Consider the following 142,047-nt stretch of genomic DNA (forward strand, 5'->3'; position numbering starts at 1 on the left):
CGAAGGTGACTGGAAGGACAATCTGTTAACGGGAAAAAGCGACTTGACTTCTTTTTCTTTTTTGGAAGCGAATGTGTTCTGCTTTTAAGAGAAATTAGACGTGGGCCGTTTTTCTGGTAATTAATCGGTGACATCAACGTCACACTTTGCAACACAACTTCCAAGACTGTACAAATACCCTACGCAGTATTTTTATTGTAAAATATTTCAAGAGCAAAGATATTTGACTTCCTCTGTCACAAAAACTTACTTTGCATTTAAGCGAGAGTTATTCAGCAAACAAGTCCATTTAGGCAGAACACACTAAACTCGGTGGACTAAATGTCACACAGCAGCTAATTAAGGTGTAATTTGTTGTTATTTTGTCATTTAATTTCAGGCGGGGAAAAGCTCATGCGAGCGCACACCTACCAGTAATTCACACTCGCCCGGCTGCGTGTTCCACTCTCCAATGTGTTTACCTACACTTCCCATCATCACAACAATAGTGGCTAAATGAGACAAACATGAACCCTGCGAGCACAAACAGACGAACTGTGATCATTACGGTACTTTCACAGGTGCGTGTCCTGCGAGTGTGTGCTTGTGCGACTGTTGCTGCGTGCAGCGTGTGAAAGCAAGAGCTGCACCCATTTATTACCCTGTAAATACAGCCTGAGCCAGAGCCATTATTTAGTTGGGGGATAAAACACAGGGAGCAGCTGGTGAATTTAGGGAATTACTGAACACTAGAGTGAACTGACAGAAACGGAGGGTCCTCTTTCTGACGGAAACAGGCGTGACCGCATCGTGGTGTCACGTTGCATTCTGATCAAAGGGACGAGTAAATGTAAGAACCAGCCAAAAAAACACATCCTCTTCTGCAGAAAACGCCCAGTTAAGCAGCGAAACCCTTAGTGTCGAGCATCCTGGATGCAGCCCGGGTTCTGTCTGGCCTGGAAGAACATGCAGTCCAGTCTCATTACTGAGCGTTTTAGCGTCACCCCATTTGCCTGCGTTTTACCAAAGGCTGTGCCCCTTCGGATTTGCAGCTATTTTCCCAACTGGTTCTAAAACATTAAGCTCCGTCACTTTACAGAGCAGCTGCAGATAATGATTTCTTGGTGTTCTCCAAAGTCTTGATCATGTGGAACATTACAACAGTGCCATAATAGCAGCTTAGAAGATTTCTTAACTCTTTTTAAAACTTTTAAAACTAAGCTTGAACCTGGACTTTACTTTCCAAAGCCTTCATTCATTTTATTGTATTTACAGTTGGCGCTGCCCCTGAACAAGTGATGCGCCTTCGTTATTTAATCTCGCGTCTTTTTTCCTCAAACTGATTTCTGAAAAGCGGCTCACGTCGCTGTTTACGCCCTAATTGGGGAAAAGAAGTCATTTTCAAAACAGTTTGCAATGAGCCAGACTGTCATTGTCTGTTTTGGTTTCTGCGCCTCGCTGTGATGGCCGCCTCCGAGGAGTGTTGAATGAGCCCCTGATTAGATTAATAAAGCCGCAGATTGAATGTGGCGATGTGTTGGGTTTACGGGCCGTCTCCCAGTGGCCTCTCCCTCTGTGGTCGCTGCCCAGGACGGGGCCGGTGGAGCCGCAGATCCCGATCGGTCCCCCGGGAGCCGGTGCGGACAGCTCTGCGCTCCGGCTCATGTTGCAGCGAAGTTTCCCTTTGGTTTCCGTATGCGACGCATCACCTTAGCCTATCTGCACATAAAACCATGTGAGACGACGGTGAATTTACTGCTGACACCGACCAAGAATAGCTTAGTTACTCCGATACGCCAGAGCAAGGATTGAAGTACAGTACAACAACGAACCATGGATTTCTAATATACTGCTGTTGGTGCCGCCTCGCCATTATCAAGGTCCACTGAGGCCGTGCAGGAATAATCCCATAAGATAATAGAATAATTCTCCATGGTAGCCTCCCTTCCTCATTTCCTTTCCTGTATAATCACCGCTGTGACATGATATCATGTGACAAATGAAAAATACCCCGCTTCGAAGCGGGCAACAGCTCGCATTTTTCATCGTTTCAGGGAAAACCCAAAGGGTGAAGCCACAGTGCTTACCTGAGACTGTAGCCTATTGATCTCAGCTGGCAACACTAACTGTGCTCTATTCATCCTGTTCTGGCTGAGGTCTCACACAAACAGAGCCGTCAATCACTGCCTCCGAGTAGCTGTGGCACCACCCTTGACATTAAGCTAACAATATCATTTGTCTCTTAAGTCCCTTTTTTGGCGGCAGAATTATGTGGCCGTTCAGTGGGGAATCCCTTTTTATTTAGCCTCCGAAGACGCGGAATTAAATTTAAAGTTTAATTAAGTTGTAATGGAACTTGAAGTGGAGGCAGTATAACCCTCTTTAAGCTTTTAGTTCTGCTCACAATGGCCTTTTAAAGGATTCAGACCTGCATTATCATATGGAAAACAGACCGGAGCCGCAATAAAAAATAAAAAAAAAGGTGTGATAGAGACATCCTCTGCAGCTACGGACGCACGCTGCTGCCGACGCTGGGTTGAACATTACAATTCAGTGTCGCGTGCAACCGTGACTGCGTGTCAGCGCCCGGGTCAATGGTATCAGTGAATATGTATCGACGCACGCTGGTTTCAATGTCCGGTTCAAGGTCGGAGCAACGGCGTGACTGTATCAGGAATCCTGATCAGCACAAATACTATTGACACATAAGCAACTGACGGATTCTTCGGGAGCTAAAATAAATCCATTTCCAATGATTTCCCCATCAGTAAAAAAACTGAATGTGGGCATTAATAATTCATCCGCATTCAGAAGGAATTGATCCACGGAGGTGGCAGCATCTTGGCAGGTGGGAGGGTCGAAGGGAAAAACATTGGCTCCTTCACGTATATGGCATTGGCATTTGAGCTCAGCATATAAACATGTATACGCGCAAATAAACAATAACAACAGCCCGGATTCCTGGGAACTTTCCCAATAAAACACCGGAGCTCTGAAATATACGGGTGACAAAAAGATACGGGCGTATATCTTCCACGGAGGCTTTGAAGGCTAAACAACCCCACGTTCGTGCCGAGATAAATTGGATCATTAAATAATGATGGTGCTTTGTGCCTCGCACAATTCACCAGCGCTATCCGGTTAGCATCCCCATCCTGAACACATTCGGCGACGGCCCATTTCGGCTTTAGTTAAATGGCGCCTCTCCGTCTTGCTATCCACGAGCTTTCGCTTTGAATTGGGTTTATCCAATTATCTTGCAGGTGTGACATCACTGAAACTGGAGAGGAAGAAAAAAAAAAGGGCCTAGGAGGCAGAGAAAGTGCTGCCGGCGGAATGAAAGATAAGTAAATGAAAAAGATGCAAATGGAGAAAACTTATTTTGATTTTTTTTTTATTTCTAAGCTAATTGGTCGCTAGAGAGAAGGTGCTGACGCGGGGTTTTTCTCCCCCCCTGCAGCCTGCTGCTGAGCCACCCACTCCACGACTCGCACAAAGGCTGCGAGGCGGGCGTGTGCGGCATCCAGTACAGTACACACAAAACACTGTGGCGCATGCACCTGCCACGGCTCCGGTAACAGCGGTGCCGTACGGCGCCCCGGCTGCCTAACGACACTGTTCTGCCCCGAGTCCGCCGCGAGACGCATTAGACGTCATTTTGCCTCTCGTCTTCCGTATCAGTCCTCTTTTTTGTTCGGTATATGTTAAAAGCCGGCGTTGGAACGGCGCGGCGTCCTCTCTTTTTTCTCCCCGGCGCGCATTTCCATCTCTCACCTGCCATTAGCCAACGCGCTCCGTCTGCCTGAGTCACATTTTACACAGACAAGATGTAGGAGCTGTTCTCTCCACACCCCATTAGAGACGGGAAAGAGCCCCAATAAGCCCGGGACACTCTGTGCAGAACTGGAGCTCCCACACACAGGTGCACACGCACGCACACATTAAACACACATATATTACACAGCCGAGTACAAAGCAGACGTGCTGTTCCACCAAAACAGTTGATAAAGATACAATGAAATAAAGCAAAACAAAAAGGTGTGAGTTATAATGAGGTGCAGAGGGATTGGAGGACACCTGTTTGTTTATACAATTGTTCAGAAACACAGTGCGGTTAATCACCTGTGGTGCTGCTGGGGTGATGCTTATCTACATCACAATGGAGGGTCGGCCTGCGTTAAACACAGAGGACAGATGCCCTTCCATTTTGTTTGGCTTTTCGGGTTTTAAAGCCTGTGTTTTCTCTCTCTCTCTCTCTCTCTCTCTCTCTCTCCCTCCCTCCTGCTGAAACAGATGCAGATGTTGTGTATTGTGCTGCACCTGCAGTTCCGGTCCAGCTTTCTGCTTGCCAACCTTCAAAAATACAGCCAGGCAGCATGTACTCACAATATGCCAAGTGGAGGGAAGGAAAAAAAAGAAAACCTCCCCCGTCAAAGACGGAAAAGGAAGACATCAAAAACGATTTCAATCTCGCCTCAATTTTCTCTCAATAGTTGTCTGCAAAGTAGTTCTCCTCCATCAGAAATAAAGAGAATCCTGTTACACATTTCTTCTCTTTACTAGCTCCGACGGCCTTTCACCAGCTGTAGTTACCATTTTATTTGCTGCCCCCATAAAGGTGACTTATAAGCTGTTATCACAAGGCCGGCGAGAAACGTCAATACAAGATTAAAAGATGTGAGCAAAGAGAGGGACGGACTTCATTAAAGCCGATACAGAGCCGCAAACACCTATTGATATGTGAGAGACAACCAGGGTAGTTGAGCGGTTCAGATGAGTTTTGGTGCCTCATTGACACCTATTGACTTCCATTGATTTGCCAGATGTAGCAGGCTCATGGGGGAATTGTACTTAGATCAACACTTATTTTTCAGACAGTAGTCGAATAGGCTGCTAAGAAGGAGGAGTACCTCTGAATGATGATGCATCACGTTATTGCGTCGCAGTAATATTGGAGGAGAAGAAAGTTTCCCGGGAGGTGGAGAAGTTCAATGTCAGTAACCAACTCAGGTAGAATAATAATCCAAATAACTTCTATGCTGCTGAATGACAATAAATCAAGCACTGGTTGCATTTTTGCTCCAAAGTGTTTTTTTTTTTCTTTTATATCCATTGTCCCCAAATTTATGTTTATTCACAGTAAATAATGAACCTTGAGTCAAGAGTCACACACCTGAGGCTCCAACCTGCTTTTCTACTTTATCTGCACTTTTGGTTTAACCATTTGTTTTGAGATGCAAGACATTATCGCTTTCAGTGTGGTTCACCAAAACTAATCTTTAAAGGTAGAAAAACAAAGGAATTTGGCGAATGTTACAGGAAAAACAAACTCCATGATTAAAAACAAACAAGTGTTGACTTTTGGAGGGAGCAGCAGGAAATCGTGCTCACCAGTGGTGAAGTTTCACACTTCTCACGCCCTAAAAGCCACCTCGCCTCATTCTGAAGAGGCTCCTTCTACTTACGAAACAAAACCGTGTTACTTCTTACCTTTTGCTTCTGTGAAAAGACGATTATTATTCTCGAAAAACGCAAGAAGCGTTTTGTCAGAAAAAACAAACAAGGGTCACTTTCAGGCGTTCGAACCAGCAATTGTGTGTGAGGACCAACAGGAAAAAAAGGAAAACACGGCACATCTCAGTTCTGTGGGTCATAACACGCGACTAAAATACATCGCAAAAAACCCACAACGCTGCTTCCTCTGCGGCTGATTACTCGCTTAATGCGGTTTCATGGCTCCGCTCCGGCTCGGCCCTCGGCGCCCGACAAGCGAAGGCTGCAGCAGGTGAGAGAGTTCATTAGAGAAGCAGGCTGGGGGTCCTCAACGAGCCGTCTCTTCACACGGCACCGCCGCGCTTAGCCTCCAGCTGTGACCTCTCCGGTCCGACGTGCAGAGATAATGCGCGGGCTCTAGGTAAACAACGCCGCCGCCGCCGCCGCACACACTCCGGTCGAGACAGGGAGTTTAACGAGCAGCGCCATCGTGCCTCGCAGCGCGCTGGCCCCCAAAACGTACTGCTACCCCGACTCTAACGCTTTGGTTTATTTATGAATATTTACAAAGGTCAAAGCTTCAAAAGTTTGGAAACAGTTGAAAGAAATATGAAGATTTAAGGTCAAGGTTAGAAGTGTAACGAAGGCAGAAAACAAAAATCTTGGCTCAGATATTTTACACATTCTGCATGTTGATGATTTCTGCCCTCCACCCACCCTTCAGCACAAAGCCAACACGGAGCCCTGCAAACCTTCCTATGGGCACGGAGGCAAAGATCTACCTGTGGAAGCGGCGTACAGTAGGAAGCAGGCGTCACTGCAGTCTTTAGTGTGCACAGGCTGACAGACAGACAGAGTCCTGGCTGACACCCGCTCGCCATGAACCGCTCCCCAAGCTAATTTATGCATTTCATGCTATTTTGCGAGCGGAGCGAATTGCATCACGTATAAACATTATTCTTTCTCGTAGGTAAACTGGGCTTTCTCAAACTGGGTTTCAAACTGTGTAATGAGGTTGAGAACAGATTTAATCTTTCACCACCACCAGCTGTTCCATATAGGTTGCATCACACATGCCCAGTGATGTTTTCTTCACATCCATTCATCTAATAATATTTTCATAACGTAAAAAAATAAATAAATAAATTTGAAGCGGGGTGTGAGAAAAAGAAACATTACTGCCAGATTTTTTATATGTTTTGAAATGAAAAAGGTGCGGCAGGTTTCTCGTAGGGCATCATCTCGAAGACGCTCATCAGATTAGTCTGGTGAGGACAGAAACCATAAATTTGATGATGGATGGATTGATGAACAACCCGAAAAACAAATGGTTCTCGTGACTCTAAATGCAGCATAACTAGTCTGAATTACTGAGTCAAGCCTTCCTCCTGTCCTTGTTTTACTCAACTGCCTTCACCAACTGGATAATGGACTTTGAGTGAAATACCCGCCAAGAGAATGGGCCAAAAGGTTCTCCCGCTGTACATCCACCATCTCCACAGAACAGCTGAAAGAGCCCAGTCCATGTATGAGGTGGACTGTTTTCTAACCGGAGTATTTACAAGGTAACCTGAGCTTTATACTGCGTATTATCAAATTCAAAAGTAGAAATCTGTTTATTCCCGCTCAATGCTTCATCACGCATGATTTCAAACAGAACTGTACACTGAAAACTAACGTTTTACCCTGTACAATCCTGCAAAGGAGAAATGACTTTCAATATGTTAATTCTATTTTACACTCTAGTGGAAGACATCTCTACTGTATGTACATCGGCACTGAAAAACATCACGGTGCCAGGATTAAAACCACAGTTTCAGGCAGTGAAGGGGAAACAATTCATGACTGTGTGAGTTAACGTCCAGGACAGGATTAGACACTGTAGACGCGTCTTCCAGGTCCGCTCGCGTGCACCGCAGGACAACAGCTCCCCCGCGTCCTATTCACAGAGCATGTGGGCTTCACAGTGCATGTGATGGAAGGCTCCATCATCCAAATTCCCACCCAGGTTATCATCTCGACACTGACAGGCAGCGCAACACCGCACTTATCCAGACGCCACCCAGAGGAGCCGTATGCCACAACACAAATGTCAGAATCAGATGGAACACGCGTGAAATGGACCCCACCCTGCCAGCTCCCGGGTACAGCCATCCGACTTGTAATGTTCCCATTAGCATGCAATTATATTACAAGTCTGCGTAATGTCCAATTGAGGCCATGTGTGAGCAGAGTAAGTCACGGTCCGGTGGACTCACAGTGAGCAAGTGGGCACGCTGACAAACGTCCTGTCACACAAATGGTGCTTGTTCAATGTGCTGCAATCTAAATACCAAAGCATCCACATACAGTACGCAGAATTTCCAGCAGGTGACAACATATTGCAGTAGCGATACGGGCGATCGTGGTCCCGGCGGATGAACCTCTGCAACCTACTGCACCAGCTTAGTGTAACAGAGCTGCCGTTGCAGCCGAGAGACGCCAGGTTTGACACGGCGTCGCTTTTTGACAAGCTGAAAATGAGTAGAGGTCGGGCTGCTGCACAGCCCACGTGAAAGTTTCCAGACAATGTTGTGGCTGTGGTGCACGTCGTTGAAAAGGAGTTGTCTGCCCTTGATGAGAAGGTGAGTGTTTATAAAGGCGACTGAAAAGCGGCACACAAATAACAGCCATGAGACGAGCTTTACATCTCAGGCCTGAAGCCCTTCGCTCACCTCGCTCTGTGCTCCAGCATTCAATGGATCAGGGTGAAAAAGTGACGTCTCATTTACTTGTTTCCCAGCAAGGACAGAAATGTAAACCTTTTGTCCCTCCGCTCAGCACAAATACATCTGAAATGTGTGGAGGTTTTTTGTACTTTTAGGCGGCTGGCAACAGAAAGAAATGCCAATACGTCTGTAAGTAAAGTAAAGACATCTGCAAGGCTGCTTCAAAATTAAATCTGAGCAATGCAAGATGACTAAAGGATGGAACATTTCAGGAAGCATTTAACGGCTAGAAATGAGCTGCTGTGCACCGGCGTCGAAATTAATCGATCGAGCTTGACGTGGAAGTGCCAAAAACTTTTTACTTTAGCGATTCAGTTACTGGAAGTGTTTATTCAAAAGCTTTTCAGCTGTAGTTGAATTTAGGAACATGTCCACGGTACAGTGGCTGCTCTGTAAGAGACTACTGTACCAATAGGAGTAGACTTTCCTTTTTTTTGCATTTCTGGGCCTGGAATTAATGTTACCGTAACAGAAAATATAATCCAGTGGAATCACAATCTCCAAATATATGTGTTTGTATTGGAGTGTAGTAATATGCAGAGCCTTTAGCTTTATAGCAGCCAACTAGGGCTATATACCAATATCCACTACCAAAACTCAAATAGCAAACCCTACTGTAGCAGGTGAAACGCATTTACATTTATGATCATATGTTTTCTCTAATTATCAGAGGACTGCATTATGCTCTGCCACAGAATGGCAAATGTTGTTGGAGCTTAGACAAAAGAAAACACTCCAACGCTCACAAAGTACACTTATTGCACAAACCAAAAAGCACAATAACTGAAACTCCTCCAAGCATGTGAAACCAAACAAACAGTATTGAGAATCTAATGGAAAAAGGCAAAAAAGGCTCAAAATGGCTCCCAGCCACTGAGGATTCTGGGAATGCCGGAGTGAAAGGACAGATGCAGGTAAAGTGTTTGCAGAGGGTTTGGCTGCCTGGTGCAGGAACAGGAGCAGAATCCTGAGTAGACGATTTAGCCGGGGGTTGTGGCAGGAGGGGAGTAATTATAGTCAGTGAAGGGAGGGCACGGGCGGAAATAATCTGCTCAAACCAAGAAAGAAACAGAAAAAGGGAGTGACCATAGATAATGGGCGTGGCTGAAGTCAGGAAGTGAGAGAGGGCAGACCAGGCATCATGACCGACAATGATGACAGAACTATGGCTAAAATAAACCAGAAATCTAGCACAGGAGTGAATGAATCCCTTAATGAGCATTTCAGTGATCTATTTTATGGGTCCATGAAGTTGCTAAAATAATAAGCTTGTATACATTTGACATTCCTCAGCTGCTAAATATAACACTTAAGCGCACACAGTGCATTCATCGTTGCTGAACCGGAGCCAAGACGTGCCCTTCGGTTATCGCTACCTGCGTCTTGACACTGTGTTCAGACTCCTTGATTGTCATTGAAAGCCGTAAAGGTAGTGGCGTGTTACATTACCAGCGGAGCAGTTGTAGGTCTTGCTCAACAGCCCTTCTCTTCATTAAAAGTTACTTAATTGACGGTGAACTGGCTCTACTTGTGCAGGAGTAATGAGCTGGGAGGGAAGGTCAGGCTCAGTGAATCAGCACTGATCTCGCTTTGCGCTAATTGATATGAGGGCGAAAGCGGAGAATTCCAGGCGATCTGCGTGGAGGAGGGAATAACCTGGGGAACAGTGACGCGGCTCACGCCCAAAGCCGCTCCTCCGGACTGTGTCCTGAGCCGGAAGGCGGCGGGTTGTCTCATTGTGGCCTCTCTCCGTGCGTCGGGCACGTCGCGGCGGGCGCGTTAGCCCGTCTAAGTGAGCGCTTCCTCATCCCCTGGACTTGTCAGCGTCTGCGCCTCCGCTCCCTTCGTTTCTCCACGTCTCCGCTCGGGCCCTTCGCATCTCCTGTTTTCTCCTCTCGGCTCGCTGGCCGGCGTCCACGCCACTGTTCTGCATCTCGCCCGGCGCTTTCTTTATCCCCTCCATCACTCCAGCTGTCCCTGCAGTTCCCATCTCCCGGCCCCACCATCTGGTGATCATGCCCTGATTACTCCGCAGAGCCCGGCTGTGCTTCTCGCACCCCTTATCTATCTGGAAAATCCTCCAGACTCGATCGCGCCATCGCTCCGTCTACTGTACCTCTGCCCCACCTCTCCCCCCTCCGTGCTTCCATCCCCTCAACCGTGCGCCGCTCCTTCCATCCGTTTCTGCCCTGCCACCTCCATCTATTCACAAAGCCATCCATTCATTCATCACCCACCTTTCCACCCATCCATTCAGCCATTCATCCAGCCAACTACTCTTCCTCCGAACCAGTCCACGCCCCACAGCAGCAGGATCAAAATGTAGGGGAGATAGCGCATGAGCCAAGATAAGCTCTCCCCGCAGGTCCCTGTCTATGTACCAGCTGATAGGAATCAATCTGCACCCCGGGACACTGCTCCTTTTGTTGTGTTTCTCCTCTCCGTTACAGCTCCCCTTTTGTTTCATTTTACTTTTACTTTAATCCCAACCACTGTTTTTTTCTGAAGTGCTGTCAAAAATCATTTCAGTGCAATACCTTGATCCTTTCTTCCTCCTCGGTGTCAATACAGCATTTGAATGGTATTTTGTTTTGCCGTTGTTGTTTTTTTATTTAGTTCATACCACTGGGGTGTTCTGTAAAGGTGCTCGCCACATGCTAGACCGGTTTCTCACAAATAGACAAAAAAACGTCTGAAAAGCGGAGCCGAGAGGCTGGCTGCTGTTTTTCTACATCAATACTGGCTTTTATTAAGACTTCCTTTCACCCGATTTCCTGAAAAAGAGAAGTATTTTCCGGTGTTGTATTGTTCATACCTTTGGTTTAGTAGATTGAAGATTGAAACCGAAGGGTCACAGCTCATGGCGCTGTGTTGCAATGGACTAACATGACTTTGTATTAGACGCTGAGGCAACGCTGGACAATGCCAGCAGGGCAGCATGTTACTGTAGGATGAATCATCAGGAGACAATGTCTCATGTCTCATGAGACAGTCAAAATTATTATTCTTATATATTATCATTCCTCAAACAAAAAACGTGAAGCCCAATTTCTCACATGGAGACAAAATGACAGAGTGCACCTACTACTGTGTTGGACGGCGACACACAATTTTCATGTGTCAACTTTTCAGCAGGACCAGACTCAGACCAGTTGGATGGAAGATTCATTTCCAGAACAGAAAAAGTGTAACTGCCAATTTGACTGGTTTAGTTCTCCTGGAACACAGCTACTGTTTGTCCGTCTAGTCCATGTATGTTAATAGATCATATGTCACATCATGTAATGTCCAATCTTGTGCGTTTGGCAAAGATTATTTGCATACTATGGCTCTCTGTAACTCATGGGCGTGTCTAAATGAAACTGACAATTTCTAGCAATAATGCATTAGTTTTTATTAGCTTTTATTCTTTCCTTGTTTTGTTTGATATGTGATGTTTTTAAAGACATCGCCAATCTTGGGCTTGTAAAAAATAGCAATAATTCGACTACATATTAAAGAGTATAGTGTGAAGTTGTGCCGTTTAATACCAATGAAGTGGAGCAGTAGTGTGCTTTTTATGCCGTTGATCAACTGACCGTGAACCTTCTCCAATCAAATGCTATTTGGGACGGGTGAGTGGAGGATGCCTCCGTTGCTGGAAGGTCACGGTAGAGGTGGGTGGGAGTGGACCACACACACCTCCTGCTGCACGGAGATTTATCAGGCCAGCTTTGCTCCCAGAAACACATGGTTAATTTAGCAGCCATTACAGGTGACACCGTGATGAATAGGGAGGGCTGTTCACGCATACATAGGCAATAGGCATAAACACACACAAGCGCACCTAAACACACAGAGAGAGAAACACGCTCATGGAAAAGAATAATGGTCATTTTACTGCAGTCTGCAGGAGGACGGGAGATAAAAGTTAGTGTTGGGAGAATGATGTGTCAGGATGGTTTCATTAGCTCGGAGATAGAAGACTCCTGTCTGTGCCATTGGTGATCACTCTGGGGGAATAAATTATTCCTCGCTGCCGGAGATGGACACGTGCAATAACACAGCAGCAAACTATCAGTTAACTCACTGTTAATCCCAACTACTTATGCACCCAAATACTCTTGGAGCCGTAATTAGGTCTCCTGGTAATCAGGATTTAATGCATTTGAAATGCTGAAAGCCAAATGTGGGACTGCACCTGCGTGTTCATCACAGGAGAAAAGTGATGTGTACATAGTCATGAGACAGCAGGCCATAGCTCATCAATCCCCTCGCCCATTTATCATCATTTCCATCTCTTAACGCTGATATATATTCATTTGTTGGAGGTGCCCTCCACTGCTTTGAGTGGGAGGTTCCACACGCACCGCAAATATTTGATCACTGTCAAACATGTGTCGGCCGGGACTGTGACAAACATACACTAAGCTGCTCTACAAAGGGCTGTCTATTCAAACCGGCAGATGATATAGAGTTGTTCTGCCCACACACACACGCAGGAAGCAGTGTGCCTACGGTTGAACGGCAGCCCAGAACCAGGAGCCGGGGTAGAGAAGAGAATGTCCTTTTTTTTTTTTTTTTTTTTTTTTTCAGGCAGCGACTCTGCTCACGCATCCATCCCTCCCGGCGGCTTGGCAGAGAGCAGAACAGACGTACAGACAGACAATGGAGGAGTCTCTGCGGAGATCAGCCGGTGCGGCTACACGACCACCACTTTCTTTTCCAACGCCGGTGCCTGCGGGGGAAAGCATAACCCTTTAATATACATTTTGAGAACATTGACAAATTCCTTTTGCTGCGCTTTGTTAAATATAAAGGCCCTCTGAAGGACCAGCTTCAGAGGCAAATTACACTGGGTAAACAAAATGGGAGGCCCAAGAGTGTGTAGCATCGTAGCATACCTCCTAATGAAGCAACATCAGAAAGCCCATACTTTGTCTGTCCGTATCATCACAATAACAATCATATCAGATCAAACAATCAGATGCAAACTTCATTTGATTATAGCCTTTCGCCACTATGGGGATTTTTCTTATACAGGCGTCGGGGAGTGGAGCGCTGTCATTACCTTCGGCACTCATCAAGATGCATCCTGAAGGTCAGACCTGATGAATTGGAGAGACAGCTCTGTTATAGAGAGCGGCTATTATCCATAATACTGAAAGAGATTATTCACTCTCCTGAGAGAGCAGAGGAGAGGAGTTGAGAGGAAATAAAGGGGAGAAAGGAAGACAACGATTAAAGGAAGGGAAATAAAAATAGACGAGGGGACGGGGGGGGGGGGGGGGGGGGTGGATGATGATCCGCATGCAGTGGGCTCAGAGAACACCTCAGTGAAGTGTCACTGTGAAATGCTGATAGCTGATCGGTGACAAAACTCCCCTACCCACTTAAAGCTGACACCTCGGTGCAACTGTTTCTCTCCGCAGCAGGCAGTCAGGGATGATATCAATGTACCTGAGAGAAGCTAGAATACTCCCAGCCCAGTTAGAGCTGACACCAGGAAACAGTCTCCCTCCTCCGCTCCCCTCTGTCTCAGCTCAACATTTTTTCCTCAGCGGAGATGTCCTTTGACAGAATTCTGCACTGAAGCCACTCCACAAGCCTGTTAGCTGCAGACAGCCCCTCGGGCTGGAATTTAAGGAGGGAAACGCCTGCTGGTTTGAGTGAATTAAAATGGAGTTGATCCGTAACCTTATCACCAAGCAATTTGCCAATAATCTTGAAACACGGGGACATCCTATCTTACCCCATCATCCCCTAACTTGTGTTGAAGCCGGGATAAGAAGAGCTATGGGATATCCCATGCTAATAGGTATTCTGTTGCACCCTGAGCTGCACCTTACAGTCTCTCTGCAGGCTGTGGAGATGTAGGATATCCCATCCTAACAGGGGTCTTCTTGAACCCTGAGCCCCTCTCGCAGTGTGTGCCTGCGTCTCTCTCTGCAGGCTGCGGCGATGAAGCTATCTGTGCCTGCAGTAGTCCAGCGCTGTGCCGTGCATGATAAAGAGCAAGGGATCGTGGGGGACACCCGGGGAAGGCTGTGCAACGCAGCTGCCGCTACAAAGCTGCGGGCCAGAAGCCGCGGTGGAGGAAGGAGCGATTTGAATGGCAGGGAAAGGCGCATGCAAACGAGTCTGATCCAATGCCTAAACACGCGAGCGCGCGCATGAAATGACACGCGTAAACAAAGTTTGAATGCACGGAGGTACAAAGGTAATGCAAATGCATGCATCGGCAGCCAAATGCCAGTGTGCATATATGCATACAGTCACCTTCACGGGGAAAGCGGTGACAAACAGCACCAGGAGGGTTAAGAAGCGAATGTATCACATAAATATCCAACACGTGGGGTTGAAGAGATAGAGGAGCAGAGCAGAGCAATAAACGGCCTCTTGTATCAAAAAGTCAAAAGTACCATTCATGTATTTGCATCACTGGAGGTTACAGAGAATCCGCCTGAAGCCACAAGCGAAGAACACAATAAAAAGAAGCAGTGTGTGTCTGTGTGTGTGTAATGCATTTACCTCAGTCTCAAAGCTCAGAGGATTAAATTAGAGAAGGAGCGGGTCCTCCGCTGTGAAGGAGGGGACGGAGGACGGGTCACACCCGCAGACTCCATTGGCGCTCGGCTCCTCGCTGAGGAGACGGTCTCCGGGGTGCGGGTGGACAGGATGACCCCCGGTTGGCCTGGGGAGCCCACGCCGCTACAGGCAGACATCACTTTACAGGTCAACCGCTCTCCTCAAGGGTGTAATTAAAAAGTTAGAGGTATGATTTTTGCTGTTGCTGCAAAAATGCAGTACACTTTGGCGCCGGAGGCAAAAGCTATTCAGTGTGTCTCCGTGAACATTTATATTTTGACAAGTGACTGATTTCACTATTAGCAGAAAATTGCTTCATATTACACTGAAATTCCTCCTCCCTTTAATTTTGTATGTAAATAACAAAAATCATCTGACCATCATGGACCTCAGAATTAGGAAAATACAGACTGAGCCAAACAACATTCTGCCTTTGTCGTGTTGCATGGTCCCGAACGCTTTGCTTCACGGTCAACTCGATGCCTGTGAGGCGTTCAGGTGCTGCGGCTGCAAAGCTAGCTTGAACCGTCTCCACTCCACCAGGCTTGACAGAGGGTTTGAGGTGTATTTGCTGAAATGAAAAGCCAAACAACATCACTTTGATCCATCTGTCCACAGGACATCGTTCCAGAAGTCTTGTTGTTTGTTCAGAGGCAGTTTCGTGCACCCCTGTTGTGCTTTCATGTTCTTTTAGAGAGAAGAGTCTTTCTCCTGGCAACCCTTCCCAACGAGTTCTATTTGTTGTCTTTTCTAATTGTGCCGTCATGGGCTTTAACATTTCACACGCTCAGGGAGGCCTGTAGGGTCTGAGACGGAGCTCTTGGGGTTCTGGCATTTGTGTTCAGTATTTGCCAAATGCTGAGACCTGCTTTGATCACCAGACTTTTATTCATTTTAAAGAATAAGAATAATCTGGATATCGATAAGAATAATATGATTCTTTGTTTTGATGAAGAGATTGTGAACTGTGATGTGTGGTTCCATATCAAACAACAACAACACAGCCAACTGTTACAGATGCTGTGGGATTCTGAAGGCATGTTGCATTCTGGGAAAAATCGGATTAGCTGTTACTTTATTGAACAGAGTGTGTACCTGATCTTTCTGCTCACATCTCACAGAAACAGGTTAATATGGTAATTTCCACCCGGACATGTTTGAAACACAGACACTAATTTCATTATTGACAAGTTTTTGCACCTAAGGTTAAAGCTCAGAATGCATGTGTTAGAAATGGAAAGAGCTGCACAACATGGTGCCGAACATTAGATACTGTATTGGGACCAGTATCAGATTAAATATGAGTCATGTGAGAAATTTCAACCTATGTAATTAGCCAATTTCTCAGGCCACAGTTTAGTCAGATAAATATAAAAAAAAATTCACAAAAAGGCAGAACCGACATGTTTCACGTAACAGTTCCTATTTGGTTTGGTTTGGTTTCAGAAAAACGTCTGAATAATGTCTGTACCAGAAACTATACAAAGATGAAACACAGATGTCACTTCTGCCGCCGTGTGATGGGAACATTACACAAGCCAGACAAACATTCTACAAGTTGTTCTGAGAAGCTCATTGATCACACAGAAAAGCTGTATTGACTTTTTTACAGACCTCCGGGTCTCAGGATTACTCTAATGGATGAAGATGTTGATGTCTGAGTGAATTTATGAATGGATATGAATCTTCATTACATTAATATAGTGGCGAGACACTATTTGACATAAGCAAGTAGTAAAGTGGCCGTAAAACGTTTTTACCTCCCTTTTTAAAATGTCAAAGTTTTACTTTGTAATGAACAACAAAAATAATGATATTAATAATTTATATGCTAAAGCTCATATTAAATCCTAGTGTGAGACTTTAACACCAACAGGAACTTTTTTTTCATTTTTTTATGTTTATTAACTCATGGTTATGGCCATGCACCAGTGTTTGGGCATATGTATGCTATAACCACTGAGAACATACTACAGGATATACAGTACTGTTGGAAAAGCTTTTAAGGCGTTCACATATTTCCAGAAACAGAGTGACTGAGAGCAGACACGAACTCATATTGCACTTATTTTGTATAATCGTGTTTATTTAGGCAGATTTAGGGGGAACATCTGCTATAGCTGAGAAAAGCTACGGGCATCTGTTGATGAACGGCAAACTGTCAATCACGTCGCACGCCTCGCCCCTCCCGCCTCCTATCCCAGAGGGACGGAGAGCGGGAGATAGACGGAGTTAATCAAAAGAGTAGTCTTGCAATTAAGTCCCAGTGAAAGTTGCAGGATTGTATCTTAAATCCATTTGGTTTACTTCATGCCTGAGATGAGGCTCCAAATTAAAAGTCTCTACATCGCCTCTTGATGCCCGGGTTCAGCGATTAAGCTGGTCATGGCGTATAAGAGGAAAACAGAGCCGTGTTTTTACACTGCGTCTTGTGTTAATGTGCTTTGTGTGTCCCGAGTAGGAAAATTGTTGTTCTGTGTTGATTTATTCTCCTCCGTCACACGATTGAAAAGCTTTTGCGACATGCAGCTTCCCTCGTTCGCAGGTTCATTCAGGACTGAAGGTTATCTACATGTACCCAGATCACGACCTCAGTGTGTGATTACATGTTTCGTTCCAACGCTGATGTGATCCTCGCAGGGTATTGGCCCGGTAGCCGCCTACCTGTGGATTTACATCATGGGGTTTTATATCTGCACCCAATCTCCCGCTATCGTCCCCCTGCAGCTTTTTCCATCAAACCGCAGCGATTTAGCACACTTCCCCCCGACGCGCCGCTTCTCTATTCTCCAGCTGCATTTGGACAGCTGACCCTCTAGCCAAGGTGCCTCCTCTAAACAGGCCCGCATGTTTTATTCATGGCACCTGTAGAAGAGAGTAAACTGCTGGACCACAACCAAGAAATAACGGCTCAGTCGACTCAGGGGAACCACTTTCCCTGTTGAAATAAGACACCTCCCGTCTCTGTTGCGGCTGCGCTCTGATCCTCATGCCACGCATCAACCGCGCCGCGGCAGCTCCCACGGCAGCAAGTCGGATATTCCCCTGCTTTTTAACCACTTCATTCGATTAAGAAGGCATTCATATTTCTCAGATGTCGTTATGGGCGGATTATTCAGCCATTTGCATCGTCCCAAAAGTGGCTCCATTATTCTGCAGTTAGTTAACAACTCCAGCGGGTTGTGAGGAAACAGGAAATATGTTTATTGTGGAGAATGGGAAAATCAATACTGCAGTTATATATAGCAGCAAACTGGTGGTTTTAAGTTTAACCCAACAACAGATAAATGGCAAATATAAGCTATTGTGTTTGATTTTACAATGCTTTGTTAGAAACAACTAGTGTTTTTATAGAAGCTTGGGAGATGCTGATAAAGAATTTGTTTTTTAAATGGCTGATGAATGTAGTGTTTTTTTGTTCTATCCCATACAGTAAATAAGAGAGGTATTGATCCAGTCGTCTAAGTCTCATTAAGCTAGTGAATAGTGGCATTTTGCAAAATGTTGCACTATTGCTCTAAAAAAACGCAGAACAGCCGACGTCTTTGCAAACAGGAGCGCTTGCTCCCTTCACTTGGCCAACGCTGATCTTCCAAGGCAATCAGTGGATTTGAGCCAGTGGCACTTTTGATCACCAAATGTGCTCTCCCCTCATGCAAAATGCAAAGGTTGGCCCTCATGATCAATAAAAACCTGCACGGCTGGATCCAAGGTGATCAGACAGGAGCGCGTAGCTCAGCCCGCGCGTGACAGGCGCATATTGTCGAAAGATTGAAATTGATACAACACCAATGTTCGCTAATCACAGAGCTGCCTGTCTCTTCTCCTTGATCATTCAGGCTGAATCAGAGCGTGTCTTTGATCAGTCTCTGGCACTGTACCCGGGGACGGACCAAAAGAGACAGGCAGTACAGAGGAGAGGACAGACACTGGCGCGTATTTACCCCTGCATTTCAATTTCACTAATGATTATTCTCGTCCAGTCACTGTACAACAGCTCGGAGGAAAGCGAGGACCGAGCCTGAGCCTTTATTACGGGAGATCTGAGTGAACATTATTGCTTTTGCTGCATGAAACCAACGCTTCAAGCAGTTATAATGATTATCATTATCTGCTGAGAGACATGCTCTACGCAAATTGGCTCTATGTCAGTAATTAAGAGATGCACCCCTTTTTTTGGGTGGGGGAGGGAGGCGAGTGAAGTTTCCACGGCGCTTTTTAAAATAAAAAGCCTTAATAACGCTGTGCTGAATTTTAATATCCAACCTATGGGGATAATTTGTCCCCTTCTCTCAAAAAGGTTCCACATTTGAACGTTATCACCTTTCACAATGCCTAATTACATGTAAGAGAAAGCAAAGTGGAAACTGCGCAGCCTAATTTGAATCTTTACGCTCTTAAAGGCCGAGCAACGCACAAAATGTGCTGCCGGGATGTGTGTAACTCTACTTCGCACAGTATTTTGTTCTAATTTCCTAATTATTCCACTGGAAAGTGGCCAGAGTTGTGTGTGTTAGGGTGTAACGGTCTAATTCCCCCTCCTGTGTCTTCCAGCTACTGTACAGTCCAGGTGTGGGTTTATGTATGCATTAAATTACACATTAATTTTGATTTTTATCACCTTCTACTACTCTCTCCGGGGTGCTGCTGTGACAGAATGAGGTTAGTCGCAGCATGACCACTAGGATGGCTACGGTAAAAAAAAACCAAAAAAAACAGGCGGTGATTGGAAATCCAAACACCAGATGCTGTCATAGCGGAGAATTATTTGTTTACATGTGACATTCTGTCCTCTCAAGCAAAAAACAATTCCCTCCAAACTTTCCCCTCGCTTCACGTGTAATGGAAACTTTGGAGAGGATTGTTTTGCCTGTTTCGGAGTTCCGGCAGCCGAACGTGTTTCATTTGCTGAGCCGGGCAGAATTATTGCAGAGGATGCTATTTTTTTGAGCGCTTCAAACGTTTATGGTTACTTAGAAACAGCAGATCTCTCTGCCAGGGTGTTGTTTTGATTTTTCCTGTGCTTTTAACGCAATCCAACGCGGGATTCTCAACTCCAGCCTCAAAGACGAGCGCTCTCCCTCTCCTGTAATAGAGCAGATTGTTCCCATCGGTCAGACCAGCGCAGCTAGCTTGTCACATTTGCTCCTCATCGGCCCCTAACGACCTTTGACCCCGGTGAGGATTTAACCTCCAAACACACCGGTCGCCTCTGCGAGTTCACTCCAGCGCCTGGATCCTCTCTATTCATTGCAATTTACTGCCACTCAGTCTTTGAAAACTGGTCATTTTTTTTGTTAAATAAGAGGAAAATTTACATTTATATTGGCAGGTGGTGAAAGTACAAACCGAGTACAAAAACATGTATTGGACACATTGAATTTGATGCTGCTAATTACGCAAATGTCCAGACAGTCTCAACGAGCAGGGAGAATTTACAAGGGCAGAGAAAATGTTTAGTGTGAAACAAAACCGGCGCAAGTGATAAAGCTAAAGAACATCATTATTTATTGCCACGTCAATAAAACCATTGATTTAGTGCCAAGTAGATCCTTAATATTCTTCACTAATTCACCCCAAGTTATAATTTAATTACATTTGTTGTAAGTAAACCCCTTATAGTGAAACATATTAGCATCTGTTTCTTCATCTTGTAAATGAATCATTACATTTTGAATAGGTACATTTTATATTGTTGATCTGTTTACTGTCAAACCTCTTCCCAAAGTGTCAATGTTGTGAATTTAATCTATTAGTCTACTTGTCATTGCAAGTGTACTAATATTATTATTATGTATTGCTGTACAAAATATTACATAGATGCTAAAGACGAGCTATATAATTAAGTGAAGGTATAAAAGCAAATGGCTTAAATGATGCACAATAATGATGGTGAATCAAGCTCTTGTGGTTTTTCAGACTAAGTGCAGGTCATAAGTGGAAGTGGGTGGGAGAGCGATTATGTTAGCCTCCGCCTGCAGGTGAGTATTCTCCATGCATTTAGAGGTTGGATATGCGGTGCTATAGACGATGTGAAAGGCTGCAGAACAGCGACGCAGCAAACATCTCACGGCAGCGAGAGAGAGGGAGAGGGGTGGAGAAGGTTGAGACGAGAAGAGAGGATTTGAAGATTGATGCGAGGCTGCGGCAGTGGGAAGCCAGGAGCAGGGGAGTGGGTGGTTTAGCGGGGCTGTTACGCCGGCGCAGGTGGCTGGGGAGGCAGAGAAAGTGTGAATCCATGGGATATTGGATGTCCTGACCTGGCCAGTGGAGGGCGTGAGGATGGATCGGCCACCACGGACCAGCAGAGGAAGCAGGAACAAGGGGAGAGGGAGAGATGGGGTGATGGAGGTGTGGAGCAAAAGAAGGGAGTAAGGAGAATATCAATGGCCAGACAGAGACACATATGGATTTCTCCTCCGTCTCTTCAGAGCCTAACTTTACAGCGGCGCAGGAGTGGATCGAAAAGGGAGGGAGAGAAAAAGTGCCTGCTGATCCTCCCCAGAGAAATCAACACTTATGCATGAAAAGCTTCTTTGACTGTTAACTTTGTTTTGCGGCTCATTGTTCAATAGGATGCACTTGTTTTGTTTTGTTTGGCTTTTTTTCCCCCCCTGTCCTTCTGTTTACAAGTCAAAACAATAAACGCAACATAAGGTGGTGACAGAAAGTAATGAATACCACATAAATGATAAAACGCAAGTCTATGCCTCAGAGTCAGCGCCTAATAAAAAAATGAAATTTATGAATAAGTGTGGTTATTACAAAGAGCTGCCTTGTGACTATTTGCATAATTCCAATTATTGCCATATGACACGCTTCCTTCCTGATGTGATTTGTGCTGACTGCTAATACCATCAGCATAAACAAAGGAATATCACATTGATTCTAAAGTCGAGTCTGTCTTTGTGCGGATCAGCACTTATATGAATCAAAAACGTGGAGACGCAACCACCGGTCCGGGTTTTCAAAGCTGATCCTGCACAAGACAGGTTTGCTTTTAATATGTCAGGTCACAATTCACTTTGAATTATACAAAAAAGAGCAACAGAATTACAAAATGAAAGTAAAATAGAAAAAAAAGACTAGAATGACAATGAAAATGTATTTTGTAGAACTTTTGGCCCAGTCTGAAAAGTTTATGTGACATAATGGACAGGACTTATTTTGACTGAGCTGGAAGACAACAACAATAACAGCTACTTGAGTAAAAAGTAGGTCTTTCACAGTGAATATGAGCAAATATGAGAATTGAAAACAATAAGAATGTGATCGATGAGGATCTCATAACTGGACAGCACCTTTAGAATAAACATGACCTGGACGGCTGAAGCTCACAGATAAATTAAGAATACTCTTTTTTATTTGTTCAATTGACCCTTTAAGCTGTATCTATTCACCATTGAAGGGAGTAGAAGAGAATAGAGTGGTGGCCTTTGATCCCCTACAGGGGGATCGCCTGGGAAGAAGATAATGAGGAAATCAATAAGCCTGGTTGTAAAACTCAGGCTAAGTCATGCCTGCTCAGCAGGGGGTAAGCTGTGCGCTACGTTCAGCCCTCCAGCACCAGCTGAAACACCACCACAACCCCTCATGTGGCTTCACCGGGAGGGAACGCGGACGGCGCCCAAACCAGAACGCCTGCCGCATCTCAACGTAAACACATGGCTTCCTCTGTGACAGGCGGCCGAGAACAGTGCTGCTCACGGGGAGTGTTCCTCCTGCTGTGGATTATAACTGGGGATACAAGGCTGCTCAGATACACTTGAAACAGAGGGAGGCATCTCTGGGTCTGTCGAGCAGGAGGATAAAGCAAATAAATGGACTCGCTCTCACTCACACCCTCCGCATGATCCTCACAGAGAAAGGATTTACCCTTTTAGGCTTTTAATTGCCAGTAAACAAGAGCGTGGAAAAGATAAGAATCAGTGGGACAAAGATCTGCTTGACAATAACACCAACCCCATGAGCTACAAGAATGACTGCTTGTCCATTTAATATTTTCTGCCGTTTGATCATTTAGTCTGTTTGATATTTCATTCATGTGAAATCTAGTTTGGTGAAATGTTGCTCTGTGGGGGAAAAGATTTTATTAGTATTTCCCCAGTAATATTCCGGTATTGCAGTTCATTTTGGTTTGGATTCAGATTATGGTTTCACAAACGTGGAGTTTGCTCTGTAGCTTTTCATATATTCTGTCAATATATACCCTGACATACAGTACACAGCTTGTCATCTTGCCTATTCATTACCAGAAAATGAGAAATGCATCCCAGACCACAAATTCTAACGTTTGGCCTATTTTACATCAGGCAGGAAGCGTGACTAAACTCCACAAGCTGCATACATGCTATATGGGGATCCTTGTTATCTGCTCACATCAAAGGGGCGTCCAGTAAGAATGCGTTAGCATGGTAATAGCTCACGGTCTCGGCTCTGAGAGGAGAGAGGAGAGGTTTGCAAAGTCACTTTGTTAGACATTAGCACGTTAAAACAGCATATCCAGGGATAAGAAAAACAACCAAGGGTAAAATAAAATAAAATTAATCTAATTCTTTTATCAGACAAGTTTGTCCCTCATCCACAGTAAACACAACGTTCCTTACTGTCCATCTGTCGCTAAAAGCCTCTACGTTATCTATTACCATCGTAAGCATATTTCGCCCTAAGCCTGGTCTTGAGCAGAACCTCCAGAACTGATACTAGCTCCTCACTTTCACTGCTGTACTCTGGTTTTGGTATCGTCTCATCAGGCAAATGGCCAGTTTAACCGCGCCAAACAGAATTCAAACCAGTCTCTTTTCCTTCGCACGATATGTTGGGCTAAAAATGAACAAACCAAACTTAAGGACAAAAAAGTCTAAGGCTCTCAACTTATCCCAATGTCAAACAACACAGAAAGCCTGGGACAAATATGTGTACTGTAAATATATAGAACTTAGGGTGTAGCCATGCTGTGTGTGTGTGTGTGTGTGTGTGTGTGTGTGTGTGTGTGTGTGTGTGTGTGTGTGTGTGTGTGTGTGTGTGTGTGTGTGTGTGTGTGTGTGTGTGTGTGTGTGTGTGTGTGTGTGTGTGTGTGTTTGTAGGTTTGCAACATGTACAACCTTCTTCTGAAGCTCAGCTGGCCTTTGTTAAATCCACAGCTTGTACAGTTCACCTCGACTCCCTTAAAGCTGCCAAAAAGCACAGGTTCAGGACCTTTATGCAGATATGATACACTGACTTTTTCTCCACACTCCATGAGACAGAGCCCAAGCGTCCTATTAGCAACAGAGAGGCTGTTGATTGGTTTAATTACTGTCCTGTAGCTGCTTGTGTTCATCCAGCATCGTGAAAGAGAAAGTAACCAAAGATGAGTTCAGAACCTTAGTAACTACAGCTACTAAAAGAAAAGACTCTTTTAAGGAAGCGAGCAGCTTTATCGGCCTGTCTGGCTCTTGGACGCTACCTTTCAGGGATGGATTCAACCTGTTGCTGGGAGTAAAGCTAAAGCCTTTTGACTCTGCTGTGGTGTTCTAGTGGTGTTGGACGTTACAGTGTTTAAAACCACGTCAAAAAAAAACAACACATGAAGTCGCCAAAAACTCCAAAAATGAAATATTTAAAATAACTAAGCGTTATTTCGTTAGGTTATGTGCACATACAGTAGCATAGATTTGTTTTCAAATGCATTGTGATTTTTTTTTTTAGTTCATATGATAGTTTGGGTGTAAATAAAATAATTTTAGAGCAACACTGGGACATTTCTTCATTTTCCATGTGGCAACACTGCACAGACCTCAGATAAACTCCCAGGACCTGCAGCCCAGCCCCCACCCCACCCCCACTGAAGCCCTCCGGGCAGACTTGGCACTGGCTGACCCCTCCACTGCGCCACCAGTAAGGTCTCTCTTTCTGCCCAGTTAACTCTGACGGATGGAGGACTCTCAGGAGCACAGGGTCTCCTCTACACACTGAATGTCCCTGTGATTACAAACAAAAACGTTCGAATCATCTGCATAAGAGACAAGATGGAGAGTCTTGGCAGAAAAACACCACTGAGGCAACTCCTTAGTCTAAATGGGAGCAACTCAATGGCCAGACTATACAGTACAGTCTTATACCCCTCTGTACAGGGATTGGTCCATCAGTCCTGTCCTCACTGTCCCCCAATATACAACAAAAACAATAAACTCACACCAAAGCTAGAAAAGAACAATGATGAATTCTGGCAAAAACTTTCTTCCTAATAAAAAAGACATTCACATTACCATTCAAAAAAGTACAAGTCAGTCAAATCACGATTCAGAAATGATTGCCCCTCCTCCACTGTGACAGTACCATCCAGTGGGACGAACCAAAACTTCCCAAATGCACATAAAATAACACTACTAGAGAAAAAAGGAGGGAGGAGAGAGGAGGCGAGAGGAGAGGAGACCTTGGCTCGGTTATATATTCAGGACAGAGTCTCCCTCTAATCCACATACACTCTAGCTTCGTCCCCCATGTGTGCCCTGCCCTTAAGAAGACAAACAATGAATATCCTTCACTCTCCTCCAGATCACCTCGTTCAACACATTATCCTTCATCTATCGTCCATCCTCCCTCCCTCGTCTTGATCTTTTCCTTACACACATTTATTGGTCTATATTTTCATGTAAAGCGGACAGAACCGTCAATACGGGGGAGAAGTGCACGTTTTGCAAAAACGCCTGTAAGAAAAAGATTTTATGCAAAAAAAAAGAGAGAGAGAGAAAAGCTCTGGATCATTTTCTGTTTGTGTAAGAGGGATTTTAGTTAAGCCCAATTTAACAGTCAGTGAGTTTAAGCAAAGGTGCTCCACACTTTCTATTCCGCAGCATAAACACTCAATATATGCTAAGCCTCATTCTCCTGGTGTGCATAATGCTGCCCGGATCTCACCGAGCTCCGGTGGACCTGCGCACACGTCCCCGCCCTCCTTACTCCTTCTGCCAATAGCTGCCAAGGATAATCAATATGTCAATACACATCGCAAATGTTGGGTCTTGACTTTGCAAGGTAATGTCTGCTTGTCTCTGCAATTTTGCTTTGTGCGCAAAGGGAAAAAGAAAAACGTACCTCCTCTCTCCCATGGACACCGGCTGATGGAAAGCACAAACATCGCAGGTATCCAGTGTTGATTTCTGGCCTCCAACATATTTCTGTTCTTTTTCTTGTTTTTTTCTAAAGCCGGCCACCAGCAAAGCTTGTGATCGGGAAGAAAGAGAAATAAAGGCAGGCGCAACCCATCTGTGTTTCCTTTAGCAAATATCGCACTGTTTCACTGTTGGAGGGGAAAAAAAGGAGATTTAGGCTGATTTTAAATGGGAGCCACAACCTTCAGACTACAGCACCGTATCCAGGTTTCATCCCAAGGCCCCACAGTGTTTAAGGCTGGCGTTGAGGGGAGTGGGAGGGAAACGCCGAAAGGGGAGAAGCAGGGCTCAGCGCTAAGAACCCACAGACCCCTGTCTCTGTGAGAGATCGGTTCTACTCTGAAAACTCTATCTACATTTAATCCCGTCTCAGAGGGACACACGCCCACATATGCACATACAAATGTAGGATCGCACGCACAAGCGCGTGTTGCACATACAGCCCCGTCCTCCCCATTAGGACTCCAACTACAACTTACAGTGCTAGCACAGTATTTTTACACGTTTTCTTGCCTTCGTGACACGGCCTGCCAAAAGCACGTGTTGAAAGAGTGAACCGACACCTCTCCCGGCGGAGAACAAAGTCTGAGGCGGCTGAGAAAGCGAGGCCGCCCCTTACGGTGCCTTCGCGTGTGAATATTCATGAAGAAATATATTTTTTTTTAATATCAAGCACACGAACGGCACCTCTCAGTTGTCATATGTGCAAGAAAAAGCTCACAAAAACTTCCAAGAGTGGAAGGGTTTTTATGGGTTGAGGTATAATTTTCTATCATCAAGCACATGGATCACTAGGATATTTGATCTATTTTTTTTTTTGAGAAGTCTCATAAATATGGGCACTAGGGAGAAACCAAACAACCCTGTCAGACAGCAGCAGTGTCTGAGACCCATCAAGGTTGCGTACTCTCCAGAGATTGTTAGTCGCTGCCACTCTCACTGTCTGTTCTGTTTTGATCCAGGCTTAGCCCTCAACAGCTTTTTGGATGAAAAAGGTGACTCATGAATAATAATACGTTTTCAAGTAAGGTAAATTAATTCTTTGGCGCCATGTCAATACCTACACTTGGAATAAACACGGCGCTGACAGGCCTCCAATTTTAGGTGAAATTACCAAAAAAGCAAACTGCTATTGCTGTTAAAGATGATGGTTAGCTTCTTCTAAAAGCACCGAAAATGACCCACGACTGAGACAGCGTTCGCACAAAAGAGTCCTTCACCGCCTCAGCCTCTGCATTTCGAGACGTCTGCCCCACTGGGGAGCAAATAAACACTACACGGTGTGACATGGCCACGTCTGTGGCATTTAGCCTCTTTATTATGCTTTCAGATAATGCATTAAACTGTGAAAATCACCAAACGGGCTCTCACGTATGTCAAGTCAAGTCTGTGAAGAGTGAGGTTTGTCAGAGTGCAGTGAACACACCATGGATTATGGATTAATGACAATAAGATACTAGAGGTTAAACTCCATTAAGATAAGGTGTGTCACAGTTGATTCCTTCTTCAGATACATATATTAATTATGAGAACTTTAATTAATTTTCATCTAGTGATTCTAAGAATGGAGAAACTTCCTAATCGCAAATAAAGTTAACACACTGCACATGCAACGGTGGCCTCTGAATGAGCGAACCTCCAGGACGTCGTCACCAGTTGGGTTCCAGCATCATCGTGCTGCACAGTGCGAGCGTTTGTCAGGTGAGCGCGGAACAAACTTTGGAGACCCACTGTATTTTCAGCTGACCGGGGACATTTTGCTGAGTTGCTGCTGCGGCGTAGGACCTCAGTGAAGCATGTGGTGAGTTGTGGATATTGTAAGGTCACCGCTGATAATAACATTACAAAGACACATATTTCCCTCTTGATTTCTCAATGTCAGCTGGTGTGGTCGCAAACGAAATCTTCCCTCGTCCCCACAGGAGAACATGACTTGGACTGAGGTCCTGATGATACATGCCGTGGTCCGGTACAGTAAAGGGATTTGAACTGAATACTTAATATGTTTTCACTTCACTTCATCATATATGGGATTAACATTCATCTTTTTGTATCTCCTTATGTACAATTTTATAAAAAATGCTCTTTTATGTCTTTTTGATCTTGTTTTTTCCTGTGTTTGTTTACCCGGGCTCACCAGCAATCTTCCCTCACAGCGAGTCCACTCTGTTTGATTCGAGTGGTGGACTTCAATTTGGTTTACGCTGCAACACGCGAGTGCACAAAGTTTAGCGGCGGGGCGTCGGAGCGCTTGGTGCCGTCAGCTCCCAACTGGAAGGGCCTGCGTTTGAGTCAGGCCGCGCCTTCCTCCGTCGGCTGCGTGCGTAGTTCAGCCTGGGTTCGGCCGCCGTCCATCAGCAGCGCCACCGCGGAGCGCGACGAGAAGCGCTCGTCCCACTCAGCTTTTATTACGGATCACATATTTCCCCGTCTATGACGTTAACTTGAATGATCGTAGTCTCAAAGTAAGCGGTGAGTTGACAGATTTCTTGTTGTCGTGCGACATAAGGGTTCCTAAAATAACATCTGCACAGATGTTTCAGCGCAGACTGTCTAAATATCTGACAGAACAATTATCAAAATGCATTTTTCTCTCCCTTTTCCTCATTCTCTCCGTGTGTGTGTTGCCTTCATGACATTTCATAACAACTGAAGGTGTGGTTTATGCACAGCAGCAAACTGACTGAGGACTGCATTTCATGAAAACACATTACTGTCATATACTGTACTGCACATATCTTCTTCTTTTTTTCTGCTTCTTCTTCTTCTTCTTCTTCTTCTTCTTCTTCTTCTTCTTCTTCTTCTTCTTCTTCTTCTTCTTCTTCTTCTTCTTCTTCTTCTTCTTCTTCTTCTTCTTCTTCTTTCAGATTTTCTCATCAGGGATCGCCACAACAACTCTTTCTTTTCCATCTCCCTCTATGGGCATCTTCTACACTCATATATTGCAGATATATACAAATATTAATTCATATTTGATGATTGATGGCCAGTGTTTCTCATGATATTATCAATATTATTAATGTAATAAAAAAAATACCAAACAAAACATGACTACAAAAGATTGTGATGGGATTTTTTACCATTTACAGACTAAATAAAAAAAAATATTAACCAATTGGTAAAAATGGTTAATAATAACATAATAAAAATCATTATCACCATTATATTTGAAATGTGAATCAAAATAATATGTTCTGTTAATCAGGTAATCAACTATTTCATTATATGTAATAACTAATTGGATCTACTAATTGTGTGACTAATTACTGAGTCAGTGACACTTCATAGCTTATTATAACGTATGGCTCTCTTGACAATGCAACATACTTGGTTCTATCCAATTAGGATCAGATGATATATTTAAACCCGAGACAGGAAAATGTGGCGACGACTTAAAGGGCTTTAATGTGATCTGTGGTGACTCAGACAAAAATAAGGCACTGATACATGATGCAGGGAACGTAGATGACGAGCGTGTGTGTGTGTCCAATGGAAGGATAAAAGGAACGAGTGAGTACCCTTCATAGCAACAGACAGTTTACAACGGCCCTGGAGGAAATGACACAGCAGGGGAGGGGCGACACAAGTGTTTTGATTAGTAATACTAATTATCCTCAGACCGTTAGCAGAGCAGGGAGAGCATTAAGTTAAATGGCCTGCTCCAAATCCTCTTTGTTTCACCAACATAAATAACCAAATGACAAAGCAGATCTTCATCTCGTTCTTATTCCCCTCGCATCCGGTTTCCCCCTTGTTTATTTATTTTTCTCCTGAGGAGAGCGAAATGTGTCGAGATCTTGTTCATTACAATGAAATCAGACACCAATAAACTGCGCCTCCTATTAAATCTCTGTCAGGTGAGACATCTTCAAGACAAGGCGCAAAATGACAACTGAGTACACACACACACACACACACACACACACACACACACACACACACACACACAGGTCTCAGAAGACCAATGACTGGACTCCAGCTCTCCTGTCACACTTAGATGATAATTATAGTATATATTGTCACAGTGCGTGCAACCTGACAAAACACAAACACGCCATATGCAGATTGGCCGGTTTAATAGGCTGGGGATAAATCAACATTTAGTGTGCACCGACGCTGGGGAAATATTTATCCTGGAGGACAAACGATGTGTGTGACAAAGCAGCCATATTGGGAAAAGTAAATAAGGCAGATTAACCGTTCTGGGGTTCTGGTGGTGTTGTGTTCCCAGACATGTTCTAGTACAACAGATGGAGGCAGTGGGACATGCAACCCTCATTGTTATCATCGCAGACTGGGCAGAGCCGCATTAGAATTAATCAAATGAATACATACTCGGCATGGAGAGCGTTTCATTAGCTGTCGCGCAAGGAGCTAAAATGAGAATTAACAGAGCCACAGCATGAAGCTGGACCGTCTACAGAAGGAGCGCTTTAACTTCAAGCGTTTGAAATCACCAGCAGAAGCAGAAAATGTGTCCGCTGCCCTTTTCCTTCAGTATCATCGCTCGCTCCTATACAGGTGTTCTTAACCCCCTCTGCCCGTGTTGGATGTCACCAAATTATACGTTTCTCTCTATTTTCTGCCAGACATGACAGTCTGATATTGATGCGGATCCATTGGTGAGGTCTAGACACTCGATTGAAAGGTCAAAAAACAGGCTCTGTATTCCCTTTCAGCAGCAAGCAAAGCCACCCACACGCAACGCTCCGCATTATTAGTCCTGATGAAAAGACACGAGGAAATATTTCATCTAACCCTGACAAACATTGCCTCATTGGGACATTGTGCGGTTGATGCCGTTTCAGTTTGCTACCTTCATGAAAATACGAGCCGAGCAAAGCAACGCGTTCTTTAAGGGGCGTCAAAGTGACAGACTGGAAAACAAGCGCGTTTACTTTTCATGGGTTCTGTGTGTGTGTGTGTGTGTGTGTGTGTGTGTGTGTGTGTGTGTGTGTGTGTGTGTGTGTGTGTGTGTGTGTGTGTGTGTGTGTGTGTGTGTGGCTTTGATTGGCCTGAATTGATTAGCATGTTAGACGGTGACAGAGTGTGATGAAAACATTGCTGGTTTTATGTGACTGTCATAAATTTCCCATATGAAATAATGCGCGTGCAATGTTTCAAGCTCTAACAGCGTTTACCTCCTGGCAAAGATCAGACTGAGATACGGAGACACAGATCAGAGGGGGAGTCTCAGGGGAAAACCCCGTCTTCATCTCACTCTCAATAATAATAACATGTGTGTGCTAACATACAGTAGCTGGAGAAGCAGAGATGTGACATGGTCATATTCCTTCCTTCCTTCCTTCCTTCCTTCCTTCCTTCCTTCCTTCCTTCCTTCCTTCCTACTATCTCCATTCCTTCCTTCCTTCCTTCCTTCCTTCCTTCCTTCCTTCCTTCCTTCCTTCCTTCCTACTATCTCCATTCCTTCCTTCCTCCTTCCTTCTCTTCCTTCCTTCCTTCCTTCCTTCCTTCCTTCCTTCCTTCCTTCCTTCCTTCCTTCCTTCCTTCCTTCCTTCCTTCCTTCCTTCCTTCCTTCCTTCCTTCCTTCCTGTCTCCCTCCTTACTTCTCTTCTTCCCTACCTTCCTTCCTCCCTACTATCTCCTTTTCTTCCTTCCTTGCTGCTCTGTCCTGGTAGATATTTCCATGCTTTTTCACACTGCACACGTTGTCACTGTATGTTGCCCTCTTGTGTACTTACACTCAATGTGAAAGGACACTGAAACGTTGCAATCACGTTCATTATTGCCTTAAACACAGTGCCTGTGTATGTTGGCACAACAGAAGGACCTATCTAATTGAATCTATTTCCTTTGCAAGATGATGGATTCACCTTCTGTCATGGCGGCTGTTGTCTGATTTCCATGATGTGGAAATATGCTTTTATTTTCTGGCTTATCTCGGCTGCCTCCACCTCACCTGCTCTTGGTTCCCTCTCTCCCATGGCCTTCCTCTCTCTCTCGCTCTCTCTCTCTCTCTTAGTGTCTCAATAACATTGCCACCACCAGCAGAGAAATGATGGTAATTGGCCATTTTGGGCTTGGACAGCTGCTAACATGAAAGCAGCAGTGGCTTCAGCTTGGAGTGCCGGGCTCTAACCTCTTCAACAGTTTTCCTCTTAATAACCACAATACCTCTTTTCCCTCGCACACTCTGTACTCTCGGGATGCATAAATGAATGAATGCCAGCCCAGGTAAAATGCATAATCACATACTGGCTTCACATTAATACACATAAAAAATGGCAGTTTCACCTCCTCTTGATGTAGTGAAATAGAGCGATGAGACAAACACACAGCCCGCCTCCCTCACACACACTAAAAAGCCTCTCAAAGCCTTTAAGCAAGGACAATGTGCTGCACTGATGTATAAATGAGAAAGTTCCACTTGACTTGTGGGTTTTAATTTGAACACAGTCGTTACCTAACTTTTATCCATTACACGTCCATGAATTCCACCAAGCTGGCCATGAAAAAGGCATGAGATCCTGCTTTTTCTGACTGGCCCTCTTTGCAAATATGTAAAGCAAATGAAATCATCTCTCAGCGCGACGGCGGAAAATCATGGGAATGTGCAGTGGGTTCCTGTTCTGCAGAACATCCCAGAGTTTGGTGCGTCGTAACAGAGATCCAATCGATGTGCGCAGCTTTAATCACATCTAACTTTAATGCTAGCCCAAATCTCCTCGGTCTAATTCTTTACTTTCACACCAAATTACTTTGTAGCCCAGGGCGCATTTCCTCAAAAAATGTATCTGTGGTCACAGCTTCGCCAATATGACCGTGGGCCATTGATTGACACACGGCTCAGGGCGGCATCCCTGCACAGAGACTTCTTAGGAAGCACATATGGCCCAGCTCCTTCGGTGGAATTACTACAGATGTACATAAACATTAATCACAGAGAAAAGAGCCTGCAGCCGAGGGGGAGCTGTCTTCAATACAGGGCCCGCATTCAGCTGCAAACCACAATCACAGCCGTTTATCAGGTCTGAGCTGTTTCTTATTGAGCCCATCTAATAGCAACCAATAATTCAATGAGAGACTGAACCAAACCTCACAACTCTGGTAGTTAATTAAAATCCTCATAGCAAATTTGGACAATTTCACTTCGTCATTTTAGATCAATTCCTCCAGTTTTACTCTATCACTTTGATTCCTCTGAGACCTGGATTTGCCTGTGTGGTATTACCCCTGAAATAGACAATATTCTCAAATGTACGCCATATCTGATTTTTAATAATAAAGGATTGTCTCGTAATCCACTATTCCACCAGCAACACGCGGTGGTGTCGTATGAAAGAGCCAGAGTGCCATCATGTGGCAGAAGCTGGTGACTGCGGGCTTCTGTGTGAAAAGCCTCACGTGGGTTCGATGCATCACAGCACGCATCCACAGGGACGTGTCAGGCATCGTCACACAACGTTGAATTGGGCTCCTGTCCGCACTACAAACATTTTCCCAGTGCACGGCAACTTTGGAGAAACCACGTTATCACGCCGTGTTTGAAAATGACTCAGGGGTGCAGTTTAGCTTGGCTCCTCTAGAGGGCGCTGTTTTTCTCCTTTTGGAGCTTCTCCTAGCGCGACCTCCTCTGCGCGCAGTGACGTCACTCCCACAGGGACGAGCTAGGGGCGTTTGCGTGTGGACGTGGGTGCAGATTTTGGAGGAAGGGTTAACCTTTAGAATATGACTCCCACGCCCCAGTTCCTGCCCTGGTTCCATTGCTTATTCTGGGGTACATGGACGAGCCACGACAATAGTACCACCTGGTGGTTTTATTATTGTGGTGGAGGGGTCAGTGCTTGAAATGCTGCATCTGATTGACATGTGTCTAAACATACTGAGACGCATGCACAGTAGTCTAAATTATAAAAATCTATTAGTGCTTTATTACCATCCCAGATCATGTTGGGCTGTTTTCTTTTGTTAAACAGACAGAGGATGCGCAGGACTCTCCACCTCTAACTGGGACACGGCGGAGGAGGCAGAGGACAGAGGGAGGGATGTGATCCAGTTCTAATTGATAGGCCCGATAACGTGACCGTTACTTCATCTCTATTAAAACGGCTGCTGCTGTTTTCACAGCCTAACCTGCGCAGAGGACACTGACCAGAGATAATAATGCGGTCAGAGGTCAACATCTGTCAAGGAGATAAAACAGACAGCTTTTAAACAACCTTCTTCGGGAGGAATGCCAGTGTACGATCAATCACAACATTAATTGTGCGCTATCTTTCTTACTTATTCTCCGCTCGGCAGCGCTGTCGCATTGTGCGGCGAGAGGCGCAGGATGATCTGCAAAGTACGCATCTGCTCTCGTTCCCCTCGGCTGCGCGTCCCTCCTCCGCTGACCGCGATCCCACCCTCTATCACGCCGTCTCCTGGGTTTTCCCTCTCCCAAGCTCTCGCTCGCTCTCCAAAGGAGCTGGAAGCGCCCAGATGAGCGGAAACGCGGCTTTCGTCTGCCAGGTTTCTCTCTCTGACCCAGAAACAGGGCCAATCTGGGCTCGGGCCGAGGCCCGTGCGGCGAGACGCAGCTCCAGATGCAGCGACGCACACTTGCGAAGCGGGGCTAAACAGCTGCCTGATCGCACTTTGGGCTCTTGACCTTTACAGAAAGAATCCCAACAAATGCTTGGCAAATGAACGTGTCCATTAATATAATGACTCCCGCGAATGCTAATGGTTTCGCCAGGAGCCGGTGGACTTTCCAGAGCGCTGCTTCTGATTTAAATTCCTAAAAGATCTGCTGTTTCCTCCCTCGCTCTAAAACAGGAAGTAGAACTGTGGTCGTCTTCCGCTGCTCTTGTTTATTGGAACCCGCCTTCCTGTTTTCAGATTCATCCCGATAACGGCTGAAAGTCCCCAGAGGCCGGCTGCACTCGCTCGCTCGCTCCGTCCCGGCGTCCTCGTTCTCTCCTCTCCGTGTCGTGTGTGAGCAGAGCACCTGCCCACACGCCATGAGCCGTGTCATTCATTTGTGACACTTACACTTAAAACTGTCGTGGAAGCGGCCGGTGGAGTGAGGCGTGCGTGTGGTATGTGTTTTTATGGATGGCGCCATGTGCAGGCAGGCCGGGGAAGTATGCAGGTCACTGCTGAGGGAATGTCAGGAATGCCAGTGTAATTTAAACTCTCTTCTTCCAGCACCGGAGGCAACTGCTACCTGCGTATATTTTATGCCCAACGTGAGCTCAAGTGTTAATACGAGCGACAACACCTCAGCGTGTCTGAGTGTGTGTGTGTGTGTGTGTGTGTGTGTGTGTGTGTTGGGGGGGGGGGGGGGTAGTGGTGTTTCCGGCCTCTCTGTGGGAGCGTCTCCCTCTGTGGACGCGAGCGTCGCACGGCGATTCGGCGGTGGCGTTTCCCAAACACCTGCGCCGACAACAGCGTCCGACTCAACACCAGCTGCTCTCACACACCTCCCGAATCCAGTTCCCAGGCTCCAGTAAGCCTTTCATTTGATATCACAACATATCTGCCCCCACCCCCCCACCCCCTGTCTGGCCAGCTTTTTCACAGCAGCCTGTTTTCACTCGGCAGCTTTGACAAAGACTGGCGAAATAATTACAGCTGGGCCTTAACTGGGCGAGTGTTTGTCTGCAGTAATCTCAACCCAACCCACCGGTGGGGATCATGTCAGAGGAAGAGGAGGAAGAGGTCGATTGTTCTGAAAACTAGAAGCTAATGACATCATTTCAAAGGGCCCTGTTCAGCGTGTTCCACAATCACTGTGAAAAGGCAACTAAGCAAAGTCTCTGGCGGAAACAAAAACATCTCATTGCAGATACAGGCCCAGCTGCCTGGAAGAGGCTAAATCGCCAATCTGTCTCACTCCATTCATCACACGCACACTTTTTTTCTCATGCATTCCCTCATAATGTTGTTGGGTCGGGTTTGTTTTCCTACTAGTTTTGTGTCCGTGTCTTAGCATGAGACATAAAACGTTGCTTCAGCCAGGATGTCGTCTGTGACGGCAGGAAGACTTGCTCAGGGGTCCGAGGAAGTGGACGAGTAAGGGGAGGGAGAGAAGAAGTGACGGAATGGAAGATGAGGAGAGTATCAGACAACAAGCCCTTCAAAACTATGGAAGAAATGAAAAACAGCTGAGCAGTAATAAAAATACACATACATACGTACCGGTGTGTCTACATATGAAGCCGTGTACAAAAAACACTGCATCAGCAGAGAGGTCATTTGAAAATGAGGTTACCTAAATTCACTGTGACATTTGTGTGAGAGTTATCAGGGCAGCATAGTAAATACTACTACTACTAATACCACTACTACTACGTTCTCAAGTACTCAAACCCACTCCGAGGAAGCGGGTCAGGGGAGAGGAGCGCGGCTCCACAGGCGAGCAAGGGAAGCATGGACACATAGAGATATTTACATACGCTCAGACAGACTTCCTGGCATTGTCAGCCTGAGAGCGTTGATGTCAGATCCACTCCTTCCTGTGCAGAAGGGAGAACGCCATGCGATGACAATGGGCCCAAAACAGGACAAAGAGGAAATGTTTAAATTTAGGCCCCTTCTTCCACCGTCGCCTCTTTCACGGCTGTGGAGCGCTGAAGCTGTTTGGTTTGAAGCGAATTCCACCAGTTTGAACCCCCCGCCGCCGCCTCGCCTCCCCGAGCTCCCCCTCCCCATTGTGTCATTTCAATGGAAGGATTTTCACATTCAACGCAAATCCCAAAGGAGGATCAAGCTAGTGAGACCAGAGTTCAGTCAATCACTTGTTTTTACTGATGCGCCTTTAGAAATTCTAAGTGCTTACTTAAACCTAAATGACACATTGGACTTAAATGGAAATCTACACCGAAGATTAGATAAGGTTAGGATTTAATCAACTCCAGGACAAAACATGGATTAAAATCAGGGGTGAACACCTGTAGATCAGTCAATTGTAAAATATATGATATTGATATTTATTATATGTTATTCTTTATGTATTACAATGGCAACAATGTGAAAAAATCGTTAAGTTAAATTTGTGTGTGTGTGTGTGTGTGTGTGTGTGTGTGTGTGTGTGTGTGTGTGTGTGTGTGTGTGTGTGTGTGTGTGTGTGTGTGTGCGCGCTGCGCTGTCTGCGTGAGAGCTTTATCACAGATCAGAGTGTCGGCGTCTGCAGGAGCTACGGGGCAAGAGTTCACCGGTGTGTAACTAACTCCGACGGTCTCTGAGCGAGTTTAGGGAAACTCACACTCACACTCGCACGCGCGCGCGCGTGGTCCACGGAGGAGTCGCTGTCCGCAACGTTACTCCAGCTTTAACCCATGGACAGGAGTTAAGCCGCGAAGTTCTCTGGGCTCTGGATAAGTTTAGCCGGCGTATTTATTGACTCGGAGAACAGCGACAGCGGCGATGCCCACGTAAACGGGAGCGTTTTAAAGTTTTTCTGTCCGGTAAGTTTACGTTTTTACCGAGGCGAAACAACGTTACTCGCTGCTTTAACTAACGCTAGTCGCGTTTCTGCGTTTAATGGATCTTAAAACTTCGCTTTTTACGTACCGGTGTCTTGTCATCCGGAGGAAGCACAGAATCAAAGGGGGTGTTAAAAAAGCCCACAAGCTTTTTGATTAATATATATATTTAAAAACTTCTATAACTTTTTTCTGACGCCGCATTTTCTTTAAAAAAAGAAACGCCCATCCCGGTTTAAAGTTTTTAATCCGTCGCTGCTAGTTGGCGTTAGCGTTAGGCTGAAATGTCAGTCATTCTGAGTTTAGTGACAAACACACACTGTTTGTGTGCAGCAGTAGTTTGTGTCATTACCTCCACGCAGGATTATCGTTAAAGCAGCACAGTAACTGAGCCAATAGTCAAGTTGTGCTGAAGAGAGGTGACATATTTCATGCTGAACAGAGACAAGCTGATTAATATTGTGATTGGAGACTTCCCCCTTCAGCTAATCAAGCACCGACTGATTGGCTGCGTCTTTTTTTTAATATCATTATTTAATTTCATTCTTTTGCGGCTTATCAGTAAAAAAAAATAAAAAAAAGCTTGTGAATTAAATAGTGACATTTGACGAAAGTGCCATCTTAATTGAAGCACATCTTCGGGGATGATCTGGTCTACCAATAATGCTTTGCTGGAGGCCCCGATTACACAGGATGCTTCTGTAAATTAAAGGCGTCATGAAAGCGGGGTAATTAACATGTAGTAGTGTAGCTCCTCGCTGAGCATCTTCTCCCTCAGAAGGAGCTTAACTGAGGCGTGCTGATGTCACAGCCCGAGCAGGCCTGAAATAACCAGACATCCCTGTAGTGAGTGTTTCCATGACAACACAGCCTCCCGGTTTAAATGGTGGAGGAGGGAGTGTGTCTCCAATAATTACTTTGGATAATCATGGACCAAACATGGAGGGGGTGACGGTGGTGGGTGTTTGTGTCTGTTGACTCATGGTGCGAAAGCCCTTGTCTCAAGATCACAACATCTACAGCTCTCACTGTGTTTTAGTGTTTAACAAGCGCCACGCGCTCCTGCAATTTGCTGGATAAATCCGCAGCCATTGAGAGGCTTCCGATCGAATAAGCACGACGAGGAGTAACGCGGCGGTCGGTTCGCTCAAAGTCAAACTCCTGAATAAAACGTGTGGTTTTGTTCCTCCAGGAAGAGAGCGCGAGGTCTGGGATGATGATGCACATCGGAGCTGATAGCTGACACTGTGGAATGAGAGAGGATGGAACAGACAGACAGCCCTGCCCCCGAGAGCAACAACCCTAATGGGTTTGTCAACCGAGTATTTAATGTTTCTTTGGATGTGGAGAATGAGATCAGCAGTGTTTGTATCCAACAGAGTGGGTCAGGGCCTGCAGAGGAGCAGGGGGAGGCCCAGGCTGCTTCTTCTCAGGTCCCTATCAAGGACAAACAGGAGGTTAACCGGAGGCCACGGGCCACGGGGGGCATCTGGAAGATCTTGAATCGAAAGAGGGCAGTTTCAGAGCTGGAACGCAGGCCTCACTCCATGATCCTACCCGGGGAAGCGTCCATCCCTAAACTCACGTTTGCTGATAAAGTCCGGTCGTTCAAGAAGCTCAAATCGCCCTCTGTGTTCAGAGGGAAGGCAGGGAAATTGTCCACTGTGAAATTCAGCAACTCCTTAGTGGACGAGGACTCTTTCTGCCCTGACATTGGCACTCCTCAGCAGTCCAGCAGGGGGACCCTGAGGCACCGTGGCAAGAGACACTCGTACGCAGGCTATACGGCAGAATTCGACTGCTCGTTTGAAGACATTGACCTGTCGGGTTCTGCAGATTGCCCTCAGCCAGCCGCAACAGGAGAGTCTGTTACTCAGAATGGCTGTAAACCGCCATCGGAGAGAGTTTCCTATACTAAAAGAAACCACAACAATTCGAGCAACTGTAACAAAATAGCTGCAGGCTGTGAAGACGCTAGCCTTAAAGCTAGCCCTAGCACTCACCAGGGCAGAGGAAGGAGGCACAAAGATGTGTGGAGTTACCTAAGGAGGATTTCTCTTTTGGGCAAAGCCAACCCCGTCTACTCGGAGAGGAGCTTTGACTCTGAGCTTCACTCTCTGGACAAAACCATAGACTCGGACTATGGCTCCGTAGACTTTGAGAGTGTCAGGGATTTTCAGCCTCCACCTCCAAAGCACTCTGAGACCAAGGGGCACTTTGGTGGTCTGTTCAAGTTTTTCAACAGCGTGGCAGAGACAGCCAGGAAATGGCGGACAACATCACGTTCCTTCTCTCCTCCGGAGGAGGAGAGAACTCCCAAGAGCTCCCCACTGGCCACGCAGCGCAGAGTGGACAGCATTCATGGTATGTCCCTGACTCTACACAGTGAAGGACCAACCTCTCAGCCTACCCCATCTTCACCACTGGTCGCTAAATCCTCACACACCGGTAGCTTTGACTGCGAGGTTGTAGAACCTGTGATAGTGGGACGATCCCCTAAGGTGGTGCTGAAAGCCTTCAGGACATGCCCGGGAACTACCGCTGCCAATGGCCTTCATACATGTGAGGATACAGACAAACATATAGACAGAGGCACAAATCACACGTCCACAGCCATAGTAGAGAATCGCATCCCAAAGCCAGAGACTGAAGAAGAAGCTGAGGTTAGAGTTGAAACATTAACCTGTCTCTGTCAAGAGGAGAGTCTGGAGGGGCACATGAAAAATGAACAAAATTCCAGGGATGCTCCGCCTGACCACCACCAGATACAGGAAGTGAATGTCCAATCACAACAAGGTGATAAAGAGAGCACGACCAATAGTGTACCCGCATCGAATTCCACAGAGGAGATATTCAAGGTATGTAACCATTTAATTAAAAAGAAGTCATTAAACCATAGTACTGAACTACAACTGTGTTTGTTTTAAGAGGAACTCATTTTCATATAATGTGTCTCTAATTTGTGCCATAACCACATTCCATTGCAGGCTTTTTTCACATCATTAACATTACCAGAGGCATGCATCATATTATTACTGCATAAGTGCTTAAAATATCATTTATGTAACACTTTAACCATGGCCATTCTTTTGCTTTTCAAATGACCAACAGCTAACTAGGATGTAAATGATGCCAGAGCTCTTATTCCTCTCATTATCATGTAAGTCTGATGTGTGGTTCATTAATAATCAGACGGAAAGTTGAAGACAGGAGCCGGGCGCCTGCTTTAGAGCTGTCCTTTTGCCCCATCTGTTGGACAGAAAAGGAAGCAGCCAGTAATTACAGCGGTGGACCGCGTCATAGTACACAGGAGTTTGTCCTCTCCTGCTTAGCCAGCCACGTGTAGCATGCAAGGAAGCGTTGCTTCCCATTAAGCTGGCTGTGTGCGGCGGCAATAGCCTCAGAGCCCGGTGACGTCTGTGCCTCATGACGGCACCCTTCCCCTCTCGTTCCAGTGAAGGCATTAGTCATGTCCCTTCTAGTCACACCAACGAGTCAGGACATGTTAGCCCCGGCTCCCAAAGACAAAATCAGATATGACATCTCAATACTCAGCACACTTTCATTGGGGCTTTAGTATTCAAGGGCTGTGGGAATCTCAGTTTTGGGAGGGGTGTTAATGTGCAGTGCTATTATAGCTCAGGAGTAACGATGGCACCAGGAAAATCCTCCCTCATAATAAGCAAGTGTTTACAAATGAAGGCGCAGTCTTAGCACCTACAGCGAGTGCCAAGACTGCAATTAGAAACAAAATACTCAGATGCTCCGTAGGTTATTTTCAACCTATATATGGAAATGAAGCCAATTCCCAGCACAAGAAATGCATTGTTGCACCTTTATCTGGGCCAAACCGCTAAGTATCTGTGCCAATCCCAGCTGTGCGAGCAGATTGCCAGACAGACAGGCTGCAGTGTAAGACAGCCGGGCCCAGCCGGACCCCACTCTAGCACAGAGAGGGCCTCTGTACCCCACAAGCCCCTGCACACGCGTCCTCGGCCGGCCTCAGCTGTCCTGGAACCGTGGAGGCTCGACCCGGAGCAGAACCCCTACCACCATTACAGCGACGTTGGCTCCCTGTGCCGGCGGAGGCGCAGGCCCGCTCCGGCCGTCCAGCATTCCCCGGGGCGGAGGCGGGTGGCTGCCCGCTCCAGGCCCTGCTCCGTGATAGAGGCCAGCGTTACTAGGGAGACGCAGTCCACGGAGCTGCACCACAGAGTAAGATGCCGAACAAGCAACACGGACGTTCATGAATGATTTCACCTCAAGTAAACATACAGTACAAACATTGACGGATGACAAATAAATACGCCGTGCCGTAAATATCTAAATGCATAATTGGACAAAGTGAATCAATGCATGTGCAGCGGAACTGAAAAAATGAAACTAGGAGGGCAGAGTCTCACTAGTAGTCTCCACCAACTCACTGATAAATATAGCCCCAACCCATAATGAATCCAAGACACACTACAGACTTTGAAGGGCAGCCCAGTACTGACCCAGTCTTTATACACTCTCCACCGTTAGCTGCAACAATGCATGCATGCTCTGCCCCATTTATAAAGGCCTGTATTTCTGGATGCTGCTTTTCCCTGAGCTCACCTCCTCCTCCTCCTCTTTTCTCATTTCTTCCCTCTCACGCGTTCACTCGTTTCTTTGTGGCTTCTCCTCCTCTCTCCCTCACTCTGGGTCTTTCTCTCCGGCCAATTTTCTGCCCCATCGCTCCCATAAGCTCTACCTCTCATTGTCCTAACTCAGAGTCAGTTCTTTTTAACCTGCGAGACCGCCTGGTTCGGCGTGATGTATGGTCTCCCGTGGTTTGCTGCAGGCCATGTACAGCGACCAGTGCACCAGAATAGACTTGATGGATGTGAAATATTTTCATTCACTGCAAAAAGGGGGACAGGACAGTAAGGAAGACTTTTGTTTAATGCTAAGGGCAGGGAAGTGTGTGCATTGAACCTTGTGTGTCTGAAGTAACACTATGTGGAATATATGGACATGCCCTAACTACTCAGTGCCCTCTAGGCCTTGTCTCGTCCCCTCGGCGTGTCGCCACTAGAGCCCCCACTCAGGGCGTCTCTCCAACGCTGCCGCTCCCTGCCGCTGCCCCACAGCACGCTCACTGCCTTGGCGCTGCTCCTGCCTCACTCAGGTACTGTACCATCGCATATTGTTACTTCCTATTGATAGAAGCCACTGTGACTGACATGTGCCTGTTAAGCTAATCACCTGTTTGACCATCAGACATAGGTCAGTCGTCATCGTCCGTGCGTCTGCGGCCCGGGGACTCGGGGAGTTGCAGGAGGAGGCGGCTGCTGAGACCTGGGTCTGAACCACTACAGGTCAACATAGTGAGTCAACACACTCACCCCCATAAACACACATGTGGAGTAGATCCTGTATACAAGTGAACTCAGGTGCTGCATGATGTTATTTGCCCAAATTGCCTACTTAGATGTACATACATCACATCCCACACTGAGATGGACATATGAGCAAATGTGAGATAATAAGATGCTCAATTGAGGATATATAATGTCTGACTCATACTGTAATGTGAGCATTATAAAGCAGCGATCAGTTTCATCAGATAATGAAGGAACTGATCTGTGAAGATGGTGGCCATGCGGATTAATGTCACCCATTTCTCTTTGGCCATTACTCATCCTGAACACTTCGCTTTCTAATCTGATGAGACAACATGCGCAGGCAAGTTGACTGATCGTCAAAGCAGAGTGAGAATCAACAGCTTCTCCACCGGCAGGCTGGACTCTGCGCAAAGTGTAACATGCCTTTGTCACTCGTGTAAAATTAACTTTGGAGTACAATGGAGTAATACTACTCAGGATATGAACTCAGGCATTTCAGAATGGGTGCTTTGATGTGAAAGTGGCCTCGGGGATTCTAGTGGAAGGAGATGCCAAGGTTTTCTGAAATATCCTGACAGGGCGGTGAATCTTTCTGGGGCTCTGTCCAACACCCACACCTATAGAACTTCAGTGCAGACGCCTGAGGAGCATTTACATTGTTATTTGATTAAATTAAATTGAACTGAGTACTGCAAATATGTTTGAATAGTCTGCTTTTTAAATAATATTAATTAAAGGGCATAATTGTGATGTCTCATAGCCTATTTAATTAAAGTGTGACTACATATGCATTATCCTCTAGAATTAAGATGGCATTTTGTATAGAGAGCTCACATTTTAACAAGCTATTGAATGAGTCAGTAGAGATATACCTCAATATTTCAATTAGTTGCCCATCATGATGCGCAGTGCTCTCAGCCAGGGTTTTCCATCCTGGCACGGATTCACACTGGATTCTGTGATTATAACTTTTTCTTACTCGTCTAAACAGTGTTTGTGAGCCGCCGCACGTTGTTGCCATGACACTCGCTGGCTCCTGTTCATCTTCTTGGTTCTATCTTTAGGCCGCCTTTTTAAGTGTGAGCTAAATAGAGAAAGTGTGTGGGTGAGAGAGAGGAAAAGGGGTGGGAGAGAAACAGAGAGTGGAGGAGAGAGATGCTCCCTTTGTATGTGCACTTTGGTGTCACGGCCCTCCCCTGGGGTAGGCAGCGTGGACACATCACACTGGAAATGTGTTGTGTATGAACTTCAATGCTAAGGGAAATTCATTTGTAGCAGGCTCAGGAGCACGGATCTGCATCCGCACCATGAGCGTGGAGCTACGGTATATACATATATACTGACTATACACAGTGTGACATAACATGGTAATGCAGCCGTTGTGGAGTCACATGGACGGATGTTGCTTCATGAAAAGCGTGTGTTGCCATCTTATTTCTGGTAAGTCATGCATTGTTAATTTAGTACGGCTATCATGTCAGGGCTGTGTCTTTTGTTTGTGATACACTGCAGTGTATGTTACAGTCTTGCTGTTAGAATGGCTACTGGAGCCTAGAGGCCGCAGGCAGAGAGAAAGCATTCTCACTGCAGTGGATTAACTGCTAATGCTGACGCCTCTCTTCTCCCTTTCATTTAAATGGATTTCTTCCCCAGTCACTGCCTCCTCTCCTCTCTCCTCTCTCCTCTCCTCTTTCCTCTCCTCTCCCGGTCTCAGTCTAATTCCGCTGCATATGAAAGGACGCCTTCCTGTGTGTTACTAATGCTTCGCCCGAAGCTCTGCCGTCAACCTGTCAAACTGTGAGACCGTCTTATTAAAGGTGTCACACAGATTAAGAGTTTCAACTGAAATTTTGTATGATTAAGTTTGGGCCAACCTACAGTAGGTCTTGTCTGGTCATAATCACATTATGCAATGCTATCTACTTATTATGAACGGATGAGTCAGCAGGCACTGGCTAGTTGAGCAAGTTTTAGCACATTAGTGAATGAGGACAATGTGGTGTTGAGTGACTTTTTCTGTTTGTTCTGTGCAGTGCATGTAGAGAGGCGAAGTTTAAAAGTGCCCAGCAAATATTATGATTTAGGAAACAATACACTGACGAACACATACACACAATTCACGCGGTCTTCTGATGTGTTCACCGTGCATCTGAGTCATAGCATTGACAATTTCGTTTTTTGGTGAGGGCTGAATGGAACTGAATAGTGATATCAAATATTCGCTGGATGTGTAGCATTTGTTTCACTTAGAGCTTGTTTGAGATTCGTTTTGACGTGATATATATGTGCACTCTGCACCCAGGGTTGCATGCAGCCCAGAGTTCTTCAGCGGGGCCAACGCGCGGCCACCAGTTATTACTGGCTCCGGCTCCACAAACAGCAGTGGCGCTAACCGAACGTGAGCGGGTGGTTGTGTCACAGCCTTCCTAAGCTGTTCTTTCCGAAGAATGGTTTCGTGCCTGTCAGGCGCGTTGTTGTTGTAGGCATAGGCGTGCAGCTCCACGCTTACGTGGTGGAGTGTGTTTACTGGGGAGAGACACGGAGAGGCTCAGGGCCTTTTTTTTCTTATATAACCATTGACAAGGTTTTCATCATTTCCTATAAAACCCATTCCCACTTTTATTGCAGACTGCTTGTTCCCAGGAAGAGGAGGAACATTGTTGGGAGGTACTTCTCTGACTTACTGGTGGATCCTGTTTTACAGTATCTTCACATTATTGTAAAGTGTCAGATCATGCATGCTGGTGCATGTACAGGTTTGTTGTTGGGCGCTCAGGGAGCACATGTTAAACCCCATCAGGGTCTTTTATTTGTATTATTTCATTATTGCCCAAGATGCAGGGTAGTGGGTCTGTGTTGGTGGAGGATTTTAGAAATGTCACAACATGCATTGATTTTGGTTTCGAAACTCTGTAGGGCCCATGGCACTTCTGTGCTCATTATCCAGCATCACTTGTATCATTTGTGATAGTTTTCCCAGGCTGCTAAGGTGAATTTACCCACAGTCATCAGCTTCCACCGTTTGTGTAACACAGTGTTTATTTTCATGACGTTTTTGCAGGTTAGGCATAAAGATTTTCTGGTCTGAAGTCAACACAGAAGAATGCTCGCTTGTGGCTAGTAATATGATACGTTACTATCTAACAGCACCATCTTAAAACAGAAGCCCCACAGGCTCAAATGTGCTGCTGTGTTTTAGTGAAATTGTTGTGTTCCATTGTAGTAATATTTTTCACGTCTTTGCCATATTTCCATTTCCACAGATATCCATTTGTATTTATCTACAACATATTACATGAAAGTTAAGTGTATATTACCTTTTATTGGACAAATGTGTAATTTGAGTATAAAACTATCAACTTTGAAGGTTTACTGAGAACACCCTAAGGCTAACAAGGACTGCATATACTGTAGGCCACGTGCCATTAGGTTGAGTGTGTTCATTTAATTTATAGCAACCAGTCAACATACAAACAGCAAAACTAAACCCTACATGCTTTTAAAGAAACTACATGGAAACCACAACTTACACCAGCTGTTCTAAATATTGTCTCATATCTATTCAACAATAATTACTACAAATGTGTTTTCCTTGAGGCCTAAAACCAAAGGAAACAAGGTTGATTAGATGACAGATTAGATGCTGTCAATTCTTAGCTCTGTTAGATTAGCTGAATGTTGGCTCGGCTTGTGTGTTCTGCATTAATAGTTCTCTATGTCTTTGAAAATGAGCCAACTCAGCTAAAGTCAGCTAAAAGTGTGTATATTTAATGATTTTGTTGTCATTCCTTTGTCAGCTAATGTAAGATGTGGCTTCTTCAATGAAGAAGACTCTGTGAACGTCATAGTAAAGTTATTTTAAGACCCACATACAAATATCTTCAAAGTAGTTAAAGTTGTCCTCCTTTTCCTCGATGGACTTTGAGTAAATGGATGCGTAAATTTGAGCACAGTCACATTCAGTCATTCCTGACATTTCTATTATTATTTTTTTACAGAGGCCATCAGTCACATGAATAATAAGTCATCATTTTACCGAGCTTTTTAGTCATGTACCTAAATATACTATATGTAAAGTGGCTCTTTCTCCAGCTCTGGTCACTTTGTCCCTGTCATGAAATAATGAGACAGAAGTTAACTGCCTGTACAGTGTCCTGCTAGTTAGAATGTGTCCTGCAGGCCTCTGTGAAAGATGGGATGGATTTTTCTGGCAGCTGCCACTTCTTGTGTACATTATTTGGCTTAACGTTCTGCCTATGACCTCCATGGCTTCCTGCTACACCACATGCAGTGTCAAAGAAAATCCTCCATCACATACACATACAGTATTATGCAACCCTCTCACTCTTTATACTTCTTCCTGACCCCCCCCCTCTCGGTCCGCCTCACTTTTTTCTGACCTCTGAGCTTGTCGTCCCCTCCCTACATCACTTCCATCCCTGTTTGTTCCTCCTCTTAGATCAGTTTATTCCTCGCTCTCTCACTTTGCCCCTCACCATTTGCTCCATCCCTACATCCGTGTCTCCCTCTAGGCATGTGACAACACCTGCTTCCTGTGGCCTGTTGTCTGCATGAGCGTTCGTGCGTGCTAGGGGTATTCATACCTCTGTGCAGTTATATACTTAAAGCATCAGGCTTGTTAGTGAACGTTTTAAGGACAGCATTATATCCAGTGGGGTCTTTGATGGTAGGAATTAACCTATCAACAGTGTGGTGCACCCAGATATTTTTTCACTGCAAAATGTTGCATTTTATTGCTTTGCTCTGCTTTTGAACTCCCGTAGCCTGGAAGCAGGGAGAATCTTAAATGATTTGAGCGTGTAGGACAGGTGGCGCTATAGGTTGCTCTGCTCACACCTCCTTCAGAGTGAATTATAGAAAGCATTAATAGCAGCAGTTAGTGAGTCATTCTGGGCAACTTCATAGAAGCTTTCAGCCACCTGTTTAATTTTAGACTGGCTGGGCCACCTAAGGACAAAGATTTGTTTTGAAGCAGCTCTACTTTTGGCTTCATGCAGCAGGGCAGTGACATTTCCATTGTCCAAGTCGCGGGTCACTGACACACAAGCACCCTTCTGTATTTGGCTGCAACAGGGATCATACTAAACACCGAAAGCATTAGAAAAGGTTTTATTGACTTAGCAAAGACTTGTGTCATACTGTATGTATGTGGCTCCCAAAGAGACACAATACAACCACACAAACAGCGTTGCATGCAATTGTAGCACAAAGCGATGTCAGGCAGGATATTAAGGCACCCCTACTCTTACATCCCAGTGTTTGGGGCCCCAGGTGGCTGACATTTTTGTGTTAAATGATGACACTAGCATGCGCACTCAGCGTGCTCACAGGCAGCACAGTAAAGCTGGGTTGACTTGGGCGGCCAACCACATCCCAGCCCAGGTAATTTTGTTTCCAATCCCTCCACAACTAGGCCCCTCAAATGACCAATCTGTGGGCTTTTAGGTGTACGCTGGCACTGATGCTGAACAGAAACATAAATAAATAACATTTGTTGCCTTTATTTTCAGCAGCGTTCCGTAATGCTTCCTTTTTGTTATGTTTTTTGAAAAGCTACAACGTTGTCTTTGGGGAGCTTGTTACAGTCTCTTATAACACGGGCATTGTTTCCCCTCTCTGGGAAAATTTTCAGAGTTTCAGATTTGCCACACACCCTTGAAAAGGGGGGGCACTTTAGGGATTTTAGATAGAATCTGTTCATAATTCTAATAATGCAGTTTGTACCTTGTACTTATTCTGTACAAGAAGCTAGTGTTCAATAGATATTTAAAAGATCCTCTGTTTATTGGTCAGAATTGAAATGGGTTAAAAATGTATATTGGTGAATTACTTTCTATAGTAATAATTGTGTTCATACAAAGACCTTCTATCTTTAGTTCACCTGCTAGGTTTGAACAGGGTGTGTTGTGTAACACTGTGTCTCCAGAGGCTGACATAAGTCTCAGAGCTGCTTCTCCACTCTCCAGATCACATTGGTTCATCATTAAATAATTAATTGTTCCAGGCCCCAGATTTCTCCACCCACAACACTTTGGATGACCTGCCTCTTCTATCTCATCTACGTTACTCTTTTTTTGTGAACTTTTTCACGGCTCTGACCCACTGACTGGTTACGCGAACGGCCAAACTGAACTAAACGGGTAAACAGCTGATGTCTAAACAATGGTGACAAATTTGCGTTAGGGAAAGGTCTGCCAATGTATTTTTAGGATGCTTTGTGGCTGGAAGGCCTGGCAGGAAGCAGGAAGCCAGTGTGGTTGCCATGGGGATGGGAGGGGAACAAAAGAATTGGAGCAGACTTGAGAGGAAAAGGGTGTGGTGGGCTTTGCCTTCCATTAGCCAAACGCCTAAGACCACAGATTCATTTGCTAGCAGTTGGAATTCCTACTCAAGGAGAGTCACAAGATCCATGCTTGGAGTAAAAGAGCTGATGTCACATATTCCTTCTGAATGTGAGAGGCTGCCAGAAAGGCAATGACAACGTTTTAGCAAATGACTAATACCAAAAGTAGGCCTGTGTCCCGCTACTGCTAACTGTAACATATTGCCCAGAGGCATAAAGTGGAGTTAGTGCTCTGTGGAAGTAGTGCGACACTAGGGTTTCTTTGGCTCGGATGGTGAGATCCATTGACAGGACACTGAGGCACACTCGAAATTCGGAGGGAGTCCAGTTTGAAGACATTAGAGCGACCTCTGCTATTTGCAGATGATCTTTTCCCCTTGACTAAATTGCACCATGGTTTCCAATGTGCACTGGAGCAGTTCTCTCACAGGGGAAAAGATTTCCTAATCAAATGAGGAGTGAGCAGCTGCTTTTGTGGAAGGAGTTCAGCATCATCTTGGAGGAGAGGGTGAAGGATGATATCATGGGACTGGCTTGCGGTGTGGTGCAGTGGGTGCAGCAATGGAGTTCATATGAAAATGTGGTGACTTACATTTAAATACAGTCGAGATAACTATCACAATAATGCAGCTCACAAAAAGACCAAAGGTTAAAGTAGTAGGTTGTGTATTATTTGCTGGCATAATTTGATTGTGTGGCCGATACCTTTAAATCTAACTTGTCTATGGGTGTTATCTACAGTCTACTGGACCAGGAATTTCAGGACGGTCTGCTGTAACCAGACTCACGCATGTGCCAACCTTAAATATATATAATTAACACATAGCTGTATTTAAACTACAACCACTGAAACACATTTACTGCACACAGACGATCTCCGTTTGTTGTATGAATGCATGCAAGAGGCTAAATATTATTCCCATCATTTCTTTTACTAAATAATAACATGTAATTTTTTTCATTGACCCTGTTTTTGTCTTAATGAATAAACAAAGTAATGTAAAAGGTGAATACCATGGAGATACATAGAGATACATACAGTATAACAGCGTTAGGTTGATTGTGTCACCACAGTAAAAACTGCTGACATCACAATGCACCATAAAGGAGTCGAACCCTAGATGTGAAACTACAAAGCCCTAAGAATGATGAGAGTCTTGTGCTCTCGTGCATTTCATTTATGTACAGTGAGTTTAGGCTCAGTCTGATTTAACATGTGCTTCTCCACTGGTTGGGGATATTCTGCCAATTTTACAAACCCTCACTCTTCTGTATATGTATGAGTATATTAGCATTGGTGTCTGTGCAGATTTAGACTTTCAGATGTGACCTTTGTTGTCTAAATGTCAGGGAGATTGGAGAGGGAGCCCACAGAGGTAGGGCAGGCTTATGTAATCTGCTCACTCTGCCTTTCACACACATGCACACACACAAGCACAGAGCAGGGGGGGGGAAGCTTGTTTGAGGACGGTTGTCATATCTCAGCTGTGATGCCTTGTACATCTCTCTGCAACCCACTGAAAGCCTGGCTTTCAGGAGCCATCGCTTTTATCAGCACGTATGTGCAGAAAGTACCCTGGAAATTATTTATGGCTTTAAAATACTGATATAGTGCATTCCTTTGGTGTTGTTCTTTTAAACTTATTCTGAGCTCTTTTGATCCATCCCAAAGCTCTCAACTGAATGTGAGGACAGAGTATAGTTTAGTGTGTGTGTGTGTGTGTGTGTGTGTGTGTGTGTGTGTGTGCGTGCGTGCGTGCGTGCGTGCGTGCGTGCGTGCGTGTGTGTGCGTGCGCGCGCTGGATGGTTGACTAGGTAGCAGCTGGATTGGGAATAAGGGAAACTAAAATGACTCCCCTATACAAATGAATTCACAGTCATGTCGTTCTTTGCATAATCTGGGAACAGCAACAGGATGAGTCCTGCGCATCAGCACGCAGCCGCGTGTAATACCTTCAATACGACTGTGAATGTGGAGACCGAAATAAGAATGTGCATGCCAATGGCAAACACGTGCATCAGACGGGAACCAGAGCCATCGCGTTCTGTCAATCTCAACGCTCACAACCGAGCCTTAAAGGAACACTACACCGAAAACGGCGCTCTGTGATCCGAGTACCCGACATCCGCCGCGTGTGGATTTGAAAGCGCTCTCAAACGTTCGCTGTTGCTCTCATTTGTGGCGGGTGTCAGCTCTAGTTTGCACAGATTCACAGCAGTTACGTGTTGAAAGAAAGTGTCCAAAACATCCACAGGAAAAACACAGACTCGCAGCTTGTCGTTATTATATTCCAAACTTTGTCTTTTTGCCGAAATGCCTGCAGCGACCTGTTTATTTTGCCATTGGACCATTTTGATGCGCTACAGCCAGTTTACCAATAAAAGTCTCTGTAATTAGTGTGATTCCAGCCCGTCTGCAGTCTAACGTAGGAATGTACTGTATCCATGTTATTTTCAAGCACAAATGATTCACACAAATATTTGTGGTCTTCAAAATTGCAAAAATGCTCTTGTGTTTATGTAATAACGCTCACATTGGTGTTCTGCATGCGGTTTGCTCTTTTTCTCTGTGAAGTTCTAGTATAACGCAGTGTTTGCTTGCAACATAATGTTTCCAACATGCTTGGAAAAACATTTTGTTTGTTGCAGTACTTCTGTAGATATATATTCTTCCCCTTTTCCCCAAATTAGACTTGGTTTAGTTTTAATGGTTTTATATAATGTACACGCACCTTTTCTGGAGCGATGCTCGTTTTGGCTCTCAGCCCCTTTTTGTGCCTTTATTTATTTAGAGTAATGCGCGCCGTAATTCAGTTCAGGTCTTGTAGTTACACCCTCCTCCATCTGGAGTTTGTTTTTGCAACCGCAGTCTGATGTGCGGCGCCCTGAGCAGCTCTGCTCGCACAGTTTGGGCGAAACCAGGCTGCTCAGGTGGTTAATGACATTGGGACTTCTACAAACATTAAAAGGTTAAAAACAGAAAGATATTTAGCAAAAATGTAATAAACTTCAGGTGTGAAGACAGGACCTTCATTCTTAACCCATTAAAGCATAATTATGGGGTCTAGAAACGTGTAATAATTGAAAAAGCTCGAAAACAAAGCTAAAGATTCTCACGGGTGAGACCGTCCAGCGTTGAGTGCTGGCGCAAAGCATGGTCAAAGACTGCAACTCGATTATCAGATCAGCCGCACATGTCGCATCTGATGAACGTGTGGCCGCAGACCAAGTGGCGGAAAAGGCTGACATGTCAATGAGATTATAAAATGGTGGTCAGTCTGAGGAAGCTGCATCCATTACCCCGACATGTATCCCCCTTCATCGCGGGCTGCTAATGATAAATGATAAATCACCATAGCGCGGTGGTATTTTTAGACGGGGTGGGAGATGAATGAGGTTCTGATCCTGGCCTCTGTGGTGGATGTAGGCAGCGAGGGGCTGGCCGTGCCCCTCCCCCGACTCTAGGTGATGGCTGATTCTGGGAGTCTAGCAGCGGAGCGCTGATCAGTCTTAATACAGGACCGCCTCTCTGCCTCAGCGCCGATCCCCCCGGGTGCCCGCTCACCGGAAGGCAGCGCTTCGGCTGCGAACGTCCTGCGCACAGCCTCTTTCTCGTTCGCCCAGACAATCTATTGGCCTGCGACTCGGCTGGTTTTGGGGGGAAGAGGCGAAACACCGGCAGGTGTTGACTAGCGGGGAGAGATCGCGGTGCAGACTGATGACGATGATGATGGTGAGGATGATGCATCTCTTCCCGTGCCTTTGTGAATTACACCGTGTAGCGTGAAGAGGCGCAGGGCCATCTTCTTTTTTCCCCCCACACTTCTCTCCTAACTGTAATGGTGGATTTCTTGGTTGCTTTGAAGCGACGCGCCTAGACGGGGGAGCCGAATACCGCCCGTCACCGCGAGCGCGTCTCAGCATCGGCACGCAGCGCTGCGCCATGGCCTTGGACGTCCAGACGTGCGCGGTGTTTACGGTGATCGCGGTTCTGGTGCTTGTGAACGTTCTGTTGATGTTCATCCTCGGTACTCGTTGATGGATCGGCGATTGGGGCCCGGTTCGCAGCGCACCTCGCTTTCGCACAGGAGAGGAGAGAAAGGCGGTGCGCGTCGGTCGAGAGCGGGGACACCCGGCGCTCCATCACGGCTACGCGTTGAAATGAATGACGTTGGTACAACATAATGTATTTCTGTTACCCCCCCTCCCCAATCCTTCGTTGTGTCTTGTGTCCTCTCACCGTTTGTTATAGCTAGTGTCGTCTGGTGGTGATCGTAGTTGTGCGGACACAGATCTGTGATGCTCTTACCTTTTTTTGTGGTGACTGGAAATTCATAACCTCCGCAATATAAACATGTCCCCTCCTACGTCGATCTCCCTCTATCCTGTGTGTTGTATATTGTGGATTTTTGCACGTGGATTAATTCTATTCTTTAATCATTCAATTTATGGATGAAAAAATACCTGGTTGTCCTTTTTTAACCACAGCCTAGTGCTGCGTCAGGACTTGTTTTTCTATTGTGATCCACTGTAGCCACATCTACAACATGGCAGCTAATAACTGACCGGTGATCTCTACGCTGGGAGCAAATGTGTTGTTTGTGGCCAATAGCGGCGTAAGTGAGAGGTCTGCGGTGCTGATCGCAGACCCTGTGGAGGATCACTGTAATATCAGATGAACCGTAGCTTAACTAATACTGTAGCAGGCAGGGTTAGGGCCTAATGAAGGAGGGCCTCCATCACTCCAGGTTTCCCCCATTTTAGATGCAGCTAAAATCAGCTCCCATTTCAGAGTCCACAATATGCATACTTTTCCACACTGGCAACATTTCTGTGTGGCACCTGTCTCAAAAGCTCCCACTTTCATACATCTGGCCACTAAAAGTAGCTAATAAAAAAGATATTTCCTGCAATAAAAGATCCTCTAAGTCAAAAGGCACGTCAAAAGGAGATAGAAACACTGTCTCTCCCTCCACTTGCAGTGATCTAGCCTAATAAAGGATTAGAGGCAGGTGTCATGAATGTTGAATGAAAGTCAGAAATAGATATGCTAAAAGCCTGTCCCAGAGCTGTCCAACACAGTCCTATTATTAGGGATGGTAGGCTGGCCAGGTCTTTTTTTTAAGATATTGTATCACACTCAAGGCTGAGTGCTGTGTGGTTTGTGTGTTTGCTTACTGTATTTAGGTAATGAATGTTGTGCTGTAGGCGTAGGAAGCAATGCTTGGTGGCAAAGTGCAGTGAGCACTGATACCTTCATCATATGTACGAGGCATAAGCGTGCTGTCCACGGGTCCCCACAGGACTGTAAACACAGCATCACTGTGGCTGACAGTGATCGGCTAACGAATGCGTGCTCACGTCCTGGGCGGGTGTTATCTGTGGGCCGAGCCCCACGCACGTCCCCCCCGGGGGCAGGCGGCGTCCGATGGAGCGCTGCTAAACGCCGTGCAGCCAGAAGTGTCAGTGTGCGGATGCCGCGTGCGAGCCAGACAACAGTGTGTGTGAGAATGCGTGTGCATCTCTCGCTGGTTTTAGACGGAGCATCTTTGATTGGCTCCCAGACTCAGGGTATAAGTGTATTACATAACAGGGTTGGCAGACACGGTGGGGGGGGGAGACCGACGGACCGCGAGACTCACTCAGTGCGTCGGAAAGAGAAGCCTCTTTCTGGAATAGAGCACCTTGTTACTCGACATCTCCGGCTCAGCTCTCACGGAGGACCCCCCCCCCCCACCTTGCCGCTTCCCAAACGGATTTAATTATCATGATTGTATGAGCCGGACGTCTCCATGCATACGCTCTGTGAACAGTTACATGCCACAAACATGGTAAGGCTGGCGAAAAAGAGGCACGTGTGCGTGTGTGCTCAGGGATGCTGTGGGAGCTTTTGGTGCAGCTTTGCAAAGGCAGGAGATAGAGGGGGGTGTTGGAATGCAGTGGAGTTGCCAGTGCAGTGAATGCTGATGTGTGGTGCTGCAAAGATGATATAATCCAGCGAATCTGCTTTCTGTGCTTACATACTCCGTTGTTAGCGTCCGTGTCGGTCGCAGGAACGTGAATCCAGAGAGCTCTGTCATGCGAGCGCACACGTTGTCCATGCATAGGGGAGAATTCCTCCGCATTCATTTGCATTGACCCAAATACAAGTTCTGCGTTTTGGAGGTGGCTGTTTCGCTCTCTGATCTTCGCTGTTGTAACCGCGATGTAACCCAACGATGACACGGGTCATGACAGCTTAGTAGACACACACAGGTAAGGATCAGGACTGTGGCACAACTCACGGTGTCTGCGTTCACTGTTTGCTACAGTATGCGGCTAAACTAGCTGTGCTAACGCAGGAATTGCAAACGATTGATTATGTAATGCTTTTAATTTATTCAGACATGCAGACGAAACAGGGATGCAATGTATTGAAGAGGGGCAGTAGTGATCTCATTAGGGAGATGGAGGGATGATGGGAAGGAGGGAACTAAGCTGTCTCCCTCTCCCTCTGTCTGTTGCCTACATTACAGCAGATTGATGGGAGCCAGAGAGATTGGTCTCAGAGCGAACGTGGCTGGAAAAGGAGTGATGCTGGAGGGTGGGGGGCTTTATGGGGTGTTGAGGGCAAGCACAGACATTACAGTAGGGGAGCAATGAGCAAGACTGACCTCGGTGTCAAGGCTCATCTGTTCGGTGGGCGCCGTTTCACGCAGAGGTCCCCGTGTCAGATGGCGACAGCCGAGCAGAACCGGTCTGACTCCTCGCAGCTTTATTCCAGCTTTATTTTCTGTCAATTTGTGCAATGAATTATTTACATCAAGTTCCTTTTCTTGAATCAACAATGACTTTTTTAATTATTTTGATGACTATTCATTGGTGCTGTTTCCATGGTAGCGTGACACATGTTTTTGCAGTAATCCTCCAATCTTTCCGTAGTGGAGAGCTTGGAGACGAAGGCTGGAGCTGTTGTTACCCCAGCTCCCAGCTCTATGTGACACCTGACTGAATCAACAGACTCAATGAAGTCTTTGGCATAAAACCACACCGAGACCTGCGCTCACTCACTTTCTGTCTACTCACGCACCTACATTTGGAAATACTCTGGTGCATCCTGAAGTGCCCTTGCCTCATCCCATCAGCCTGTCAATACCAGTAAAGCATCCTTATCTGTCACCATGACAACCACTGTTCTTTCCCTTTTAGGCACGGACGTCCCTCCCTATGTTCACTCCTCTGCCCTGATTGGCCCTGTTTTCCCTGTAGCCATGTCAGTAGCCTGTGTGAGAAGTGAGCGTGTCTACAGACTGAAAGGCGACATAGCTGTAAGACGTGAGAGCTTCAGACCCCACAGCAGGGTTTCAATACAAACAATCTGCTGTTTGTGGACATTCTTATAAATACACTGTAGTAGCAGAGAAGTAAAACATTACTTTTGGTGATGCCATTATTATTATTTCCTGTTGTCCATTCATGTGACAAACCTGTCTCTGGGCTTTTTGTAACTCCTTACCTAGAGCCGAAGCAGCTCCTGTCAGGCTTGGTTAGTGCTGAGTGCTCTGCCCACAGCCCCAGGGATTGGATGCATGGTTAGCTCTGGACTGGAGAATGCTGATGAACACTACTTTGGAAGAACAATTGGAACAAACATTTGGATCCGAGCCACTGATGCATACACAACTTTAAGGCCTCGTATGAAGTTTCAAGAGTGGCCACGTGTGTGTGTGGTTGCATATGTTTGTACGCGTGTGGGTTGAGTTGCCTAAAGGCAACAAAGCAGTGCTACTGTTTGGTAGATGGATGATGTGAGCCTCGGGTCCCACCCGGGAACATTGTCTCTTGTCCTTTAATGAGAACAACCTTTAGCTACTCCAAATCCCCAAAGAATACTGATCACCTGACAGGCTTTCGTGCCTTTACACACTATACCCATTCGGTGCTAAAAAAAAAAAAAGCAGAACACATGTTCCTGCACAAATGTACATTTAGTGTCACATAATGTTCAGACTATTTATTCAAGATGTTAAAATCTAAAGATTTGATGAGTCATCCCTCCATGATTTGTCAAAGACTGTGCTGCAGATAAAATAACAAGCCTTGGTGACAAGTAAGTGAGATGATTATCCCTACATAAGTTTGCTGCTTGTCATTTATATTACATTAACACATATAATTATTTTAATGTCATAATAGACCAATTACCATCCCATGTGGAGGCTGGTGCCGTGTTTCTTAGCATTGCTTTGCTTCGTCACTAATGGCTCTGCCTCTTTCGTGTTGTATTTTGTAGCGTTGTACTGTGGTCTGTGTTAGTTGTTGTGTTGTGTGTTCGCATTCAGCTGCCAGTAGGTCCCGGGTTTAAGGGTGTGTGTTTGCATCCAGCACTAATCTGAGAGGGTGTAACAAGGATTCACATGAATCAGTGCCAAAATGAGGATGAGAACTAGACTGCAAAACGTTTACATGTTGTTTAGATCACGGGGGGGGGGGTATTTATTGGTCGGGGTCCACTGTATTTTGTCTGTGTGTTTTGTCTGTCATGTAAGGACAATAAACCACTACATGTTGCCTGTCTCCAATCTCCAGTTGATAAGTGGAGGTTCAATCGTCAACGCTGAGGCGGTATGGGACCATGTGACCATGGCGGACCGGGAGTTGGCGTTTAAGGCCGGCGACGTCATCAAGGTGCTGGACGCCTCAAACAAGGACTGGTGGTGGGGCCAGATTGATGAGGAGGAGGGATGGTTCCCTGCCAGCTTCGTACGGGTGAGTTAGCTGCAGCCATGGCTGGCCAGCGACCACAGACACAACACACGCCCACGCGAACGCAGAAACGGAGGCACATGGACATATGTGCAAGAGCTGATATGTAACACATACTGGAAGGTGCACAAGTATCCTGGCGTACTCACAGCGATACACAAAGCACACGCTGGAACACAATGCTTTATCTTATTAATACGTAACACTCTAGAGATCAGAGAACCGCTAGCTAAGTGCCTTTATCGGGCGTTCAGGGACAACAAACAAAGATGCTGATGAGCCCCTTTTTTGTTTGTCATCACCTTCAACTTCTACCCTTGAAATCCACTTGAATTTGCAACGTGTTCTTTTTATATTATGATTATATAATGCCACCCATATCAGACCTCTACCAAACCCCACACAGCACAGCTACTGTATTATTCCATACCTCTCCTACTTAAACTGAGCCTAGGAAGAGCTAGTACCCTTGTCGTAGGTGGAGGCTTTCATAACAGAAACACCCCGAGAGACACTCCTCATGGCCATCACCCACCCGTCCACCTTTCCATACTCACTCCCGAGAGGGCAGGGCAGACAGGCTGTCTGACTGTCAACCAAAAAAGTATCTTTTTGTTCTGTCATTCTCTCTCTCCAAGGTGGAACCCCACCCTCCTCAGCCCCAAACAAAACAGGTTTTCTATATCAACCCCATAGCAACTCCACGGTTCCAAAACACCACGTCAAAGGTGCGTTTTCCCAAGCTTCATTCACCCATCCAGCCTGCCCGCCCATCCGCCCGCTCCAGTCTGTCCACGCAACGTCCCCTCGACATTACCAGGCATTAACCTACCCATGATGTTATCACATCATCCTCAACGGGGTCAATAGAGAGGAAGAACTGATGAGTCAAAAGTAAACATAATGATTTCTTAAAGGCCTATACTCAAATTCTACAAATGTTTTCATTTGGGGATCATTCTTTTTGACATTGTTCATGGTTATCCAATTTCAAATATGGATTCTATTTACTATTGACTCTGACTATTTCTCAGTCTTGAAGATGCGCTACTAGTTCTCGTCCGCAGTCAGTGCTCCACCACCCGTCACTCTGCTTGTCTGTGGCGCTGCATTTCTCATCTTGTGTTTGGCATTCTACCCGTCGGTTCTTTGATGTTCTCTTGGCAAACTGTGTGTCATCAGGTGTTGGCTGCTGGGCATCTGAAGCCACGCTCACTTGGCCCCGTTCTATGAGCGAGAGTGGAATAAGCTATGTACTGTTGTGTGTGTGTGTTAGTGAGTGTGTGAGAGGTTGGGTGTGTGTGCATGTACACATGCAGAGTTTTTACACACAGCGTTAAATATGTTTGGGCTCCAATTTGGTGGACTAAGAGCACTACTATGAAACACTCTGTGTGTGTGTGTGTGTGTGTGTGTGTGTGTGTGTGTGTGGTGTGTGTGTGTGTGTTCACACTGTATATATGGGGTGCATATGTGTGTGTGTGCGTGATCTAGTTTTGTCCAAGAAGAGTGAGCCAGGGTTATGGCAAATATTTTTTTATAACAATACTTTAATATGTTTACTTTCTCCTAAGCTCTGTTCACTAATTTTAGCTGCGTGTCCGTGTACAACGTTCTTATTCATGTGTGCGTGGCTCTGTGTGTGTGTATATGTAAACGTATTTGTTCCTCAGCTGTGGGTGAACCAGGAGGACGGCGGAGCGGAGCCTGCCGAGGGGACGAGCGAGGTGCAGAACGGGCACCTGGACCCAACCAACGACTGCCTGTGTCTAGGCTCTCCCCTCCAGAACCGCGACCAGATGAGAGCCAACGTCATCAACGAGATCATGAGCACAGAGAGACACTACATCAAACACCTCAAAGACATCTGTGAGGTACTGAAACTCCCACCGACACTCCCAAGGTACCAAGGCACAGGAGGCAAGGTGCAATGGGAAGGAAGCAGCATTTTACACACAAGGAGCTATTATGATCTGACACATTCACAGTTTTATTTCAAGCTATTTTTTTTCCAGTCCAAAAATAATGTTCTTTTCCTTGAGTATAAAAACACAACATGTCAGTTGTTCACAGTAGTGGCAGCAGCCATGCTTGGAGTCTAGTCCAGATTAAATTTGTCATTATAATATGACTCATGTTGAAGCGACAGCTAGAGTTACACCTAATAATATGAAACAAAAGCCCATTTATCATATTTCAGCATGACAGTTTTTTTATAAAAATGCCACGAAAAAGGGAAATCCGGAATATCTTTAAAATCTCAAATAAAATACTTGTAGGTTTGTAAGTTCTGAAATTTAAATTCAGTTTAATTTCAAAATGTAAAAATTGAAAATGGCATATACACAGGACAGCTTTAGTTTTGTCTGCAAAGTGCTATCTCACCGTTGACTATATAATACACTCACTCAGGTAATAAATGTTTTACATTGCTGTAAAGCAGTTAAGTGGGGTAGCACATGCAGCGAAATACCTCAGCAACACTTTGACTTTCCACGGACAAGGCTTTTCGGGGAATGCTTCACTCATCTAATCACGTCTCTTTAATGTGCTGCATAGCTTCGTGCGCATTGTGGGTGCAGCATAACGCTTAGAAACAGTAGCAGTAAAGCATCAATTTCACCTTCTCAACTCCATTCCTCTTGCCTGCGGGAGAACTGAACTTTCCAACTTGTCATAAACATGAGCGGGCAGGAAAAAGTTGAGTCGATTGCTATCTATTCTTAGGAATAGCTGCGGACAAGCCTGTCAAGCTATTAATGATTTGTTTTAACTATTATGTGAAAGTAAAAGGTTTAAAATATCCAGAGAGGAGAGTGGAAGCGATCGTCTTCATAATTTATCACTGTCACTGCAAGGCCAGTGAGTTTGTTTGGATTTGGATTTATTTCAATGTATCACAAACAAATTCAAAGAAAAAATCAAGCAGTTTAACAATTTAAACAGTAAATTTTACCAAACGTCCAGTCAACATTTGGTTCCAGGAGAGTTACAACTGTTTAGGCATTAGAACAATAATAATTTAGATAGCACCGGCAATTAGAATAAACCATTTAAAACTTTAGAGACAAAGTTTGTGAACTAAATATCCTTCTCTTCTCATGAGCAATAAGTCATGCAAACGGCTCCTAGGTGGCATTTCAAGGCGTTTAATGCCACAAAAGCAGTGTTATGTGTCATGTCATTAAACTTAGCCGCCTACAGTTAGTCTCATCAGTCATTAGTCATCATTTCAGCTAAATGCCACTTGCTGAAACAGAGAGAAAGGACTGGTGCTCAGCAACATGCATCTGTACATAAAGTAGAGCGAGTCAGCCAATGGAAGTACAACAACTAATGACAAATGCTGAAACCCGTGAAGCGCCTGCTAACAGCCAACAGTAGATAAGTGGAGTACAGATGTCACGTTAGGGCAGCCTGATGTCTGCAGAGTGGGAGAGGGCTTTTATTTTGAATCCCCAGTAAAAGGAATTAAAAGCCAAACTGCTGGGATTTCCTTCTCATCATAATTGATAAGGGTCTAAGCAGTGCTGAAGCCAACCCCACCTGTTTTTAGAAGAGATGTGGGGTAAACACCAGTCTATTACACCACCATCACATCTATTACCAATTTCTACTCACCAATGACTCTGGACTGTAAAGGTCCCAGAGAAAACCCTGAGCAAAGACAGGGAGAAAAGGAAACTCCACACAAAAGGCTCACAACCCAATCTGTGGGTTTTATTTTACACTGTTTCATGACACTAATGTCACATAACGATGCAGTTACTCAAGAGATTTACAAAACATTAGTAAATTTGCAACAATCTTTTTTTTATAATATCATTAAATATTAGGATTATGAAGTAAATTATCAAGCAAGTCGAACATCTGTGACGTTGCCCTTTAATACTTTGACGACTATTAATGACAGATACACCATTTACTTGAAACGACTGTAGTGAAGGTTTCTGGCAGTTTTACTTTTGATTAGTTGGGTTGAGCTTGACTTCAAGAAAGAAAATCAAAAGTCTTAGCATTTGTTATTTCACTAAAAAACAATGGAGGGAAATTCAGGGTGGTGGAGTGTGAAATAGCAAAAACCTACCTCTTACAGAAAATCCTCTCCCAAAGTGCCAAAGCTTTAGGGCATTTAATTAACCACAAGAATTGGACTGACAAACTGGGGGCCACAGTTCAACCTACACAAAATTGTGCTTGACTCTACAAAAGCGTTGAGAGTCATAGTTCATTTTAATTAAAATTATTCCTATTTGAAGAATGACTTCTAACGTGTTCATCGAAATAAATCATTGGAAATAGTTCTGAGAATTTAGCCGGTACGTTGGGGGTTGTGCATTTCTGGCTCGTTCCCTCACTGCATGTTGGGACCCACTCTGTTCCAGGGCTACCTGCGCCAGTGTAGGAAGCGCGTGGACATGTTCAACGACGACCAGCTGAAGGTCATCTTCGGGAACATCGAGGACATCTACCGCTTCCAGATGGGCTTCGTCCGAGATCTGGAGAAGCAGTACAACACGGAAGAACCCCATCTCTCTGAAATCGGACCGTGCTTTTTAGAACACGTGAGTGTTTTTGCCTTTTTCGCACTGTTAGCAATTAGCATGAAAGCTGAGGAGCCGTGTGTCCACTGTCCAGCCCAGCGCGGCCGTAATTGCTGTAATTGTGTTAGGCCTCTTATCTGAAGATCAGAATTTAATGATGTTGTTATCTCGAGATAGAATTTAAAGTGTAAAGATAATTAAGTCACCAGCAAACAGGTTTTTTTCCAAGATAAAGCGATAATGAAGTCATGATCTTGTGAAAACAGCCCTAATAAAACTTTTAGCTATGGGAATGATTCTTCTGTACATAGTGGCTTCCCTCCTGCATGGTTCATAACTTTTCTTTATCTCATCTTTGATCATGGGCTCCTGTACCTTCTTTGTTTTTCACTCTACAGCAAGATGGTTTTTGGATCTATTCAGAATACTGTAACAACCACTTGGATGCCTGCATGGAGCTGAGCAAACTGATGAGGGATGGCAGATACCAGCACTTCTTTGAGGCCTGTCGCCTTCTCCAGCAAATGATTGACATTGCCATAGACGGCTTCCTGCTCACACCTGTCCAGAAAATCTGCAAATATCCGCTCCAGCTGGCCGAGCTTCTCAAATACACGGCACAGGAGCACAGGTACTGTGGACCAGAGCCTCTTTAATTTGCTCAATTAGCTTCAGAAGATGCTGTTACTGATGCATCACTGTGTTCTAGGAGCGCTGCGTTGCTGTGCTTCCAGCTGCATGTGGCTGTTTTACAAAGGACCTGAGTTGTATTAGAAATTAACACTGCGGTCCTGCAACACATAAATCTAATTAATTTCAAATCCATACACAGTCATAGGAGCTTTGCAGAGGACTCTGTATATAAATAGGTTGCAGATTAAATATGAATTTGGGCTTTTGTTGGCACATGCACAGGATCAACATCCCCGCGTCCACTCTGCGTTCACAGCACAGAAGCACAATGCGCAATCTAAACATTTACAGATGATCTCCCATGCACGGTCGCATGCGCCGGCGTCCAGATGTGCAAACTCATGCGTGCGAGCCCACAGAAACACGGTGTAAGCGATTCGGCGCGTCTCCGCCAGCTCCAGGTCATTCACAAACCACGCATCCTCAGCCAGAGAGGGACAGGTGCCAGCGGAGCCTGCCAAATCACGGTGTTTGACTGTGGAGGATCTGCCAGATATAGGCCCGCTCTCTGTCGCACACACACACACACACAAGCGCGTGTGCACATTATCTTTCAAAGTGAGAACTGGATCCGTAGCACATCTAAGCCAGACGGATAAATCCGGCTCAGCTGGCGAAGTTGCAGCCAGAGATTGCTGATTGGAATTAAACAGTGGTGTGTCTTTTCGTGTTCCACCAGGCTTAATGCTGTCCCCGGAGTTTATAACCCCTGTCCTTAATAGGCTACTCTGTATCATTAAATACTACAACATTACATGTCTTTTTTTTTAAAGACTGGCTGGTCTCCAAGAGCTATACCTTTGCCCCATAACTCCCAGGAGTAATTACATGTCCACTGTGTCCGTAGCGACTATCGATATGTGGCAGCAGCCCTGGCAGTAATGAGGAACGTCACTCAGCAGATCAACGAGAGGAAGAGGAGGCTCGAGAACATCGACAAAATCGCCCAGTGGCAAGCCTCTGTTCTAGACTGGGAGGTATGTGTATCCATCGACTGCGGAGTGATTACCAAGCCCCTGATGTTCACTGATGCTGTTTAACTGGCTAAATCTGATCTGGTCTGATTAATCCTTTTGCTTACTCACGGCTACGATACAGAAAGTCTGCATTTGACTGCACGTGCATGTACAGATTCATACTGCCTAAAGTTACATAGCATTTAGATGTTAGCAAGCAGAACCTTGCAGAAAAGCGGGTGGGGTCAAATCTTCAATAACTGTATGAGTCTAATGCACTAAAATCTGTGAAATCATTTCTAGAGATTAAAATTATGCCACAAAGAACAAGAAGAAAGAGATCAAACCCACTAGTAGCAAGATGTACCTAATAAAGTTACATTATCAAAATTAAAGGAGAATGTACATTAAAGGTTTGAGGTGAATTTCTTGATTCAAACGTGCTTCATGTCATGAGCTACACTGTACATAGGTTTTTGATTAAAACTATCCAAGCACTGACTAATGAGGTCATTGTGACGCCATCACAGTGATGTCATTGTGGCTGATGACATCACTGTGTAGCTATCGGTTTGTGGCCTCAGTGCTGCAGAAGACATTAAAGAGGCTGAAGAAGTGTATTTGGAGGAGCAAACAGATTGGTTTCCTACACTAAGGGGATCTTTCTGTTGATCCACTGTGTGTAGGGTGATGACATCCTGGACAGGAGCTCAGAACTCATCTACACCGGGGAGCTGTCATGGATCTATCAGCCGTATGGACGCAGCCAGCAGCGAGTCTTCTTCCTCTTTGATCACCAGCTGGTCCTTTGTAAGAAGGTACTGTAGCTGTTCTCCCTCTCACTTTGCTCACTTTTCCTACTTTCATACCGAGACCTTGTTTGCTGGAAACGAGCTGATGAGCTAGAACGCACCCTCGACCCGCGTCCTCAAAAGCCGCGCGTCACGTGCCCGGTGACGTAGGCGCTCCAGCACAATGTGACTTTCCCGCTGCTAGCGCTGCGAACGCGTTACATAACGCTGCATGAGACACACCAGTCCTCAGCGAAGACGCGTCCGGCTCCACGGCACCTTCCACAAAATGGAGCCGGGGTGGATCGGGCTCTAATGCACCACGGCTGCGCTCTCCTGCCAGACAGATGTTCACGCTCGGCTAAACGCAGCAACACACATGCACGCGGGCACCAACACGAACACGCACGCAGGGGCTGAATAAGTGCATCATCACAAGCACGTGTACAGAGAAACAGTCACTTCATTATACGAGACAAATACAAAAGTACTATCTTTCTGCTCTTCTTCACACCCCTGCGTCTAAAATAAACTCCAACGTGTCTGCAGCTCGTCGCGTGTGCGCGAGGCGTCCAGCTCCACGAAGCGACGTCGACTCCGGGACGCACTAAATTATAAATTCTAGCCTTTGTTCTCCACTTCCTTCTCCGGTGTCCTCAGCGCAGCATATGTAACGGCAGCCCTCGGGGTGTGTTGGCTGCACGGCGCACGTAGCCGCCTTCCATCTTTTCCTCTTATCTCTTCCTTATCAGCTCATGGATGCAGATTCGCGTCTGCGTGCTTATTAATGGATGACAGTTACTTTTCCTACTCCAAACTTTATTGACCCCACAGTGAACCTCGGCTATTATTTAGTGCAGACGTGTCACGTGGCTGCCATATTGCAGCAGATGAAAGTACTGGGCTGAGCAATTCAACTGGTTTGCTCACATATTGACATTATGACGAGGCGAAATTTCAACAGAAACAATATATCTGCAAATCTTGACTTCATAATCAAATTCTTGGTGGACTGTTCCCGCAGTGATTGAGCAGGTGTTTGTGTGTTTGGGCAGCAGATGGGGCGGGTTGCGTAAGGCAGACTGTCAGCATAGCAGCAGGCTGATTGTGTTTGACACCACGCACGCTCACGTCTCCCCTCTCGCCGCCAGGACCTGATCCGCCGGGACATCCTGTACTACAAGGGCCGCATCGACATGGACCGCTACGAGGTGCGGGACGCCATCGACGGGCGGGACGACGACTTCAACGTCAGCGTGAAGAACGCCTTCAAGTTGTGCAACAGGGACAGCGAGGAGATCCACATCTTCTTGGCCAAGAAGCCCGAGGAGAAGATCCGCTGGCTGAGGGCCTTCCACGAGGAGAGGAAGATGGTGCAGGAGGACGAGAAAATCGGTCCGTCGCGAAACCTCCGGGCGCCGCCGCCGCGGCTCGTTTGCACGCTCTGAACGACTTTTTGTCGAATGCTGTCGTTTAGGTTTCGAGATCTCCGAGTACCAGAAGCGGCAGGCGGCCATGACGGTGAGAAAGGTGACCAAACAGAAAGGTGAGGCAACAAGAAGATATCAGGTGATTTTCCTTTTTTTTCCCCCCCTCGCTGCTGTTCTCTGTCTTCTCATCGCTGTTTACTCTTCCCTTGCCCCGCTCTCCTTTTGTTTTTACTCTCTACACCCTGTTGGAGCACGCACACTGTCTTTATGAATGGCTCTAGGCTAGATGTGAACCAAGTAAGGTAGAAGCCGCTGAGCGGATCCTTGTCGTCGCGCTATTACTGTACCACTTTAAACGCTTTGAAGTCCTTCGAGTTTAATGTCGGCCGGTCCACACGCGAAGACGACCCGCTGTCCGATCTGAAGCCGCTGTTAAGCATCAATGAAAAGACAGAGGGCTGTTTGCATGACGTATGGAGTTTAAAGGGTGATTCCGGTGACCGTGACATGTGGGCGCTGTGTCGCGCTTGTCGTGGGCTTGTTTCACACACACAACCGTTAGCATGTTTTCTTTTACTGAGTTACGCTGGTTGTTGTTGTACTTGTGTCTGGTGCATCTGATTGGCCCAACAGTGATGCAGCACCGCGTTTCTTATTGAACAACAACACGATTGAATAGGCGACAGCCACCTGCTATCTCACTAACAGAAATAATGATGCTGCTTTGTGCCAACATGGAGGACGCAGGACCCACATGTCATCCCCGCCGGCGTCGCCCTTTAAGGTTTTAGTGCCAGGCTAGATGTCTGTACATTGACCATTACTGATGTTCTTGCTATTGCCAGTTTCCCAATAAGCATGATCATCCATCGAGGTACCGATTAACCAATGACGACTGCTGGAATGTTCTCTCTGACGTTAGGTTCCCTGTAGACGTCTGTCAGGAGTAAATGTTGTGTGTTTCTAAGTGCTGTATGTGTACATGGCTGGCACAAGGTGAAGTACTCTCTTGAATTTCCAGATTCATTTATAGATTTCATCTTGAGAAAGAGGGCCATGTTGTATGGACATGGTTTGAAAATGATAAAGGTATATGCCTTAGAGTTCTCCTTAGAGCTAGCACAATAAGATGCCATGGCAACTGCTAAGCAGCATTGGGAGGTGTTGTGATTAACGCTGGCAGTGGAGCATGCAGCCACTGTCCAATCTGTTTACAAGCATTGTCTTGACTTTCCAAGATAAACAGGCTCTCCTGACACCAATAGATCGAACCCTTCTATCTGCAAAAACAGTGTTTGGCAAACGACCCCCCCTCCGAACAAAAGACACTGTTTGTCATATTTCATTTTTGTCCAAAGATGCCATGGCAGCTTTTGAATATTTCATCACCAAATATTGATTGTAATTTGTAATTACATTAGCATAGCTGTGATGCTTGTAGACCGTAGCTGAGTGACATCATAGACTGTAGTTAAACGCATACTACCGGCTTTGTGTTGGCTCTATTTTCCGCTCCTCCTGTGTTCTCGAGTGTCGAGGGTGCTATTCAAGCAAGCGCGCCGTCAGCAAACGCGCGGGGCCGTGTCCCTTGTCCAAACGCCTGCTTTGATCATTACAGCTGATGTAACCTGCGGGTTCCCGCGTTTGCCTGCTACGGGCTTTGATTGAATAGCATCGTTAGTGTCCCGTGTGTCATCGCTGGAGCTGAATTCCCTCGATTCAGCAGTCATCGTCTGATCGTGCCGTGTCACACCCCAGGTTGAATATGCAGGAATGTCACCGTTACCACCGACGGCTCATTGTGTGTCCGTGCGCCTGTTCTCTGTGTGTGCATGACTCGGTGTTGTGTTGTTGTGCCATGTGTCATGCGAGATACTGACGGTGTTTCTGTTTTGCTTTGTTTTTGTTTTCCACCTCCTTCTCTGCTTCTCTTTTGCTTCGCGCCCCCCTCCCCCCACCCCTTCTTGCTCTCCTCGCACCTGCCTTCCCAGGTGTAAACAGGTGCACGCCCCCCTCGTACCCGCCCCCCCAGGACCCCATCAGCGGGGGGCAGTATGAGGTAACGGAGGACATGGCACAAGGAGAGGTTTTTGAATTCAGTCAATCCAAAAGAGGCCAGGCTCCCTTCTGGCAGAATTTTAGTAGATTAGCTCCATTTAAGAAATAGAGACACACAGACTCTTCTGAAGGACCAGCTATTTTTCTTAGAAGCACTAAACACTGGATGATCATGTCCCATGATGAAGAAAAATATGAAAACACGCATTAACACAAAAGAGACTTTGAAGTTAAGGACCAATGTTAATATAGAGTGTGACTGGAAGCAGCAAGAGGACTGAAGACTTGGATTTAGGAATTTGAGAAAATAACAGAAACTCTTCAATTCATATATGTTAGTAACGTTCTTAGTTCTCACGCTTCTCCAGCTGAGTCAGTGTTCACAGACTCCTCCCCTCGGATTCTGCATACTCACGCCACCTGAATGTCCTGGAGTCACAGTACACGGATTGTTGCATTATTTGGGTTTTTTAACCGGTTCTCTGGAAGACCAACGGCACCAGTCGTCCGATCGTGTCCCAGAGCCACAGATTGCTTGTGTCGTTCTGGCTGAACGTGAGGTCGAACGGGGAGCGGCCGCGGCACGCGAAGGACCCGTGAGGCCCGTCATCAGCGTCTCCTCTGAGTTGCATCCATCCGATCACAGACTGGTCGGGCCGTGTGTGTTTTACTGATGTCTGCATCTGGATCTGCCCCTCACGCTCACCCCCCCCCCCCCCCCCCCCCCCCCCCTGCCATCGCCCGCCCCCTCCGCTCTATCTCTCCATCCACCCGCTTAGCCTCTCTGAGTCAGGGGTTTTCGGAGGAAGTGGTTCATTCTCCTGGAAACCTGCCACTGGCCATGACACGATGGGTCAGGGAACAAATCAATAGTCAGGACATCAATAGAATATTTACATCCTTTCACCAAACACTTTTGACAGGGTATTCATATCCGATCACGCCAAGGGGCTGCGGGTTGAGTTTCGAGCGCGAGCTCGCCGCTCAGATGAAACAGCTGGGAGCAGGAGATAGGCAGGCCACGGTCCACCTGCCTTTTGTCAGCGCCCCCCGCCCCCACCCCCTCTCCCCAGAGACCACCCCTGTAGCACTGTGCTGGCAGCTCACTGGGTGTTTAGACAGAGCACAGCCTACCTCCAGAAATCCTCCAAGCGAAGTTGATGCATTGGCCATGGTCTAAAATAATATCTCTTCTTCAAAAGAGGAAGGCTGCGAAAGAAAGACTTCTCAGTTGACTTAATTATTTTCTATTGCTCACACTGTAAAAAGCACAGCACATATTTAATCGGAGGAGGTTTTTTATTTCTATTTGAGTGGAAGCTAAGCAACCCCCCCCCCCACCCCATTTTAAATGGCCAGGACAGCGATGTGGGCACCACGCTGCACTGCAGGGAGGCAGAAGGGTAAATTTAATCTGTAGCATTACCAGTGTCCTCTGACGGATTCACGCATCTCGCAAGATTTGCAGCTCGGAGTTCTGGCATGTCTCCCCGTCACGTCGTCTGTCCAGATCAGATCCATGTTCTGGCAGTTAACTCTGGCTCTGTTAAGTGATTTCACAGAGGACTGTGGCCTGATCGGATTGATTTGTTTAATCAACAAACGTCCCCAAAGCTGCTCAGAGAGCGAGCGAGAGAGAGAGCGAGGGAGAGAGAGAGAGAGAGAGAGATCTGGCCACAGAGTCCTTCAACAGAAGCTACTAATTAACACACATCATGAGGGTGTATTCTTTTCTACAGCAGGAATGTAAGTGAAACATCTGTCCATGGTTCGGGATCTTATTTTGACCTCACAGTGCATCTTGTGTTGGATTATATCACCTGATGGACCGTACATATACACTACGACAACTTGTGCAATGTGATACATCATTATATATCCTCACTATTCACTGCGACGCGATATGAAAGCGTTATATATGGTTCAGTGTCATTTGTTTGCCTTCTTACAGGCCTTATAACCAACTGGAAAACAAAGACGACCTTAGGATTTGCTTTGTATGTTGTGTACCTTCTGTTATGTTTCAGTAAAGAGACGTTGAGAAACGGGTGAGTCGGCTGCTGGTGTCTGTAGCGATGGCTCCCGGTGAGACCGTTTTGGAAGAGGATGTTTTTTTTTGTCTGGCACAGCAAAAACATATGGTTCCCAGGCCATGATAACCTCAGGTCCCGTGCAAAGACCCCCCCCCCCCCCCCCCCCCCCCCCCAACCTTCTCTCGCCCCCTCGCCTCCCGACTCCATCACCACCAGTACCAACATTCACACACGCGCATGAAGCAAACGCACACACACACACGCACGCACACACACACGCACACACACACACACGTACGCACTTGCTGGCCCGTTCTGCTGCGGAGAAGAGAGATGCTATCTACCAGTGCCTTCCAGCATTCCACTAGTGATTATCTATTCAGTTTTCACAGGCAGATTTGAATTAGTGATGTATTTTCCCCTCAGTGCGGGACTTGCATCTCTCTTTCTCGTTCTCTCCTATTCGCGCTGGGACCTCCTCGCTCCCCGGCGCGTGCGATCCACTCGGACAGAAGCTCCGAGGTCAGGCCTTTTTCCATGAGTAGATACTGTGCCGTCTGACTGGAACACCTTCAAAAACACCTTATTATATTGTGTCACTCTCACTTAGCTGTAGTTTTATTGCACACGACTACGTTAACTCTGATTTTAGACGTTTAGGAACTACACGCGATTTCTTTCTTGTTCTATTTAACTTGCTGAGAGATTTCAGTAGTCGGTTTCACATGCAAAGTATATTATTAACAGTGAGTTAGGAATTAAAAAAAGATGAATCTATTTTACCTCTATCAGCTACACACTGTAAATACTGTACAAAGGACAGATCATATATTTGGATATTGGTATTTTGCGTTGGAGACGAATGTCGTTCCCGTCCTAGCGTGCGGTTAGACCTCGGTACCAGGTAAATGCATGCTTGTGGCATCCGGTATTTTGCATGAGACTTAAGACGACTCTTTGTTTAGTTTCATTTAACTTCCGACGGGGCCGTTCGCGTGCGACGCCGCGCCATCGCCATCTCACTGCGGGGAGTTCTGTTCTCTGTCCACCTGTCTGCTGCTCACCTCGCATCTCGCACGCACGCACACACACACACACACACACACCTTTTTTTTTTTATTATTCCTTGTCCAACACTGAACCGTCGACAGGCGACCAGAAACGCACTGACGCTCCCTTGACAGAACCTGTGACACCGTTCCACACCTCACTTTCCCTTCCTTTAACTGCAATCGACAGCGTCACGGTCCGAGCCGCTGGCTGCTCCACCCCACCCCCACCCCCCTCCCCCCATCAACTGCTGAGGGACGAAACGGGTACAATTTTTCTACGACAACACAGCGAACCAAATAGGATCCGGCGCTGATCGCGAGCGCCCGTGTGTGTGGACTCGTCGTCCAGCGGAGAAACCCAATAAATGCCAAACATCTCTGGCGAGCTAAAAATAGACGTAATCCTCAAGACACACACATGGAGCACTTCATTGCAATTCATATCACGCTCTGTCATGTTCCTACTTTGGAAATCATCCTTTAGAGTACAAATTGATAGGTGACTTATATTTATTGAATGCAGTATTAAATAGTACAATTTTGGCCACATGGTTAAAAGGTGTATATATTGGTTCTTATCTAATGAGTCTGACCTTGTGCTGGAAGCTGAGAGGACAGCTCTCTGTGCACTTCTTTATTCTTTATATTCAAGTCTATACACTGAACGCGTCAGATTTTTGTAGTTTCTGAACCGGTCGCCACATTCACCGCAGCGTCGTCAGCGTAGTTAGCGAGCAGTCATCCGATGACGCGTCCCACTTTTACAATCTGTTCATTGTATAAAAGCATCTCCTCCAGCTCTGGATTTCAGCCTGTCACCCAAGGTTTTACTCGCAGTATCTTTTACTCCTTGGCTCCATATGCAAACATGGCGTTCTCTTTTCCTTGCAGGCCTTTTTGCGTTTGATTATTTGTTGTACAAATGGAAAAACCTGAAAAATAATGCCTACTCAATCCAGAAACTGTGAATGGGAGAGTGGAGATGTCAACTGTATGTACATTATATGTTTTGATGTAATCAGAAGCACTGGGAATATGTTGTACTTCGCTGTAAAAATGAATCCATATCTGATATAGCTGTACTTTTGTTGAAAATAAAACCTCTACTGAACTACGTGTGCGGGCGTCAAAGTACGAGTGGGGGCATTGTGCTGGGCTTCCTGCTGTGTGACACAACTTCCTGTTTGTCGGACCAGCTGACACATTCACCCCTGGACGTGCGACAAATGAAAGGTCGCACGTCATTAGGAAACATCATCATCAGCATGGTATTTAAACAGGACAGACAGTCAACAAGCCGTGAGTCGCATGTAAATAATTCTGCTGTAACAAGTAACAAATGTAAGATTTACTAGTTGGGCTTCCTTTTGTTTTGAAGCTCACGGATGTGAGATCTGAGACGCCCCGGTGCGACGCAGACGGTGCCTGTGTTTGTGTGCGTCTCCAGTTGTGTCTGTGTGACTAAAGCCAGACTATATTTAAAGCCTGTGAAAAGGAGCTAAATGTGATGGAAAGAGGCATTAAGGAGGTCCGGAGGGGCCCAACACAGTTCTACTGTGGTCTCTAGTGGTCAACGGCGGTATTACACCTCCCAATGTGACCCTTCAGGAGGAGCGTGTGTGTTTATAGAATACACCCCCAGCAGTGTTGTATGGTTTGAAGATGTGCGTTATTTATTAAGTGAGCTTCATCATCTTAAATATAAAAAACACAAGCATGTAGAGCACTGTGAGAGGACAGTGACCTCTAAAGGAACCAGAGGAAGACAGTACATCGTGTTCACAATGAGAGCTGTTGTGTAAGTGGTCGGAACACTGGCCTACTTGCAAATGGCAGCGCTCCGAACTCTGATCTCTCTCTATTATCCAGTGCATTTAACGGAGCAAACGGACGTCACACGAGTCCAGCGGCCTCGTGCTTCAGGTAGTTCCTCAGCAGCGCAGGAACGTCCAGACTGTCGACGGCAGCCGCCTTGTTCGCTGAGAGGATGTGTCGCCTGATCGCTAGACGAGTCTGCGACATCAGCGTTTTGGGACGAACTGAAACAGAAACAGGCGGTGATGGGTCGACGTTAGCATTTTAGGCCGTTTCACACTCAGGCTCCAATAAAGGCCCCAACCTCTCTCTCTGAGCAGCAGCAGCAGGGCTTCGTTCTGCTTCGTCGTCTTGTCGATGATCAGCGTCGGCAGGTACACGTCTGCGCCGAAGTCCACGAGCAGCTGGACGTACTCCGCCCCGCAGCCGTAGCGCAGGCACACCTCCAGCACCGTCTTGGGCTGCTTCATCCTGCCCAGCGCCTTCCCGTCGGTGCAGTTGTAGTTGGGGTTGGCCCCGTGGAGGAGCAGCAGCCGGAAGCAGTCCAGGTGTCCGTACACCGCTGCCAGGTAGAGGGGCCCCCTGCAGGCGGAGGCGCCGGAGGCCCACTCCGGCACCTTGGGCCTCACGTCGGCCTCGGCCCCGAAGCGCAGCAGCTCGCGGAGCACGTCCACGTCGCCCTCGCGGGCCGCCGTCAGCACCGGGGAGCAGCCGTTGTACCGGCTCCCGTTAGGGTCCGCGCCAGCCTTCAGCAGGGCCACCACGCAGTCCAGATGTTTGCCGCTGACGGCGGCGAACAGAGGCGTCTGGGCCTTCACGTCCAGGCTGTCGATCTGCGCTCGGACACAAACACAAGGCGGGCGTGTTTTCACAGCGGAGCCAAGAACTCAAGCGGACGCCAACAGAACCAGATGTCATTTTCATGACTCGCCTCCGCGCCGCGCTGCAGCAGCAGCTCCAGGCACCGCAGGTGTCCCCGCGCGGCGGCGGTGCGCAGGGGGGTGACGGGGACCCCCCACCCGCTTCGGGCGTTGATGGAGGCCGCGTAGCTCTCCTGGGACAGCAGCTCGGACAGCAGCGCCGCGTCGTCTCTGCCCACGGCCTCGTTCAGGGCCTCGCACTCGCCCCCGCCCTCCCCCTCCTCCTTGGGCTGCAGCAGCGAGAAGATCTTGGAGACGTCCATCAGACTCGTGTCGGCGGCGCGGCGCACAACCATAGCGTGACTCGGCGCAAATCAAAGCTCGTCCATCTGCAGAGGAAGAGGGCAATAAACGCACGGACCTGTGCCCAGCGGACGTTCTGGCGTTACCTGCGTCTGCTTCTGGAGTAAAACAAGCTCATGTCTTCATGTCAGCAACCTGCACATCTCAATAATAACCCTTAAGCCTCTTCCTGACATCAAATATGAGGGTTCCTCCCATGATTTCACATCAACAGCGGCAACTGAGACCGTCAATGTCAGACTCACTCACCCGACTCCGCTGCCCCGATTTCCCAAGAGATTAAGAAAAGGTAGAAATGCTCACGCCTCCATCGTAAAAGTCACGTGGAAGAAAGAAAGTGCGGTCGTCCAAAGACTGTGATGGTTCCACGCGGGAGCTGCGAGTTGTGGAAAGTGCAGAGCGTCGCGTTGTGTGTGCGTGCGTGCGTGTGTGTGTGTGTGTGCGTGTTTGTGTATTATCTGACACGGGGGCCAGAGCTCCTTTCTGGGGGGGCTAATTTTAGGCCACAGATGGACCTGCCTACACTTCCATTCATGGAGAGTCAAGGTTCAGATGTATTATTAGAAAGGTGACAGGACACTCAGGCAGAGACCAGTGTGTGTGACTTTGTCCCTGTTTCATGACTGCAACTAAGATTTAAAAGGACACTACAGTGTCTGTTGTGTTGTAGTCTGTGGATCTGTAACAGCCTTCAGCTGTTTTTTTTAATATATTACAGTTCATCTACACATGATGTATGTAAATAAACTTTGAACAAAGACATCTGCGTGTTTCTTCTGTGTTTTCCCCTTTCACACCAGCAGCCATTTCAGTAGGAGTCAGCTGCGGGACGCCCGGACCGGTCAGCTGTTCGTCTGCCAAACCCTGCCCCATGTTTGGAAGTGACACGTCGCATTCTTTCAACAGATGACACAAGAGCCCAGATTCCCGGGATTGGGAAAATACTAGAGGACATTTCATTTGTTTGTGGCCCACAGATGTGACACAATTCAAAACACAGATAGGCCTGGTTTTAACCAAGGGAGAACAGAAACATACGCCGGAGGAATAAGCAAAATCAGCACGGGCAAATGTGTTTCATATTTCGATTCATCTCAGAAGGAAAAACACAGATGCTACGATGCTAATAACATTGACAATGGCACGGTCGTGCTACAAGCGTCCCAGTAAGCCAAGGCAGCGTGAGCCAGCAAGCACAATACCAGCGCCCGAAAATGAAATCAGCTCCTGGGATGTCAGCCATTGGTTCATTACTGATGCTTGTGCATCGTCTACAGTGACACATGCAGACATCTTCATTGAGCCTTTTAGTGCACTGAAGGGACTCCTACTATAGTTTCCAATATATAATTGCATTTAAGACTGAACTTGGTGAAATGAAACCAAATATTTGTACACATTACATATATAATACATTTAATTAATAATTCTGGATGGAATGACTGGAGCTGTATAACCGCTACACAATCCAAGATGTTTTTCACCTGTTATATTTAATAGTAGTCCAATGTAAATTAATATGTAGTGTAATAATAAACCTTTTAACGTGTGTAAGGGTGCTGGTTTTATTGTAGCAATTATATACATATATGTTGCTGCAATTGTATGTATGTCCACCAGGTGGCGGTAGTGATGGGAAAAACACGTAAGGACATGTGTGGGGCTCGTCACAAGAAGAAGACGCGTATCCTCCCACAGTAAACAGCCTGATAAAGGGAAAAGAGGAAAGGCATTTTCTCAGGAACATTTGTTTCTAATTTAAATTCCCCTCTGAGATTTCCTCTGGCTTAGCGAAAGCTGTGTTCAGTCCTCCGCATTTTACTACACAGTTAATGACGGTGGGGGTCGAGCGTACGTAACGCTGGTGAGCAGCGTTAGCTAGGCGTTACTGGGCTAATGCCGGCAGTTGGCTGATTAAACACGCATTTGCGTTCCCGTGTGCGGCTCTGCACAAAATGGAGAAGGACGCCCTGAGAAAGTACTGCAGCACAATGATTGCGCGTGTCCGCAACAAACAGCTGCAAACGGACTCGTCAGATGTCGGGAAGAGGAGGAGGAGGAGGCGCACGCACAAAGGAGGCAGAGGGAAGGAGACGTCCGAGCCCGGAGCCGGAGCCGCAGCGAGGGCCGAGTTTAGCATTCAGGGAGAATCCGGCCTCCGCCTGCAGGAGAACACCACCCGTCACAGAGGACGAACCTCCGTCGGCGTCACGTGTCAGGGTCCTGAGGTTCAAGCCGTCCCCCTTCAACTCATTTCCATGCTGAGGCGTAAAACACTCAATGAGGATATGAGACGGGTCAGGAGACAAGCTGGCTCACTGCGACCATGTGGCTGTTATTAACGCAGAAGTATGCCTCATTGCTCCATGTGATTTTTTTTCTTTTTTGTCTTTCGTGGCAGGCGGCGGAGGTGGAACTCCACGATCCCTCTGCCTGCGCTGTGTGTGACCGAGGAAAGGCTTCGCTGGCCTTGAGAAGTTTTATCAGGAGGAAGACGACACATCTGCAGCTCCAAGTGCTGAAGGGCAGACTAAACACACTTGATCTATGGTGTAAGTGACTTTAAGGACGGAGCAAAACTGACAAACTGTCAACACAGTGACCGGCCTGATTAATTATGGGACAGAAATTCTTCTGTGTCACATTTATGACTGTATATATAGGAACATTTGTACAATGATCCCAAAGTCCTTCGATGCCCCTAACTGGATATGGGAGGAACTACTTAGTGAAAATATGCGGGTCACAGCAACCTGGGGTTGCCTTAGCAACCACAAAGGAACGTGGAGTTGCCCTGGCAACAGATGAAATAAGGGGTTACCCTGACAAAACCGCTACAGGAACTCATTTAGCAAGATCTCACTGTCCTTTTCCAGACAGATAGCTGCAGACATGATGGGCACAGTATGAATACAATAAAAGGGACAATGTTGTGGTGCAGTCGCACATATTCCTACCTCTATTTTCACACACAAACTAAACCCTCCCATTCGCTTGGTAAACATGGATGCATAAGCCAGCGGTGTTGTCATTAGTCCTGTTCTGCTGCAGCTGTGTGTTTACGTTCACATTGGCAACCGACGGGAGCTAATGTTCAGCCTTGTTTTGCGCATACAAACAAGACGCACACACGCTTATGTTTAATACAAAACAGCCATTTATTTTCTTATTACGGTATTAAAGTTAAACACACAACGCTATGCAAATGTATCTGGGCACTTTTGTCCAGTTTGCGGTCACTTAAACACTGTAAACATCAAAACAACATTGTGTTTCATTTAACTTTGCAGTTAAACCTATTCAATTTCAGTTTGGCACAAATAATACACAACATACAGTCATGGAAATGCGCATGCATTGCAAAACTTAGAAAGCACAGTACAATAGCTAAGGCAGTAAGCAACAGCAACATGGACGGACATATTTGGAAATTTACCGAGGTCCATTAATGTAGTTACATTGTTTGTGTGAGGGGCTAATAAATCTACTAGGGAAGTCACACGGTTACATATAAACAAACACATCACTGATTAAAAAAAACAAAAAAAACATTATCAGCTCATTAATCATCTATTAACCAAATATGACCAAGTTACTAAGACAATTTAAAGTAGACATTGTCCTGAAGCACTGATCTGTTCTTTCAGTCATATATTTTGATTAACATGTCAGATCTTCAGTCGGCGTACTGGACCTGTTCCCTTCGGTCGCTGGTGAGGCCGGAGCTGGAGTGGGAGCTACTCGTCTGGCTTCCTCTTGGGCTTCTTTGGGTTGCGGGAGCGGCTCTTGGCCTTGCACAGCGGGCAGATGGGAGCATTACGATGAATCTGCTGATGGCAGGACAGGCAAGCCTGGAGAGAGGGGGATACATTTCACATTACAGTATGCTAATTTTGTCAGGTGCAGATGATATCTGCACAGCTTACACAGCTATTTGGTTAAACATTAGGGCAATTTGTTTACCAACAAATGTCCTTATAAGACGCATTTAATGACTGATATCTCTATAGTTGTACTTTTAGGAAATAATCTTCCACTTCCACTGACTAATCAAACCTGAAAATCTGAGAGTTTTACAAGAACTATAGACCACCAGGAACCGTACCTTCATAGGTGGAGGTTGCTGTCTGAAGGTGGCCGTCTGACGGGCGTCTTGCTTCCGGGACACCTGAAGCTGCTGTGCTGCAGCGGCGGCAGCAGCGAGGGATTCTGGGATAGCGGGCTCATGCGGTTCTTTCTGCCACTCTGCTTTTTGCTTCTCAAAGTAGCTGTTAAAAGGAAAAGGGAGTGCATTAAGGGAGGGAGAGTGATGGCTAGCTGTGATTCTTATGAGTTTATGAATCATATTACAGTTGGGATTATGCCATCTACACTGTGTATCAAGAGACGTGGCGTGTCAAAACCAGACACAAAGGGGGCTTAAATTGAAGAACATTATAGTCACACTCACACGTTCTCTTTCTATGTACAACTCAAAGATACAGTCCTTGTGACTGATAGTGTTTGCCTGTCTGTGTGGGTAGGGGAGGGCTGGGAAAGAGATTTGGCCTTGGACTTTATGCCTGACTGGCCCATTTTCAAAAATAAAAAATGTGATATCCCATTACATTACAGTCTCTGGTTTCTCTCAAAATAGGTTTGTGATAGAGTAGAAATTTGTGCATCCACAGAACACATTTCATGGTTGTGCTACGTATGATTGAAACAAACCTGAATATTTCAGCATATTTACACATTAGTAAACAGAAGGTTCATAGTTTATACAACTTTTGGTTTCATAAGTTTGTGTCTCAGTTTAATCTTATTGCCTTTGCTGAGGCACAGAGTGTACATTTTGCGACGTATCACTCTTGCAGAGTAAAATGTACCTAACACTCCACAAACCTAAGGTATGATTACATTTACTCCAAAGTTGTTCCATCATAGTGTGTAATAAAATTACAGTAGGCACTATGGCTATTAGCTAAAATGACTTTAAAATTACTTTGTTGGCAGCAAGAGAGTGAGAGTGATGGCTTTAACATCAGGCATCATTGTAAACTTGTCTTCTTCTGAGGAGTTTATATGCTGAGAACAGGCGTGATAGGCCTCGACTTTCTCAGTATTTAATGAACTTGGAGAACACCGTGGCGAACGCCACCAAGAAGGAAAACAGATCAGTACCACCTGGCCAGAAATGAACTCATCTGAGCTTCCATGCCACATGGTCCAACTCGGAAGCGAGCTGGCCAGCAATATGTCAGCGTTTAAACCAGCAATCAGTGTAAATAGCTGTACTTGTGAAAGATACATTTAATTGGCATTACTTTAAAAATCTTCTTCAGCCAGAATGAAAAAAACAACCTAATTCTGAAGTCATACAATTTTCCAAAAATGAGCAGAAACATCCCCATATCTGCTTGAATCAGCTACTTTTGAAATGGATTTTTATCTTAACCATAGAAGACCAACTTTTAAAGTAAATACTTTTCTACAGCCGTCTTAAGTACACTTGAAAACATGAACATGATCCTTGGGTGCAATAAACACCCTTGATCATAAATAAACCAGTTGCCTGTTTAAAGTGCTCCAGGTCAGCTGCATCATTAGAAGCAGTATAAGCCTGTCATCCTTTCTGTATCCTCTCTGAGTGTCCACCTGTCAGGCCTGCTTTATGTGCCAACAGGGGCTTCAGACAATGGGTCTGCATTGTACCACCGTCCCTGCCAGTGGTTGAAGCTACCTGGGCAAAGGTGGACCATAAATGTCTGCAGACCAGACTTGTTCCGATAAAAATGCTTATTGTTACACTTTATTGGAATTTCTAAATTATGTTTTTCGAATATCCCATCTTTTCCACAGCTACCTTCTAAGAATTTCCACTGCTACCCGCTAAAAATGCTTTAGGGACACCATTTGTACTATTTATACTTAGTAAAACGATCAGTAAAACCAATTACTGTTCTTTTAAGCCATGTGATTAACCATGTGCCATTGAACAGTAAGGCACTAGTTTGGCCAAACTTCTATTTTTAGACATTTGCAAAATTCTCTGACAGGAACTTTATCCAAGAAGCCAAAGCTTAGACTTATGTCCCCAACTAGGTTCTAGTACTGAATTTGAAAACATTAGTATTTGTTTATTGTAGCTTCATGATTTACTCTCCTAATGTTCACGGTTCTATAATGATTAAAATATTACTACTTAGCAAAACAACACCTTTGACGTTTTCAAATTATTATGTAACTGATTGTATGGAGTGCTCAATCTTAAGATACTACTGCCCCACAAACATCTAGCTCCAAAACAATCGGCATAGATGTACTACAGCGTAAGTTCTGAACCTGCCCACTCTTGGCACCCATGCACTGAAAGGCAAACATTTCTAATCTTGTAACATCTGATCTAGGATTCCCTGCCCTACTTTTGTTTTTCAATACTCCCTGTGTTTTTTTTTAAATAAAAGTATGACTTAATGTCCTTCTCCATGAGCTTACACACATGTCCTGTTGGTGTCATATCAATGCAACTTTTAGTTTTTTTAGCAACCATACAGCATCATTCTCTTGTTAGGTCTGAATTTGTTAGGTTAGTTTGTGTATAACCCTTGATTAAGAATAACACATTACTAACATCAAGTCTGGATTCTGTTGCTGCAATATGACTGTGATACGGTGACAGACTCTGTTGTCGAAGGCACAAATGATACTGTGCTGAGTGATGTCGTAGCCTCCTTTTGCAGCTGCTGTTTGGCTACAGCTCAGCAGTTGATACAGTAGAAGACCAAAGGCTCTATTCTAGGATCGTTCTCTTTGTATGCTGCATGCTACATTTATCTGTTTACGTCATGCATTGGGAAGAAAGTTTAGTGAACTTCTGTCTCCGCAAGATTGGTGTCAGGCTTTGTGCCATACAAAACTTCATTTTGTGGAAAGTGCTTTTAATTCGCGTACATGGTATTTAAAGTGTCACATTGCGTTCTGTAACACTATGTTGGTTCACATTACATTAATAACTGTTGATCTAATTTACTCCGTCAAGTATACTGCTGAAATGTACATCATCATTAACTAGGTATTTATGCAATCTGCCAGCTGCTATATTTTACACTACCAACAATTTTAGTATGTTTGTGGTGTTCATTCTTTATATTTGAGAATCTGTGTAGTTCTACTACAACTGTGTACTTTTATTTTACTAGATTTTGTACAATGAGTAATTTTACTAAATTCAATTTTACTACAATTGCAAAAGTGGTAAAATGTGTCAAAGTAATGTGTGTGTGTGTGTGTGTGTGTGTGTGTGTGTGTGTGTGTGTGTGTGTGTGTGTGTGTGTGTACTGACTCCAGGGACAGCTTCTCTTCCTCTTCGTTCAGGTTAGGAAGTCTGTGAAGACCTAAAGTCATCCTGAGGGCATCAACATGCTCCTTCAAAGGCTTGTACTCATCATGCAGGCGACGAGTTGTTTCTAGTAGCTTATTAAGGTCGTTCTCCGATTGCTTGATGGTGCTCTCCATCTAAAATAACAGGATTAAATAAATTCACATGTAATACTTGCGGCATGAGTAATGCATAGCTATAAACCGTGGTTAAAAATAAGAGGTACAATGCCGTACGATAAATCGTTAGTATGTATTGTTTGAATAGCATTGCTATTCTTGGTTCTGTAGATAATAAGCACTCAGTGAACTGACACCAGTAACATTTGAGCTACATGACTATCACTCACCACATTGATATCTGCATGGATAAGCCGCAGCTCCTCTACATGTGCCATTTTCTCTTGGAGAAGCAGATCCATCTCTTGTTTATACTCTTTTAGATGCTTCTCCTCAGACTCCAGAGCCTCAAATTCAACCTTCAAACGAGACTTGATCTTCTGCATCTGGATAGTCTTATTCCTGCGGCCAGTGGCACAATGAAGAAAAATCAGTTGTTTTAATCACAGATGTAAAATAATTGAAATGGAGGTCTCTTTACAAACAGGGATATAACAAAAGCAGATTATTTTCACAACTGTTGTGCTCCTCCTTTAAATGTGTATAAAACTCATATTCGTTGCCTTCACAGACAATATACACAACAATAACAAGGAGACAGCGGGGAATTTATATATTTAATACATGCATTACTGTACATCTGTAACAAGTGCTGCTTCAAATGCATCAGGGTAAACAAACACACCGCCACCGGTGTTACGAGGCTAATGACAGACTGCTAAGCTTGCTAGCAACGCAGCTAGCTTACAAACTAATTATTCGCAAAGCACATCTGGCGTCTTGTTGATGCACATCTGGGCTAATCATTCCACGTCTGTTGCGAATGTCCACCCAAGACTCCGGCCTGTGTGTGTTTATTTATCCCTCAGTGGGTTTGCATCGGTTGCTTGACAACCCAGCTGCGGACAAGCTAACGTATCAAGTTAAATAACACCATCCTCTGGAAGAAAAGGCTCGCAGCATTCCGGCTAATATTAGCTAGCTCGGTAACAAAAGCGAAGAAGGGGGGGGGGCATTGTTGGCTGGCTAGCGTTAGCAAGATAACGATTCCCAAATACGCGTGAAACACCTGACAACCATTCTTTTTATTTCGCATTCCAGCCTTACCGTATTTCCAAAATACTCTCCAATTTGCACATTATTTCTTGTTCGTCCGCCATGGTTGCGAAGCCTTTTGTCGTTCAGCCGGCAGACTCGGTTACCCGTAAGGCCACGGTGGTCCTCTTGTTGATAAAAAAGAAAATCACAATAGGCCGGTGAGCGCGCGCTCGCCAGCACGCGCCCGCAATGTGAGACCGTGGTTACGTGTCAGGGATGTCACGAGACGCGAGCTCACCGCGGACAACAACCGGAGGTTCATGTAAACACGGCGAGTATCAAGTTCACAGTGAAGGAAGCAAAGCACACGCCAGACCCTGGAACGCAGCACGCGAGCCCCGCGGTGAAACTACTACTTTAGCTAGCAGCATTATGTGAAATGGCACCGATGCACCGTACTTTGTAGAGTGGCCTGTATTTTAAAAAGTATTGTCTACTACCGTTTCTATTTAAATTAAAATTACAAAAACAATTAGAGTACTTTTTTGTACTTTGAAGACTCAAGCCAATATAACTGAACTGTTTATTTTACAAAACACTAAAAATAAAAAATGCTAAAATAGTAATCAAAATGTTCTGTCCCTTAAAATTATTTGTGCCTCTCAGGTTCCTTCCTCTTTGGCCACAGCCTGGTAATGACCACAAGTGCCCTTATTACAACATGGACAACTACCAGCCAGGCAACAAACCAAAACACAATCACAACAATTGCAAAATCACTGTATTATATAGCAGAATCTGGACCAGTTAATATAATAGCAGCACGCGTTGGCCCAGCCACTATCGCAGGAACAGCAGCTTCTGTTGAGTTTCTGCTTGTCTTTAAACAGGTTCGGGAGGTCATGTCTAGGTACCAGATGTGTTGTACTGTACACGGTCAAACCCTAATCTGCCTAAGAGGCAAGGTTTCCACAGAACATGAAGGCTGCCTCTGCAAAACACATGGGCCCCCGGGCTTCCACTGGATTAACTAAGAGAGACGTACTTGGGAACAATACAAAGGTCCATTCTCATTCAGCATAATCCGAGTAGGTATTGCAAGCGGTTTCATATGACTCTGCAGAGAAAAGGCTTCTACAAGCATCTCTCTGACGAAGGGATTGGGCTACAGATTAAGAAAATGTCAACTGTAAGTAAAAATCTAATGTTGTTTAGCTTTCATGTTACATTTACTTCAAATGTTCACTTTATATCTGTAGTGGTTTGACCTTTTCAAGGCCACAAGAACGTCTCACACTGTTATTCTTGAAACTGATTTTTTTTTTTGTGCAACCCACTTTTCAAATGTTTCTGATTTGTTGTGGCAGTGTTCCTGGGTTTATTGCAGTGTTCTCACATTATGTGCATAATCAAGATATTTGCAAAGTTAGGCTTTGTCTTCGTATTTCATAAATATTTACTGAAACAGTCTGTTCAACCTCAGTCAGAGAAGCTTTCAGCTGAACTAAAGTATTATAATTATTAAAGGCACTAATGGAACCCTGCCCTGCTTATTGAATTTCAGAAAAAGAATGGAGCAACCAAATTGTCCTCTGCTTTTTTTTGTTTGTTCTCAATTTACAAGTCAGTCTGACCAACAACGACAAATATATACTGTACATGACTCCATACTACTATGTAAGATTAGCATTTACTTCGCCTTCTTTTATTTTTAAAACATAATAAGATGGTCTATTAAATTTTACTTAAATAATAAGTAATTAAAATACGTTGGTCTTAATGTTTTCACTGTAGTTTCTTGCGATCTGATGCTTCTGGTTGAACCAAAAAATGCAAGGAATCTTCTTTTTGGTTCTTTCGCTTTCTGATCCAACAGGACGAAACAATTTAGCATCGGCACTGAGAACAAAACAGTCATTACGGAATCGCTCCTGCTCTTTCTCACTCAGTTGTTGCTCTCGTTAATGCCTCCCCATTGACACATGTGAATGAACGGCGGCCATCTCTTCCTCCCTTGTCTCAGTGTGAGTCTTTTCTCTGGCAGATAAACGTCCGCGTTACCACCATGGACGCAGAGCTGGAGTTTGCCATTCTGGCCAGCACAAGCGGAAAACAGCTTTTTGATCAGGTATACTGTGTTTATCACTGTGTGTCGAAGCAGAGGGTGAAGGGCCTGAATGCAGACACGAGGCAGGCGGCCATGTGCGGTGAAGTCAGTTTATTAGAGTAGTGATTAAGTCTTTGAAGTACAGGCAGTTAAAAGCACAGACAGACATAAATGTAAGAATGACGAGACACATAATGATATGACAAGGTTACAGTATGTTACCAGGTGTGGCTAATTCCCACTTTGCTCCTTTTGTGTCCGATCAAGCGCATTTAACGGCCAGAAGGTGATTCCCAGAATATTTGCATTTAGTAGCTGTTCATTCGCCTGCTCAACATGACGTCCAACAAGGTGTCTGCAGTTGCAGGAGGCCATAATTAAGCCCCACCAGTGAGGTAGCAACAACACTGGGAGTGGCTAACACAACATTCCTACAAGAACAAATGTGAGGTATCAGCTCAGCGACAGCAGACGACCTGGAGGCCCACGGAATCCACGGTCAACATCATCACCGAGTGGAGCTCAAGGCAGAGAGGAATGGGATTAGAGGTGGAAGTCTGAGGTCAAGAGGTGGCTTCTGTTGTGCTAATGCTTCACAATAACATGCAAAACACTGCTAACGCTCAGCAACAGAGATGCTACATTAGACCTTAGCAGAAGAACCGGTTCTAGTAGTGCATTAATTTGTATCAAAGTAATGGGAAGTGAATGTGTGGAGAAGGAAAGAGTCGGCTCGTGATCCAAAGCAACCGCATTATCCAACACAGTGGAGGCAGTGTTACGACACGGACGCGTGTGTGGATGCCAACGAAACAGTCACTGCCGTTCACTAATGAACCGACGGCCGTTTCAAGCGTCAGGACGAACATCCTCGCTGCTCAGAACGAGTCAAATGCGGCGGATCGCTTTCAGGATGCAGAGGAATGACGAATGGAAACACAGAAAATCCACCCAAGACTCACTCAGGGCGAAGAAATGGGAGGTTCGTCGTCGCCCAAGTCAGTCACCTGATTTCAACCCAATAGAGCTTTCTTTTAACTTTAAGACAAGTCTTAAGGCAGAAAAGCCCACAAACACGCAGCTGCACAGTGCAGCTGCAGTAAATTCCTCATAAAGCATGTAGAGAGGAGGAACTCAGCACAAGGTCACGTCTATGGGCTCCAGACGTCTGGCAGTCATTGACTGCAATACAAACCACACGTGTTACTTGGAAAGCAGAACAAGTATTGTAATTACATGCATTAGTTCCATTATTTATGAATCTAAACAGGAGCTATACATATATATATATATATAGCTCCTTGATATATATATATATATATATAGCTATATATAAAAGGTTGTAGTTCCTGAGCAGATGGTGCCACAGCTTTTTCAAACGGCCGTTTGAACCTGTAACTCTTGACTTTGTATTTCAATCTCTAATTCAATCTGGACAAACGAGGACAAATCACGTAGGTGGGAGAGAGGGACCGGACGAGCGACATTAACAGGAACACGGCAGGAAGGATGTGATGATGTCCTCGTTTGTTAGGTGGTGAAGACAATCGGGCTGAGGGAAACCTGGTTCTTTGGCCTCCAGTATCAGGACAGCAAAGGCTTCTCCACCTGGTTAAAGCTGAACAAGAGGGTGAGGAGAACGCCTCTAACCTCCTTATATCCTTACACTATAATGGTTGTGCATAAATGAATGGACGGTCACACCGCATTCCCAGGTGACGGCGCAGGACGTGAAGAAGGACAACCCCCTGCTGATTAAGTTCAGGGCCAAGTTTTACCCCGAGGACGTCGCCGACGAGCTGATCCAGGAAGCGACGCAGCGCCTCTTCTTCCTGCAGGTGGGAGACCAGCACACATGGTGTTTGTTTGTTTGTTTGTGCAGGGCTTCGTGTTGCATGTGCATAAAACATGTGCCTGCAATGGTGGCCTTTTTCCTAATCGTGCTCTAAATTATTGAGCATTATTAGCGAACCGTGGAAATTACTCCAAAACCTGCTTTAATTCTGGACAAAGCAGCGTGAACAATGCTGAACCTGTCTTAATGATAAGTGGTGGTTTGGATGTGAGTCATGCAGATCTATTAATCCATAAGGGAGGACTACATGCACACACACAATCAATTCCAGGTGCACAGAAAGCATTAGGTTTCTCTCTTTCTGAGGCATCCTGTAGTTTTCTGTTTGTTTTACTGCCACACTAATATCGTCATGTATTATATTTTATGTATTTAGTGCATGTTTCCCTTTCTAGGTGAAGGAGAGCATCCTGAACGATGACATATACTGTCCACCGGAGACGGCAGTGCTCTTGGCCTCGTACGCGGTTCAGGTCAAACACGGGGACTACAGAAAAGACTACCATGTGCCGGGGTACCTTACAAGAGAGAAGCTGCTGCCACAGAGGTAGTGAGGCCGGATAGGTCCGGTAGGTTCCCCTTAACTCCAGGTTCAGTCATTTGAATTCTAACCGGCGCGCCCTCTCTGCTGTTAAAACCAGGGTTTTGGAGCAGCACAAGCTGAATAAGAATCAGTGGGAGGAAAGGATACAGGTGTGGCACCAAGAGCACAAGGGAACGCTGAGGTAAAGCAGTCTGACAAAAAGGGAGGGTTTCATGCGTTTGAATGTAAGCAGGTGTTTTGTAGCTTATTAGCGCGTGTCCTATAGAGAGGATGCCATGGTGGAGTACTTGAAGATAGCCCAGGATCTGGAGATGTACGGCATCAACTACTTCAGCATCAAGAACAAGAAAGGATCAGAGCTGTGGCTGGGGGTGGACGCGCTGGGGCTCAATATCTACGACAAAATGGACAAGTAGGTCGCAGAGTGGTCAACGCGAGGAAGTCGGCAAGAAACCTGCGAAGCTAATAAAACTCCCGTCAAACCCAGACATCACATCTGGAAATGTGCTCGGTCATTAAAAGCGAGCGATGTGAAAATTGCCTTCCTATTTTCTTTGTGTCGTGACTGCGCCAGTGTTTTTGCAGGATGACCCCGAAGATCGGTTTTCCCTGGAGTGAGATCAGAAACATTTCCTTCAACGACAAGAAGTTTGTCATCAAGCCAATTGACAAGAAGGCTCCGGTATGCTGAAACGCTGCCCTCCGTCCCGTTCGTCCAGCGAGGTCACATTGGGGATAATGTACTAATTTTACAACTTTCCATAATCAGGCAACCTGGAAGACCCTTTGTGCAGCTTGATTGTATTTTGGACAGTGATCTTATTTTGGCTTAGCTTAATTCATGGATTCTTGTGGGTGGGATTAAAGAGCCGCTCGTTCTCCAGCGCTTGGGGACAAATGCTTCGTCCTAATGATCCTGGCATTAGCGTTTTTTATGAAAACGCAGCTACAGACGCTTGTTTAGGTCTGTTCACTGGAGCTGTGAGCAGGTCGCGCCTCCTCACGTCAGAAACGCCCCGTTTTGCTAAATGCATTAACTGCAGTCAGCAGACGTACTAAATCTCATTCACAAACGGGACTTGAGCCTCACGGTTCCACATCCAAGGCTTCAAAGGGTTCAGCAAAACATAGTACATTTTCCCCAAGACTGAACTATTCTTTTAATTTAGGCCAAAGTCTAAATGTGAAACAGATTAAGCGCTAGTTCTGGATTTCCTGGCTCACGTTAAATTTTTTTGTCTTTAAGGATTTTGTCTTCTACGTGCCACGCCTTCGCATCAACAAGCGCATCCTGGCCTTGTGCATGGGGAACCATGACCTGTACATGCGCCGGCGCAAGCCGGACACCATCGAGGTGCAGCAGATGAAGGCCCAGGCCCGGGAGGAGAAGAACAAGAAGCAGATGGAGAGGTTAGAAGCGAGCAAACAACCACGGCGGCGGCGGCGGCGGCGTCCTGTGTGTTCTCTCTGCTTTAAGAAGCTGTCACTGGATGCAGTGTTTCTTCCAGACGGGTATTTATGCACAATTCTCCTGTCAGGGCTCTGCTTGAGAGCGAGAAAAGAAAGCGAGAAAACGCTGAGAAGGAAACAGAGAAGATTGCCCGTGAGACCATGGAGCTGATGGAGAGACTGAGACAGATTGAGGAGCAGACAAAAAGAGCTCAAGACGGTCTGAAAAACCATTTTGTTTTTCACTTCAAAGAACGTCTTAGAATGTCTTTTTAATTGTGAGCGCAGACTACAGTACATGGATGTGTGCGATGTGCCTGCTCCTGTGCGTTTCAGAGCTGGAGGAGCAGACTCATAAAGCCCTTGAGCTGGAGAAGGAGAGGACGATTGCTCAGGAGGAGGCCGAGCGCCTGGACAAGGACCGCAAGGCTGCAGTGGAGGCTAAGGCAGCCCTGTTGTACCACTCTGAAACCCAGATCAAGAACCAGGAATGCCTGGTACACGCACTTCATTTCCATCGCAGTGCAGCCATTAAATCAAGTTGACTAAATACCCTGTCAACGTTTCATAAGGGGCTTATTCAGCCATTATGGCGCATTCACATATGCTGATCCGAACCTTGGAACAAACCGGTGAATTATTGATGTCAATAAATTACATTCTCTGCGTAGGTACCTACAGTAGCCACTCACTTCATGCTGCTTTTTATGTCGAACCCATCGAAGCTAAGTCATTATCCTGCATGTGAGCGTGTACACACAATACACACAGGCACACACGGATTTCTTTCAGTTCCACAGACAAGAGCACAATGACCTTAGATCAAGAGCACTCTTAACTCTCGATTTATTTTTGTGCACGCCCGTGTGTGTGTGTGTGTGTGTGTGTGTGTGTGTGTGTGTGTGTGTGTGTGTGTGTGTGTGTGTGGGGGGGTGTGTGGGGGTGTGTGTGTGTGTGTGTGTGTGTGTGTGTGTGTGTGTAGGCCACTGAGCTGGCAGAGCTTACCTCTAAGATTTCCCAGCTGGAAGACGCCAAGAAGAAAAAAGATGAGGAGGCTAAGAGATGGCAGAAAAGGGTGAGAATTAATGAAGGAACTGTGAGAGAGAGAGAGATAAAGGATGAATCAAACATGAGCAAAGGGGGACGTCTGACACTGCTAAGTGTTAAACCCAGGTAAAAATGGGAAAAACAAGGCGTCAACCGTGGGCAAGTAGAGACTTATCTAGACCTTCACACCGGGGCTGTGCACGTTTTCTATTCGGTGAATCAGACATCACCTTGATGAAACCAAGGTTGGTTGGAGCATAGCGTTGAAAGCATATGCAAACTGTATACAAACGGCTTCCATGCTGCAGCGTATGGAAATCCAAACATACAAATAAGCAGCGCAGCTTGACTTGCGTGGAGTCTCTGCGCTGCTCGGGAATATTGCAGTGTTATTATTGCTTTCGCTTGTTGATTCAGCATGGGAGACTTTGTTCACGGTGGATAACAGTTTGGGTAATTAAATGTCTGTTAAAGCTTAGAGAGACTGATTGTTTTTACATTTTGAGCTGGATGCTGCTTATTTACATAGCATTAAAATGTAGAGAGGGACCTCAGAGTAGTCAACGAAGTTAGCTTTTATTCTCAGGAAGGACCTATATTTATCCTCAGCGCAGCCACTCCAATAAGGATTTTACAGTAGGTACCCGGTGTTTCAAATTGTGCATATGATCATTCTTATGAAAATCCAGCGGGCTTTGTGGATTTTAATATCCAGCCACGGTGCGTCACCGCGAGCCATGTGTGTTGACAGGCGATAATGGTGGAGTCCGACCTGGAGAGAACCAAAGAGGTGCTGAAGACCAAGCTGATGGGCGTCCACATCCAGGACCCGGTCCACCCCCACATGCACGAGCACGACGAGACGGACGAGAGCAGCGCCGAGGCCAGCGCCGAGCTCACCTCCCCGGGCATGGTCCGCGACCGCAGCGAGGAGGAGCGGGTGACGGAGGCCCACAAGAACCAGAGGCTGCGCAAAAACCTCAAGGTACAAGCAGGCAAACGCGGCCAAGTGCTTGGGTCCCGGTTCCCCCGCGGGTTCTGAGGTGAGGTTCCGCTGGAGCTGCCCTGAAGCTTTTAGGAGCGCGGACAAACCCGACGGAGTCCCTTCAGTGTTAACATGTACAGGGTCAGTGCAGAGCGCTTTGACCTTGGCTCCAGATAAATGCAGTGTAGTTGGACCCACCGGCCACTAGTTCATTCAGTCTGGTTCTAAAATTACCAGCAGCCCCTCTCCTAAAATAAATACACATTAAATATTGTTAGCCAGGCCACTGGGAGGTTGTCATAGCAATTCACCCACGAGCTGGATGGATGGATGGATGTGACATTTAATTTAGACATAGCCAAGGAATGAATCCTGTGATGAGAATTCTCCCACTAGTAACACTATGAGGTTAACATGTGTGGTGTCCTGCTACTACTGGCATTAAATGAGGTATATTCAGGTCTTCATCAGGATAAATTAACAGAGCAGTTAGAATAAACCCCAACAACCTTTCGCTGTGACAGATTTCTGTTTTTGTTCCCGTTTAAAATAAACTCGTTCTTTGTATTCAGTCACAGTCTCATGCTGCGATGCTGATACGGTGGAGCTGGTAAATATTAAGCACCGACAACCAGCATATTAACAGCGCTGAGGTCAACGCGTCACCGCGCCTTATTAAAGCTCCACAGAGATATTCAAAGATGCAGACGCTTTTTCTCACCTCCATAGAATTTCAGGCTCCATCACTGACCTCATTTTTAAAACATATATATATATCCGTTTCAAAATCCATCTCTTCATATAAAAGACACAAAGCTCAGTGATACGTATTGCGGGTTTGATTGCAGCGAGTTTATGGTAAAGTGTTGTTATACAGTTGTTGTGTTTTCTGTTGACAAAGACCTATAGAGGCTTTGACTCTGCTGAAAATTTAGCTGCATAATTAGCACCCAAAATCATGTCTCACTAAGAACTAAGTGCACTCTACATAATTAAACATTGTTGCAGGTACATTATCATTCTGCTGGGTTCATTCAAGCCGTAACTCTCCCCCATTCTGAGGCCCGTTACAATGGAATAAATTTGGACTCTGTCTCACAGCCAAAACAAGACATGATGCTGCAGAGAGGGCTCAGCACAAAACTGGACTTAATAACTAGTACTAATAGAGTATTCTCAGATGTGGATTGAGGGGAGTACAGGGGTGAGGGGTAAGGCTTCTGAATAGTCTCCTAAAGAGTCTGAGGGAAGAGGGTTTCGCTCATTGTATGTCTCGGCTCCCTTTCAGTTCCTGAGCACCGAGCTGGCCGGAGCTGTAGACGAGAGCAAAAAGACCCCCAATGACCTGATCCACGCTGACAATGTGAAGGCGGGCCGCGACAAATACAAGACCCTGCGTCAGATTCGCCAGGGCAACACCAAGCAACGTATTGATGAGTTCGAGTCCATGTGAGAGGAGGAGGCGGCGCACGTGGGGCGACTTGGAGAGATTCTAGGAGCATAGATGCACGCGAATGCATAGACGCTAAAATAAGAGGTTGAGATTTTTATGAATGCTGCACTTTAATGCCAACAAATGGAACAAAAGCAGAAATAAACACAAATGCAGGTCCAGTTCAAGGTTCCAAACATTTCTTATCAGCGCTTTCGCTGAAATGTTTTTCTGTTGTCCTTGTTAATTTCAATTTCAATGTGACACCTAATGACACCCTTCTTAATATGCATTGGGGAAAAAAAGCAATGTCATTAAAAGAACTTGTTATACTACAACGTTAAAGACTCTGAACTCTATTGCAGAAATAAAATACTTAAACAAACACCATCAGTGTTTTGTGCATGCATCACTTCCTATGAATAACCATTACCTCCCGTCTGCCCAATGGGGCAAACCTTGCGCATCTATAAACAAGCTGCAGCAACAAAAAACAAATACACAAAATAGGTAATTATCGCATTCAAATAAATAAATCTAATATAAATAAACTCAGACACTGGCACTGGTGCCTCCACGTACAGAGCAACCTGATAATCACGGCACCTGTGCCACCTCCACGTCAGCCAAAAGCTGCCGAAGGCTGAATAACCAGAACGAGCCCAACCCATTTGTACCTTAACTACACTTGTCAACACTTCGTACAGTTTAGGCATCTGTAGTCTACGCCCTTCTTTTTGTGGTTTCTTACATGAAAGCTTGTTTGCATTTTCTCGGGCAGCGTTTTACGAGACTGTAAAATAAAAGAAACAATCCAGAAAGTACTTTCACACTTCAAAAAAGGGCCGTTGCTAATTATTACATAAAAAATAAATTGCGCAGAAGAGGCTCGTCACGCAGTCGTGGGCCCGTGCGGCGATGATTTACTCGTGTACATACGCCGACTGCTCTCGCGAGAGCTTGGGCGCGGTGCATGGATTCCAATTGTAATAATAAGTTACGGTACAGTTACGGGCTTACTGACAAAAACCGGACTGGGTGCATAAGTTCAAAGTACACGCAGGCGACTTATGATTATTATGCACGAGGCTCACTCCGGTCGCACGGAAACCGTCCGCGTTAGAAAAGCGACGACTTTATAAGAAGTTCGCGTGCGCTTCGGGGATCAGATCGACGGGACGTCCCTTCCCCGTGGCAACCTACGTCTGCGCCTACGACTCATGTGAATTTCCTCTCGGCGGAGATACATGACCGGAGCCTCGCTGGGGAGACGCCTGCCGCTCGCAAAGAGTTGTTTTTATTTTTTTCCTCGCGACGCCAGCGCGCGGCTCCAACTCACAGCGACGCCAGCCGAAAAGTGACCTTTCACTCGCGCTCGTCCGACGTCGAAGGTTCATTAAACTCTCCATGATGAATGAGCCGGATCGCCTGGATAGCGTCGCGGACGCGTACGCCTGCCCGAGCGCCGTGGAGCTGAGCAAGGCAGTGTCAGTGTCCTTGGGGTTGGATCCCGTCTGCTCCCCGCACAACATGTACCCGTGCTCCGCCAGCGCGTTCGTGGACGGCGATCACGCCGCGGGGGACGGTTCCCGCGGACGGCCGGAGTTTAAAGCGTCGGGAAATATGATTTTAGGAGGCGGCCGGGTGTCGCCGAGCGGCGCCGGCTTCGGAAGGGACGACTTTGCAGAAGTGTGCCCCGGCGCACAGCAGGTGAGCTGCATGGACCTGCTCAGGTCGAGCGACGCGGACAGCGCGCAGGCGGCGGCGCGCGCCCCGGTGATCGCCCCGGTGATCGCCCCGGTGATCGCCCCGGTGATCGCCCGGCACGTCTACCGCGACGCCAACTTGTTCGCCGGCGCGGCGTCGGAGCGGCGCGCTTCCTCCCAGGTCGACCAGTTCACACCTCTGAAACCGCACGCTGCAAACGCGGCGCCGTACAGAGATCCGCCGGGTTTCTGGTGCGCGGAGGAGCGCGCGTACGACGCGGGCGAGAGAGGCGGCCCGGCGGGACGCGGTTTGCCGTGTCAGTACTGCAACTGCGGGCAAAGCTCCGTGGGACCCCGGGGAGAGTGTTACTGCGGCTGGTACGGAACGGGCGAGCACGGCGGCAAAGACAGCACGCGAGCAGCGATGGCGCACGGCTGTGGCCAGCTGGACCGGTACCAATGCGCAGTTCCCCAAGATGAGGCCACTTTTTCCGCCGTCAAGACCGAGCCGTCGCTGTGGGTGAACTGCACGGACCGCAGATTCAGGTGAATAACTGGTTTAGCACTGATTTGTTCTGTCGCGCTTCCGATTGTGTTCGCACAGACTCAGCTCGATTAAATGAGAAAAGAGCAAATGCGGCGTGAACGGCGTGTCTGGGGATCCCGTCCCAGCGCGTGTCATGTTCTCATAAAGGAGTCTAATGAACTCAGCGCGTTAATTCGTCATTTATTTTCAAAATCCCACGATTTAATAATTGTGCGCGAGGCTAAGTAGTAAATCCAGTAAAGACGAATAATGTGGGGTTTCCTCGCTCTCAGACAGATGAGTATCAGCACATATCACTTGTGTCTTCTCGGCCTTGTTCGTGTTGTATTGCAGCACGCAGCTCGACTGCAATCAAAGTTCACTGTAGCCCTTAACTTTCCAGAGCTGCGCTCATCTGTGCCGTCATTATCCGCCGGCGTCTAATTGATGCCATCCTGTAGGCGAGAGATTCGACACATGTTACTGATCCCGTATTTCGAGGAGAAGGAAATGTTCTGGTTTCACTTATTGGTTCCTAGAAGCACTTAACTCAGGAATCTGTCTTTGGAATTAATACATTGAGTCGTCTGTGATTCACGTCAGTCGTGATCGGTCATGAGATAATGATTTATAGGCGTTTAATTGGATTGGACTGGCTTTAAGGACCCCAGTGTTATAAAAGCCACACAGTGGCCCAAATATTGTCTGTTTTCTATTTGTTTACAGGCCGGTAGAAATTTGCACTCTTGTTTCACTAGCGCCTCGTGGCCACTTTTGACACCGCTGAAATGACTATTTACAGATTTGCTTGTGAATTTGTTTGTACGCAGGCACGAGGATTTGTTTCCCGGCGTCTACTTGTCGGACAGGCGAGTGTGTCAGGTGTGCGGCGATGACGCCTCCGGCTGTCACTACGGAGCGGTCACCTGTGGCAGCTGCAAAGTGTTCTTCAAAAGGGCTGCTGCGGGTGGGTGTCACACACAGGGACGCACACACACACACACACACACACACACAGAGGGACACACTCACATACACACACATGCACTCACTCACACGCGCACACACACACACACACACACACACACACACACACAGAGGGACACACTCACATACACACACATGCACTCACTCACACGCGCACACACACACACACACACACACACACAGAGGGACACACTCACATACACACACATGCACTCACTCACACGCGCACACACACACACACACAGGGACGGACACACACACACACGCAGAGGGACGCACATGGACGCACTCACACACACACACAGGGCCACACTCACATACACACACATGCACTCACTCACACGCGCACACACACACACACACACACACACACACACACACACACACACACACACACACACATACACACACACACACACACACGCACACAGTTATGCATCTGCGGATTTAATGCATTACGCCCACTCACTTGATCATGCAGGCAGGGCACAGTGACCTAACATTAGGAGGGCAAGTTGTCCGTTGTCAGTAAACACCCACATATCGTTGCTAAGAGTGGAAGCCTCGACATTGTTAAAGCCCCCACCCGCCCTCCCCCCCTCGGGTTCTGCTCTGTCTCCCAGGTAAGCAGAACCACCTGTGCGCCAGCCGGAACGACTGCACCATCGACAAGCTGAGGAGGAAGAACTGCGCCTCGTGTCGCTTGAAGAGGTGCTTCATGCTGGGAATGAGCCTCAAAGGTGAGCGAGCGACGGCGGTGGCAGAGGGAGGGAGAGAGAGAGAGAGGGAGAGAGAGAAAAAAGAGGAAGAGTGAGAGAGAGAAAAGAGAGAGAGAGAAAGGGAGAGAGAGGGAGAAAAGAGGGAGCGAGGGAGAGAGAGCGAGGCTTGCGTGTGTTTGGAGCGAGCGTCCAGCTCCCTGAGACTCCCTTACTGATGCTGCACAGTGACACAAGAGTCGCCCCAAAGATCACTTTATTGTAATCACAGTCGCAGTTACAGTCGTTCCCGACTCGCTCTCTCTCTGGCGAATCGCACGTAAGATCTGGCTTATCTCCTCTCCGCACGCTGTGCCCGCGGCGGCGGCGCCGGCAGGTCGCAGGCTGAAGGGAGCCGGGCAGACGAGGCACGCGGAGGACGAGCGGGCCGCGGCCGCGTGGGGGTCCGGGGAGACGGTGGCCGGTGCGTTCCGGAAGGACGCCGCGGAGCACAGAGGTGCGGGACCCGGGGCGGGTTTGAAAGCGCCGGCCCGGTTGTTTGCGCCCGCTGACCGTGAGCGTGTGCCTGTGTCCCCCAGCAGCGCCGGCGCCCCTCGGCCTCAGCATCCCCCCCACCCTGCGCTCCTGCCTGTCGCTGCTCAGCGTGCTGCAGAGCATCGAGCCGGCCGTGGTCAACGCCGGCCACGACCCGGCCCAGCCCGACTGCCCCGCGTCCTTGCTCACCAGCCTCAACGAGCTGGGCGAGCGGCAGCTGGTGACCGTGGTGCGCTGGGCCAAGGCCATCCCAGGTGAGACCCCCCCCCACACACACACACACACACACGCCCAGCAAGCACGTGCTTCCCTGAAACAAACGCTTTCACGCTGGTTTTCATTTCTCAGCGTCGCTCCACAGCCCGTTTGTACTTCCTGCCAAGTCCAACGCAAGTGTTCAGACTTGTCGGCAAGTATGCGGATGCTGCATGCACGTTCGCGGTGCAGCCGGGCTCCACAGCTAGCACGACACGCTCCTGCTGCTGCACTTGGACCGGGTCCCACAGTCATGTCAGGATCTCCGGCCTGTGCAAATACGAGCCACTAGGGGGCGGTGTGTTCACGTTTAAGACGCTTAGAATGAGCGTCCCATCAAACTGACCCGCGCAGGTTAATCTGGGCCTCCAGCTGATCTGTGATATGAGTCCTCCTTCGCTCGCAGGCTTCCGCGATCTGCACGTGGACGACCAGATGTCGGTGATCCAGCTGTCCTGGATGGGCGTGATGGTGTTCGCTCTGGGCTGGAGGTCCTACACGCTCACCAACAGCTCCATGCTCTACTTCGCCCCGGACCTGGTCTTCAACGAGTAAGTGGCTGCGTCGTGTAGCAGCAGACAATCCGGGCCCGTTCGGGCCTCCGTCGCCGCCTCTAGGGTCCGGGTCGGCTCAGCGCCTGTCAGCGGCGGCGGGAAATATCTAGTGCTGCGTTCCCGACGCTTCCTCAGATGATTTATTCCATTTCATCTCCACAAAACCCGCCGTCGGCCCCCGAGAACCTCCCGCCACGCGCCGCTCCTTTCCCGGCGTCCTCCCTCGCTCCTTCCTGACGCCTCAACTTGTCTTCCCTCTCCTTCTCTGTTTGAAGCGTCTTCCAGAACGCGCCATCCTCCATGCGAGCCGCCGCTCCCCGAAGCAGCGTTCTCTCGGCTGCTGTTTCGTGCCACATTAGCGAAACAGTCCTTCTGCTGCATTAGGCTGCTTTCACTCGTTTCTGACCTGCATAGTAATGGAGACGCCTGCCCTTGTTGCTGACCCTCATTTCTCTCTGCCTCCCCGTCATTCTCTTTTTCTATTATCCAGCTCACTCATTTCCCTCGTTTTCCCCCCTCACCTCTGACGCCTTTTTCTTCTACCTTTAATTCCGTTCCCTTTGCATATTCCGCTCCCTTGGCTCCTCGCCTCTCGCTTTGTCACCTCTAATGCCCTTTTTTTTGTTTGTTTGTTTTTTGTCTTTTTTTTTTTTTTTGACCGCCCCCTCTTCGCAGCCAACGGATGCAAGTGTCCAGCATGTACGAGCACTGTATGCGGATGAAGCTGCTGTCCCAGCGGTTCTGCATGCTGAAGGTCACCCAGGAGGAGTTCCTCTGCATGAAGGCCCTGGTCCTCTTCAGCATCAGTGAGTCCATGTAAAATACGGCCGCGGCGGCGTGTGGCCGCAGAGGAGCGATGGGACGGATAAAGCGCCAGAGTTATTGTTGTGTTGTGGATTTGTGGTCACAGTGCCGATGGAGGGCCTCAAGAGCCAGCGTTGCTTTGATGAGCTGCGGACGTCCTACATCAAGGAGCTGGACCGCTTGGTCAGCCACCGTGGAGAGACCACCCGCACGCAGAGACTGTTCCAGCTCACGGAGCTGCTGGACTACCTCCAGTCGGTGAGACGCGGCACGCCTGGCAGTTTTATTATTGTCACGTAGGAACTATTTGTGGCCCGACGTGCACATATCAAGTGCACAAACACGAACACCAGACTGTTAATTAACAGATTTCAAAAGGTCATTTTAATGGTTGACGTCATCTGAGCTTCTTGTATTTAATAGTTTATTCGAATAAGTTACCGAACAAGTGATTTGCTGGAAACGTCTATAGGCGACATCTGCTGTTTGTACAAATTAGTTGAGGTTAAACACAAGCTCGACGGTCATAACGCTGTCCTCATCCTGTGGGGAGGATAATGACAGAGCCTCCCTCTGGTGGCGGCACGGCCACATCGCAGAAGATCAGGAAGCCTTTAAAGAATTATAATAAACTCTATTATTGATGCAAATGATGACAGGAAAACCAGCGGCAGCAAATATCTACTAATGAGCGCTTCACAGCTGCTGGAGCTGCTGGAGTCATAGAAAACAGTTACAGTCTGTGATTCTTGTTATTTTGTCACCACAAGGTGAATATTTATGCAATTAATATTTTATTTTGAAATATAAAAGTTAAAAAAAAGTAAACGTATGACAGTCGTGTGGCTCAGAGCATCGGTCTGGTGAGTTCCCCACAATTCAATTATTAACATTAAAAAGAAGAACATCTTTAAAAACTATAATATATCAAACATTTTCTAAGACTGGAAGCTCAAAGCATGCTGGGTAATGAGCAAAGCAGGAATCTGAGTGCCTAACGCTGCTGTTGATTGGGTGTGAATGAGTGAAGAGTCTCGGTACGTGTGCAGCCAGTAGAAGGCGTAGATCACCTGCTTTTCATCCTCGTAAACGTTTAGAGCTAATTGGTGAGAACAATTGGAGCGACGTGCTGCAAACTTTCTTCCCGTAGAGCAGAACCAGCTGCTCTCTTGTCCCACTCACGTCCCTCGCCTTCTAACAGCTCGAGAGCTGAAGGGCAGCCGGGGATTGTCGGGTAGAGCCCCTCTAGGCGGGAGATCAGCGCCGACCAGGACTCTGCAGCTCAGACGTCTTCGCGCTCAGACTTAGAGTGTCACAACGACTGTCATCTTTTTAAAGGGCCTCCTAAAGCTCACGTCAAACACGGGCTTTGGCGCCGTTTGCCACCTCCTCATGGCTTACGTTTTGCTTTGCCCCCTCCCCCGTCGCCGTCTGTCTCAGGTTGTGAGGAAGCTGCACCAGTTCACCTACGACCTGTTCATCCAAGCCAAGGCGCTGCACACGCACGTGAACTTCCCGGAGATGATCTCGGAGATCGTGAGCGTGCACGTGCCCAAGATCCTCTCCGGCATGGTCAAGCCCATCCTTTTCCACAACACGGCCTAGAGAGACGGGTCCCGGGGGGGGGCGGTCCCACGCGTCACCTGAGCTCCCGCATCCAGTCGACCAGAGTTTTACCATCATATGAGGCGGAGGAGGTTTGAAGCCCCTCGTTTCCTACAGTGAGAGAGAGGCTATGAGCTAGTAAATGAAGGGAATACAGCACATTCTTCCAGTCTGAGGTAATCAAAATACACGCGTGCTGTTCTTTTTACTGCCTGTACCTTGTGTCATGCAAACCAAGCGTGTCTGGAGCTAATTGAAACTTTTTAGCATGCATTCCTCGGCGCCGCCCGGCGTCACTCGGGCGCCCGGTGACGGCGGAGAAGCGCCGCGCTTCGCCGCAGCTCGTCGAACGTCGCCGTGCTCAGCGGGACGACAGGAGGCCGGCGGTGGCGTGCATGCTAAGAAACCAAGCCATATCGGAGAGTCGTCCACATCCATAGAAGGAGAATTGTAATTGCGTTGCTTCAAATGTATTTTTGTGAATATTTTGAATGTCAAACGTAAAATTGAGATCATAATAATGACAATTTGGAAACACAGAAAAATACTCTAATGACTCTTTGGTCAACACACTATGGATGACTTTTTTTTTTTTTTAAGTTTGCTTGTTTTTGGGTGTCAGATATAATTCAAGTGCATTTTTTCAGGGTTAAGATTTCATACTGTTTCTACAGTTTCTATAAGTGTTTGTTGCAGGTGCTTTGTTGTGCATTATCACGTATCCATTTGTAGCTTCAGGCAGTTTTGCTCAATGTTCAAGGTCAAGCTGACGATCTGCTCATTTGTTCCAGGACTAATAGCTAAATATGTAATAAAACTGCAGCTGTGGGTTAATTACCAGGACAGAGTCGCCGTTATTGAATGTGGTCTCTTTAAAGTACATGTGATTGATCATACAGTGATTTTACTGTTCCACTCTATCTAATAGATTCATCTATGAGCCTGTGATGTTTTTAGAGGCAGACAGGCTTTAGAAAACATCACAAGCCTTTCTGTTGCTGCCACATCATGGGTTATTTCACCATCCTCCAACCAGGTAAGAGATTATAGCAGGAAACCGGAACCAGACACTCGCAGAGTGTGTGTGTGTGGGGGGGGGGGGGTGTCGCTGCTTGTGTTTTACTGCCACCTAGTGGGGGATGAGGGACCAGCACCAGGAAATAAAGAGCTTCACAGTAGTGTTTTAGGAACAACATCTGTCGAATCCATTGACATGTGCGTAGTAAGGTAATTGGACACGGATTCACTCAGTGTTTGAATGAGGTTACCATTAAATAGTGGAAGTCACGAGAAGGGATTTGATAGCACTGAAGAGAGTAAATCAGTTTTTAAAAACAGTGAAAGTACATCAATTTAAAAGAAAACCTTCCTCTTATGATTATGTTAAAATATGGAAAATTATATCTGGTTGGGTTTCATAAGTTCTAATGTAAAATGTATATTAACATGGATATGAAAAACAATCTTTAGAGATGCATATATGAATATAAAAACAAATATCCTGCTGTACAGTGTGCAGGGAGAGAAACCAACATATCTTTGAGAGCTGGTTTATTTTAGTTACACGGTTAAAACTGTCTGGAGAACGTCTGCTGCCACTTTAAGTTCCATTTCCTGAACAAGCTCCTCCAACAAGAATTTGTCCCTCTCATAAATGAATCGGAGCTGAACGCAGTTGGGACTGAAAGACACGCTGAAAGATCACTTATTTCTAAATATACACGTTTCCGGCTTCTCCGGAAAGTCTCGCAAGGTTCGCAGCGATCAAAAATGTATGCGTCGATGTCGACATTTGAACTTAGTTTAGATTCCATTTGATTTCTGTGTTTCTCCGAGCCTGCGCCGCATCAATATTACATGTCTACTCTAGCAGAAGAGGGGGGTTTCTTCTTCTTCGTGGGTACGGACAACCACAGAAAGCACAAACAACTACATTTAAAAGTGCTTCCTCATGTGCAGATGAAGGAGTGATTAACACGTGTTTGAGCCCTACAACTGACTTTAAACACGTGAGGATGAAACAAAAGGAAATAGTTAAGACTTTGACACTAAAGTGACCCAACGCCAGCGAGGCCGAGGTTTGGGGGGAAACGTGGCTGCTTCTTGCGGGACCTTACATAAAACTCCAGCAGTAATGTCTTTAACACCAGGTTACAGCACCTTGCAGCCACAGAGTGACCGGAAAACAATTAGATGGAGGAGGTGGTAAGACGACACCTCTGAATGGGTCGTTTCAGTGGCCTATCTAATGGAGGGTGATTCCTGCCCGAGCACCAGTCCATTAACAACCAATTAACTTCCTATTAATATTTTACCAGACAGGGCCTCTCATCCTGACGTGTTTTAAGGAGCTTTTCCCGGGAGTGTTTGAACATGATCAGCTTTTAGCACAGCATAAAGAGGCCTGTGTAATGGGCTGGAGGAGTAGAAGTGGCAACCTGATAGCACTGAGAGCGCAGGAGGGGGGAGACGAGAGGAGACAGACTCCTGCAGCTGGGCCCGGCTGCCCCACGCCGAGCCAAGAGCGTGCACGCACGCACGCACACACACACACACACACACACAAGTACACAGACACGCACAAACACACACACACACACACAAGCACGCACAGACACACACACATACGCATACACACACACACACATGCACACACGCACGCACACATACACACACACAGACCCGCACACACAGACACGCACATGCACGCACACACACAGAAACGCACACACAGACACGCACATGCATGCACACACACACACAGACACACACTCAAACACATCAAACTTGACTAACAAAGTGGACGGCGTGTAACTTTATTTTACTAGTCAAATGTGTGACTAATGGGGTTTGTCCTGTTTACTCAAAATTGCTGCCGATATGGAAAACCGACAGCTTGTCCCATAGTGGCTAAAGGGCTTTTCCCCATCACAACTTAAGGAAATGTTCAAATTAGCACATCCACCTTGGCCCTGACGTGTCCCGTGTTAGCTGCGTCCTGCGTGAGTCTGCTTTGCATGGACATTAAAAGTAGTTCAGGGAAAATCCCCTCCAGGGGAGGAAAAAGAAAGAGGGCGAAGGAAGCCATTACGGCCCCAGGCTACTCCCAGTGGATGAGGCATTTGTCTTCGCTCGAAATGTATTTTTCCAGCAGTCGCTGGGCTTGTGTTTGTCACCGCACACCAAGAGGATTTTTTTTTTTTTTTTGGAAATAGCAGCAGGAGCAGAAATGGAAAACAGCGACCGTCGACCGCTCTAATGCAGCTTTCATGCTCTCTCGCAGACTTCCCCTCTTCGGTTACCGTGTTTGAGATCACTTTCAGTCTTCATTAAGTTTTAGTTAATCGTACTGAAACTTGCGTCCAATTTATCAGCAGAGACAGCGCCTGCCTGTGTGTGTGTGTGTGTGTGTGTGTGTGTGTGTGTTGATCATTAAGAGAAACGGGGGAATGTGTAGAAGGGGAAAGATGTGGTTGTATCATGTTCCCTCCACTGGGTGTAGATGTGGTCTTAGATTTCTCTCAGGGCTGCTGATTAACGTGTGTGTGTGTGTGTGTGTGCGCGTGCGTGCGTGCGTGCACCGAGGAGGAGAGAAACTTCAGCTTTAATTTCCCCCAGCTCCAGATATTACACCCCCGCGCTCCCTGTTTTTATTGGAACCGAGACCAAAAAACACCAAGTGTTTATGATGCATTAAAACCTGGTGAGGAACTGTAAATCTATACATTTGGCTCCGTCTCCTCCCGGCCCCGAATTAAGTGCTTTATGGGGGATTTCGCATGTTTTACAAAGACTGATGAGCGTAATTCGCGGTGTTTATCATCTCGACGTGGACGAGAAAATTCTCCATCAAGGAAAAGGGGAAAATGGAGGCAGGAGTTTGGGACAAAACGCAGAGGGGCTCATGGGAAGTGGGAGGAGCCTGTGAGTTTTGGGTTAAAGCACAGAAGGAAGGAATTATTCTGCATTACCCTAATGACCATTTGAACAAGCCGATGGGTGAGGAGACCGCATTATATTCTATTAACTCCGCTTTTGTTGTCGGCGAACTGTTAATGATGTACAAAGGGAGCCGTGCGCCGCTCTCCCGGACAATGCAGCTCTGTGCTCCTAATTATTCTCAGGAAAGCGCCGACAGACCTTTTACCTGGAGACGCATTAGCCGCCTCTAATTAGAGTAAATATTCTGGTGTGACGCTGGCGGTGCCTCGCTCATCCGACAGCGATTAGCTCGGGGCTTGTGCTTTCCCAGCCTCTCTCTCTCTCTCTCCCACCCGCTCTATAGTTCTATCTTGATCATTGCCCTCTTCCTCACTTTTTTTCCTCCTCCACACTCAATTTACTCCCCCCTCCTCCCCCCGTCCATCCTTCCTCACTTTATTTTGCAGCAGCAGTAGGTGCTCGAGCCTTCCCCCCAAAGTTCATTATATCACTACACTGTGTCCGCGTTCCCCCCCCCCCCCCCCCCCCCCCCCCCTCGTAGCCCCTGCTAGCGCCTCATAGCTCCAGTGTCCCAGCCAAACGCGATGTGACAGCGCCGCCAGAGCCCTCATTTACAGCCATCACAGGACAGATTTGCCCGTCCAAGGCCGCCGTCTGCGGCCCGATAGACGGCGCCCCCTTTGCGAGTGCGTTGCGCTCGTGTTGTGTGTGTTCCTGCGCAGGGGCCCCCTCCACTCGGGCCCGAGACGCAGTCGCGAAGCATCCTCCGTCAGTGTCGATCGCCGAAGCGATGCATTATGACATTACCGGCCTTCGTTTCCGTCCACTCACACGCAGTGTGTGTGTGTGTGGGGGTGGGGGGGGGGGGGGGAGGTGCGTTCTGCATGCACTCTGCATTCGCTCAGGTTCTCTGCTCAGCTTTAAGTGCCCGGTTTGCGTGACGCCTTCCACTGGTGCAGATGCATGTTGAGCTGAGGAAACGCCAGCCGCCGTGGACGCACACCTTCTGATATCTCCCCTCTCCTCTCCCCTCTCCTCCCAGTGTGTTGCCTCTCCCCCCCTCTAAATATTATACTTGTAGTTGTAGCCTCGGGCACCGGCTCTGTGTCATACTGGGAAGGTCAAAACAGACAGCGCACACACTCGTAGACTTGAAATATCTCTATCGGTCCGCAGAGGATCAGATTGTTTTACGGGAAATCATGTCACGGGTCAAATGATTGAATTATTAATGGAAGTGCGGTGCAATAACAATCGGCCCCTGTCTATTGTGATTCTAACTTGATATTCTTACCCTCCCCTTCCCCGGTTAGTCCAACCTGACACCACCATGTTACAATCCAAATCCAATATCGCCGACTTGGCAAAAGACCCCCCCCCCCTCCTCCATCTATTGTTTCATTAGTCAAAGGGTTTAGTCTGAGAATATTACCCAGTCTTTACAACTATATCGACTGCAGTACTACATTCCAAGGACAAAGCAATAGATTTACATTGAAGCAGTCACGATGAAATAATTCATAATCATGGGACCCTTTCGGAACAGGCTGCTCGTTGTTTGTGCGCGTGTGTGTTTATGAGCGTAATCCAGATTTTTTTTTTTTTTCCAGACTCCAATCTCTGATTCTTCTCACGGTGCCAATATTTAGTTTCTGAGAATAGCTGGAACCCAAGCAAGCAAATCTAAGGCACATTCATGATTCACCCCGCCGCAATGAAAGCAGTTAATTCGCCAGTCGCACATTTGCATATGCAAAGGGACCCACTCAGAGAGAGGTACAAGTATTTTAACCTTATTTAACACATGAGAGATTCAATTGAAAGTAATATGTTGTTATGGTATGTTAAGAGGAGTTCACTACCTAGCAGAGAGGCCGTTCTCCTCGGTTCCCTCAGGGCTGCCTCTCACACGGCCGCTATGGAAATGTGTGTTATTGTAAAAGCGCCGCTGATAGATTCTTGACCCTCGGTTCAGGAGGATTTTTCGGTCTGTTTTGAGAGCGACCGTAGAGCAACACGGGGAGGGAAGGAGACGTAAGGTCACCCTTTTAGCATTTATTATCAGCCCGGTGCCAGAAAACACAACTCTTTTAGACGTCCTAAACATAGCACGGCGGACGCACGGCTTGACAGCTTCACTTAGTGGGAAACCAAGCAGGCTTGTTAATACAGCTGCTGAAACCAGCCCCATTAGGAGCAGTCACTCCTGCGCTTTGTTTTTGGATCATTTGTACTTGCCTTTTTATCATCTCTCTCGGCCGAACTGTAAAAAAAACCAAAAATAAATAAATAAATAAAGTAAAACACGTCCTCATAAACATTCAATGAAGACATTTCTCTTGCACTTGCAGCTGGAAATGGATATTAATAGAAGACGTGGGGAAAACCTCGCGGTGGCGTTTTTTTTTCATATTTGTCTTGTTTCGTGTTGCTCGGCTCTGGCGCGTCCAGCGCCGCGGAGCTCGCCGTCGTCACGGCGCAGTCTCGCCGCAGCGTAACAGAAGGTTCCCATCTGGAGCCGAAGGAGTCCCAGCTCGCAGACCTCTGCTCTCCTTCCACTTCGGAGCCCGTAGACGTTCCGCAAGGCCTAAACGAGCTTGAAATGACCCCAACACCCCCCACCCCCCTTTCTTTTTCCCTCATTATGCGTCCAATTTTATGGGAAGTAGGAAACAAAGGACGACATGTGTAATTATAGCATGACTCAGGAATAAACATGCCTTATAGGACGGGGCTAATTGCGACTTTCCCCTTCTCCTTTGAGCGTAGCACACACCCACACAGATGCACTCACGCTGTGCACGCACCTTGTTAAATTTCACTTTCTCTCTCTCCCCAAACAGGATGTTTCCCTGTGTTGTTTCACGGCCTTTATGTCTTTACAGAGTGAGCTACGTGACTTTAATGACGAGCTATTCTCGCTATTCTCCCAAGCGCCTGACTGTCATTTACGCTCCCTGCACTTTGTTCAGGCATAAAAAAGACACTGAAGTAAATCTGTTTTTTTCCCCCCTAATGCAAAAAGCAGCACTCGCGATTGAAACGACTACTGTGTCGAACTCGCCAGCCGCAGCCTTAAAGCCTCCTCCGGCAGCTAAACCGCAGCGCTGCAGCCATGAATGGCATCCCGGACTTAGTCGACACACACATCATTCCACGCATTGCTCCCCTCAGCTCCCCTTTTGATGTGTCGGAGAGCGGGCGAGCCACCGCTCCGCCGCTCTTTACTGCTCACGCAGCAGCGCCTGTAAATAAATATATAATATGTATATATGGACGTGCGCGCGTGTACATGTGTGAGAGAGCAAATAGAGTGTTTGCTCTTCAAAGGCAGCGCAGGGAGTGCACTACTTAAGGCCTATTAAACCTGGAGCTCCGCTCATTGTAGCCGGGAGAGCGGGCGGCGTGTGTGCTGAGGCAGACAAAACGGCAAAGACGTACCTTTGAACTGGAATCATGTGGGAGCTCACATTTTCACAAGTGCTGCAGAAGTGAAAACAATGTTTTGGCGAGTCCCCTGATACGTGTGTGTTTTTTTTCTTCCTCCTTTCTGCGAAGAGCCACCTAACACAGGATCCGTCAGGGCTTTGCCCCGACAGTGTGATATTACAAGCCCACAGTACATAATCCAACATACTCCAAGTTATTAAAATATGACCATAGCAGCTCCCTGGGGCTGTATAACTCACACATGTACCGCGTCTCTCACACACACACACACACACACACACACACACACACACACACACACACACACACACACACACACACACACACACACACACACACACACACACATTCCTGTGGTATCCATTCAACACTGTCCATTCCTCTGTCTCCCGCCTGCATCCAGACAGTTTTATTTAAAGATCCACACAAGCTCATATCTCACAGTGGAAGGGGGGAAAACCTCACCCACAAATCAATACTTTAATGGAGTTTTATACCGTCATTACGCGCCTCGCACTGCAAGGTGGGGGGGGGGGTGGCCCACGTCAGGGAGGAGACCACCGGGCCGACGTCTCGCTCCCCTATCAGCGAGGCGCAGCAGATAAGCGTAGCGGAGCTCCTCTCAGGAAGCAGGAAGGAAGCGAGCGAGACGCACTAAATCTGATCAACGCCGCAGACTGCGCTTTATGCACAGGGCGAGCTGAAAACAGAGGGAGATTATCATAACCTGCAGGCTGCTTTGGCTGGATTGATTTCCAAAACTCGTTCCAAATGAAAAAGAAGGGAGCCGAGTGTGTGTCCTGTGGTAATGATAGATGTGCCAGTATTGGATTCATTTATGGAGTGGGAGTGGAACACTATTGTTAGATCATAATTCAAACAACCTGCCTCTTTCATCTGCGGTGGATGAGACTCCCGGGAGGACGCGGCTATAGTCATCTGCATCACAGTCTGTGTGTGTTTGTGCTCACACACCCCACGCGTGTACCCATACACACACACCCATGCTGTGTTTTCAGTGAATTCACGCAGACTCACACACTTTTGGTGTTGTGCAGTCCCTGGGGCGCGGAGCAGGACAGGAGATTTATGTTCTCTGTCGTCCAGACACGGTTCTCCCCGCTAGCTCCCGCTCATTAGGGCTCCTACGTGGTCATACGTGTTACTCTAACAAGCTGTATGGAGCCCCCCCCTCCTCTAAAGCCTGATGGATTCGAGGGGTGGAGTGAACCCCTCTGCAAGAACCCAGAGGAGGCGTCACAACAGATGAAGCAACCGAGAAGCATCGCGTCAGGGCAGAATCAGGACCGCGAGGACGTTCCATCCATCGTGTACATCCATTTATTAGGCCCCATTTCACATACAAGAAGACACACTGAAATTAAAATTGTTCAGTTTGCATTATGTGTGTGTGTGTGTGTGTGTGTGTGTGTGTGTGTGTGTGTGTGTGTGTGTGTGTGTGTGTGTGTGTGTGTGTGTGTGTGTGAGCTTAGCTGAGGAAGTGCAAGCACTGTTATTAGCACTGCAGCGGCAACTGAAGCAGAAGAGTGTGTTTGCTAATCTCTATAGTTACCTGATATGAAATGAGTGTCGTTCTCATTCCCTGCTGGTTCCAGAGGCTGGAGTAAACACGAGGGCCAAATGAACAAACAGACGCCTTGTTTGTGAGCCGCTCTGCTCACGAGGCTTATCACTTTCCCCTCCTAATCCATTTGATAATGCATCCACAGTTTGTTTTCCTTTTTTTTTTTTTTTTTTTTTGCAAACATACGCCTGAACGATCATGGAGCGTGAACGCGCCATCGTGTGCTGGGCTGTGTGTGTTGTAGGAGACAGTGTTGGCGGATATACGATAATTATCGTATTTAATCGATAGTTCTGGGGTCTGTAGCGTCTATGATGTCGTAAAGCCAATACACGAACATTTTTATGTCGTTTTAAATGACGCGCAATCACCAGAAACTGTTTTCGCTCTTACCTGGTTGGCTCCGCCTCTCTGTCAATCACATCAGCAGCGCTGCTGATTGGTTTAATTACCTGCTTGTGTTTGTTTGCACAGTTGCACCGTTTGTCTGGCAAAACGAAAGTAACTAAAAGAGTTCAGAACCGAAGTAACTACAAACTACTAAAGGAAAAGACTCTGGTAAGGAAACAAGCAGCTTTATCGGCCTGTCTGGGTCTTAGACGCTACGTTTCAGGGATGGATTCAACCTGTTGCCTTTTACCGCTGCTGCGGTGTTCACGTGGTGTCGGACATTACAGTGTTAAAAACCACGTCAAAGAAAACACGCAACACATGAAGTCTCTAGCTCCAAAAATGAATAAAATATTTGTTAATTCAAATAACCAAGCATCTGTTATTTGCGTAGGTTATGTGCACATAGTTTTGTTTTAAATCTTCAGAAGTTGTTTTTAGTTCATACAATAGTTTGGGTCAGTGACAGCGGGACCTACCTGCATGACTTCCTGTGAAGTTGCCATGTCTTCTGTGACGTATTGCACCTTTTCAGACCGACCGTGGACGTTCCGCTCAGATGAATAAATCACTAAACTGGCTAATGGTCTCCCTCCGGTCACTTCCTCTCTCAGCCACGGGTGAAGGTTGCGATCAAGCGGGGCAAACATTATTTACAGCGCAGCGAGAGCGCGATGAGCTCACGCACAGATGCCCCCACATGCTCCTCGACGACCACATTTCACGCACGGCCATCGAGGAAGCGACGAATAAAGCATCTGCAGTCAAAATTTACAGACCAGTAAAGTGTAACTTAATAAAGCGCCTGCAGTATTGACTGCTTGTGCAACCGCACCGCGATTCAACAATGATGGAGGACGCCATTAACGGCGCCATTAATGAGGCAGCTCAATGCCTCCGTAATCAAAAGGTTCCGTCCGAGAGTCGAACTTATTCAAACAAACAGTGGGGAGTGAAAGCAGCGGTGATAGCGCCTGCGTTCGTTCCTCCCCAGCTTCTGATTAATCACGGCTCAGTTTCTGCACGTTAGGTCATTCACCTACGAAAACGTTTGGCGAGAAGCTCGATGGCTCTCGGAAAGTGTCGTTTCATCATCGCACCTTTTATTTTCCTAAACGCAGCACAGGTCGATCGGTGCGGCGTAAAGCTGTTTGCGTTGGCGCGCCAGGGGAGGTTTTTAAAAAGATATTTGGGCCGATCCGGAGAGGGTTTCACTTTTCTAACACAACATCCAAAGTAAACCTTTTCATTTCCAATGATACATAACTGGCGCGGCAGAGACGGAGTGCGGCGCTATTGGAGATTAATCACCCCTGTGAATGAGAAACAGGGAAAAAAGCATTCCTCAAATTAGACAAACCCCAGCCCCAGCTTGATGTGGGCAAAGCCTGGCTGTGATATGGCCCGCTTCCACGCTTCATACAGAGCCAAGGCAAATGTAGCACTCGCAGAGAGGGCCAGGTCTGTTACAGTTAACCTCTGTGTTATCAGCGACCGGGCCCATCGCTGTCAGATGCCTCTGCCGACGCGCTGCACGAGCGGATGAAGGGGACCGGGAGTGGATGAGTGGCATCGGGAAGCATCGCTCGTTTAGGGAAACAACAACAAAGCCGAGCGGCGTCTCTGGGTTTCTCGTGCAGACACATTTCCACTGCTGAGTCACTGTCAGATTCATGCCGTCTTTCCTCTGATCTGGGAACACAGAGGAGACCAGTGGAGCCGTCAGTCCCCATCCAAGCTGCTCTGTCTGGGGGACACGAGGCCGGCCCGGCTGCCTGGCCCCTTCACAGAGACAGTGCTGGGTTTAATTATCCCCAGCTGTGCTTCATCTCCCTCCCCAGCTGGGCTGCGTGTCCCAGTGTCCTCTGCAAGGAAGGCAGGGATACGCGGGAGTCAAGGTGAGGCAGGCGCGAACACACGCACACACACACACACACACACACACACACACACACACACACACACACACACACACACACACACGGTCGCACTCGGCCGCACTCACACACACACACACACACACGGTCGCACTCACACACACACACACACATGGTAGCACTCACACACGCAAACAGACACACACACAGACGCACACACTTGTGCCACACAGAGAGTACAGCTTGTTACACACAGGGTAGAAGCACAGATCAAGCAGACACAATGCTGCAATTATGCAGATTAATCTGTTTCTATGCTTTTTTGCGTGGTCTGAACAGGATGTTTAATTTAACATTTTTCCGGGGAAAGTTTTTGATCACAGTGTAGATTTGTTTACTCTGTGCGCATCTGTGCTTTCACCCCTTTTATAGAACACCCAAAAAAAGTAAACGACGTCTCCCCGGGAGTTTTCGCCGGGTCTTATTTAAATATTCCACTTTGCCAACACCTTCCAAGCTTAATATTAGCACGGGGAGATTTTCAGAAGAACAGTTGGACAAAACAGAGATGCTTTCGTTTTACTTGGAACCTCTGGGTCGTGAACCCGCCGCTCCACATCCTGTTGACACGAAGCAGATATCGCGCCGGGCTCTTTCGTCCACGCTGCGCTCGGCGCCTGCGTGCGCGCGTGATGTCACATACGCGCATCTACTGCGGCTCAAAGCAGATGTGACTTGTGTACCAGCGCCCCGTGCTGCTTTCCCAATGAGACTAATGATCATGAAAGCTGTCCCTGCGTGACGCTCCTGCATGACCGCTGCTCTGGCAGCTTTGATTGAATCCCACTCTGACTGGGTTTGACTCGGTCCATCTGTGCGACTGTCCTTGGCCTCGGTTTAGGGTCTGGGGCTGGGGGGGGGGGGGGGCGGAGGCTGCGGAGTTATCACACTGAGAGGCTGTTAGGGTCATTACAACCCTCTGCTCCGATATTTCCACTTTTTTGATGGGAGCCAAATGTTGCGCTGGAATCCCCGTGTCTGTCTGTCTTTGTTCCCGTCTCTCACCATCCCGTCCGGGGCTGCGCCAGCACAGCTGTGAGCGGCAGCGTGTAATAAAAGTCTAATGCGAGCAGCTGCTGGGGGTTTAAACTGTAATGAGATGGTGTGTGAGATTACCACACTTCGCTAGTTGCTGAGAGAAAGCCTGGCACCCCGACAGCACTGTCCTCCCCCAATGGTACAATTACACTTTAGCTATGGCTAATAGAATATCCACACAACGCCTGTAAGCAGGCGGCATAATGAGCCTTAGCCTTAGCGTCTCCTCTCCCCTTTCTTCCCTCCGTCTCCCCCGTTTCTCTCGCACATGCCCACAGCTGCACGGAGCGTCCACCCCAAGGAGCTGCTGTAAACCGCGAGGAGCTGATGTAGGAAACAGAGACAGTGTTTCTGAAATCAAAGGCACGCCTAGTCAGAAGATTCCCACAGAAGGGGGGGGGGGGCGGCTTTTTCCTATTTCTTTTTTTTGTCATCGCTGGAAACACAGTTTGCCTGCTTGCATCAACCCGACAAATAATTCAGGCCTCAAGTCATGAATAGTTGAAAGCACTGTGTCAACTTCATTAGTCATCATGGGGGAGTTTGTAGAAAGGGATGTATGCGTAACCACATGGTGCCCATATATTCAATAGTGGGGTGATAATGGGAAGGAGGCTCGCTATGGAGCTGCTCCCGGCTGCTGTAGAGCCTTTGTCATGTACTACTTTATCATGCAAAACCTTTCCCTTTAGTCCCACCTTTCCTATTGTCTTGCCTCTTTCTCCCATTATCACCCCTCATTGTGTCAGTTCACTTATTTACTCCTCTCGTCCTGCCCTCGTGCATTAAAGACGAGGCTCCCTGTTATCGCGCCGGCGCCTCCTCTGAGCGGCTCCGCGATGAAAGTTCGGCGCGTGAAGCATCTGTACCTGTCATGTCGGCGCTGGGGATAATGGGCCCAAAGGTGCCGCGGCCGGGTCGCGGCGGAGGAGGAGCCCCTCTGAGCGCGCCCCTTCATTACCTCGCGCAGGAGAGGGCTCAGCTCCAGATTCACAGCTCCGTGGGCTGGATATGGTGAATGTGACCCCAGGGAGCGGAGCGGTGGAATTTCAATATGCCGCCGCGTTGGTATTATTCCACACCTGAATGCGGAGCCCTCCAGACAATTAGTGGGGAATTATAGAAGGCGAGGCGTGGGGTAATTTACGGAGCACATCCCTTGCCTTGGCCTCGGCAGACAGAGGGGATACTTCACATTCTTGCAGCGGGGGGGGTCTCGACGCCGCCGGCAGAGAAAGAAAGTAAATGGATGCTCTCGGAGAACTCGAACGGCCGCAGACTCCGTTTCTGCGGGTGTTTAGGAGACGCGGAGGGCGGCATCTCCAGCCGTTTGGGTCCCAGGCGTCGCTGTGGAGCGTCCGCCCGGGCCCGCGTTCGGTCGCAGGTGCGGCCGCCAGCATTGGTGTTGAGCAAATGGCCTGTCACCGTGGAGCACTGTAACTGTTTTATCAGGCCACTGCAGACAAGGCCCGTCCTATTAGAAACGCACAGGGTGATGGAGTCATTAAAGGAATATTTGAGCCTTATCGGCCGACTCCACCGTCCCCTTTATTCGCCCGCCTCATCTTGGCATTATCATCAGCCGCAGATACAGACCTGGAGATAACCGCTGTCATTTAGCGGTGCGACGGGCGTTGATGAAGGCGTCGCATCGCGTGACACTCTCGTTATTCCCCCACAAATCCGTCTCCTCATCGGCACATAAAATTGACTGATTATGAGCTGACACGAGGGCCACGGGCGGCCGCGCGGCGACTTCCGCTCGCCCGACAACATCGAATTACCAAACACCAAAACAAACGCTCGAGTTAATGCGTCAGTCAGCTCACTTCTGTTTCCCCTGTCATCTGCCCGTCATGCGATGCCGCGGCTCTGCAGCCCAGCGCTCATTGTGGAATGCTTATTGCCACATGAGATGTTCGCAGTATCCCAGCTCTCTCTCTCTCTCTCTCTCTCTCTCTGAAACGTGTGTTCCAGCTGTTACCACTCTATGGAGTTGTGAGGTTATAATGAGCATGGAAGCAGCTGCTTCCTCCTACAGTAGAGGCCCCAGCCTCTCTAATCCTGATCATTAAGAAAGGGAAGGGTGTGGGGGAGCCAGAGTGCACAGACTTGTGGGCCTCCGCACCCCAGGACACACTGCAGAGACTTGGGTTACCCGACCGTTTTATTAGCAGGACCAGCAGGTATAGACGCTTATTGATCCTGCTGAAGTGGTAAAACGGATTAACTTATGCAAGACAGCTGGAGCAAAGACTACAAAGAAGTGCAGAATTCCCATTTTTCACCTGTCATTGTCGGGGCTCGGGGTGTTCAGCAAAAAAAAAAAAAAAAAAAGGTGCCAGTGGTTTTTCCAGCCGTCACAGCGTGAAGTCGCTTAGCGAGAGATAAAGACACAATAGCCTGATATTTCGGAATTCTCGCAGCCTTAACGTCACCGTGCATAAACTCAATCTTACATAGAAAATATCAGATTATGAAATATTTATGTTCTGACCTTTCTCGGTAATGATTTCATGATTTAATTTTCTCCAGCTTTACCTTAAAGTGCTGAGAGAATACAAAACAGAGCCGAGCACCCGGCGCGGGGGGGAAGAAAGATGATCTATGGAGACGATGACATTTGCATCCGGCTTGTAAATATCAACAACACTCAGGAAGCTTATTCATAGGTCTGCTCCTGCCGGTCCCACTGCTGTTTCTCAGCACTGTGAGCCTTCGCACTCTGGCACATTCATCGCTCAACGTTTTTCCATTTCACTTGGTTACTTTGAGCCGCAGCAGCGGAGTGAGTCAAGCCTAAATTGACTTGATATCCAGTACAAGAATTGTAAATTGCAGGGCCCGAATGCACCGTTTATATCAGCTATATGCAAGCATATGCCATGTACTGTGGCAGTGTAAAGCCGATGGTGTTCAAATAACAGGCCTGCTCAACCTTGTCACAATGGAGTCGACGCGACGCCGCGCCGAGAGCCGATGCGCTAACAAGACTGTCTTTGGAGTAATTTTATGCAGATTAGTTATATGCTAATTTGAAGCATGACCCCACTGTTTGCCAGAGAAAATCTGTCTCTTTTTTTTTTGATCTGCATATTAATGCTCAAAGAATAGATGGAAGTTGAGACATGAAACGGTTTAATAAAATCAGCAGGTAAAAGGCAGCCTCATAATTAATCCAGCAAAGACGGAGGCATTCGCAGACAATGGCCGCGCCTCGGGTTCATAATTGGGCCTTTTATTGATATTCCACAGCCTCTCCGCGGAATCTCCTGAAACTGTAATTAATATTTCACAGTAAAAAGAAGAGACGGATGAAGAGCTGTGGCGAGAAGATGCTTGACTTCCCTCGGTGCAGCTGGCACGACTGTCTGAACCACTCAGACTCGGAACACCCCCCCCCACCCCCCCCCCCCCCCCCCCCCCCTCCCCCTCCTCACCGTGGCGATAGGTACACACACAAGCGAAATTACTAACCAAACTCATTTTTCACCAAGAATCACAAATGTGCGTGTAGTTCGCGGGACGGGCCGCAGCTCCATGTGTGATGATCTGTCATTGCGTTTGCTCTACCTAACCTCTCCTGACACCTGGAGTCAGGGACCCCCCTCTAAATGTGTAATATTCAATCTTCCTGACAGCTCCGCTAATGACCAGGAGGAACCAAAACAGAGGTAATAGGTGAGCCTCAAAATTGCTTTCAAATTATCCCCGATAATGATTCCCTTCCAAGTAATAAACTCTCTGCTGTGTGTGTGTGTGTGTGTGTGTGTGTGTGTGTGTGTGTGTGTGTGTGTGTGTGTGTGTGTGTGTGTGTGTGTGTGTGTGTGGTTTCGTGCGCGCCGGCGTTTGAGTGGCGGAGTGTTTACGTCGGGTGAATATAGAATGGCAGGGCTAATTATCAGCACTATTAAAAGTAAGTACATCCAGCTGCATCCCGGACAAGTCCTAATGAAGGACAGCAGACAGGCCGGGCCCTTTCATCTGTCATCTGTTGTTGGTCAATATCAACACCTCTGGATCCACTCCGGCTTCGACTCGGCCCAGAGGAGAAAGTAGCACGCAGCCGAGGGGAGCCGCACTCAAACCGACACGCTTTTCCATTCGTGGGAACAAACGTGCGTCACCGTAATGCGGATCTGAATAATAAAGTCAGATCCAAGAAACTTGTATTATTTTAGGATTATTACGTCTTATTTTCTTCCCCCTTTTATCCAAGACGAATATTCTTGTCAAGCGCCATTTGCCATGAATTATTAACATAACACAACTGGTCTTAATTTGTTTTAGAAAGACATTCAATCTATTTTTCAGCCAGTGCTGACTGGAAACAAACAGTCTGAAATGTTTATTGCACGGTTTGTCACGCTCACATCCCAAACATGCAGCTACAAGGGAAAACTAGTTTTGCCTAATTTAACCCAACTCATATTTTCAGTCACACAAATACGCACAAGACATTTTTACTCCGCGGGTTGCTTCATGCGCATCATTCCCTCAAAAGTAATATTCAGTAATCACGAGATGTGTGTGTTGTTACTGTAAGTAGAGCAAATGCAAATGAGTTGTCAGTATATTATCGTCTGGTTTTATGTCGGCGTCTGTCTAAACTCGATGTAGGTTTGGGCGTAAAAGCGATTTAAGCTGGCGAGAACGTGGTCAGTCGGCGCTTTGTGGCTGTGGGAGACAGGAAATAAACAGCACCCACACGGTGAGAAGGCAAATTCAGGCATTTCTGGCTTGGTTATGGTTATTGTTCAGAAACAAAAGTACGTCTGTGAGACGAATATAAACAACTCCGGCGCTTTCACAGTTGTCAGCGTGGCAGCTTTATGACGCTTGTTCAACAAACAGCGCTGCTGAGTGATCCATGAACACCGTACAGGAGATACAAACCACGGGCCGCAGTTTCTGACTCTTAGTGTTGGACAGAAATTAGTTTAATTTGAATTAATTTCCTTTTCCAAGCAAATGTTTCAGTTTAATACCTCTTCATTCTTGCAGTTTTCTGCTTATTTATAGAAGCGCAGCTTGATCAAACAGCATTTCCACCCTCTGATTACTATAGCATCTATAGCACATTACGGTTTAACACAAGGTTTCCCTAGATCCTCCTATCCAGCGTGTTTAATGTCAAGAATTGGCTCATTTAGGCCACGTTCTAGTGTTACATCGCACTCGGAGTGCCAGCGTGCAATCTATCAATCTCTATTTCTCTTCTAATGCATGTAACTTAGCTTAACTTAGCAATTTGTACATTTCTAATCAGTTCTGCGTAAATACATCACTGTCAACATGCTGCACTCAGCCGACTTGTTTCTCCTCTCAAATTACAACCAGTGTAAGTGCTCTTAATTTTCCAGCGCCGGTGAATTATGAATGATATGAAATATTTAAAAAGCAGAATAGAGCAACGGCACCGAGAGTTTCATAATCAAGCTAAGTACGCGGTGGTCCGTACTTAAGGAGATGAGCTCAGAGCGCCGCGACGCGTAACTCTTTGACCCCCGCGCCGCACATTCATTTTCCAAACATATGTTGGCTATTTCGGCGGCCCTGGACTGCGAAACCGAGACGGGAGGAGAGAGAGGCCTGTCGTGCATGCGAGCATGATCTAACTGGCTGTGAATACGGGGGGAACGGGCCGGCGGTTAGCGGTCGGCGAGGAAAGTTAGCAAACTGAATGACATGTTTGTGTGATCCGATGCAGGTTTTTCGCTGAGGCGCTCCAGAGGAGAGGAGGGGGGGGGAGGGGGGAGGTTTAGCCCCGGGGCCTTTGGGCCGTGGACTTCAAATCATTTCCAAACCTGCCCGAGCGAACACACGCACGGAGCCACACGTAATTATGCCACCAATCCCCACCAGCATAAACACTCGTAAGGTACAGCTGTTCTACTGTGTCTGGAATTAAATGACAAGGTGACTTGGTGTCCTGTGGGCCACCTGAGAGGGAGCGCTCCGCCACGGGACACAGCAATCTATTCTCCTCTGCGCTGAGAGGAACTTACTCAAGCAGAGCAGCAGTTATTTCCTCACTCTGCTCCGCTCTGCTCCCGATCCCTCCCCGTTTGCCTTCAAGTCAGCGCCAGTTAGTAGTTTCTCCAGTGTGTGTGTGTGTGTGTGTGTGTGTGTGTGTGTGTGTGTGTGTGTGTGTGTGTGTGTGTGTGTGTGTGTGTGTGTGTGTGCAAAAATGTTTCTGTGGGACTGCGCGCCACACTAATTCCCACCACGGTGCACTGCAGTGTGCTACGAGCGTTCTCCAGGATATTGATGCGATGCATATTAGGCGGCGGAGTGAATCAGCTGTGTGCGCTGTAAATATCCTATTGTCACTTTAATGGCTCCGTCGATGGCTTTGTCCGGGGTAATTCAGTCCGATGGTGTCTCTGTCCCCTGTAGCGTCCACCAGCAAAGTGCCTCGCGCACATCTGCGCACGCTTCATGGGCACGCATGCAGATATGGAGTGAGTGAAACTGAGAAAATGAGATGAGAGCTGAGCGATAGATAGGCACACACACACACACACACACACTCACACTTTGCCTCGGGTTCTTCTTGCCGTCACAGATGATCAGGCCCAGTTTTGGCTTTAGCTCAGCTCTGACCAACCCCTGGTCCTGGAGCCACACTGTTAAAAGACATTAAGTCAGCACAGAGACGCGCCACTGCTTCCTCTCTCCGCTAACCACAGGACACTAAAAGTGTGTGTGTGTGTGTGTGTGTGTGTGTGTGTGTGTGTGTGTGTGTGTGTGTGTGTGTGTGTGTGTGTGTGTGTGTGTGTGTGTGCGTGATGGAAAAATGATGACTTTGGGCCAACATCTGCATACGTGTCCGTCCTAATGAGTCCTTGGATGTGCAGGCGAACGTGTAGGCTTCTCCTTGGTGAGGTCAGAGGGAGAGGGGGCAGAATATTTGGAGCCTTCCGGTCTCTCTGGCTGCACCACATGTCTGTCGCAGCTCAGTGAGCAGACTGTGAAAAGCTTATGTAAATGACGAGCCGCTCAGATGTGAAATCAGCCCTGTACTAAATTGTTTTGTTCCACTTGTCAGAGCTGATTAGTCCGAAAGCTCTCAGAAAGCTGCACAGGTATTGTGTTGGTTGTATTCATGGAGGGAGGGAGGAAAAAAAATCACCCCCCGAAAAATGCATAGATCACTCCAGGAAAAGCGCTGGTCTGGGGACCAGGGTGCAATTGTCTCCTGAAGTGTGATCAGTGGAGTTGTTCCGTGTCAGGAGGGTTTTTGAAGGTGCTGGACGGCCCTTCACTGCTGCTCACTGATTGCAGTCCTCCACCATAGGTGTCCAGGAACACTCAGCTCTTCAAAGACCACTGTCCGCGCCACATTTCAAAGACCAGATCATAGATCGCTAACCTCAGCCCACTTCTGCCTGACCACCTGAGCATAGGAAACGCACCAGACAGATATCTCCAGGACCCGGCACAGGTGGACAGTATCTTCAGCTGGGAGCTGAAACGGTGGTGGGGGGGAGGGGTTAAAGTGGAGGACAGGGGGGTGTGAGAGACAGGGTGAGGCCAAGGAGGTGGCGAGAAAGGGAAAACGAGGAAGCAAGTTTGGGAGATGTGTGGCCGGGGAAGGGGGTTGAAAGAAAGAGAGGGGGCGAGAGAGGGAGAGAGAGAGGGGCAGCGAGGAGATTGCAGCACGACGGCTAGAGGGCTCCAGGCATAAAGCAGGTCTTTGAAAAGGCCAGACAAAGAGAAAAGGTCTCGGCCAAATACCTGAAAGAATGTAGAGAGGAAAGAGGAGCGCGGCCAGAGGGAGATAAGGCAGTTACCCACACACTAAGGCAGCTCCTGTGTCATTGGATCAGGTTACTCCTGCTCAGATGTGTGTGTGTGTGTGTGTGTGTGTGTGTGTGTGTGTGTGTGTGTGTGTGTGTGTGTGTGTGTGTGTGTGTGTGTTTGTATGCTCTCCTGTGTGCACTCGTCCATTTGAGTCCTGGGTCGATACCGGCCCTGCCGACATTCCGGAGTGGTCTGTCTGACTTTCTGCTCCACTGAGGTCGCTGACAAAGCTGCGACGGGGCGAGGCCGCGTGTGGCGCCGCCGCGGCGAGCCCGGGTCGCCGCGTTCAAACCCGGCGCGCCGGCGTGAACCCCGCCGCCTGATAGCACACCCGCAATATGTCTGCTGGACTCCAGAGAATTGGAGTTCCCGAGCGTCACTTTTCCCAGCTTTCTCTCGGGCTTCAAAGCGTCTTGAGAGGAGCGCCTCCTTTGAAAGTGATTTTCAAGTCTGGGCTTTATCTGTGTGTGGGAAAATCACCCTCTAGCTATTTTGTAAGCTTAGCTACCTTTGAATAGACTAACAGAGCCTTAGGATAAAGGGATCTCCTGAGCTAGCGTAGCAACCAACTGAAATGAGGTGCAAAGCGCCCGCTCCCTGTGCCGGCGCGGAAGCGACAACAAATCTGTCAGGATATTAGAAGTGGATGATTCGAGTATCGAAACAAATCCCAGCACTTATTAGTTGTGATTGAGGTCTGATAGCAATTAGCCTCGCTCCGACACACAGGCTGACTCCTGTCATTGACCTTGTCACCCCCCAGAGGTCAAAGTGTCCATGTTAAACCATGCGGAATGGTTCCGTGTTTAAACTACAAGGACCTGTCCGGCTAAATGGGGATGGATCGCTTCTTTTCGCCGCCGCTGGTGTGTGCGTTGCATCAGATGATACGGGTTTCAACAGATTAAATCAATGCTCAGAGGAAATGTGCGGCGGGCTCCATTTCAAGCCAATAACGCGGGGGCTTTGAGGTGCGCGGGCGTTAGCGCCCGCCGGACCTCGCGACGGAGCGCGGGGACGCGGCGTTCGTCTGCAATATGCTTCATCCGTGATCACCGGCAACACATGAAGGCGGGAGTGGCCCCCATCACGTGACGGACTGGGTGACGGGGGCCATTTTCTGAGAGAACGATGGAGGATGACAGGCTCGCGGCGGCGTTCCTACGTTTTCCCCGGCTCGTTGATGAGTCTCGTTCATAGAGATGTAGAGTAATACATAAATGAAGGGCTTTTCCGCCCATCTGGCCGCTGTTTTCCACGTTGTGTCGGGGAATGTTTTGGGGACAGGTGTTGCCCTTAGGCTGGAGCCTTAACAAATGCATGCACGCCAGCCACACACCGGCACAAACAGGAAAGCCAGGGCTGGAACGAGTCGAGGTATTTTAGCGGTTTTACTGCCCATTCTCTCCCCTGCCGCCCCCCTTTTTTCGCTCTATTCTGTCTCGGCCTCAGCTGTGACCCGTAGCAACCCCCGGTCTAATGACCGCCGCAGTTTGACACTCATTAAAGGTGCTCAATTAACCAGAGGGTCCGGAGTCACTTTCATTAGGCGACGTGTAAAGGTCTGTTTTAGTCTGGCTTTAAACCCAGCGGGGGGGAGTGGGGTCAGGAGGGTTGCTGGGTACCTGGGGTCTTAGCTGCTTGCGGATGCAGACACGGAATGGGGGGGGGGGGGTGAAGCCTGCGAGAGTGAGCGAAGGAGAACCTCTGGAGAGTCATTTGTTTTGTTTGTTATTTGTTTTTGCTGAACTGGATCCTGTTGCTGTTTTATGGAAACAAATGGCGAAAAGCAGCGATAGAGCTGAACAGAGCGCCGAAAATGAGCTCTCATGAGAGGCGGGATGAAAAACAGCCATCTGCGCCGAGGGTTGGCCCTCTGAAGACGATCTGGTCTCGTTTCAGTCCTTTGTATCGCTCCTTTACGATAAATCAAGGCAGGGGCTTCCTTCGCATGGTTCCGCGTGCGCGTTTCCTCGCAGCGCGGCTGCATATGTGAAAATAGGAACGCGAGTGCACGTGGGTGGGGTGTTTTTCCAATTGCGCCCTCCGCTGTAACATATCTTAGCGCGTGTGTGTGTGTGTGTGTGTGTGTGTCTGGTTTTAGGCAAAGCGCGTCTCCGGGTCCCAAGCCTCTGAAGTCATCAGCCTGTGAAGGTCAAGTCTGATTCAGAAAGAGACAAGGCCGATTGGCATGGAAATGGAATCTGCTGTCTCTGTGCCAGACGTCCAGACTGACTGACTGACTGCCCTCAGCCTCTCATCACATCCAAGTCTATCCTCTCATCGAGCCGTCCACTCCTCCTCCTCCCGCCGCCGCCTCTGCATACCAATATCAGAACAACGCGGCGGAGGAGCCCGACTGGAGCGGGCCTGTTTAATAATCGCGGTGTCGAACAACGTCTGCGTGAACGGGGCGGAAACACGAATCCAGCTGTTAGTTGCGGCGAGGAGCCATCTGTTTAACGCGGGGCTGTCTCTCCTTGTTGCTCCTTTGCAATATGGCAGATTTAGCCTCGAGGCACTTATAAGCAATTATTTCATAATGAAACAAGAAATACAGTTACGGAGCTAATAGATCCATATGCAGCCGCTGCTAAGAGATATTGTTTGTGTTCCGTCTATATGAGAGCAGGCGAGCTGGATGAGTTGTGTGAGGACTAATGTGTGGTTTGCGTGCGTGTGCGTGTGTGTGTGTTTTCCGCCGCTCTGTGTAATGAGCATGCGCTTTTGATATGAATGAGTGCAGTGATGCGTGAGATGAGTATGTGCCTGCTGGTATGGAACAAGTCCTTGCACTTCTTCTTCTGTGTGTATGTGCGTGTCTGTGGGAGAGGGGGGGGGGGGTGTTCATTGGCCTGAAATGGGTCCCTGCCCCTTATGAATACCCCCCCCCCTCGTGTTCCACTGATGTCTCACTGATGTCAGCTTGCATGTGGGAAAAATGAGTTTCCCCAGTAACAGCGATCCCCCCGCCGAAAAAATAAGAGCTGCTTCTACTTTTGCCAGAAAACGTCCACTGTGGTTCATCCTCACGTCGGGATCCGGCGGTGACGTGCGGCTGAGTGAAATCTTCTTGATCTCATGTGACGCCCTCAGAACTAGGGCAGCACTTAGGTCACATGTTTAGGTCGGTGACCCTTCACTGGGGGATTGTCTAATGCATCCTGTGCAGCCACTGCATCGGCGGGAAGGCCGCGGCCTGCCGGCGCTCGCTTCTCCTCCCGGCCGCTCTCCTTTTTTAATTTCTCAGCTGGGGGTTTGTGTGTCAACCTGCGACAAAGCGGCGACGTAGAAAAAGAAAATGCGCTGCTGCATTCGGTGCCAGCGACGTTGGAAGAGCCTCCGCTGCTGCACTAAATCATAGATGGTATTAGTCTGACACTGTCATTGTCAAACAGAAGAGCAGCTTTTGTCCCACGCACGCACACACACACACACACACACACACACACACACACACACACACACACACACACACACACACACACACACACACACACACACACACACACACACACACAGACCCTCTCTCTCTCCCTATCTGTCAACATTCACCATCTCTGCCCCCACAGATGTTGCCCAGTATTTAGGTCAGTTGGTTTGCAGATGGGTGGTCAGCAATCCTTGTGATAGCTTGGGTTTCCAGGAACTGATACAATAGGCCAGTCAGCTCTGGGCGGCCACCCCGGAGAGGCCGGAAGCACCGCTCTTTATGTTCATAACGGACGGCGTTCGGCGTCATTGTCTAGATAACAAACGTAAATACAGGATTTAGATCCGCTGTGATAATCCAGCTCATAGATCAGTAGCGGTGGAGATGAGATCCAGAGATTATTTACTAAAAATGATCAAGACAAAAGGTTGGTTCAGAGCGAGAATTTGTCCGGGGCAACTTCATAATTCTTGTTTAATTTCATTTCACTGGATAATCAGACGCTCTTTGACTAATTTTGGAAGGTCATCTATTATTGTTCCAGGTGTTTTTCCACTTGTTGATGGAGCCCCAACGGCTTAGGACCAGCTTTGTTCCGCTTCTCAGACTGATGAAAGCATTTTAGGTTTACTCAAAAATTATCAGTGACGCTTAAAAAATATAATAGTCAACTAAAACTTTACTTTCCTGTTTGCTTTGTTGTTATATTAAATTTACTTTGAGTTTAATGAGAAGAAAACAAAAATTCTTAATTCTGAGATTCATATAAAATATTATCAGGTTTTCATTGATTACACTGAGGATTTCATTTGGTTTTCTCTGAGTTTAGCTCAATATACAGGTTGTTATTTCATTTCATCCACCGAATTTCTTTTTACAATATAAAGTTTAGAAATAGATTTTCAGTTTAGAGACAATGGCACTAGACGGGATGAAGCATATGAAAAGGGTAGACACACAAAGCACCGACAGATGAGCTCGTAGGGTGATGTTTCATACATAGAGACGCCCGAACCCTCAAAACGTGAAGCCACAAACCGATGTTCAGGATTTTTCCACTGATGCCAGGATGCTTTACTGTAGATACCGTTCTTCTCAAAAGCCATAAATCTTCTGCACATTTTCCAAAGAAGTGTCGTTTTTTCCTCTGCCGAGCAGCAGGAGACCTGAAAGCCAGAGCATCTTTATTTTCTCCCACAGACACCAGTGATGCCAGTTTAATAATCTCAAGTACCTGCTAATATTCCACAACAGCTTTATCATCAGCTGTGTTTACAGAACTTGGTCATTCAAACAGTCGATGCACTAAAACCACCGTCATCATCAACAGGTTGCACTTTTTATTGTTATTCTCTTGTTGGGCTTTTTGCCCGATGCAAATCTCTAATGTATGGTTGAAAAACTTTTATAAACGTCAGTAAAACATTAGGAAAAAAATGCCAGTGTGATAAAAAAGAAGGCGTGTCTGTTATTGCAGGGGCGACTCTGGTGGCGTTAATCATCAGGAGGCGTTTGAGTGAAAGGGGAAAAATGAGCGAGACAGAAGGAACCAAAGCTTCCAGGCATAATACTGTAATTGGAAAATTGTGCAAATGCGTTTTGGAGTCATGTTATATAAATGGCCAGCAGAGATAATGCCTGAGATTCTAGGCATGGCCTAATTGAGAGTAGGAGCTGGAGGAGGGGATGGGTGGCGATGCTGAGGGGCCGAATGAAGTGTGGATTTTAAATTGGGCGAAGGAAATGATGAAAATAGGATGCTTTCAAAGACATGGGAGGGACGGACGGGGGCAGAAAGAGAACTGTTTCTCTTTGAAGGGGAGGAGGAAAGAAAGAAAGGGAATAATTTCCACTTTCTTCTTCGGTCTCCACACCTGTGACCCAGCAGCCAGGCTTCCCAACCGTGCGTGTGAGCGCGCGTGTGTGTTTTATGTGTGTCGCTCGCAGTCTCTGTATGATTGATGAGCCTCGGTCAGACCTGGATCCCTGCCACAGTCCGGGCCTGATCAGGCATGTTCTGGTCATAACAATGTCATCAATATGTGGCTGACGGCTGCGTATGTGAGCGTGTGTGTGTGTGTGTGTGTGTGTGTGTGTGTGTGTGTGTGTGTGTGTGTGTGTGTGTGTGTGTGTGTGTCTGAAAGCAAAAATGAAGCATACCATAACCCAAGAGAACCAAGATGCTTTGGTGGAATTTCCATTTCCTGCCCCTCTGAGGGATTAAAGAGGAACTTTGTTTAGATATATAGTTCCCCCATTGATTAGATTCAAATCACATTAATTAGCCCTTTCATGAACGATCCATATGTTACTGTTTGACTAATGAACTCTCCTTTCATGGTTTTTCTTCTCTGGCTTTTGGTCTCTTTGTGCCGTCTCAGGTTTCCTCCGCGGCTCATGAGACTGACCAAAAATCTGCTTGATATTTGAAGAGCAGCATTTGATGAAAGGCATTAGAGGACGTGCATTATTTATGACTGGTGAGTGATGCATTAAGTCATTAAATATGCATACGTACATTACATGAGAGAGAACATGTCCTATAGCGTGTCATATTGATTCTGGCGTGAGGTTCTGGTCCCCTCTGATCCACATGCAGACACGTCAGGGGACGACACCCACCAAATCGCTCAGATGATAAAGTGACGGCGAAAGTCTTCCGTGCGCGCGCGTGCGCGGTCACAGCTGAGGCGCTGCGCAGTTTGAACCCGCCAGATCGAGGACGGCGTCCGCGCATGCAGCAGATTTTGTGTGGGAGCCGAGCGCGCGACGTCACGTGGGGGGAAACCGGGATGCGCTGCCAATTCACACAGTTAAAGGACTCGCACGAGCGCCGCTGAACTCGCCGAAGCGATCGCTTTGCGTCTCCCACTGATGCCTTCAGTTTTCCACGCGCTCCTGCCGCGAGCGGAACCTGGCCGCTGGGCAGCGGTGACGTAGCGGCAGCGGAGCGACGCGGTGGGTGAACGTCTGAGGCCCCAGCGAAGCTTCACGTGAATTACTCGGCCCAGAAAAGCAAACCAGGCCGAGCTTCCTCGCGTTAAAAGCCCTTATTTATGTTGCATCAGGTTGATAGTAATTACTGCGGTGGCCACGCGCTGTGAATTTCAACTGTGCAGTTTTGTCAGCTTAAGAAAACACAGCGTAACTCCACGAATATGGAAGCAGGTCGAGCCCCGGCCGTGGTCCTGTCACCGTCTCCACTCATCCCCGTCTTTCCCACATCACAACCGGAGCTGCAGAAAAAAAAAAGCTCGCTCTCACAATTAGTATTCACGGGCATGGATGAAAGTGAGTGTAAGTTAAATTGTTCCCAAGCCACTTCAAAACGCCGGCAGCTGTTGCTTTCCCAGGTGACTTGTTTCGTCTATAAAGACATGTGAGCCACTGTGTTACACAATAAAAAAAAAAAAAAACAATGTAGGGGAGTTACACAAGAGGAACCTGGCTGTTTAACATGCACCAAGCGAATGAGGCCAGGTCTGAGCATGCCGGGGCGCAAAACACCGATTTGGATCGATGAGACGCCTCTTAATCATGAACGCAACCTGTAAGAGCCTGTCAGCGATGTTCACAAACCCCCGAAGCACTGATCCGCCGAACGGCTGAGGGTGAAGTGTCTGAATTAGAGGCAATCTAGACGATGAATCCAGAGGATGAATTTTGAAAATATGTCTGACGTTGAGTCTGTTGGAGACCAACAGGAGACGCCTGTGGCACACGCACACACACACACACACACACACACACACACACACACACACACACACACACACACACACACACACACACACACACGGTAGCTCAGCAGGGGGAAGGTTTTAATAAACCCATACTAACATGGATCCATGGGGGTGTCTCGGGACCGAGCCAGCAAACCAGATGAACGTACCCGCCCTGGGGGCCCAGAGAGAAGCAGCAAAAGGTGGGGGTTGAAGTTGGGCGGGAGCTGCGATGGAGGGGGGGAGGGGGGGGGGCAGTGAAGCCACAGGCACATTATGTCTCTAGCTGCCCTGACTTCTTCTCTGCTGCCATCAGCCTCCTCGCTCGCCCACTCCGTCTCCGCTCACATCATCAGAGAGCCGTGCCCACAAAACACTGATGCGTTTGTTGAAGAGAGAGCCCAATCACTTTAATAACATTTCATGGCATCTCTGCTTTCACCAAGGACCCGGGAGTTTGCTCCTCAGACGGATCAACCGGGACTGTAATTTCAGACAAACGCAATAGAAATGCCAAGTGCAACCAATCAGATTTAATCATGTATGGAGGAATGTAATTTTGGAGGACACCAGGGCAGAGCGGCCTGATACGGGTATTAGTTACTATGCAAAAAGGCGTGTCCATACACCCCGAATATAAATTTATGAAGCTCGCTTGTGATTTCAATCTGACTAATGTATCAGAACAAACCCATCTGTGCAGCACTGACCCCTGAGGTGAGGGTTTGGGGTGGGGGGGAGTGGGGGCTGTCAGCGTGGGCGGCTGGTTTCTGCTCCCACCATGAACCAAGGTGGTCACTGGGGTGGGAAGTGAAGTGTTTTACCCGTCAAAAGCCCTGAGGAAAAATTAAGACGGGAGAAATAAAGAACATCACTCCAGAACAAACTCCATGGGAAAAATTTTATTTATCAATATGCGGTAGTTTCCAAACTGGTGGAACGTTATTTCCATTGTAGCTGGTGCCAATAGGTTACGCTGAGAAGCGGCGAGAAAGTGAATGGCGGAGAGAGAGGAAAAAAAAAAAAAAAACAGAATTAAAATAACAAAACTTGACAGTTATGATTCAAACAAAGGGAAACAAATTCAACAGGTTTTCGCTTACACATGCACGTTGAAAAATAATACTGTGGCTTTGAACAGGAGCAGAAATCAAACCTACGCCGGGGCTCCGTGGGGCGACCGGCAGCCTTGTGCCAGAGGCCGGGGGGGAGGGAGGGGGTGAGGAGGGAGAGGAAGAGCAGGAGAGAGCAACTTTAAAACAAAGGACCGCCTGGGAGATAATGAGTGGTGTAAAGAGGGTGATTTATTAGCAGGCGCAGTGCAGTCGCACTCCCATGCGTGCCCCCCCCCCCCACTCTCTATCTAGCACAATAGTCTTATTAAAACTCACAAAAGATTTATCTTTGTGCACCAGAATGTTTTTGTTACATCGCATAATGGAGTGGAAGGTGTGGGTAACTCAAAAAGCAGTGGACTAACACAGTCTCCGTGTGCAGAGCGAAGCGCTGTCTCCAACAGGGAGCCGATCGTCCGACGCCTCGAGGACCCGGCGGCGACGGCGCTTCAAGTCCTGAACGGTGGCGTCCCGTTGAACGGCGATGTTAAAAACTCTCAACCTCTCGCTCTCTCTCTCTCTCTCTTTTTTTTTTCTTTTAAATCTTTTAACACATGTGGTAACAAAGACTTTTTGACAATACTGGACGCTGCGGAAAAGACAGCTCATGTGTCCGTTGCAATATTCAGATTAACTCTAAAAAGAAAATGAAATAAAATCAGATTTCAAACAGAGACCAAAAAAAAAATAATAATAATGCAAGGATTCATACAAAACACACTTTAAAAAGACAGCTATTTACAAACATCCTCCATTACAAAAATCTAATCTTAAACTTTTCTCATGAGCAGTGTTCAGGTGAAATTACATCTTAAATTGGGCTCTATCCATATATTTACATTTCTGTTATTTTCTTCCTCCCTCGCCCTAATTTCAATAACATTACGTGGTCACTAGAATGGATGAGAATGAGATAACGTATGGTTTGTGGTCATTAAGTAATGGCTCCCTTGGCTGGTGTAGGTGAGTGGATGCGCACCGATCCGAAACGAAAACATTTGATGTAGATGTGTTTCGCAGAGAGGCCAGCGGAGGCCGCACGCTGAGTTAAAACACGGGGCCGCGAAAAGAAAACGCAGCTGCTTAGGTTGTTAACTCGGACGTTAACGACACGCAGAAAAAAAGCCGCTGGAGCCTCGGAGCGGGGCTGTCTTTTAACTCAGCGGTGCGCGTCTGTGTCCGGGAATAGCATGTGGCAGCGGATGATGGGTGTCTCTGACCGTTTGACTGGAGATAAACCTGGACCCGTCAGTCGCCCGCAGACCCTGTGTGTGTGTGTGTGTGTGTGTGTGTGTGTGTGTGTGTCACTGTCCTCGTCTGCTCCCCTCTCCTCTCACACATCATTAACCGGAGGCTGCGCCGCTCTGTGTTTTGGCAGACACACTGTTTGGAGCACCTCCGCTCCAGACCCACAACAAGTCTGTTCAACACACACACACACACACAAAGGGGGAAAAACTGCTCATATAAGCACAAATGGAAGCGAAGCCCCTACGCGCGCACGCAGACGCATTCGGACGCGCGGCTGCAGTGGATCCCGTCTCGCTGCCGCCGCCCTGGGCCGTGTGATAGCTGAGCTGCGGCGTCCTCGCTGCCTCCACACCTTGACTGGGGAATATTGTGCGCAGCATTTTTTATTCACTGCACAACTGAGGGGAGGGGGGGGGGGGTGCTAAAATACCCGCACCCCACCAGCACCGCCTCCCTCACGTCCCCTCCGCCATCTTCCTCTCAGGTTAAAGCCAAGTCACAGGGACATTTTCTCCTTCATCCCTCTCTCGCTCCCCCCTCCCTCTCTCTCTCTCTCTCGCTCGCTCGTCCCCGGCTGGTGAGTGTGGGCACAGAGATGGCACGCAGATTAGTCACACCGCTGAGTGCGCGCTCCACTGACTCATCTACAGATGGCAGCCAATTGGCATCTGACAGCACTGTATCCCGACGTCGCCGTCCAACTTATATATAGGGCAGCCCACCTATGTAGGGCGGCCAATCGCAGCCGGCCGCCCAACCTACACCCACTTCGCCCAGGCTGCGGGCACCAAACTAACTGTTTGATGCTTACACCGAAGCACCAGAAGCTAGAACAAACAATTATCAGCCTGCCTGCTGTCTTAAAAAAACAGCTCACCAAAAGCTCATCACACACAATAAAACCTTCAATCGATGCCAAATGGAAGGGTTTTGTAGGAGCTTGCCTGTCGGTCTGTCTGGTTCTTGGGTATGATACAGTAACGTACAGTTTTTGCCCCTAAGCCAATAAGTCTGCACAGATCGGAGACTGGTCTGGTCACGCCCGAACACACAGGCACACTCACAGGGGACACACCCTTAGATACACTTAAAATAGGTCATAAATACCACAGCTATGGCAAAGCTCATCAAACCAGAGGAGAAGGGAGTAGAGCGGACACACACACACACACGCACACACACACACACAGGTTGACATCAACGGTCCAGGTCCAAAGTCCTCACTACAAACAAATGAGCGCAATGGGTGACAGAGGCGGTGACAATATGGAGTAATATTGAAATATTCAACTCTATACATTGTGCACTTGTAGGAAAAATCTAACAAAATACAACTGCTTTGTGAACTGAATCAGGGTTCGAGGAAATCCTCCATCAAAAATAGTAAGTAAGGCAAACATCAGAGGTGCGAAGGGAGAGGAACACATTATTTCACACACTGTGTCTGATACCTGAGCTATCTGGAGAGTTTCCTGGCCCAGCGCGGAGCCCTGACTAACACACACACACACGCACGCGCACGCGTTTTATGCTCGCGCACAAGCTGCAGGCCGGGAGGCTCCGGGCGCCTGCGTCTGCCAGTCGCTGGCTGGCGGTGCTAGGATGGTGTGTTTAATTGGGTGTAGCGCAGACTGTACGTCAGGGAGCTGAGATAAGTTATATCCTGCCCGTTAAAGGGAACGGCAAACCGGGAAGCCGGACTCCCATCTGCTGGTTCGCTCCAGCCTCCACCCCCCCCCTCCCCTGTCAGAGGGCAGCAGGGAGACGCAGGAGGTGGGAGGTGAGGGGTGGAGAAGGCGAGGGGGGGTGTGGGGCGGGTGGGGGCTCACTGTCAGACAACCCAAACAAACAGAATTAACCTCTCTCATCAGTCAGCTCGTAACCCTGCTTGGAACTAGCCAGTGCGTGTCTCTCCAGATTTGTGCAGCAGGTGGTAGAAATAACAGGGGCTCGAGGAAGCATCAAGTCCCCACAATGCAAAGGAAAGTGTTCTTCCCAAGAACGTAAATCAAGCGCTCCTCTTCCTCTCCACCCTGGCGGTGTCGCTGGTTGCTCCGAGCGTGTCAGACTTTGTAGTAGATGTTGGCAGGGCTCTGCGGGGGCATCTCCTGGACAATGTAGACGGGGTGGCCATAGTCGCCGCTCACCTTCTCATAGTGAGGGCAGTAGTTGTTCTCTGTCCGCAGCGGAATGATGATGTCACTGGGCTCCGTGCCAGCCGTGCCCCCGGGCAGCTTGGGATTGGACAGCGTGCTGAGCGACAGCGCCGAGGGGCGGGGCTGCGCGTGGGAGTTCTTCCTGGCACGCTTGCGCATCTTGATGAGCAGGATGACGAGGAGGAGGATGAGCAGGAGGAAGATGATGCAGCCGGCGCCGATGGCGGAGAACACGGCCACCTTGGAGCCCAGGATGCCGTCCGAGTTGGGCGGGGTGCCCTGGTCCGGATTTATGTGGCCTAGAGGGAGAAGGCAGAGGAGAGGGGTTAAGGCCACAAAAGGGGGAGGATGTTGTGCTCTTTTCTGGAAAAAAAAGGCCTTTGATGTTTTTTTATCGCATATTTCTATTTTATGTTTTGGAGATTTATTATAGCAAAGAAAAAAGATCAAACAGGTAGAACAAAAATATGGACATCATATGTGCTATAGGGGCGTATTTCACCACATGTGGACGCTTTGTGAAGGGGTGAACAGTGCAAAAGCTTTCAGCACCGGTGCCCGTTCTTGTTCTCGTTACTTTGTCACCAGGAAAGTGGTTTATTTACAGCAGCGCGTCTATATTCAGTAATAGTGGCTGTTTTCACACCATTTGCTTGAAAAAGCATTTTTATTTTAGTTATTGCAGGCAGGTTTTTTTTTTCTAACTGAAGAAGACCCAAATAAAAAATTAATAATACTCAGGAGGTCCTTGAGTTGTTTAAAAGAAATAAAATCAGCACCAGTACCCACCGCAGTCGTTTTCATAAAGTCCCTCAGAGACTATTAAACAATTACAGGAGTAATAACATGTACATTAAGTCGGTGGCGTCGTATGTCCATCGCATCATTGCGATCGCGTCCCCCGTCCTTCTGTTTGCTCTGCACGGCTGATGTAATCTAATTGAATTAGCTGAGTCAAAATAGCCCCCGAATGAAATCTGCAGTCATCGCTCAGCACAACGGAGATTCCTGCTCCGATAAGACGGGACGGGCCGACACGTCCGTCGCGTCAAGGCCACGTTTGAACGGCGAGGGCCGCGTGAGATACGACAAAAAGGGGAAGAGGGCATATCTGCACATCTGATTCGATTTTACCCTTTCGTCCAAAGGATTCGGGGGGAGAGGATGGCCGTCGGCTCCTCCGCCGACTGAAATCCGAGAAGAGCCAAATCTGTTTTCCATGTATGCATGCAGCTGCTGCCAAAGAGCAGCACTAACCCCCCCGGCCTGCACTACAACCACCTCTTTACTGCCCATGACCCCCCCCCCCCCCCACACACACACACACACACGCCACCATGGACACACAAAGGCCCCCAGAGACTGCCGTCCCACTAATGACTGAGCCTCCACACTCGGCTGACCACTGTGCACTTAACCGTTTAGCGAGGAGGGTATAACTGCACCCTCTGCCTTATCGCCACTGGATGACATCACTGAAAGCGAGCGAGTCGCGCCGTATCGTGAAATCAGAGGCGCGTGGAGCCTCGCGCGCCTCCAGGAGCCTCCACGCTGAGAGGCTGTCAGAAATTTCATCCCCGAAATATCAGGCCTTCAAACGGCAAACGAAACAGCCTTCACTCCAGCCTCCGCTCCCCCACCTGACACAATCACCGATCTAACGACGGCCGACAGGTAAAGGCCCGGGAATTGGGAAGAGAAAATCTTTTTATAGAGCCGCTAATGTCAAATAAGCAATTATTAAATGAGGACAGCTTATCGTATTGGGACAGGCAGAACGGCCGGCGAGTCGGGGGGAAGTTGTGGAGTAAGTCGAAAAGTTGGAGCGCGGGGTGACGTCACCCCTGTGGGAAGCCGGATCTGAAAGGTGCTGCTGCAAACAGGAAGCAAAGAGGCCGGGGAGCATTTAAGGAGGCTCCGGTGACGTCTTCAATTGTCCCCGCGTTTAATCTGCGTTCGTCTGCTATTCTAATGAGGCTCGAAAAGACATATAACAAAGCAGCCTGTCTGTGTCTCCTTGGCAGCAGCACTCTCCTCCTGTACAGTATGAATAAGTCAAGCGGATTAGGGTGTGGTTTCATACGGAGAGTGTGATTTTCACTCTGCACAACGCTGGATTTTCTGCCACATTCAGCATGTTGATCCTCAGGAATGGAGGCAGCACACACCTTGGGAGGCCCTCGCACTTTTTACTTTCCCTCCTGGCCCCAGTGTGATGAATTATTAGCGGAAACCCAGAGGCTGTGAATATTCCTTTTTTTTACCGTTTCAAAAACCTTTATTTTACTAAAACATCTTCGGAGTTTAAACAAGCAGCTTGTGGGTGTGAGGGCTCGTGGCCGGCGCTCACCGGAGTTTCCCGGCATCTCGGGCACGTTGGAGTCCCGGGCCGGCGAGGTGGGAGTGGGCTGCGGTATGGCGTTGTCGTCTGGGGGCTCCGGCACCACGGCGTTCGGAACTGAGGAAAGAACACACACAGACGCTCAGTGCTGAATCACAACCATAGCTGCACTGCGTCAGCGAGGACTGCTCCTATATGATGTCATATGATTGATTCACGTGATACACGATTGTGCCTTTCATACACGGGGCAGGTCAGCCGTGCACGTGTTGAACGTGGCCTGAGACCAAAGCACGGAAACGAGGAGGGGAACGGCTGAGCGCACGTCTGTGCGACACGCCGGCACCCGTGTCCTGTCGTGAAATATTAGCTCACATCCACAGCAACTCCTTCAGCAAACACTCGCGGAGGCATTTCCGACACGCGCACGCGTGAATGCGCCGACACACAAACACACCTAGAATATACTTACAATACACTTAGCCATGGCAGAATGAGGGTAAAGTAGTTATATATTAACTTTTTATTGTTCTACATTATTCATCAGCGTAAAAGGCCATAATATGCCTTATTTATTGCTCTGGTTTTAAGTCTGCATGTCTGAGAAGGAGAGAAAAGGATGACAGGAAGAAGGAGCGGCCGTGCAGAAACCGAGGAGCCAAGAGGAAACCGGCGCTTTATCCCAGCGTCTCTTGTGATTTCGGGTCTTTAAAGTATTTGTGCGGTAAACACTGGCGGGTCCACAGCGTGCTATTTACAAGGGCGGCACCGGCAGACGGAAGAGCAGCTCTGAGCTATTAGCCGAGCCGGTCAGATGGTTTCCCCACACTGCCTCGGCTCCATCAGCCTTATCTGCATCTGCCCAAAGGCCTGCTCAAGGGCTGCGCGGGAAATAGAGAGGAGGGCGCGCGGGGAGGCAATTTACATCGCACGCGTGTGTGTGTGCGTGTGTGCGTGTGTGTGTGCGTGTGTGTGCGCGTGTGCGCGTGTGTGCGTGTGTGTGTGTGTGCGTGTGTGTGTCTCCTATTCCCGCCCAGGTGTGTTTGGCTGATTCAGATGCAGGACGTCTGGCGGACTCGTGGACTACGGGGGCGGCGGAGGTGATAAATGCAGCCACGCCGTTAACAGACTGATATCCTCCGCTCTATCGTCTCCATGTCCAGACCACCGCATTGCTCCATGCTGATTGCGGCAGTGGTGAACTTAGCCGTGAGCTGTTGTGCACGGTCAATAATTGATGAGAGAAGACGGGAGTGAGAAGTGGGAACATTCACGCATGGCAGCTGATATGAGAGGACACAGTGATCTGATTCACTCGGCGGCTACAGCCCCCAACACTGTGTCAGCCACTGAGCATGTGCGGCGAGCGTTGTAATGTTCTGACCCATTTTCCTGCGCGTACCGCTGACATTTCCCTTAGCTATGCAGACAGCAGCTACCTCAGAACTGCCAGCCCACCAGAAGCGGAGGGAGAGGGGGGGGGGTGCGGGGGGGAGACAGATTTGTCGGGAGCGGCAGCGGGAGAGAAAGCGAGGATGCGTGCGAGGCGGTGAGTCAACATATTTCTAATGAGCACAGTGGCACCGGTGCTCAACGGCGACAGATGCATAAAATATGGGCTCCTCGCGTTTCCCCTTCAATCAGTTTCCCCTTTGCTTTGCATTTTCTCTAAGACAAAAAGACGGAGCGAGCGGCATTTAAGGCACATTAAGATATTGACGTGTCAGAGCGGATGATTTCCCACCAGCAGATGATTCAACGTGACTAACGGGAACAGGAATGTCACCACAATCAAATGCAAATGTAACATTAAGAGGATGTGCACGCGCTGTATTGCAGAGTGGGGATGAGTCACCGAACCACAGCCCAAAGAGCAAAGAATCACAAGTGGACGTAGTCCTGGGGACATCCCGGGGGTCAGGGCCGAGCCGAGCCGAGCCGAGCAGGTCCAGTGTTTGTTGAGACAGCGGCTGGAGCGGGGAGCGTTACAGGCCGCCTCCATTATTATCCGTTAAATGAATTCATTCAAATGTCAGGAAGGAGCGAGAAAGCGCCCCAAATGAGAAAATGTGCGCTCCAATTACTCAGCTTGACTCGCACAAGCCAAATATGTTGAGTGTAGCATTCTATAAAAAAAATGATCAGAACCAGATGCTGGAACAAGCAACTGTTCATATGTTTAATGCTAAAAAAACAGTAATAGTTTTCTGTCGCACCTACTGTACAGCTAACGGCTAATTTTAAATACAGCACTTATGCTGAGTACTTCATCTAAATAAACCAACATATGGGGAAGGTACAAATTTGTAAACTTGCTAATTAGTCATCCAATAAATGTGTCTCGAAATAACGACAGAAATAAATAAATGCAGCCTGATTCCCGCATTCCAGTGTAAAATCAAACAAGCAGTGTGCTCCCAAACCAGCATGTTGTTAATCAGCTAATTATTAGCCGCCGCCCTGACGTTAACCTCTAACTTTCCAGGAAAGGCCGTCACCTCGAAAGCCAAATCAACGCCCCTGTCGGTGCACTAATTTGTCACGACCCGACTTCTAAGCGTTACTGGGTCGGATCGTCGCATTATGCATCAAAAATTCCGCCCACAGAAATAGCTTTAAAAGTAGTAGCAGCTGGGCCGACGGCATCCTTGCTAACAGGGTTTTTAGGGCACGTTGATTGTGAGTGACAGCTCGCTCTGGGTCGTTGGGGGAAAAAGCTGGGAGGGAGCTTTCCTAGAACTTCCCCTCCAAAATAAGACATTTCCTTTCAGCTTCTATTAACACCAGTTTAGGGATTCGCTTTTTTCTGTCTCCTTCCAGTAAATAGTCCCATGTACAGTGAACGCAGCCTGCTCTCAGGCGGCCGCGTTGTTATTTGGCAGCGGCGCCGCAGTCCCAGGCTGTGGGATGCTCACACTGACCTACATGGAAGATAATGCGATGCCTGCTCGTTTCCGAGGTGCCTCCGCGTGTGCTTTTCACTGGATCTGCTGAATTTGTTCCCGCTCAGACCTTGCTAGCATCAGCAGCTTGTTAGCTTCTCTTCTCCCTGCGACTGCCAGCACACGCCGCTGTCACCCCGCTGTCCCAGCACACATACACACACACACACGCACGCACACACGCACGCACGCACACACACACACACACGCACACACACACGCACGCACACACACACACACACGCACACACACACGCACACACACACACACACGCATACACACACACACGCACACACACACGCACACACACACACGCACACACACACACACACACACACACGCATACACACACACACGCACACACACACACACACACACACACACACGCGCACTCACTCACACACACACGCACACACACGCACACACACACACGCACACACACACACGCACACACACACACACACGCACGCACACACACACACGCACGCACACACACACACACACACGCACACACGCACGCACACACACACACACACACACACACGCACACGCTCTGCAGATTCCTCAGCAAGTCTGAGTTTATATTCGACACGGCGAGAGCCAGCTTTTAAAGTGGAATCAGATCACGGTGGCGGGCAGATGTTCCTCTCAGATGGTGGTTAGTGTCTGTTTGGGTCAAAACAACCACACTGAGGCTGAGGGAAGTGTTTACAGTGTAACACATCTGTGTACTGTATCCTGTCAGGCTCAGGATATGGATTTTCACATATAGAGTAAAACTGCATCTAAAAGTCAAAAGTATGATGCAAACCAAATGTTGTGTCCAAGGATATGTAAACAAAGCTAGCTTGTTTACTTCCAGGATTTTTAGAAGACTTAGCCCAACCATGCACTAACATACCGATGTCAAATATATTTTGGTTCCGTGATTAGTGTATAAAAACCGTCTCGAGAACCAGCTGAGGAACATCAGCGGATGAAGTGCGGTCATGCTTCTTCTTTCCTATTTGTTATTCCTTAGTGATGTCATTCTCTACATTATATACACAAACTGTTTATGCATTTGAAAAGATTTATTAGAACCCACTGGATGCGGTTTGTCGACGCAGTAAAATGTATCGCCACACAAGTGAGACGCTAAGCAGATGTAGCAGTGTTTTCTTAATGGAAGAATAATACCCAACATGTCAGGGTGCTTCCTCCCACCCAAACAAAAATCCTGTGAATCCAATAGAACAGTCCATAAAGCTGTCCTACTTATTGATTTGCTATGTGCCCTGCAGCCTAATGCAACTAGAACATATCACAGGACCACGTTTGACAGCAGGAAAAACTACCCGGCAAGTGACGAGAACTTTTTTAAACTTTAAATTTAAACTTTAACTACTTTTTTTTTATTTAGTATTTTATCTTTTTCTATATTTCTAGCATTTAATGCCAGAAGCTATAAAATAAATATATATAATAAATATAGAATAAAATATATGGTAAATAATTAGTGGTTAAATTAGTTGTCATTTTAAATCTATGCTAAATGTGAAATTTTGAAGCTTCGTGTAAATTTGAAACATTTAGTTAATAACGTGCCTTTTTTCATTTATTTTATGTATTTACCCAAACAAACATGTGCCTGTGCTCTTTAAGACAACTAGGAAAACTATATAAGCTCATTAAGGCTAAAGAAATCTAGGAAGAGGAGTTCTGCCAAACTACGTAAGGTCAACATGAACCATCGACATTCTCATATTTAACATATTTATACCATTATAATTTCTTATGCATCAAAATAGTTGAAATAAATAAAATCTTAGCAATGTGGGAGAGTTTTAAAAAGATTATTCATATTGTAAAAAGTATTTATTATTTATTTATTATTATTATTTAGTTGCAGCTAAAGCTGCAATTATATTTATATTTTCTAGGTTTTACTGAAGGAATTAACAAAAGCCTTCAATGGTGGGCAACTACAGCGTTGCTGTTTACTTTAACCCCTAATTACATTCGACTTGGATTCAGAACTATGGAGAATTTGATTATGCGTTTACTCGATAATTGTGGGAAGTCGCCGAATGATAATACTGATTTGAAGTCATAACAATTCTGTAAAACGCTGGTGGGCAATTCATTTTGCACCGCAGCGCTACAGTTGTGGGGAGCAGGTCCTGACGGAGGCCAGTGGGGGACAAAGTCACGCTACGCTCACATGGCGATAAATGAAAATGTCACAGCAAAGTGAAACATGGCTCGGAGGCAGCAGCACTGTATTGTGTTCAACATGTGAGGTGAGCGCACATTTACCTTGCCCGACTTTCATGATGACTTTCATGGCTCGGCTCTTGCACACGCCTCCCTCCCGGTTCTCCAGGCCCTCGACGGTGCTGTTGGAGGTGGCTGGAGGAAGGGAAGGAGGACAAAGAGGGGAGAGAGAGAGAGAGAGAGAGAGAGTAGGACAAGAGGAGATGGAGGACAAAAGCAGGAGGAGAGGAGATGACACACTGGTTAATGAGCACGTCCATAACACACAGAACTAATCAATATTTACGACAAGCACTGATTAGCTGTTCCAGTGATTAGCTGTTCTCACCCTCAATCAAGCACCCGCTCCTCTCGACGGCATCTCTCATTAACACAATAAAGTGAAGTCAAATGATTGGAACAACATTAGAGCCTCAGCGCCCGGCGAGCGAGGCCTTGTGCCGGGCCGGAGAGCAGGAGGGACCCCCTCTCTGCGCGAAGTCCCGCAGCAGCTCGCTCCCTCTGAGCCACATGTGTCATTACTTGCTGCTAGCGCTGCGGGCTAAATGCCCGAGCGCCTCGACGCGGCGGCGTGCGCTGCTTCGAGTGAGGAGCTCAGGGTCGAGGGCTGTTTATCCAATGTCACATCCACTTGGGACGCGGCCGTGCGACCGCCTGTCTATTTTAGGGCCCGTGATAATGACCTAAGGAGACAGAGTGTGACTCTGACCTTAACGCTGAGCGGCCGAGCGGCGGCGCGGGCGCGTGGGCGACGGCGGCTCTAATTTTGGAATTCCCCAAACGCTCCCCATCTCCGCTCAGTTCGCTGTTTAAACTCACTCCCTTCCTCTGAAATGCCTTTGTTTCCCTTCCTCGCATTATCCGTCTCGGCCCCTTCTGCTCGCTCTGCTTTTTCACTCCCTTGATTTAGGTTCTGTGTTTTCTTTTAATCTGCGCTATCTGCCCCTCCCGTCCCCTCCCTCTTAACTCAATGGCCATCTCCCTGCGTGATTGCTTCAGATGGCACCCTCATTATGATGAGGCAGCCTTGGAGAGGGGTGCTTATCTAATGATGACACAAACGGAGGCGGACTGTGTTGCAGATAGCGGATCGGGTGGGTCCCAACAATGCGCGGCCGGCATTGAGATTCCCGCCGCGCCGGCGTGATGCATCAGGGCTTCTGCACGCGTTCTCCTGCTCCCAGCTGATGTCGCGCGGAGCATTGTTGGAATTCGGCTCCGCGGCTCCGGAGCAGCTCATCTACTTGATTCATGCCTCGTCGTTCCTAAGTGTTATTAACGCTGACATGTTGTTGCCCCGTGGGATTCCAGCTCTGTGCCCTGAAATTGGGGAAAGCTAAATAATGAATCGCTCTAATATTATGTTACATTATCAGATTATGCTCTGGCTCGGACTTCGAAGGGGAACCGCGCGACGAGAACCACCAACATTTTGTTAGTGCGGCCGGAGCATGTGATAATTTGCGAAAATTATTGTGATAACATTGTGTCAGGAGCTCTCTGGCACATTCCCCCAGTGCAGACTCAACACGACTGAGTGAACCGGACGCTGAAATATATACGAGGGGCCCGTGGAGCTGAGAGCAGCGCGGGAACAAAGAAAGATTGGAAATTTACGTGGGACGCTAATGTGAAGGAACACTCAAGGCTAAGTGACTCTTATGATTTATAGAAAGTCTTTGTAGGGAGCGTGTCTGGGCTAAAGGCAGGGAGGCGCGCGGGGCCTGCTAGCAACAGCCACATGTCGCTACGAGCGCTAACCTCATCTTGCCTTTCTTTATATATATATATATATTGTATTTTTCCACACAATTTCTCCTCTTATTTCAATTTTTTAAACTTCCAGGGCAGGGTTACACCAAAATGAGCTCTTTGAAGATCCGAGCTCAAAGGCGCTTGAGCAATCTGACGAAGGGCGAACGTCATGCTATGAATTTTAGATCCACTCGAGGGGGAGCAAATCTGTGCGTTAACTTGCTTCCGTCATCTAAATGAACTCTTCCTGCAGGCGGGCGCCACGGGCTCACGCACGAGTCGGCCCTTGGAGGGTGAACAACCATGAGGGGGCTCCATTTATGAAGAGTCGTAGCTTTATATGTTGTTTGTATTCGGGCCATTTGAAGCGACAAATAATTCGGCCTGTTTACTGTACCTCTGGAAATTCCTAATCCGATCAACCGTGTCCAACTTTAACCACATTTCCTTCCGCAGTTCCTTCCTTTAAGTGCAACTCAAGATGGAAATCGACTACAGAAACAACTGCTGGGCGCTTTAAAAATGTGCTGCGAGCCTTTAGTAGGAAAGAACTGGCAGGCTGTTCCTGTGTTTGTCATTCTAACCCTCGTCTGGTATCAGCGTATTTACATCTGTCATGTCAGAGTTCACTCTTAAAAAACAGGACGACTGCCAGTCACGTTCGTCAAACTCCCGAACCCCAGTCCACAACGAGGACCCGCTGCCAGCTTTCTCCTTTAATCTGAAAGCCTCTCACTCACTCTATCTCCTCTTTCACCCCCACTCTTGTTTTATCCCTGCACACTGACGTTAATCCAAATCTGGATTTCCAGATATTAAAAGGCCAACGATCACGTCGCG

General features: G+C 47.3%; 6 protein-coding genes across 26 annotated transcripts in view; 3 read left to right on the forward strand and 3 right to left on the reverse strand.

Moving 5' to 3' along the window:
* Positions 1–37,115: 37,115 nt before the first annotated feature.
* On the forward strand, positions 37,116–72,538 carry LOC114864633 (rho guanine nucleotide exchange factor 9). 14 transcript variants are annotated; one of them, XM_055512196.1, is made up of 16 exons: positions 37,117–37,374; positions 38,585–40,250; positions 41,269–41,607; positions 42,418–42,544; positions 42,637–42,743; positions 57,694–57,873; positions 58,509–58,598; positions 59,544–59,744; positions 62,256–62,435; positions 62,813–63,045; positions 63,955–64,084; positions 64,750–64,881; positions 66,006–66,249; positions 66,332–66,400; positions 67,306–67,373; positions 68,276–68,419. In XM_055512196.1, the coding sequence occupies exons 2-16, from the start codon at positions 38,655–38,657 to the stop codon at positions 68,279–68,281; spliced, it is 3,702 nt and encodes a 1,233-aa protein (XP_055368171.1). In that variant the 5' UTR covers positions 37,117–37,374; positions 38,585–38,654; the 3' UTR covers positions 68,282–68,419. The 14 variants fall into 14 exon arrangements, with proteins under 14 accessions (XP_055368170.1, XP_055368171.1, XP_029021364.2 ...); XM_055512195.1 differs by lacking the exon at positions 68,276–68,419 and having other exon boundaries at positions 37,116–37,374; positions 67,306–68,153; XM_055512193.1 differs by lacking the exon at positions 67,306–67,373 and having other exon boundaries at positions 37,118–37,374; positions 68,276–72,538.
* Positions 72,539–73,074: 536 nt separating this feature from the next.
* asb12b (ankyrin repeat and SOCS box-containing 12b) lies at positions 73,075–74,903 on the reverse strand. Of its 3 annotated transcripts, none has more exons than XM_029165545.3 (4): positions 74,715–74,903; positions 74,174–74,491; positions 73,547–74,075; positions 73,075–73,466 (listed from the first exon to the last, which is right to left on the reverse strand). In XM_029165545.3, exons 2-4 carry the CDS (start codon positions 74,456–74,458, stop codon positions 73,321–73,323), a joined length of 960 nt encoding a protein of 319 aa, XP_029021378.1. In that variant the 5' UTR covers positions 74,459–74,491; positions 74,715–74,903; the 3' UTR covers positions 73,075–73,320. The 3 variants fall into 3 exon arrangements, with proteins under 3 accessions (XP_029021378.1, XP_055368176.1, XP_055368175.1); XM_055512201.1 differs by having other exon boundaries at positions 74,769–74,893; XM_055512200.1 differs by lacking the exon at positions 74,715–74,903 and adding an exon at positions 74,552–74,688.
* Positions 74,904–76,092: 1,189 nt separating this feature from the next.
* LOC114864638 (moesin-like) lies at positions 76,093–92,815 on the forward strand. 4 transcript variants are annotated; one of them, XM_029165543.3, is made up of 15 exons: positions 76,093–76,762; positions 76,867–77,017; positions 85,027–85,110; positions 86,624–86,719; positions 86,805–86,927; positions 87,340–87,491; positions 87,586–87,669; positions 87,754–87,900; positions 88,074–88,170; positions 88,735–88,898; positions 89,027–89,157; positions 89,274–89,434; positions 89,920–90,012; positions 90,736–90,969; positions 92,258–92,815. In XM_029165543.3, exons 3-15 carry the CDS (start codon positions 85,048–85,050, stop codon positions 92,420–92,422), a joined length of 1,710 nt encoding a protein of 569 aa, XP_029021376.1. In that variant the 5' UTR covers positions 76,093–76,762; positions 76,867–77,017; positions 85,027–85,047; the 3' UTR covers positions 92,423–92,815. The 4 variants fall into 4 exon arrangements, with proteins under 4 accessions (XP_029021376.1, XP_029021377.1, XP_029021374.1 ...); XM_029165544.3 differs by lacking the exon at positions 76,093–76,762 and having other exon boundaries at positions 76,769–77,017; XM_029165541.3 differs by lacking the exons at positions 76,093–76,762; positions 76,867–77,017 and adding an exon at positions 83,533–84,171.
* zc4h2 (zinc finger, C4H2 domain containing) lies at positions 77,600–83,192 on the reverse strand. The gene is made up of 5 exons (XM_029165547.3): positions 83,052–83,192; positions 82,175–82,346; positions 81,790–81,962; positions 78,571–78,733; positions 77,600–78,316 (listed from the first exon to the last, which is right to left on the reverse strand). The coding sequence occupies exons 1-5, from the start codon at positions 83,102–83,104 to the stop codon at positions 78,203–78,205; spliced, it is 675 nt and encodes a 224-aa protein (XP_029021380.1). The 5' UTR covers positions 83,105–83,192; the 3' UTR covers positions 77,600–78,202.
* A 550-nt stretch (positions 92,816–93,365) lies between the features above and the next one.
* On the forward strand, positions 93,366–100,931 carry LOC114864636 (androgen receptor-like). 3 transcript variants are annotated; one of them, XR_008695788.1, is made up of 10 exons: positions 93,366–94,653; positions 95,464–95,600; positions 96,244–96,360; positions 96,713–96,832; positions 96,915–97,124; positions 97,532–97,676; positions 98,355–98,485; positions 98,590–98,741; positions 99,924–100,264; positions 100,356–100,931. XR_008695788.1 is itself a non-coding variant. In XM_029165539.3 (9 exons), exons 1-9 carry the CDS (start codon positions 93,809–93,811, stop codon positions 100,086–100,088), a joined length of 2,022 nt encoding a protein of 673 aa, XP_029021372.1. In that variant the 5' UTR covers positions 93,366–93,808; the 3' UTR covers positions 100,089–100,931. The 3 variants fall into 3 exon arrangements, 2 of the variants coding, with proteins under 2 accessions (XP_029021372.1, XP_029021373.1); XM_029165539.3 differs by having other exon boundaries at positions 99,924–100,931; XM_029165540.3 differs by having other exon boundaries at positions 93,367–94,653; positions 96,918–97,124; positions 99,924–100,931.
* A 27,347-nt stretch (positions 100,932–128,278) lies between these two features.
* The window catches only part of efnb1 (ephrin-B1), a 56,766-nt gene continuing 42,997 nt past the window's right edge, over positions 128,279–142,047 (reverse strand). The window contains exons 3-5 of the mRNA XM_029164773.2: positions 139,495–139,587; positions 134,264–134,371; positions 128,279–132,212 (exon numbers count right to left, since the gene is read on the reverse strand). Of these exons, the coding sequence (XP_029020606.1) occupies positions 131,821–132,212; positions 134,264–134,371; positions 139,495–139,587 (593 nt within the window). The 3' untranslated portion in view covers positions 128,279–131,820. The remainder of the gene's footprint in view (positions 132,213–134,263; positions 134,372–139,494; positions 139,588–142,047) is intronic.

The sequence above is a fragment of the Betta splendens genome, chromosome 10 (genome assembly GCF_900634795.4).
Source record: "Betta splendens chromosome 10, fBetSpl5.4, whole genome shotgun sequence".
Lineage (NCBI taxonomy): Eukaryota > Metazoa > Chordata > Actinopteri > Anabantiformes > Osphronemidae > Betta > Betta splendens.

Excerpts from the sequence above, each read along its gene's own strand:
- LOC114864633 (XM_055512193.1), top strand. The coding sequence starts at position 38,655 with ATGGAACAGACAGACAGCCCTGCCCCCGAGAGCAACAACCCTAATGGG. Across the intron at positions 42,744-57,693 it reads AACCACTACAGGTCAACATA|TTGATAAGTGGAGGTTCAAT; the intron begins GTGAGTCAACAC and ends TCCAATCTCCAG. Across the intron at positions 64,882-66,005 it reads AGCTGGTCCTTTGTAAGAAG|GACCTGATCCGCCGGGACAT; the intron begins GTACTGTAGCTG and ends TCTCGCCGCCAG.
- asb12b (XM_029165545.3), bottom strand. The coding sequence starts at position 74,458 with ATGGTTGTGCGCCGCGCCGCCGACACGAGTCTGATGGACGTCTCCAAG. Across the intron at positions 74,076-74,173 it reads TGCTGCAGCGCGGCGCGGAG|ATCGACAGCCTGGACGTGAA; the intron begins GCGAGTCATGAA and ends GTCCGAGCGCAG. Across the intron at positions 73,467-73,546 it reads GCTGCTGCTCAGAGAGAGAG|TTCGTCCCAAAACGCTGATG; the intron begins GTTGGGGCCTTT and ends TTTCTGTTTCAG.
- zc4h2 (XM_029165547.3), bottom strand. The coding sequence starts at position 83,104 with ATGGCGGACGAACAAGAAATAATGTGCAAATTGGAGAGTATTTTGGAA. Across the intron at positions 82,347-83,051 it reads GAGAGTATTTTGGAAATACG|GAATAAGACTATCCAGATGC; the intron begins GTAAGGCTGGAA and ends CACTGGCCGCAG. Across the intron at positions 78,317-78,570 it reads AGCAACCTCCACCTATGAAG|GCTTGCCTGTCCTGCCATCA; the intron begins GTACGGTTCCTG and ends CCCTCTCTCCAG.
- LOC114864638 (XM_029165541.3), top strand. The coding sequence starts at position 84,094 with ATGACTCTGCAGAGAAAAGGCTTCTACAAGCATCTCTCTGACGAAGGG. Across the intron at positions 84,172-85,026 it reads AGATTAAGAAAATGTCAACT|ATAAACGTCCGCGTTACCAC; the intron begins GTAAGTAAAAAT and ends TTTCTCTGGCAG. Across the intron at positions 88,171-88,734 it reads CAATTGACAAGAAGGCTCCG|GATTTTGTCTTCTACGTGCC; the intron begins GTATGCTGAAAC and ends TTTGTCTTTAAG.
- LOC114864636 (XM_029165539.3), top strand. The coding sequence starts at position 93,809 with ATGATGAATGAGCCGGATCGCCTGGATAGCGTCGCGGACGCGTACGCC. Across the intron at positions 97,125-97,531 it reads CTGGGCCAAGGCCATCCCAG|GCTTCCGCGATCTGCACGTG; the intron begins GTGAGACCCCCC and ends CTTCGCTCGCAG. Across the intron at positions 98,486-98,589 it reads CCTGGTCCTCTTCAGCATCA|TGCCGATGGAGGGCCTCAAG; the intron begins GTGAGTCCATGT and ends TTGTGGTCACAG.